The sequence below is a fragment of the Triticum urartu genome, chromosome 6A (assembly GCF_056163025.1).
Source record: "Triticum urartu cultivar PI428250 chromosome 6A, HENAU_Tu73, whole genome shotgun sequence".
NCBI classification, from domain to species: domain Eukaryota; kingdom Viridiplantae; phylum Streptophyta; class Magnoliopsida; order Poales; family Poaceae; genus Triticum; species Triticum urartu.
In genome coordinates this window covers 607,076,710-607,186,899 of record NC_141878.1, presented here as the reverse complement: position 1 = coordinate 607,186,899, position 110,190 = coordinate 607,076,710, and the positions used below count along the sequence as shown (strand labels likewise).

General features: G+C 45.8%; 8 protein-coding genes and 1 pseudogene across 8 annotated transcripts; 6 read left to right on the top strand and 3 right to left on the bottom strand.

Moving 5' to 3' along the window:
* The first annotated feature begins 17,929 nt into the window (after positions 1 to 17,929).
* On the top strand, positions 17,930 to 20,814 carry LOC125515680 (BTB/POZ and MATH domain-containing protein 3). Its single transcript, XM_048681196.2, is given in 4 exon segments — positions 17,930 to 18,187; positions 18,300 to 18,438; positions 18,441 to 19,586; positions 20,441 to 20,814. Coding segments are annotated over 2 exon segments (1,254 nt in total). The 5' UTR covers positions 17,930 to 18,187; positions 18,300 to 18,317; the 3' UTR covers positions 19,574 to 19,586; positions 20,441 to 20,814.
* A 1,062-nt stretch (positions 20,815 to 21,876) lies between these two features.
* On the top strand, positions 21,877 to 25,525 carry LOC125515681 (BTB/POZ and MATH domain-containing protein 3-like). The gene is made up of 3 exons (XM_048681198.2): positions 21,877 to 22,103; positions 22,246 to 23,521; positions 25,087 to 25,525. The coding sequence occupies exon 2, from the start codon at positions 22,267 to 22,269 to the stop codon at positions 23,506 to 23,508; it is 1,242 nt and encodes a 413-aa protein (XP_048537155.2). The 5' UTR covers positions 21,877 to 22,103; positions 22,246 to 22,266; the 3' UTR covers positions 23,509 to 23,521; positions 25,087 to 25,525.
* Positions 25,526 to 25,762: 237 nt separating this feature from the next.
* On the top strand, positions 25,763 to 29,756 carry LOC125515679 (protein FAR1-RELATED SEQUENCE 5). The gene is made up of 7 exons (XM_087529382.1): positions 25,763 to 26,053; positions 26,134 to 26,431; positions 26,881 to 27,145; positions 27,238 to 27,928; positions 28,010 to 28,467; positions 28,551 to 28,838; positions 28,926 to 29,756. The coding sequence occupies exons 3-7, from the start codon at positions 27,110 to 27,112 to the stop codon at positions 29,526 to 29,528; spliced, it is 2,076 nt and encodes a 691-aa protein (XP_087385508.1). The 5' UTR covers positions 25,763 to 26,053; positions 26,134 to 26,431; positions 26,881 to 27,109; the 3' UTR covers positions 29,529 to 29,756.
* Positions 29,757 to 36,125: 6,369 nt separating this feature from the next.
* LOC125513171 (putative serine/threonine-protein kinase PBL7 pseudogene) lies at positions 36,126 to 37,462 on the bottom strand (annotated as a pseudogene).
* Positions 37,463 to 46,456: 8,994 nt separating this feature from the next.
* Positions 46,457 to 51,852, top strand: LOC125515678 (alpha-1,3-mannosyl-glycoprotein 2-beta-N-acetylglucosaminyltransferase). The gene is made up of 18 exons (XM_048681193.2): positions 46,457 to 46,753; positions 46,909 to 46,980; positions 47,064 to 47,139; positions 47,442 to 47,504; positions 47,986 to 48,020; positions 48,088 to 48,164; positions 48,621 to 48,666; positions 48,754 to 48,816; positions 49,402 to 49,468; positions 49,552 to 49,620; positions 49,709 to 49,778; positions 49,879 to 49,940; positions 50,030 to 50,120; positions 50,217 to 50,310; positions 50,433 to 50,495; positions 50,591 to 50,629; positions 50,712 to 50,882; positions 51,032 to 51,852. Exons 1-18 carry the CDS (start codon positions 46,472 to 46,474, stop codon positions 51,140 to 51,142), a joined length of 1,551 nt encoding a protein of 516 aa, XP_048537150.2. The 5' UTR covers positions 46,457 to 46,471; the 3' UTR covers positions 51,143 to 51,852.
* Positions 51,853 to 52,507: 655 nt separating this feature from the next.
* Positions 52,508 to 56,679, top strand: LOC125515677 (U-box domain-containing protein 24). Its single transcript, XM_048681192.2, has 4 exons — positions 52,508 to 52,809; positions 53,651 to 54,197; positions 54,325 to 54,634; positions 54,792 to 56,679. The coding sequence occupies exons 2-4, from the start codon at positions 53,658 to 53,660 to the stop codon at positions 56,417 to 56,419; spliced, it is 2,478 nt and encodes an 825-aa protein (XP_048537149.1). The 5' UTR covers positions 52,508 to 52,809; positions 53,651 to 53,657; the 3' UTR covers positions 56,420 to 56,679.
* Positions 56,680 to 66,064: 9,385 nt separating this feature from the next.
* On the bottom strand, positions 66,065 to 66,883 carry LOC147967252 (protein DMP2-like). Its single transcript, XM_087531076.1, has one exon. It carries the CDS (start codon positions 66,881 to 66,883, stop codon positions 66,065 to 66,067), a length of 819 nt encoding a protein of 272 aa, XP_087387202.1.
* Positions 66,884 to 71,236: 4,353 nt separating this feature from the next.
* Positions 71,237 to 74,050, bottom strand: LOC147967251 (uncharacterized). The gene is made up of 2 exons (XM_087529380.1): positions 73,891 to 74,050; positions 71,237 to 72,438 (listed from the first exon to the last, which is right to left on the bottom strand). Exon 2 carries the CDS (start codon positions 72,433 to 72,435, stop codon positions 71,380 to 71,382), a length of 1,056 nt encoding a protein of 351 aa, XP_087385506.1. The 5' UTR covers positions 72,436 to 72,438; positions 73,891 to 74,050; the 3' UTR covers positions 71,237 to 71,379.
* A 7,323-nt stretch (positions 74,051 to 81,373) lies between these two features.
* On the top strand, positions 81,374 to 85,239 carry LOC125513170 (alpha-1,3-arabinosyltransferase XAT3-like). Its single transcript, XM_087529377.1, has 5 exons — positions 81,374 to 81,623; positions 82,398 to 82,487; positions 82,592 to 82,642; positions 83,592 to 83,657; positions 83,975 to 85,239. Exons 1-5 carry the CDS (start codon positions 81,494 to 81,496, stop codon positions 85,156 to 85,158), a joined length of 1,521 nt encoding a protein of 506 aa, XP_087385503.1. The 5' UTR covers positions 81,374 to 81,493; the 3' UTR covers positions 85,159 to 85,239.
* The last annotated feature ends 24,951 nt before the right edge of the window (positions 85,240 to 110,190 follow it).

Here is a 110,190-nt window from a genome sequence, read left to right as displayed (position 1 = left end):
CTTCGTCCTTTCTCTCTATTCTTCTGCCGTGGTCGAGCTTTAAGTCTTAACTTCATACCTTACAACTCAGGCAAGAACTCCTTCTTTGACCGATCCATCTTGAATACCTTCAAGATCATGTCAAGGTATGTGCTCATTTGAAAGTACTATTAAGCGTTTTGATCTATCCTTATAGATCTTGATGCTCAATGCTCAAGTAGCTTAATCCAGGCTTTCCATTTAAAAACACTTTCCAAATAACCCTATATGCTTTCCAGAAATTCTACGTCATTTCCGATCAACAATATGTTAAAACATATACTCATCAGAAATTCTATAGTGCTCCCACTCACTTCTTTGGAAATACAAGTTTCTCATAAACTTTGTATAAACCCAAAATCTTTGATCATCTCATCAAAGTGTACATTCCAACTCCGAGATGCTTACTCCAGTCCTCAGAAGGACAGCTGGAGCTTTGCATACTTATTAGCATCTTTCAGGATTGACAAAACCTTTCGGTTGTATCACATACAACCTTTCCTCAAGAAAATCGTCGAGGAAACAATGTTTTGACATCCTATTTGCAAGATTTCATAAATAATGCAGTAATCGCTAACATAATTCCAACAGACTCTTAGCATCGCTACGAGTGAGAAAATCTCACCATAGTCAACTCCTTGAACTTGTCAGAAAACATCTTAACGACAAGTCGAGCTTTCTTAATGGTGACATTTACCATCATTGTCTGTCTTCCTTTTAAAATCCATCTGTACTCAACAGCCTTACGACCATCGAGCCGTTCTGCCAAAGTCTACACTTTGTTTTCATACATGGATCCTCTCTCGGATTTTATGGCCTCGAGCCATTTGTCGGAATCCGGGCCCACCATCGCTTCTCCATAGCTCGTAGGTTCATTGTTGTCTAGCAACATGACTTCCAAGACAGGATTACGTACCACTCTGAAGTAGTACGCATCCTTGTCATCCTACGATGTTTGGTAGTGACTTGATCTGAAGTCTCATGATCAATATCATAAGCTTCCACTTCAATTGGTGTAGGTGCCACAGGAACAACTCTTTGTGCCCTGCTATACACTAGTTGAAGTGACGGTTCAATAACCTCATCAAGTCTCCACCATCCTCCCACTCAATTCTTTCGAGAGAAACTTTTCCTCGAGAAAGGACCCGATTCTAGAACAATCCTTATTGCTTTCGGATCTGAGACAGGAGGTATACCCAACTATTTTGGGTGTCCTATGAAGATGCATTTATCCGCTTTGGGTTCGAGCTTATCAGCCTGAATTTTTTTTTTCACATAAGCGTCGCATCCCCAAACTTTTAAGAAATGACAGCTTAGGTTTCTCTAAACCATAGTTCATACGGTGTCATCTCATCGGAATTACGTGGTGCCCTATTTAAAGTGAATGTGGTTGTCTCTAATGCTTAACCCATAAACTATTGTGGTAATTCGATAAGAGACATCATGGTATGCATCATATCCGATAGGGTGCAGTTATGATGTTCGGACACACCATCACACTATGGTGTTCCAGGCTGTATTAGTTGTGAAACGATTTCCACAATGTCTTAATTTTGTGCCAAACTCATAATTCAGATATTCATCTCTATGATCATATCATAGATCTTTTATCCTCTTGTCACGACGATCTTTCAACTTCACACTGAAATTACTTGAACCTTTCAATAATTCAGACTCGTGATTCATCAAGTAAATGTACTCAACATCTACTCAAATCATCTGTGAAGAAAGAACATAACGATATCCACTACATGCCTCAGCACTCATTGGACTGCACACATCAAAATGTATTACTTCCAACAAGTTGCTTTCTTGTTCCATTTTACTGAAAACGAGGCTTTCAGTCATCTTGCCCATGTGGTATGATTTGCATGTCTCAAGTGATTCAAAATCAAGCGAGTACAAAACGGTCCATTTGCATGGAGTTTCTTCACGCATATATACCAATAGACATGGTTCGCATGTCCCAAACTTTTCAAAAACGAGTGAGCCCAAAGATCCATCAACATGGAGCTTCTTCATGCGTTTTATACCGATATGACTTATGTGGCAGTGCCACAAGTAGGTGGTACTATCATTACTATCTTTTGGCATGAACATGTGTATCACTATGATCGAGATTCAATAAACCATTCATTTTAGGTGTAAGACCATTGAAGGTATTATTCAAATAAACAGAGTAACCATTATTCTCCTTAAATGAATAACCGTATTGCGATAGACATAATCCAATCATGTCTATGCTCAACGCAAACACCAAATAACAATTATTTAGGTTTAACACCAATCTCGATGGTAGAGGGAGCGTGCGATGCTTGATCATATCAACATTGGAAACACTTCCAACACATATCGTCAGCTCACCTTTAGCTAGTCCCCGTTTATTCCGTAGCTTTTATTTCGGGTTACTAATACTTAGCAACCGAACCGGTATCTAATACCCTGGTGCTACTAGGAGTACTAGTAAAGTACACATCAACACAATGTATATCCAATATACTTCTATCAACCTTGCCAGCCTTCTAATCTACCAAGTATCTAGGGTAATTCTGCTCCAGTGGCTGTTCCCTTTATTACAGAAGCACTTAGTCTCGGGTTTGGGTTCAACCTTGGGTTTCTTCACTAGAGCAGCAGCTGAATTGCCGTTTCATGAAGTATCCCTTTGTTCCCTTGCCCTTCTTGAAACTAGTGGTTTCACCAACCATCAACAATTGATGCTCCTTCTTTATTTCTACTTTCGCGGTGTCAAACATCGCGAATATCTCAAGGATCATCATATATATGTCCCTGATATATCATAGTTCATCACGAAGCTCTAGCAGCTTGGTGGTAATGACTTCGGAGAACCATCACTATTTCATCTGGAAGATCAACTCCCACTCGATTCAAGCGATTGTTGTACTCAGACAATCTGAGCACAAGTTCAACAATTGAGCTTTTCTCCTTAGTTTGTAGGCTAAGAAAATCGTCGGAGGTCTTATACCTCTTGACGTGGGCACAAGCCTGAAATCCTAATTTCAGCCCTCGAAACATCTCATATGTTTCGCGACGTTTCAAAAACGTATTTGGTGCCTCAACTCTAAACCGTTTAACTGAACTATCATGTAGTTATCAAAACGTGTATGTCATATGTTCGCAACATCCACAGACGACGTTCGAGGTTCAGCACACTGAGCGGTGCATTAAGGACATAAGCCTTCTATGAAGCAATGAGGACAATCCTCAGTTTATGGACCTAGTCCGCATAATTGCTACTATCAACTTTCAACTAATTTTTTTTTCTCTAGGAACATAACTAAACAGTAGAACTAAAGCGCGAGCTACGACATAATTTGCAAAATCCTTTTGACTATGTTCAAGATAATTAAGTTCATCTTATGAACTCCCACTGAGATAGACATCCCTCTAGTCATCTAAGTGATTACATGATCCGAGTCAACTAGGCCGTGTCCGATCTGTGCGTGAGACGGACTAGTCAACGTCGGTGAACATCTTCATGTTGATCGTATCTTCTATACGACCCATGCTCGACCTTTCGGTCTTCTGTGTTCCGAGGCCATGTCTGTACATGCTAGGCTCGTCAAGTTAACCCTAAGTGTTTTTGCATGTGTAAAACTGTCTTACACCCATTGTATGTGAACGTAAGGATCCATCACACCCGATTAACACGTGGTGCTTAGAAACGACGAACTGTAGCAACGGTGCACAGTTAGGGGAGAACACTTCTTGAAATTGTTGTAAGGGATCATCTTATTTACTACCGTCGTTCTAAGCAAATAAGATGTATAAACATGATAAACATCATATGCAATCAGATAATAGTGACATGATATGGCCAATATCATATAGCTCCTTTGATCTCCATCTTGGGGCTCCATGATCATCTATTACAAGAACATGATCAATCTCATACATCACATATATCATTCATCACATCCTTTTGGCCATATCACATCACATAGCATATCCTGCAAAAACAAGTTTGACATTCTCTAATTGTTGTTTGCATGTTTTACGTGGCTGCTATGGGTTTCTAACAAGAACGTTTCTTACCTACGCAAAACCACAACGTGATATGCCAATTTCTATTTACCCTTCATAAGGACCCTTTTCATCGAATCCGATCCGACTAAAGTAGGAGAGACAGACACCCGCTAGCCACCTTATGCAACTAGTGCATGTCAGTCGGTGGAACCTGTCTCACGTAAGAGTACGTGTAAGGTCGGTCCGGGCCGCTTCATCCCACGATGCCGCCGAATCAAGATAAGACTAGTAACGGCAAGCATATTGAACAAAATCAACGCCCACAACTACTTTGTGTTCTACTCGTGCATAGAAACTACGCATAGACCTAGCTCATGATGCCACTGTTGGGTAACGTAGCAGAAATTCAAAATTTTCTTACGTATCACCAAGATCTATCTATGGAGAGACTAGCAACGAGGGGAAGGAGAGTGCATCTACATACCCTTGTAGATCGCTAAGGGGAAGCGTTCAAGTGAACGGGGTTGATGGAGTCGTACTCGTCGTGATTCAAATCACCGATGATCCTAGTGCCGAACGGACGGCACCTCCGCGTTCAACACACGTACAGCCCGGTGACGTCTCCCACGCCTTGATCCAGCAAGGAGAGAGGGAGAGGTTGAGGAAGACTCCATCCAACAGCAGCACAACGGCATGGTGGTGGTGGAGGAGCGTGGCAATCCTGCAGGGCTTCGCCAAGCACCACGGGAGAGGAGAAGAACTTGGGAGAGAGGGAGGGGCTGCACCAAAGGCATAAGGTGTGTTTGAGAAGCCCTCCTACCCCACTATATATAGAGATCCCAAGGGGGGGTGCGCCAGCCCCTAGGAGATCCAATCTCCAAGGGGGCGGCGGCCAGGGGAGGAGTCCTCCCCCCCCCCCAAGGCACCTAGGAGGTGCCTTCCCCTGCTGGGACTCTTCCTTTAGGGTTTCCCCAGGCGCATGGGCCTCTTGGGGCTGGTGCCCTTGGCCCATGTAGGCCAAGGCGCACCCCCTACAGCCCATGTGGCCCCCGGGGTAGGTGGCCCCACCCGGTGGGCCCCCGGGACCCTTCCGGTGGTCCCGGTACAATACCGATGACCCCGAAACTTGTCCCGATGGCCGAAACAGGACTTCCTATATATAAATCTTTACCTCCGGACCATTCCGGAACTCCTCGTGACGTCCGGGATCTCATCCGGGACTCCGAACAACATTCGGTAACCACATACAAGCTTCCTCTATAACCCTAGCGTCATCGAACCTTAAGTGTGTAGACCCTACGGGTTCGGGAGACATGCAGACATGACCGAGACGTTCCCCGGTCAATAACCAACAGCGGGATCTGGATACCCATGTTGGCTCCCACATGTTCCACGATGATCTCATCGGATGAACCACGATGTCAAGGACTCAATCAATCCCGTATTCAATTCCCTTTGTCTAGCGGTATTGTACTTGCCCGAGATTCGATCGTCGGTATCCTTATACCTTGTTCAATCTCGTTACGGGCAAGTCTCTTTACTCGTTCCGTAACACATCATCCCATGATCAACTCCTTGGTCACATTGCGCATATGATGATGTCCTACCGAGTGGGCCCAGAGATACCTCTCCGCTTACACGGAGTGACAAATCCCAGTCTCGATTCGTGCCAACCCAACAGACACTTTCGGAGATACCTGTAATGCACCTTTATAGTCACCCAGTTACGTTGTGACGTTTGATACACCCAAAGCATTCCTACGGTATCCGGGAGTTGCACAATCTCATGGTCTAAGGAAATGATACTTGACATTAGAAAAGCTTTAGCATACGAACTACACGATCTTTGTGCTAGGCTTACGATTGGGTCTTGTCCATCACATCATTCTCCTAATGATGTGATCCCGTTATCAATGACATTCAATGTCCATGGTCAGGAAACCGTAACCATCTATTGATCAACGAGCTAGTCAACTAGAGGCTTACTAGGGACATGGTGTTGTCTATGTATCCACACATGTATCTGAGTTTCCTATCAATACAATTATAGCATGGATAATAAACGATTATCATGAACAAAGAAATATAATAATAATCAATTTATTATTGCCTCTAGGGCATATTTCCAACACCACAGCCTTTGGATTAGTTGTTTGAATTGTTCCTTTGGCAATAGGGACATTTAAAGGTCTAGTTATGCTATATAGTATCACATCTCTTCCACCCTACGGGGAAAATTTGCAATTCAGAATATGATTAAAGAAGAAAGTTCATAAACCAGCATATTGACAATTAAAGGCCAAAAGGAAAGGAAAGATTTACCCCTAGTTGCCTGTTATGTTTCTCAACATTAATAATTCTTCTTCCAGTAAAAGTGTCATCATTTTGCATAGAAGCATTTGACTCAGCCACATCCTCTAGAATAGCATTACCTTTTTCAGTATTACTAGCTTCTCTTGTCCTTATGTTCTATATCAAAATCAAGCATTGTAGATGTTAAATATAATAAACTACAATGAAATCATAGCAGTACATGTTCCACTATTGCAGAGGTACAATACAATAGAAGTAGTGCTACCTGGTGTGGAGTATTTGATTCATGTGCAGGTGTGCTATTGGTTTCATCTCGTTGCCCCTGTGAAGATAGAATAAGTTGCCTCATCTCAGCCATTTGGTTCTTCATGTCATCCATTTGGTCTTGAAGATGTTCCACTTTTTGGTTAGACACTCGACACTTTTCCACTGCTATTTGAAGCTTTGTAGATTTATACTGCTGGGTTCCTGGCAACTCTAGGTCAGATGGAGTTGGCCCCAAACCGACAGCACGAACATATCCATTTTTTTCCTTTCCACAAACAAATGCAAACAAATCACCCTCCTTAATACCATTCTCCAACAATTCTGGGTGCTTTAATGCTTCATCTTGAAGTTCTTTCTGTAAATTCAGGAATTGTTATGTGTTCCTAGTATTTACTACATGAACAAAAATATAAAAGGCATCAACAAATTTATGTGCATCTGAACTTACAATTCTTACTGCAAACCCTTCTTGAGGAAGTCCACTAATTCGATGTGTATGTGTTTCGATAAACAATTCATGTCTATGTGGGCGACGCTTGAGCTCCTCGGTCTATGTCAAGTAATAAAAAGATTAAAACAATGAGAAAAATGTACAAACATCCAAGTTTACAATAAAAATTGCATGGTTGCATACCATTTCAGTGTCAACCCGAGCAAAACTCTTACTTCCGGATGTGTGATTTTGCGTGTGATGTGCTCGATTATTTTTACCTCTTATTGAGCGAGCCTACCAAATGGTTTGATAAAGAGATCATGTCACACAAGTAGAATCAGAGGATAATATACCAACCAAACAAAGAGCATACCTGGGCTTTTGGAGTTAACCAAAATGCAACAAGCAACTTCCATTGGTCAGGATGAACTCTAGCATCACATGATGCTATAAGTTCATCATATGTGTGTGATTCATCATAATAATCCCTCTTTAGGTCTGCTTTGAAGTCTTTCCATTTAATTTGTGCTGTTTTCATATACCATTGGAAAACCCCTTCATCTAATTCCCAAAACAACTGACAATAGGCATTTGCAAATAGGCATTAGAGAACAATACAACATAAACTAACTCCGTAATCACTAGTAAGCATGGCAACATCCAGGAACTCACTAAGACATAGCAACATTAACACTAAGATAGCATCCAGGAACTCACTAAGACATAGCAACATTAACCAATAAAAATATAGAAACATGGCAGCAACCAATAACAATATAGCAGCAGCAACCAAGTATTGCAAAATCTCATTACCTTTGCCTCGGTCCACAAAGCAAGTTTTCTGGATAGATCAACCTTCCTCCAATCATCAAATTCAACCGGAAAACCCTTGGTTCTTATTTGTGTTCCCACAAAGTTAGCAAACCGTGTAGCAGATTTACCACAAGGCTGACCATACTCATTGATTTCCAACTTGAGTTTAGGCTTGTTTTGCCTTCCCCATATGCTTTTCATAGCAGTAACTTTCCTAACCTCCCTTTCTTGGCCTGATATACAATAAGAGCAGAAAATAGGTTTAGTACTACACATGCAGAAAATAGGTTTAGTACTTTCAATGATAATGATACAATGCTACCCAAACCTTGCCCCTTGTGGCAGAAGTATGGAGTAGTACTGGACATTTCATTATTCAGCACCTCAATGTTATTATCTTGCCGAGTGAACCTAGTCTCACACCCTTTCAGATAGCGAGAACAAAGTGTAAGGCTCTCATCAAACAAATAACCCTCAGCGATTGATCCTTCCGGATGGCTTCTAGTGCGAACATGTCCTTTGCAGTGCCCCAAATACCTACATATTATAGGCCGTAAGACTATATAAAAAATTCATTTGCAAAAAAGGTTGCTATTAGATTTTTTTAGAAGATCACCTTTCTACTGACCACATGCTCCGGAAGTGTACTGGACCACCAATTCTAACTTGGGCGGGCAAATGAACCATCAAGTGGACCATGACATCAAAAAAACTTGGCAGGAATATAGTTTCAAGTATGCTTAAGGTCTCAGCTATTTCAGCCTCTAGAATTTGCATATCACTGACACGGATAACTGGTGAGCATATCTTCTTGAAGAAGTTACTAACACGAGTCAATGCAGCACATACTCTTGTTGGCAATATTTTTCGAATCGCAAGCGGAAGTAGGTGCTGCAACAGAATGTGATTATCATGGCTCTTTTGTCCAAAAATCTTCTTCTCGGCAACATGGATATAACGCCGTGTATCAGCTGCAAAGCCTTGTGGAAACTTGACTCCTATCAAGACTTGGAGAAAATGTTTCATCTGATCGGGTGTCAAAGTATATTGTGCTGGAGGTATATATAATTTACCCTCTTCTACTTCAACAGGATGAAGGTCCCCCATAATACCCAAAGCTTGGATGTCTAAGCGAGAATTTGCGTTATCCTTTGATTTCCCCTCAAGGCCCAGAAGTGTGTTAACTATGTTATCACATACGTTTTTTTCTATATGCATAACATCAAAAGTATGACGCAACATCAGATCTTTCCAATAGGGCAACTTAAACCACACAGATCTTCTTTTATATAGGGGAGGCAATTCACCTTCTTTGCGTTTTCTCTTTGTTGTCTTCTTGGCAGCTGGATCTTTTCCAAAGGATGTTTCAAGATTTGCTGTCAAATCATCAATTTCTTCACCAGTAAGAGGTATAGGTGCTGTCCTATGCTCTGACTTGCCATCAAATAACTTTTCATCTGACCTATACTTATGGTCGGATGATAAGAACCTACGATGTCCCATATAGCAATATTTACTGCCCTTTTTAATTGTAGAGAACAAGTGAATGAATGGCACTCAGGACAAGCTACCTCACCCTGGGTAGCACACCCATGAGTGTAGCCTAAACCTGGAAAGTCATGTATGGTGCAAAGGATGGCAGCACGAAGATCAAATATTTCAGACTTAGAAGCATCAAATGTCTTTACACCATGATAGTACATATCTACTAGATCATCTACCAAAGGCTCAAGATAGACATCCATATCGCCACCAGGTGCCTTAGGGCCAGGAATGAGCAAACAAAGGATGAAATTAGTCCGCTTCATGCACATCCAAGGAGGAAAGTTGTATGGAATCAAAAAGACTGGCCAAATACTATAGGTAGTCCTTGTTGACCTAAATGGATTAAAGCCATCAGTTGTTGCAGCAAATCGAAAATTGCGATTGTCATTACCAATTAATGGATGTTTGGAATCAAAATCCTTCCAGAAAATAGCATCTGCAGGGCACCTAATCAAACCATCTTTGGTCCGTTGTTCGTCATGCCACCTCATGTCAGTTGCAGTTTTAGAGGACATAAAATACCTTTGAAGCCTTCTTTTAATAGGAAAATAGCGAAGAACCTTTCTAGGAACTCTATGTACCCTTTTCCCATCAGGACTCTTCTTTTGTGATTTCCACCTTGAAGTTTTACACTTTGGACACTGACTCTCCCTATCCAATTCATTTCTGAACAGTACACAATCATTTTCACAGGCATGAATATTAACATACCCAAGCCCAATAGATTTAACTATTTTCTTAGCTTCATTGAAATTTTTGGGAAGTACTGAACCTTTGGGGAATGCATCACTAAGTAACTCAAGCACCATGTCAAAACTTCTGTCACTCCATCGCCCAAGAAGTTTAATGTGGAGCAATTTTACAATAAAACGCAATTTCGAAAAGGTTTTACACCCAGGGTATAGTTCTTTGTTGTCATCATCAACCATCTTCAAATAAGCCTTGGTATCAGCATCAACATGTGTCCCGGGGTTGTTATTGTCCTCATTGTTCTCTTCCAACACCCCCCCATCATCTAATCCACAAGCTATGTCTCGCAAGAAATCATCTAATTCATTATCTTCCAGTGAACTGTCTACTTCTACCTCCTCAATATTAGGGCAAGAGTGGCTAGATTCTCCATGAAACAACCATGTATGATACCCCTCCATGAAACCATCACATATCAAATGTTCATGTACTTTAGTTGCTGTTTTCCATTTAGAGTTCAAACATATCTTGCAAGGACATAAGATTTTGTTTCCATTTGTTGAATTAATAAAAGCAAACTCTATAAACTTGTCTACCCCCTGTACATACTCATTTGTGTGCCTACATGGAATTTTTTTTACATATTAGAACAGTTCATGACATAATTATACTGCTTATTAGTTCGCAAAAAAATAAACTTGATGTACCTAGGCTTAGACAACCACGTTTTGTCCATGATGCACCCTCGATATCAAATTTGCCAAGTATCTGAATTTGGCCAGTGTGGTAATGTTAGCTTTGCATCGGTGAAGCGACAATCATTAATCAACCAATGGAAATACAAAATAATAACTATTCAAGCAACAAATACACATTCTTGTCCGGTTGTCTATTGTAACAAGCAACTCCATACAATTCAAGTACAGAGAAGATAATCTCAGTAGGAGTTGATTCTTACTCAGGGCACGGAAGCGGAGCTACGGCAGCGGAGTCCGGAGATGGAGCCCGATAGTAGCAGGTACGGCAGGAGCAGGTCCGGGCAGTAGTGGAATGAGCCCGGAGATGGAGCCCGGCAGCACGGGGCAGAAGTCGAACAGCAGCAGGGCCAGCAGTAGCGGGAGCCCGGAGATGGAGCTCCGGCGGCAGCAGGAGCCCGGATATGGAGCCCCGCAGCAGCAAGTACGGCAGCAGCAGGAGCCCGGAGATGGATCCCCGGCAGCCACAGGACGGGGACTGGCGGGGACGGCGGCTAGACGTCGGGGGGGAAGGGGGTTGTGCGCGGACCGAGGCTGGATGTGCAGCGCGAGGGCGGCGGCTCGATCTAGGGCTAGATCTCGGGGGATTGAGTACGGCAGATTGAGGACGGGTGGAGCCCGAGGTCGGCGGCGGGGGAGTGCGAGCTGCTGATGGCGGATTGAGGACTGGGTGGAGCGCGAGGCCGGCGGCGATGGCGGCAGAGGATTGGATCGAGCGCGACGGCGGCGGCAGGAGGCACGGGTTAGGGTTGGCTTCGATTTGGGGTATTTTGCACAGGGGAGGGGTATTTTGCACTGGGGGATATTTTGCAATAACAGGCGAAATTTTGCTCGCGCGCCGAAATCTCGCGCCAAGTTTCTAACCTTCCCACGATTGACATGTGTACACCTACGCCGACACTTAATCCGAGCGCATATACCCCACATACACCGACACATTTTAGGTCGGTAAATAGGTAGCTACCTCGACTAAAAATCCGTTATGGCCAACACATACGCCGACACATAGCACGTCATTAAGCAATTACTGACTGACAAGTTGTCGCTTTGTGGTTGCCGACCTTTAATGTGTCAAAAGTGATATACCTTTGCCAACACTTGATATGAAGAGAAAAGTTAAAAGCTATGGTGACAGATGCTTTGTGAAGATTAGTTGATCTTTGCCCACAGAAGTGTGTCACCTAAACTCTAGCGTGGTGTAGTGACCCTACGGGTTCGAGAACAATGTAGACATGACCGAGACACGTCTCCGGTCAATAACCAATAGCGGAACCTGGATGCTCATATTGGCTCCTACATATTCTACGAAGATCTTTATCGGTCAGACCGCATAACAACATACGTTGTTCCCTTTGTCATCGGTATGTTACTTGCCCGAGATTCGATCGTCGGTATCCCATACCTAGTTCAATCTCGTTACCGGCAAGTCTCTTTACTCGTTCCGTAATACATCATCCCGCAACTAACTCATTAGTTGCAATGCTTGCAAGGCTTCAGTGATGTGCATTACCGAGAGGGCCCAGAGGTACCTCTCCGACAATCGGAGTGACAAATCCTAATCTCGAAATACGCCAACCCAGCATGTACCTTTGGAGACACCTGTAGAGCACCTTTATAATCACCCAGTTACGTTGTGACGTTTGGTAGAACACAAAGTGTTCCTCCGGCAAACGGGAGTTGCATAATCTCATAGTCATAGGAACATGTATAAGTCATGAAGAAAGCAATAGCAACATACTAAACGATCGGGTGCTAAGCTAATGGAATGGGTCATGTCAATCAGATCATTCAACTAATGATGTGATCCCGTTAATCAAATGACAACTCTTTGTCCATGGTTAGGAAACATAACCATCTTTGATTAACGAGCTAGTCAAGTAGAGGCATACTAGTGACACTCTGTTTGTCTATGTATTCACACATGTATTATGTTTCCGGTTAATACAATTCTAGCATGAATAATAAACTTTTATCATGATATAAGGAAATAAATAATAACTTTATTATTGCCTCTAGGGCATATTTCCTTCAGTGTTCTTCGGCGCTATCCGGGGTAGTATTATCTCCCGTGCCGGAATCACTGTTTTTGCTTTGGCGGGATTTAGAGCGGCGCCGCTGACGCCGGCGCTTGGACTGTTTCTTGGAGGTGTCATCCCCCACTGTTCCATCACCATCTCCATCTTTTGGAGTATCCACCATGTATATGTCATACGACGAGGTGGCTTTCCAGTGCCCTATAGGCGCTGGTTCTTGATCGTCTCCTGCATCGGCGTCCATACCGTCGATGTCTTCGGAGTCGAAATCAAGCACGTTGGTTAAATCATCGACAGTGGCTACAAAGTGGGTGGTGGGTGGGCTTTGAATTTCTTCATCGTCCGTATCCCATCCTTATTGACCGTAATCCGGCCAGGGCTCTCCTGACAAAGAGAGAGACTTTAGTGACTGCAGGATATCGCCAAAGGGCGAGTGCTGAAAGATGTCCTCGGCGGTGAACTCCATGATCGGCGCCCAATCAGATTCGATCGGCAGGGGCGCGGAGGGCTCGGAATCCGGGGAGGAGTCCGGCCCCTCGGAGTCACGGGTCTTGCAGAGTGCGGGGCTGGTATTCGGCTCGATCGCCTTTGGGATCACAGCCCCCGAGGCGGCGTCCAACCGCTCGTCCTCGATCGGAGCAATCGGCCCCGAATTAAGAGTCGGGACCGATGCGTGTACGGCCACCTGTGCGTTGTTCGGCGGCAGAGCTAGATCATGCCCATCGAGACAGCGTGCCGCGTTCGGTTGTGGCTCGAATCCGTCGAAGATCAAGTCCCCGCGGATGTCCGCCGTGTAGTTTAAGCTTCCAAACCTGACCTGATGGCCAGGGGCGTAGCTTTCGATCTGCTCAAGGTGGCCAAGCGAATTGGCCCGCAGTGCGAAGCCGCCGAAGACGAAGATCTGTCCGGGGAGAAAAGTCTCACCCTGGACTGCATCGTTGTTGATGATCGAAGGAGCCATCGGGCCTAAAAGCGACGACACAGAGGAACTCTCAATGAAAGCACCAATGTCGGTGTCAAAACCGGCGGATCTCGGGTAGGGGGTCCCGAACTGTACGTCTAGGCGGATGGTAACAGGAAACAAGGGACACAATGTTTTTACCCAGGTTCAGGCCCTCTTGATGGAGGTAAAAACCCTACGTCCTGCTTGATTAATATTGATGATATGGGTAGTACAAGAGTAGATCTACCATGAGATCAAGGAGGCTAAACCCTAGAAGCTAGCCTATGGTATGATTGTTGTATGTTGAAGTTGTCCTACGGACTAGAACCCTCCGGTTTATATAGACACCGGAGAGGGTTAGGGTTACACAAAGTCGGTTACAATGGTAGGAGATCTGAATATCCGCATCGCCGAGCTTGCCTTCCACGCCAAGGAAAGTCCCATCCGCACACGGGACGAAGTCTTCAATCTTGTATCTTCATAGTCCAGGAGTCCGGCCAAAGGTCATAGTCCGGCTACCCGGACACCCCCCAATCCAGGACTCCCTCAATCCTCCACGCTTGCTTTACAAGCAGCGCTTGATTGAAGGCCTCGGGGTCTCTAAAACCCATTCCACCCTCCCGTTTCGATGTACACATCTTCCGCCAAGAAATCCAGTGCACCTTACGCTCACCATTCGTTGCCGCCCACCAGAATTTTGAAGAGATCGAGGATAGGTTCTGGCACATCTTCTTCGTAAGCTGAAAACAACTCATGGTGTGGTTAGGTACTGCTTGTAGACCAGACTTGATCAACACTTCCCTAGCTGCTTTTGACAATCCTTGGCCCTTCCATCCACCTACTTTGAAAGTCCCGTCCTTAGACTGCCCAACCAGTGTTGGCAATCCTAAGTACCGCTTGCTCAAGGCCTCAGAATGAACACCCAATGCTTCTTTGAGTTCATCTTTGTTCTCCTCCTGAAAACCTCTCCCAAAGAAAATCGAGGACTTTTGTAGGTTAACTCGTTGGCCCGAGGCCTCCTCATATCGCAACAGAATATTTTTCAGACAAACCATGTTATCATGCGAGCCCTCTAGGAAAACAACACTATCATCTGCAAATAGGAGGTGTGTAACTTGGGGGGCCAGTGCTCCCAAACGACACCCCTTTGATGTTGCCCTCCTCTTGTGCTTTTTTGAGTAATGCCGAGAAGCCTTCAACGCAAAAGAGGAAAAGGTAAGGGGATAAAGGGTCACCTTGCCTTAGTCCACGAGATGGCGAAAAACCTCTTGACAAGCCCCCATTAAGCTTGACACAGAATGTTGCCGACCTCACACATCACATGATCATATCAATCCAGCCCTGTGCAAAACCAAAGTGTTCCATCATCCGCTGAAGAAACGCCCATTCAACTCTACCGTAAGCTTTCATCATGTCTAACTTCATCGCACAAAAAGGCTTCTTTCTCTTCCGCTTCCTAATTGCATGGACGCACTCGTAGGCCACTAGGACGTTGTCCGTAATCAGACGTCCCGGTACGAACGCACTCTGCTCCTCAAAGATAAGTATAGGCAGAATCACTTTCAGCCTATTAGCTAGAACTTTCGTTGCAATCTTGAAGAGTACATTGCAGAGGCTAATCAGCCTGAACTGTGAGAGCAGATCAGGCGAGTTGCATTTAGGTATCATCACAATGACCGTTGCGTTGAAGGCATCAGGCGCCCCAACACCATGCAGAAAATCTTTAACTGCCCGACATACATCATCTCTAACCAAAGACCAGTGTCGTTGATAGAAAAGGGCTGGTAGTCCGTCCGGCCCCGGCGCCTTCGTAAGACCCATCTGGAATAGTGCTTTCTCGATTTCCTCATCCAATATAGGCGCCAACAGTGACCCATTCATCTCAGGTGTGACCAGTTGATCAATGTTCCGTAACACAGCAGCCGCGCCCTGAGAGCCATCCGACGTGAAAAGGCTTTCATAGAAATCGGCAGCCATGTTGCGCATTTCCTCATCAACCCGACACAGTGAGCCGTCCTCATGTCTTAGAGCCTTCACCGTATTTTTTCTCTTTCTATGGGACGCTCTGTTCTGAAAATATCTCGTGTTCTGGTCGCCCGCCCGAAGCCAGTCTACCCTCGTGTACCAAACTGGATTAGAATATACTTTCCTCTCTTTTTTATTTATAAGCCTGTGCTTGCTAGGCGCCGGCCGACCGGCCCAAAATTTGGTCTGCCTCGTCACAAGCCGTCCACATCGACGCCGTTCCCTTTTCTTTCCCGACGCGCATCAAACCATCCCCGCACGCTGCAAGAGAGATAGCGACCCAACCTGCCGGATCCCCTGCCATCCATCTCCATCGACGCCCACTTCTGATCCTGCAACACCCGCCGCCGACGGGCGTGCTCGGCCATGGCTGCTTGCAGCTACTGCTGTGAATGGCCGCAGACGTGACAACACTGACATGGAGTCTCGACCAACGGCGGTTTCAACTTTGCCACGTGGTCGCAACATCGGTTGCGCCGCCGTCGTTAACGCTCACGCGCACGGGTGCATGTTGCAGCACCGCCATCATCTCTGTTCCATCAATTCTGCTTGCTTGTTGCAGCTTTTTCCCCTGCCGGTGGTCTGCTCGATTCTAGCAAAATGTAGCCAGTTCCAGCAAAAATATACCGATTTGTAGCAAAAACGACCTCGCCGGTTGTCCGGTTCCAACAATGGACTCGTGTGGTCACAACTTTCTCACTACCCGATTCCAGCAAAATGACACGCCAGCTGCACACCGTACTTGTTGGTTGCAGCGTCGCCGTCAGCACATGCAACACGGGTACAACTGGAACCCAGACACCATGACCACCGGTCGCAACACCAATAGGTGGCCCCACCGGGTCGAAGTGTGATTGGTCACCATCGTTGGCGCTTGTGACCTCTGTCGAGGCTGCATGGAGAGAAAAAAAGGGGGCCCACAGCCATGGAGAAGTGCCTGTACGGGCAAGCGCATTGAGGGGTGGCTACCCCGGCGTGGCTGGGCTAGATAGACAAGGAGTGGGGAACGACTACGGGAGTGAAAGAAATTGAGAAGATGAATACATAGGAGGAAGAGATAAGTTAGGGCGTTTGAGAGACACATGTCAGGTCGCGACCGCATGGCTCGCGGCAATCACGATGGATGTGACGCAGACTGGAGGAAGACACAACGCCGTAGGGGGAGCCGAAGGGAATAACATGGGATGAGCGAAAAGAAGAGGTCAGACAACACAACAACACATGGAAGAAAAGGGAAGGAAGGAGAAGGCACCGAAAGGACTTACTACATGCAGTATTGCATTGGAAGTGCACCAATCGTGCACCGTGTTGCCCCACGCTATTGCAAACTTGTCCGGCCCAGTAATGATAACAAGGCTATGGTACATAAGTATTCTCTGTTTTTAATCGGCTTATTCTAGTTATTAGTTTTTTTAGCCGATTTCCTATTAATATTTTTCTAAAAAACTTAAGGAATTTCAAAATGTCCGTGAATCAAAAACCAGTTTTCTTTTAAAAATTCAAAAAATGTTCCCCTTTTTAAAAAAATATTTGCAATTTTAACAAATTTTCACGAATTCAATTTTTTTATGTTTTTTAAAATCCCGTATCTCAAAGAGTTTCATTAATTAGAATGATTACACAAACTTCAAAAATGAAAAAAAAACAAAAAACAGAAAAATGAAGAAATATAAAAAAAGACCCATCAAAATAACAAAAATCAAAAATCAAAAAAAGAAAGAACTGATCCAAAACTGATAGAGCCCAAAACACAGTAAAGTGCCGCAAATGGGTTGGCCTATATAGGCAGGATGATGATAGGAGGATGAGGGTGGACGATGGTGTGGGGAGGAGATCAGCCGTGAGTTCATGAAAATACAATGGTGATTTTTTTTAAAACTCAAATTAGATTATTTTTGTGATTAAAAAATCATTCAATTTGTGTTTTGGCACCCCACAAAATTCAGCTCGATTTTTAGTAAAAAAAAATCCGGCTCGACTTATACCGATTTTTGGTTTTGAGACAAACTTATACCGAATAAATATTATGCGTTGTATGATGGGCTTTGCAGCTGGTGGACTCAAGTCCAATAACGAACGTGGTGATAGTTAACCCTAGCCCTAGCTCCAGGCCCAGGTGAGGTCGCACACACGGGACCAGCCGGCGGCGCAGCCAAGCCAGTCAGTGGAGCGGCGGCGGCGGCGGTGCGAGCTCTGTCTCCGGGGAGAAACCGAGGGGCGACGTCAGCGAGTGAGCAGCGGCCACTCCGTGCGTTGCGCGGTGGGGAGGCAACTCCGTGAGCTCGTCTTCGTGCGGCCGCCGGCGGTTTGCCCCTCAGCTCGCCGCAAACTCTATTTCCGGGGAGAGGCGACGCCGGCGACACCGGAGGTTCGCCCCTCACCCCATCCATCCCAACTCCAAACTCCGAAACTTCGTTTTTTCTTTTCTGAAATGAACTCTGAAACTTAGCAATGGTGAATGGTGACTGAGTACTGAGTAGGTCGATTTTCGACAGGCCATGTCGGCCTTCACCGGCGTGTCCATCGCCGACGGCTACAAGCGGTGCGGCTGCGAGACGCTGGCCGTGGACGCGCGCGGGGACAGCGGCTACCACCTGCTCATGGTCAACGGCTACTCGCGCACAAGGAGCTCATTCCCACCGGCCAGAGCATCACCGCCAACTCTTTCAATGTGGGAGGCCATGACTGGTTGATCGAGTACTACCCCAACGGTGAGAACCCGGGCTGCGCCGACTACATTTCGCTCTTTCTCAACCTTCTCTACGACACCGATGACGACAACCATGAAGTGCCCGTGGAGGTCAGGTTCAGTTTCAGCCTGGTTGACCAGGTGGAGAAGCAGATGCCGACGTACATTCGTGCGACCGGTGAAACCTGCAGCTTCTCCAGCACCACTTCAATCTGGGGCAGCGACAGGTTTATCAGAAGAGACGCCCTTGAACACTCAGCAGATCTCAAGTGCGATTGTCTCACCATCCGCTGCGACGTCGTGGTCGTCAGCAACAGCAGGCTTGATGATGATGATGGTGCTGGTGGCCGTGGCCATGGTGGCACCAAAGCAGCGCTCCTGCTGCCGGACATACACCAGCATTTCAACAGCCTCCTTCAAAACAAGGTGGGCGCCGATGTGGCATTCCAGGTCGGCGGCGAGACCTTCCCCGCACACCGGTGTGTGCTTGCTGCCCGGTCCACGGTGTTCATGGCACAACTCTTTGGCCCCATGAAGGAGGCCTCCAACAGTAACAGTGTCATACAGATCAAAGACATGGAACCAAAGGTGTTCACCGCTCTGCTTAGCTTCGTCTACACTGACTCCTTCCCTGACATGTACGAGGACAAGATTAAGTTGAGTGAACTGTGCAAAGATACGAGACAAGGACAAGAAGATGAGATGTCGGAAGCTGTGGGCCAAGGTCAAGATGGGGAAGCAGCAGAGGATGAAGTGGAGTTGCTGCAATGGCTGCAAGGCTTGTTTGTGGCGGCAGACCGGTATGATCTCCAGCGGCTCAAGTTCATCTGTGTAAAGCAGCTGTCTCAGCGCATAGGTGTGAGCTCTGTGGCATCCACTCTTGCTCTAGCCGAGCAGCACCACTGTCGCGGGTTGAAAGAGGCGTGCTTGAAGTTTATCCAAGTCCAATCTCCCTCGCGTCTGCAGAGACTAATGGCAAGTAATGGCTGGGGGCATATTGTCACGACCTATCCCTCTGTTTTGAACGAGCTCATCGCCATGCTTGCTTCGAACCAGAGGAAGTAACACTCTGGATACGGTACACATCTTCCTTAATTAGACCTCAAGTGACATTCTTTTGCATATACAAGTATCTCTACAGAGATTGTAGTATATGTGTCTTGTTTTAAATTGTCTCGTCTTGTAGTTTTGATGTATGATGAATCAGAAAAATCCATGTTCATGTTTAGTTTTCAACTGGCATTTGCTGCCCATGTTCATGTTTGTTCTGCCTCTACCATCTGAAGTAATAATCAAACAATAGTCAAGCAAATCTGCAACTTAAGAGTTTCTCTGTAGGAAGGCAGGCAAGCAATAGTCGACATAGAAATGCCATAAGTATTGCTTCGAACCAGCAGAAGTAACACGCACTCCGTATATATATGGTACGCATGTTCCTTAGGCCTCAAGTGGCACTCTTTTGCATATATGTGATCCTCTAGTCTAGAGAGATTGTAGTATGTGTGTCTCACCTTTTCCTCGGCATGTACATATAACTTGCCTATATTCTGAGTCAACGTACTTGCAAATTGTGTCTTGATGGAATGGGCTGTCTGAAAATTCAGGCGCAAGTGTCAAACTGAACTGCAGTTGCAGTGGTTGTCAAGAAAAAAGAGAACAGATGTAGATGTTTTTCTTTACTTTCCCCAATAAATATCTCTTGGTCAAGTGTCAGTGGAAACTTTGGGAGATGGTCATTATATTGTTCAGTCATAAAATTCATATCTTCCTCTGGATGTTGTTTCATAGTAATAACTTGCACTAGATGACTTGGTTCTTTGAATGTGATTGTGTGATTCTTGAAATATGCACTATGCTGATGCTTGTTCTATTAGTGATTCATTGGTGGCTTAATCCTGACACTAACATGCACTGGTGGCCTCTATTTTCCAGGGAAGAAGAGCAGTGTTGCATTCACTATGTTTCTTTCAACGGAAGCACTATGTTTATGTCGCAGAAGACTAACCAAGGTATGTATGCTCCGGCTCCTGCAGAAGAGAAGAAAAGAGAAGAATACTTGGGATTGCTTGGCCGGAATGTTATACCATGGACGATCTTTATCTAGTTACGGTGCTGTGATGTATAGTAAAAACTGGCTCCCTGTGCTGCTTTGATGCTGTAATGTCGTAAAATGCTTCTTCTTCCTATGGTGTGCAATTAAAAGGCTAGCTAGCGGTTTCTGTCAGAAACTCCTGGGCAATGCGTATGTATTTTCCTTCCAATGTTTGCTGGGTATCAGAATGTCAGTTTGCAGTGGAGGTGCTTAATTTTATCTTTGAACTGACATTTGTTACCAATGTTGACACCCTGCTGCTGCAGATTGCACTTGGCCATCACATCACATCACAGGATCTCATCTGACCATCCATCCAAACTGATGGCCAACAGATTCATTCCTGGAGCTGCCTGTTTATGTGCTACTTACAATCATGTAAATTCTATCGTTTCAGGGAATGATAAATTCAATTATTTTCATTTACCTATTTTTTTTATTGGATACCTGGAAACCATTATTTTCTCTGAATTCGATAAATATACATACTGTAATGTTTCTTTTCAATGGAGCGTTGTTTACTGGACCTAGACTAAGCCTGGGTGGGTCATCACGAGCTGTAACATCCAAACTTTTGGGGTTTCCATAATATAGTGAAAAATGTTTGCGATTTAAAAAATATTAATGAATTAAAAAAAAGTTTTCTGATTTTTTTTTTAAAAAATCCTGGATTGCAAAAAATAATCATGAATTAAAAAAATACAGAAACTTTAAAATGGAAAAACAGAAGAAAAATAATGAAAGGACTATAAAAGATACCCATAAAAACAACAAAAAGGAAACAGCAAAAAAAAATTTGATCCAAAGCTAATGGGAACGAAAACACGGTAAAGAGTCTCAAAATGAGTTGGCCCATATAGTTTGCGTGAGCTCGGGGTTTGCGATTGGCCGCCCCTGGATGCGCTACTTGTTGAATAGGAGAGGCCAGAGGCTCCTGGGCGGGATGAAAACAGGAGACGATGGTGTGGGGACTGGGGAGGAGAGGCATCAAGTATCTTCACCTCTCGAAAAAAACAGAGGGCAAAGATCATCCGTGAGTTTATGTAAATATAATTGTGATCTAAAAAAATCAAATAAGAAAATTTATTTTTTTCTGATTAAAAAATCAGTCAAGTTGTGTTTGGCACCCCACAAAATTCATCTCGATTGTCAGTCAAAATAATTTCAGCTCGCTTTTTACCGAATAAATAATATGCCTTGACTGATGGGCTTTGCAGGTGGTGGGCTCAAGCCCAATAAAGAACGTGCTGAGTTGTTTGTTAACCCTAACGCTAGCTCTAGGCAGGCCCAGGTCGCACACATGGGACGACCCGGCGGCGCAGCCACTCAGCGGCGGCGGCGGCGGCGCGAGCTCTGTCTGTCTCCGGGGAGAAGCTGCAGCGGCGACTCCGTGCGTTGAAAGTGGGGTGTGCCCAACTCTGCTTTCGGGGAGTGGAGCTCGTCTTGGTGCGGCCGCCGGCGCCGGGGGTGACCACTCCAGCTTTGCTCCGGCGACCTCCCCAGGTTCGCCATCCATCCCAACTCCAAACTCTCAAGCTTAGTTTTTTTTCCAAGTTTTGCACATCAACTGGATGGTGACTGAATATATATATATATATATATATATATATATATATATATATATATATATATCGACTTCCTACAGGTACATCAGGTGAGGTCCGCCATGTCGGCCTTCACCGGCGTCTCTATCTCCGGCAGCAACAGGCAGTGCTTCTGCGAGACGTCCGCCGTGGACGCCCGCGGGGACAGCGGCTACCACCTGCTCATGGTCACCAGCTACACGCGCACCAAACAGCTCATTCCCACCGGCGAGGGCATCACCGCCGGTCCTTTCAATGTAGGAGGCCACGATTGGATGATTGAGTACTACCCCAACGGCGAGAACCCCAGCTGCGCCGACTTCATCTCGCTCTTTCTCACCTTTCACTACGACGCCGACACCGATGAGGGAGACCCCGTGGAGGTCAGGTTCAGTTTCAGCCTTGTCGATCAGGTTGAGAAGCAGATGGCGACGCACATTCGTGGAACCGGTGAGACTCGCGACTTCTCCACCGCTACTCCAATCTGGGGCAACGACAGGTTCATGAGAAGAGACGCCGTTGAACACTCGGCAGATCTCAAGTGTGATTGTCTCACCATCCGTTGCGACGTTGTGGTCGTCCGCAACAGCAAGCTTGATGATGATGATGCCAGTGGCCCTGGTCACAGCACCAAGGCGCTCTTGTTGCCGGACATACACCAGCATTTCAACAGTTTACTTCAAAACAAGGTCGGTGCCGATGTGGCATTCCAGGTCGGGGGCGAGACCTTCGCCGCACACCGGTGTGTGCTCGCTGCCCGATCCACGGTGTTCATGGCACAACTCTTTGGCTCCATGAAGGAGGCGTCGTCCAACCGTGTCATACAGATCAAAGACATGGAACCAAAGGTGTTCACGGCTTTACTTAGCTTCGTCTACACAGACTCGTTCCCTGACATGTACGTGGACAACATTAAGTTGAGTGAAATATGCAAAGATACGGGACAAGGACAAGAAGATGAAATGTCGGAAGCTGTGGACCAAGGACAAGATGCGGAAGCGGCAGAGCTTGAAATGGGGCTGCTGCAATGGCTGCAGGGCTTGTTTGTAGCGGCAGACCGGTACGATCTCCAGCGGCTCAAGTTCATCTGTGTAAAGCAGTTGTCTCAGCGCATGTGTGTCAGCTCTGTGGCGTCCACTCTTGCTCTAGCCGAGCAGCACCACTGCCGCGGATTGAAGGAGGCATGCTTGAAGTTTATCCAAGTCCAATCTCCCCCGTGTTTGCAGACACTAATGGCGAGTAATGGCTGGGGGCATATTTTCACGACTTATCCCTCTGTTTTGAATGAGCTCATTGCCATGCTTGCTTCGAACCAGAGGAAGTAACACTCTGGATACGGTACGCGTCTTCCTTAATTAGACCTGGTGTGACATTATTTTGCATATATATAAGTACCTCTACAGAGATTGTAGTATGTGTATCTTGTTTCTAATTGTCTCGTCATGTAGTTTGCATGTATGATGAATCAGAAAAAAAAAATCCAACATATGGGTAAATTGTCTCTTCATGCAATGGATGGTCTTGTAAATTCAGGTCTGAGAGTCAACACTGATGTGCATTGCAGCAATGAGCAATTTTCTCAGCTAGTTGTTTTATCATCATATATTTCTCTGTGCAGTGTCGTGTACAGTAATGTCGTGCCTTCCCTACCATCTAAAAGCCTTTTCTAATGATTATCAAGAAGACCAAATGTAGATTTTTTTTGGGGAAGGCATTTTATGAACCAGGATTTAGGGGAAAGAAATTGGATGACAGGACATAGGTACCAAGATTTCTGGTAACAGCGGTAGTGATCCAGTACTCAGGAATTAGTCTTATTCTGGGTGCTTGCTGATGAAGTCCTGTGAGAGGAAGGTTGTAGCTCGGGGATCCTGTGAAGTCCAAAGTTTTAGCTTTGCTCTGTACACCAAAAAAAAGGACTTCCATTCTCTTGTATTCTGAAGTACATATGATGAATGATATCAATTCTGATGATGATAAGCTGGGGAGACCTGTGGGGTGCATGGACAATGGCTATACTTTTTCTTCACACTATAAATATCTTTTTCATGATAAGCTTGTCACTGGAGACAGACAAGTTAGTTATTAGGCAACAAGTTGATGGCAAAACCTGCTTGCTTTTCAATGTTTTATCTGAATGTTTTATTTGAATGTGTGATTTGTAGGCATCCCTGATCTGAGTTAGCCATTACTCTGAATTGTGTATGATTTACACACACGATGCTGACGCGTGTTTTCTGTCAGTCATTCATATGGTCCTGGCATCCACTGTTGCATTTACATCTTTACCTGAGCATCTTACTGTCCGTGACCATAGTATGTGTCTTGCTTTTAATTTTCTCATCATGTAAATTGCCTATACGCTGAATCAGAAAAAAAAAATCCAACATATGGCTAGATTGTCTCGTCATAGAATGGATGGTCTGTAAATTCTGGTGCGAGAGTCAAGAGTGGTCTGCATTGCAGTAATGTGCAAGTTTATAAACTAGTCATTTTATATTTCTGTGTGCATTGTGTCGTATATTGTAGCTATTGCCTTGCCTGTCATTTAAAAACCCTTTCTAGTGGTTATTATCAAGAAGAACAAATGTAGATGTTTTTGGAGAAGCATTTTATGAAGCTGGATCTAGGGAAAATAATTTGGAGGACAAGACAGAGGACACCAAGATTTCCTGTTACCCCCATAGTAGTATTTAATCTTCAGATAATTTTTTTAGTTTTTTGTGGGGGACAAGCCTGAATTAACATTTTGTTGAAGTTGTGATATCTGGACATCCCTAGTGTGAGTAGCCCTGGCTCTGAATTATGTATGATTTACACGATGCTGATGCGTGTTTTCTGTCATATCAGCCATTCATATGGTCCTGGCATGTACTGTTGTATTAACATCTTTACTCGAGCAGGGGAGGCGAAGCAATGGAATGGAGAGACTTTCACTATGTTTGGAATGCTGTGATGAGGCATGCTCACTCCTGGAGGCAAAAGCTGTGCAAATGCAAGCAGAAATCACTCACTGCTGTACCGAGGATTTTGTACCTTGGATGGAGAAGAAAAGAGAAGAGGAGAATTGCGTCTGACGGATTGCTTGGCCGGAATGTTATGTGGCGGATGCCGAGCGCTCCCTGTATGAACCTACCTCAAGGCCAACACGTCCCCTCCCAACTGGAAAATGTAACAGGGACCCTGCCCTGCCTGATTCACTAGTGGAGTAATGGTCACTTTTGCTTTGATGCAATTCTCCTCTGATGGTGATGTAAAAACTTAGCTATTAGACAACTTGTTCTTCGAAGGTGTGATTGTTGAAATATGATCATCTGCGCGATGATGCTGATGCTTGTTCTATATATGTTGGTGATTCAGCATTGCCACCAGCCTCTGTTTTCTTTCAGGGGAAGCAGAGCAGTGTTGTATGTGAGCGCATTTTCAGCGGACGAGCGCCTCGTAGGACGTTATCTCACCCGCTCATATAAGGATTGTGATTCCCGTGCCACTGTCCATGCTGGCTTTACGAACAGTCCAGGCTTCGTTATACACACGGACAGTGGTATATAGTATTGTATTGAGTCAGAACATAACGCGTCAGATTCAATGCTCACTTCAATGCTAGGTTCAGAAGTAGTTGCGGCTTGGGCTGTTGGGCAAGCGAAGGAACATGAACAGTGCTCAACAGGTTTAATGACATGCCAGGCCCGAGCTTTACTCCCCAACCATCCCCATATCCAAATCCATCCAGTTCTTCTTCCGGATTTCCGATTTCTGCCGGGCGCCCAAAATTTCTTCGCATGGTGCTGTCCCCGGAGATTTCCACCATAGCTAGTCTGGAGGAGACGAGCGGCCCATGGAATTCCTTGGCGACGCTGAACTATCAGGGTGAGTTCGCGAGATCTGCTATTGTATTCAATTCGATGGAGTGTCGTTTTTGAATCACATCGGCAAGATTTGTTCTTTAGGTGCGCACAAAGCCTTGTTCCGCCACCCTCTGCTGAATCAAGGAGGACCGTCGGCGAGATAGACCAAAATGGCTCGGTGTCATCTGGATTTATGTCCAGGCTAGGGGTGCTAGAGAGAATCGGGTGCTCCATCGGAGAAGCATGTTCAGGTCCCGATACGTGCTGCAAGAGCGGTGGTGCTCGAGAGCTCTGGCGCCCAAGGATCCGCCTCATCTCAGGCTAGTGCAGATGACGCTGTTGTGGGGGATTCGGGAGGCAAAGATGAGGTCGCTGAGGCAACATCTGGATGGACTAAAAGGTATGTACTTGCAAAAAACTATTCCTTGAACTGGCATATTAGAAATTATTTGGTGCTTAAAGCAGTTACGAAATACTGTATGTGGGTTCAATGTTGATAAGAATATACTGTACATGTAGCTTCCGTTGGTTAGTATTCTGTATGTTCCTGATTTGATATTCACAGCAAATAGCAACTAATTTTCCCAAACAGGAATCTAGTGAATAGTAGTAGTACGTCTTATGTTTGTTAATTGCTGAAAACCTTGGTGGCTCATTCAACAAAGGTTTCTGCTGATTAATTTATATTTTTGATAAGACTGTTAACGATGGAATAATACTACTCCATTGCATGAGATTGTTGGTCTGTGTGATGGACGAATCACATTAATTATGCTACTGGCCGCCAAGCCAAAATTTTGACAACGCATAAGCGATGAAGCTGGTAAAATTTGCTTTGTCATTATGCAGGGTGAGAATAGGGAGGGCTGCCACTGAAAGGGAGTTCAATCCAAATAGGAAAAGTGCTCTGGAAATATCCGTTAGAGAATTTGTTGAGCGCAAGGAGGGAGTTGTAATTAACCCAACTGTTGGCAAATCGTTTGATTCACTGGACGAGGCTTACGAATTCTACAACCTATATTCGTGGGAAAGCGGATTCGGTGTTAGGTTCGCAAAGAGTCGTTTGAACGTTCACTGAATGAAGTGCATGCAGGAAATCGTTTGTGCCTGCGCGGTATGTTTCACCCCATGACAATTCAACAATATAATTCATTTATTGTTGGTTGCCAACAAAATTGGGTCTCATTTCATGATTATGTCTCGCAGGGGAAGCCCGTTAAAGAAAACAGCAGGTCCACCAGGTGCGAGTGTACAGCGATGATCAGATTGTTGAGGTCGTCCGACAATGGATGGTACATATGCGAGCACCGTACAGTTCACAACCACCGGGTGTCCCTGACTTGCGGAGAGAAGTTGCATTGGAAATCTCATAGGCACATCGACAGGTACACTCGAAATCTGGTGCAACAGCTCAGGGAGAATAATGTTAGCCTTAGCAAAGTGTACAGTATTGTTGGAAGTTTTTTTGGCACATTGGAGAATGTACCATTCACCAAGAGGGCTTTGCGCACTTTGTGTGGCAAGTTGAGCAGGGAGCAATCGGACAACGATGCAACCAAGACAGTAAGTCTACTCCAGGATCTGAAAGCAGCAGATAGTGATTTTACTTACAACGTCCAAGTTGATGAAGAGAGCCGTGTAAAAACACTTATGTGGGCGACAGGCAGGGGGATCGAGCAGTACAAGTATTTCGGTGATGCTATAACTTTCGACACAACATACCGTACAAACTTGTATGATATGCCTTTTGGGTTTTTTGTAGGAGTAAATAATCACTTCCAGAGTATTATATTTGGTGGTGTCATGATGAGGGACGAGAAGGTCGAAAGTTTCAAATGGGTGTTCAAGGAATTTATCAGAATGGTTGGTGGGAAGCCTCCACTAACTATACTAACAGGTGAGACAAGCATAATTCCGAGTTCCAATTTTATGTACCTGAACTTGGTGTCTTGGTTTATTCATGATTGACATTTTTCAGACCAAGCTCGCGCTATTGAGTTGGCGATTATTGATGAACTGCCTCACACAACTCACCGGTGGTGCAAGTGGCACGTTCTTCGGAAGGCTAAGGAGAGCCTTGGAGTACTGTATGGCAAGAAATCAGAGTTCAAGACGGACTTCCACATGCTTGTTCACCATGTTTTGACGGTAGAAGAATTTGAAACTGGGTGGGGTGATATGCTAACAAAGTATGGTTTGCAGAAGCATCCATTCCTGACCCAGGTCTATGAAGTGCGGAAGAAGTGGGCCAAGCCTTACTTCATGGGAGTGTTCTGTGCGAAGATGACCAGTACACGGAGGAGTGAAAGTGCCAATCACCTACTGAAGGGATACATCCCACCTGGTTGCCCAATGCATCTATTTGTTAAGCAGTTCGAGAAGATACAGTTTGATCGCGAGTCTGAGGAGAGTTATCAGGAAAAGAGGACATCAATAGTAAGTTTTTTATTGTGTATTTTTCTTGGCAGAATTAGTTAGATGCTGATGGTCGTGTCTATATTAATTTTATGTTATCATAGGCAGGAATTGTTCTGAAGGGGAACTTTCCCCTTGAATGGCATGCAAGCAGAATTTACACCAGAACTATGTTTGAGCAGTTTGGAGACGAGTTGTACAAATCCGGCTCTTATGACATCGAGGAAGTTGTTCCACACAAAATTTATTTTGCACACCATGTTGACTCGGCATCAAGAGAGAAATGGTGCAGAGTTACCTTCAAGGTAGAAACAAACGAGACGAAGGATGAATTCCTATGTGAGTGTGGGTTCTTTGCCCACTCTGGGATGCTTTGCTGCCATGCGATCAAGGTAATTCTGTCGAACTCCATTAAATTTGTTGTGCTGACTTTTGTGATACGAGATCATTGTCAATCAATAATGGCATTGGATTGTCAGGTTATACTACATCTCCGCCTTGGTGAGATCCCAGCGAAACATGTTGTCAAGCGTTGGACTAGGGATGCGCGGGACATACTCCCTGAGGATCTAGTAATGTATCAAAACGATCAAGGGCGGCCCAAATCAGATACGACAAGACACACCAAGCTTTATTTATCTGCACTAGAGCTTGTTCAAATGGGTGATGCAAATGTACAGTCTTATGAAGCAGCCATGTTACTGCTGCAACAAGCTAAAGCAAAGCTGGCACCGATCTCTGCTGAACAAGATGGTATGGGTGTTGCAGATAGGGAAGCTGCAGCACTAGCTGATAGAGTGGAAGGCGGTGAGTTAGATGGAGACGACGACGTCATCTCTTCAATCAGCGCCCCAAAACGGAAGAGAACAATGGGAAGGCCAACCACAAGCCGGGACAAGCCGCCTTATGAGAAGCCCGTGAAACGGTCTAGATTCTGTAAAATTTGTCGAAAGGAAGGTCATAAGAGCACCACTTGTCCTGACCGCGGCGACCTCCCAAAACCTCCCAGGAAAGCTCCCAAGTGTTCAAATTGTGGTGTGCTTGGTCACAGGAGAAGTAGCTGTGGCAAGGAAATACTGTAGACACGATTGAATTGTTTCACTTGAGCCAGGATATTTCCTCCCTTGTTGAATACTAGTACAACTAAATATTGTGTACGGTACTATTAAGTCAATTATTAGTTGACAGTGTGTTGGTGCGCCTAGTATCAACTTATGATATGATGATTAGAATTATAGATCGTCAATTAAGAATCTATAAACATATGTCTGGTTCGTTGTCATGATGATAGTTATTGAGATTGAGGTCGATGATCTTATGTAGGAACTGGTTTTAAAATGATGAATTCTTACTCCCAGCGGGCCGAACCTAAGCCTCATATTCGTGTTGTGGTTTAGCAGGTTGTTTCGCCAGGGAGCTGACCTATGGGGAAGAAGAACAGTAGAAGAGAGAGTCTCCTTTTGGTGGCTGATCTCAGCGAGTGCAGTTGGGGAGGTGGGCAGTGGCCTGCACGCAATAACTATCTCAATAACTATTGCATTGAATGATCAGCTAACCCACCGCGTCGTGCCGGTGAAAGGTTCAAAAACTAGTCGCGGGATTTCTTAGTGATGGTGATGCAGGAACCAGATGGAGAATATGTTCCAGGTATTCGTACAGGTGATGCTGATAATTAAGTGATCCTTTTTTAGCCCTAAACAAACAGAGTTAATTAGAACTAATTAGTATGGTCTAGCTAGGTACTGAATCTGTACTGGCGCCGGGTTAAAATTTGAATCTGGCTACTTATGTTGATTTTCCATTGTGATCTTGAGATTTAACCAACAATCAGTGGCTAAACGAAAAATAATAAATTAGCATGATTTGAACTAATTATATTCTTTTTCTTGCGAGGGAACTAATTATATTCTAGCTGTGTACAACTGAAGCAAGAATATACAGTTAGTCAGGTGCTTAATACAGGTCTAAGACGTCGATTCTGCTGGCTGCTTACGATGATTTTCCATGGTATCCTGAGTATAATTAATTATCGTAACTTAAACAGTACTTCCTCCGTCCGGATTTATTAGGCCTCTCAACATCACAAGCATGTCCCCTTTTATAACACTAGTAGAAAAGGGGGCAACGGTCCAGGCCGGGTCAGCCCATTAGTCCCGGTTCAATCTAGAACCGAGACCAATGGGGGCATTGGACCCGGTTCGTGAGCCCAGGGGGGCGGCTGGGCCACGTGGGCCATTGGTCCCGGTTCGTCTGGACCTTTTGGTCCCGGTTGGTGGAACGAACCGGGACCAATGGGCCTGGCTCCTGGCCCACCACCATTGGTCCCGGTTCATGCCACGAACCGGGACCAAAGGGTTGGCCCAGAGTTTAGTTCCACCTCGCCAACCGAAGGGCGCCCACACCTGTTTATAAGCCCATCCCTCTCTGCGTTGTTGAGCTCCTCTCAAAGTGAAAATAGATGCACCTATAGAGGAAATTGGACCTAAATTCATAAATAGAAATTAATTATGAATTTATGTTTAATTTTCTCTATAAGTGCATCTATGTTCACTAACAGAGAAGTTTTTATTTTTTGTGACCTAAAAGAAAAAAGAAATCACTAAAAAACTATAAGTATTTAGTTCTAAGTAGAAATGAAAAAATAAATAGCAAAAAAGAAAAAAATGCTATAATATTTGTTATGACTAACTAAAATTACCAAATTGAGTAAAGTTATTCATAAACTAGTGATTCACACAAATTTTAAAAAATTCAAATTTAAACTATTCAAATTTTAAAACTAATGGCACTAATAGAAAGTTTATAATTTTTGTGACCTAAAATAAAAAAGAAATCACTACAAAACAAAAAAACAAAAAAAGTGCCACCTACTATTAAATAGCAGGAAAAAGATTGACTCAAAAATCAATTTTAACTATTCTACAAAGTGTTTTCACACAAATTTAGTAAACTAGTGATTCATAAACTAGTGATTCACACAAATTTTAAAAAATTCAAATTTAAACTATTCAAATTTTAAAGCTAATGGCACTAACAGAAAGTTTATAATTTTTGTGACCTAAAAGAAAAAAGAAATCACTAAAAAACTATAAGTATTTAGTTCTAAGTAGAAACAAAAAATAAATAGAAAAAAAGAAAAAAAAATGCCACCTACTGGGCCAGCACGGCCTGAATACGACTAGAAACCCAACCATGGGCCAGGATTCAGGCCCGCAGAAGGCCCAGTAGGCCCACAAACATTGCAGTGTCCAATTAGGCCCATAAGCCTGCATTTCAGAGGAGTTCGAGAGGGAAGAGGCAGCGGAGCTTATAAACAGGTGCTGGTCACTCTCAACTAGCGAGGTGGGACTAAACTCCCACCACCGCGCCAGCGCAAGGCCATTGGTCCCGGTTGGTGGCACCAACCGGGACTAAAGGGGGGAATTGGTCCCGGTTCGTAACAGAAACCGGGACGAATGCCCCCTTTAGTCCCGGTTGGTGCCACCAACCGGGACTAAAGGCCGCCGCTTCCCGCCCTTTGGGCTGCCGAAAAGTGGCCTTTGGTCCCGGTTGGTGCCACCAACCGGGACTACAGGGGGCATTCGTCCCGGTTTCTGTCACGAACCGGGACCAATGCTTCGTCTATATAAGTAGCACTTGTGAAATTTTTTATTCAGTTCGTTCTTCCCCGCCCAACGACGCCGCCAGGCTGCGCCTCGCCGTCGCCCTGCCTCCAACGCCGTCCCGCGCGGCCGCAGACGCCGTCGCCGCCCCGTGCCCCCTGCCTCCTCGCCGCCGACGCCGTGCCCCTCACCGTCGCTGTCGCCGCCCCTGCCTCCTCATCGCCCGTCGCGCCGCGCCCCCTCACCGTCGCCGTCTCCGCGCCTCTCACCGTCGCCGTCGCCGCGCCCCTCACCGTCGCCCCCGTGTCCTGCCGGCCTCCTCGTCGATCGCCGCCCCGGCCCGTTGCGTAATTTCCTAATTTAGATGTGTAGTTAATTTAGATGCGTAATTTAGGATGTAGAGTTAATTGAGTTGTTGTAGTTAATTTAGATGCGTAGTTTAGATGTATAGTTAATTGAATTGTTGTAGTTAATTTAGATGTATAGTTTAGATGCAAAAGTTAGAATTTTTTACTGTTCATACATTTTTTTGGTGATATTATTGTTGCATATGCAAAAGTTTGTGTGTTCATATATATGCAAAGAATATGTCAATTTTTTCATAGAATTTTTATGAATTTTTTTGTTGTAATTTTGTTCATAGAATTTTTATTTTGTTCATAGATTTTTTATGATTTTTTTCTGTTGTAATGTTGTTCATAGATTTTTTATGATTTTTTCTGTTGTAATTTTGTTCATAGAATTTTTATGATTTTTTTTTGTTCATAGAATTATCTTTGTCAATTTACGTATATGTTCATATTTAGAAGAAAAAGAAGGAGAGAAAAAAGGAAAATAAGAAGAGGAAGAAAGAGAAGAAGAAGAATAAGAAGAAGAAGAAGAAGAGGAGAGGAATAACAGGAGAAATAAATAAGAAGATGAAAAAGAAGAAGAAAAAAGAGGAGAAGAAGAAGGAATAGAGGAGAAGAAGAAGAATTCCTTCTTCTTCTCCTCTATTATTCCTTCTTCTTCTCCTTTTTTTTCTTCTTCTTCCTCTTCTATTCCTTTCTTCTTCTCCTCTTTTTTTCGTCTTCTTCCTCTTCTTATTTTTGTTATCGGGTATGTCGTTGTCGATATACCCCCCCTCCCCGATAACTTTTAGTAATTAGTACTACTTAGAAAGTGTTTAATGGAATTAGTTAGAACTAGGTAAACTTGTTTATTTTTAGTAAGTACTACATTATTCTATTTATAGTAAGTAGTTGATTTAATAAAAACTGGTTTATTTTACTATAGAAGTAGTTTATTTTTAGCAAGAAAATTAATAGAACTAGTTTATTTTTTTAGTTAAAGCAATTATTCCCGCATCGACGTGGACGATGCCTATTCCGCATCCTCGTCGTCGAGTCGGCGGAGGACGACACCTGCTTGACCAGATGGGCCATGTCCGGGACTGGGCTCCGCCGGGGTGGTACTGGGAGGCGCTACCTTCCGGGGGGCGTAGCTTGGTGAGGAGCCAGCCCGTCGTTGACCCGATCCTTATTTGGTGGCGGTCGCGTGGGCCAGTGACGGTGCCGAGGCTTCCGGACACCGCGGAGGTGGTACGTCACTGTGTCAGCGAGGAGGACCAGCACGTCCGTCGCTACATGGTTGCGTTGGAGGGCAGGTTCGAGAATACCTGGCAGGTTCTTCAGGGATCTCACTGGAGCTATGATCTTGTGATGGTTCCTTCCCTTTGGGTGTCCACCGCCCGCGCCGATACCCATCGGGCGCTACGGTTCTAGCTGTACTGGCGATATGTATGATAGTATTCGACGTGTATTAGTGATAATATTCGATGTACGGACACATGGAGATGATGTAGTTTTTCTTATAATTGAATGCATCCTAATTTGAATACTACTTTATTTTGCGATTTGATTTTTCTTATTGAATGCTCAAATTGGAGAGCACTATGCAAGGCATATGCATATGATTAGTTGAATAATAATGATCTAATTTAGTCTTTGAATTATGAACGTATAGGAAATGTCATCATCGGACGACGGAAGTCTCCCGGGGGAGTGCGACTGGTGCCACAACGATCGAGGTCAGTGCGACAGGCCTCACCTGGACGATGGTCGGCGCTTCAGCATTAAGCTCGAGGAGACCTTCGAAGTTGAAACGGTACGCAACGACGACAAGTGTTTTTTTTCATAATTAAGCATGACTTCAACTATTTCAACGTGTAATTTTCATCTTTTACAATTCGAGTATAGTTTATCCCATGCCATGCAAGATGCTATGTCTTGGAGAGGATGGATTTTGAAGACCATGAAAATTTTGAAACGAAGAAAATTCACCTAAGGACCCATCATGATGTGGATTTTGAAGTAAAGTTGTATAATGCTGAGAGCGTAACCCATTTTGGTTGCAAAAATTGGGATGCATTTTGCAAATTGTATGGTTTTGATGAGGGTATGCTTGTCACCATGGATCTTGGTGATCCTGAAATCGAGCAAGACAATATGGACATTTGGGTCCTTGTTGATACGCCTCCAGTTCTACCGCTATGTGAGTTTCTCAAACATAGTTAATTATTAACTAATTTATATTTTTCATTTCAAAATAGTTGACAGCTTATTTCCATTGACAGCTTATTTTGAAGTATCAAAGAATGTGCAGAAGATGGTAGATAGAACTTACTACACCGATGGCTCTGAGTTAACTTACAAGGAGAAAACTCATCTGGTTGGATTTTGTAATGATCTTGAGAATTACAATATCTACAATCGAACTCCTCAACATTATGGTCAATACGTGCCACTAGTGCACGTGTTGAACTACGGTAACTACCATGAAAATACCCGGTAAGATTTTTTACTATTACGACATCCGTGCATCTTTTTGCATACTTCTAAAACTAGTACATCATTGCTAACTACGAAGTTATTATTATGTTTTTCAACGGAGAATCCCAGAGGATTGTGTGCCTCATTTGATGTATCAGAATGGCGGCAGCCTTCGTGTTTTGAACATATATCCAGGTCATCCTACGAATCTCAACTGTCCATACCGGATTTCTAAAAGAAGTGGAGACATGACAATCAAAGAATGGAAAAAATGTATGGACAGTCGTAAGGAGCTTCTTGGAAGCAAAAGGAAGCGAGGCGCAAGAATTGGAGACAGGATGATCTCCATTCTTCATAATGGAGAGTCAGGGTCTATATTATTTTATGCTATTTTATCTTAAGTGTGTTTAGGTCCTACCTGATACTGATGATCATGTGCTAAGAACAATTATGTAGGGTTGGGTTCGATGACTATGAGGATGATGATCGTATGACTTATTATTAATAACGAGTAGAAGTTGTATGATGATGCTTGATTAGTAGGACTTGTTATTATATATGATGATGTATGATGCGAGCATGCACGAGTTATTATATATCTGCGGGTGAAATGAACATAGCAGTAGTGTTGGTAAACCAAGAATAAAGATATAAGAGAGGACACTTCTCTCTATTAGCTAGCTAATAACAACCTAAAAATAACCCCCTGAACCCCTAAAACAGCCACTTTTTTTTAAAACAAAAAAAAGAAAAACCCCCTAAATCATGTGTGAAGAGTATTTCTCATGGTGTACCAGCTCAACTCGTCGTGGTGCATGTCATCAGGAACCAGCAAAATCGAAACATATTATGAGCCCCAAACAGGAAAACGGTCCCACTAGTGGCCAGCTGCCAAAACAGATGTTGGCCTTACCAGGATATACATCATGCATATACGCCGAGGGCTATTGGCTTCTACTCCTATTAGAAAATACAACCTGTAATAAATGCAGTTTGTGGATCCAAAGGGAGAAGAACGGTGGGGATACAGAGACCGCCAAAACGACTATTTGAGTGTTGTATTCACTATCTATGTTTCTTTCAGTGGGAGCACTATGCATGTTTACCAAGGTCTGCTCAACAGGATCCACAAACTGATGATGGCCAACAGATTCATGTAGGCACTATTTGAGTGTTCTTCTCAACCAACAAGTGTTCTTCTCCCTTTGGATCCACAAACCAACAAGGTCTGCTCAACCATCCATCCAAACTGATGATGGCCAACAGATTCATTCATTCATTCCTGGTAGAGTAGAATTTGAATTTCATATGATTTGGCATAAGCATACCTTCATATTATCATAGTATATACTTCTACAACAAGAAGATTGCATTTCATATTTGGCACGATTTGGCACGATGATGGGCTTGCCAGGGCTGCGAGGCCACGTGGTCGATGGCCCGGGTGACGTCCGACATGGTCGGCCGGAGGTTGGGCCTGTCGTGGAGGCAGAGCGAGGCGACGACGGCGAGCTGGTAGAGCGCCCGGCGAGGGAAGCGGCCGCGCAGCGCCGGGTCGGCCAGCCGGCCGTACATCTTGCGCACGTCGGCGAGGTAGGGCCTGGCCCAGTCCAGGAGGCGCCTCTCGTCGCCGGCGTCGGGGTCGAAGGCCCTGCGGCCGGTGATGAGCTCCAGGAGCACCACGCCGAAGCTGTAGACGTCGGACTTGACGGTGAGGCGGCCGGTGAGCGCGTAGTCGGGCGCGCAGTAGCCCAAGGTGCCCATCACGCGCGTGGACACGTGGGTGTCGTCGCCGGAGGGCCCGATCCGGGCCAGCCCCAGGTCGGACAGCTTGGCGGTGAAGTCGTCGGCCAGGAGGATGTTGGACGGCTTCAGGTCGCGGTAGATCACCGGCGGCGACACCGCCTCGTGTAGGTACCGCAGCGCCCTCGCCGCGCCGTGCGCGATCTTCACCCGCGTGTTCCACTCCAGCGCAGGCCGGTCACCATTGCCTTGGGCGGGGAGAGGGCGGAAGAGGTGGGCGTCGAGGCTGCCGCGGGGGAGGAGCTCGTAGACGAGCAGCCGCTCCTGGGCCTGCGCGCAGTAGCCGACGAGGGATACCAGGTTGGGGTGCCGCAGCGTCATCAGCATCGCGCACTCCACCACGAACTCGCGGCTCCCCTGCGCGCCGCCGCGGCACAGCTGCTTCACCGCCACCGGCGTCGGCGCGGCGGCCTCGTCGTCGTCGTTGTCCAGGCGGAGGTGGCACCTGTACACCCTGCCGAAGCCGCCCTGGCCGAGCAGGTTGGACGCGGAGAAGCCGTCCGTGGCCGCGGACAGCTGCTCCAGCGTGAACTTGCGCGCGGCGCGGCCAGCCACGCTGCCGCTGCCGTCGCCGCGGTGGCGGAGGCTCATGGAGGTCTCCGCGGCGTGGCTGGAGGGGCTGGACGGGCTGCACGGGCGGCCGGCGGCATCGCCGGTGCAGGGGACGCAGGTGAGGCTCGGTAGGCGGTGGCCGGCCCAGGAGAAGCAGCGCGGCATGGCGGAGGCCGGCGAGGCGCCGAGAGAGCTAGCCGTGCGTCTCCAATGGAGGAGAGCGACGCTGGCCGCCTAAAAAACGGGAGGCCGACACAAGGCCGCCATTATTTGAGCTCGAATTAACCACGTTTTGGTTGTCACTCTCTGCCAACTTTTTTATCCTCGATTATGTTAAAATTCAGTCAAATTTAACAAATCTTGTCGAACTCGTTGAAATGTTTCATATTATGTCAAGATATGTGCGGCTTGTTCTATCATACCGCTCTCAATTCTGTCAGGTTGGATTTAACGAATAAATACTGACAGGTGAAGTTAGTCGCCACATCATTGTGACATGTGGATCTCCACTAAGGTATGAAATGTAATATCTTTATTTAAGTGCAGTGAAAACTATCACATGATCACAACCTAATATAATTTAATGAATAAACCAACATCCATGACTTAGTACAAAATGAGTGCAACTTTATACTAAACCAACATCAATTAATTTGGATTCGAGGGAGTAATATAATTTTAAAATATGTTAAAAACCACCCAATTAACACAACTAAAGGGTAAAAAACCTAATGCCTTTTGGTGCATGGTCTCCAGGTAGCCCCCTCTTTTTTTCTCACAAAATTCATTTTCATGTGGCAAAATATTTCAAATAAGTGTGCATATACAAATACATGTGTATTATGCATAATAATATATTTCATATTGTCAAAATGATTTTCTGTTTATTTTTTGGACATAAAATTGATTGCAGTCTATCATACTATTTAATGAATATTTATGGATATGTGGTGAACTCGTGTAAGTTTTCACGGAATAAATTTGATTTTATTTTAAGCTTAAAATGTGTTTTTCGATAAAAAATTTCAAAACACTGGGCTTCTTGGAGTCCATGAGCCAAACTCAAAATTGATGTATGCTCAATTACCTCAACTGAAAGAAGAGAGAATTAGCTATTACTCCCTCTGTTGCAGAATATAAGGTGTATTGATTTCCATGCAAGTCAATCATTTGAACGTTTGACCATGATTACATAATAAAATAATAACATCTGCAAGATGTAGTAGATAAAATATGAAAAATACTATTCACGATGGATCAAATGATATAAAATGTGTATTGATATTGATATATTTTTCTAAAAACTCAGTCAAATATGCTATTGTTTGACTTTTGAAAAAACAAACAAACCTTATATAAAGGAACAGAGGGAGTACGAGGGTAGCAAAACATCTCATGCATGGGTGAAAAAAAACATTTTTGCTAATTCAGTCGACTGATTCTCTACTAGCGTCCTGTCGATTTTTCATTCGTTGGAACGGGGGTTGGCATGATTCTTGGCACGTTCTCGACTTGGCATTCTGGTTATGCTGTCGGCTCATTGGACATGAGGTTTTTATTCCAAAAGCCGACCCGATTTGAGGGGTACGGGGAGGATATCCTTCATTTTGTCTTTGTCTCCGGAGGGGAGAAACTGCTCGTCTCGGTCCAGGACGGGACGAGCTATGCACAGGGAAGAGAGAGGGGTAAGATATGGACAGGGAGGTCGTCATGGGGCGACAAGTAGCTGATGTTACCCCTTTTCCATGCTCAGTTATTCTTCTTCGTTCCATATGGATTTTTTATGCGCGGGGAGGCAAATCGTCTGCAGTTACCACTCTGCTCTCCCTTTGTCCTCCTGCACAGCCGCAAGAAAACATCCTCTTATGACTATTCATTTGATTTCCCCTATAGATATGCACTGTGTCCATGTAGGCCTTGTTCGGTTGCGTGTAAATCCGAGTGGATTGAAGGGGTTTGAGGAGGATTTAAACCTCTTCTAAGTCAAAATATGAACCAATCGTTGCCAATTCCCTCCAATCCTCTTGGGGAGAGGATTAACCGAACAAAGCCGTAATGATTTAGTTCCCGCCTCCCACCATGCAGAGGATTTTGGTAGGTGGTCCTTTTTGTTTGTGTGTTTTAGTATCATAAATACTTCTATCTCTACAAGGCTCCAAGTATTGTATAATCTCCTAGTTCTATAAGGCTATGGTATTTTTGTTTGCCGGTCTTTATGCTTGCATAATTCATATTTGTATGAGTCTTGATATAGTTTAGCTATCTATCAATATTGAGACTCCTGTTTTTTTTCTTCGTATTCTCTAATTCTATGAGAGAGAATGCAATATGCATAGAAGGCAAATAGGTTATCATATCACTATTGAGATTCTCATTTTTATTTATTAATATTCTCTTTCTTTGGAGCTAGAAGACTACAATCATTTGACTCTGCACTTATTTTGAGCAACATCATTGATGGTATTTCTTGGATTGGTGAAGGTAATGTTGCTGTGTATTGATTTCAGTGCCGTGGCATCATTCATTTGCTAACAGGGGTCTCTCCGGTCATTAGTCAATTTATACTCCCTCGGTGTTTTACCTTTTCATTGATCTTCACTTTCTTCTTTCTGTTGTGCTAGTATACTTTAGTTTTCATAGTTCCTCTTTATTTACTCTTCAACCAAAATTCTTTTTACAAGTTTTTGATGTATTTGTTTCTTCATTATTCCCATTTCCAACCTTCCTTTTTTCTCACTATTCATTCCTTGGTTTTCATCTGTAATTCAGTTGTGTTGCTATTAATTATTTTTTCTACTTCCATATCTTCATAATCAATCTTTTTTATTCTTAGTGTTGTCAATCAACAAAGAGTGAAATAGCCTTCATCTAATTTGCCTTGTCATTCGACATTTATCTATTAATGTCTTTGACGATGTCATACACCGGGGGTGGCTCACCACAGGGAGCCCGGCGGGGGGCCTGTCTGTAGGACCGTGAGGCCCATCACATATCCAACAATAGGAGGGAGCCCACAGTAAGGGAGTGACGTCCCTTGGCCATCTTGATCCCTAAGTTGGTGGTGGCGGCGACCTAGATCGAATCTTCCCTTGTAAAACCTCAACCTTCACTGTGTATATAAGGGGAGGTTAGGGGGCTCTCTATCCCATCTACTACCATAGAAACAACTCTTGGTATACTCATACATCACTCTGTAATCCCTTGCTCGAGATATATGCACCATCAACGACAAACACAAGCAAGATGTAGGGTATTACTCGACCATGGAGGCCCGAACCTGGGTAAATTCCCCGTGCGACCTCTGATTTGTGACTTCCAGCTACGCTAGGTACCCTACCATGGGATCTGACTATTTTCTGCACCGCCAGTCTTCTTTTTCATCCGAAGGTTGTTTTTATGTGCCTTTTTATTGCCAGCCTTGACATTTCTTAATACCTGGTTTTGGTTAATTATTAGTCCATGTTTTGTATTAGCCCACTGAGGGAGTCTTGGATTATGGCGTCCTCGGGCGTCCGGGCTATGTGACATGGGCCGGACTGATGGGCCATGAAGATACAGAATAGAAGACTTCCCCCTGGGTCCGGATGGGACTCTCCTTGACGTAGAAGGCAAGCTTGGCATTCGGATATGAAGATTCCTTTCTCTGTAAACCGACTTTGTACAACCCTAGCCCCGTTCGGTGTCTATGAGCGTGTTTGGTTGGAGTCCATGCTGTTCCAAGCCTGGCCTGGGATGTGCCTGGTTCCTGCCTGGTTGTTGTTTGGTTGGCACCCTGATAGAAAAGAGTAGTGCCTGGCCTGGCGTCCCTTCCACCATAGTTAGCCTGGCCTGATTAAAGAAGTCCAATAAAATAATATTTCCCAACCCAGGCAGTGTGATCAGCCTGGCCCAGGCTTCCCGTTTTCTATGCCTGGCCGTGTGCCTGAAGCTAATCAAGGGACGTTGGCAGCATTAGAAATATTTTAACCACTAAAGAACAAAGCAACAGGCGAGGAGGGGAACCAAACAAGTACGCACCAGGCTAGCCTGGCCAGGCGAAAAACATCTACCATCTCAGGCTTTGTCCAAGCAATGATTTTTTCCAGGCACATTGTTCAGGCCTCCAACCAAACTGGCCCTATATAAACAAGAGGGTTTAGTCCGTAGAGGCAATCATAATCATACAGGCTAGACATTGATAACCCACAAGTATAGGGGATCAATCGTAGCCTCTTTCGATAAGTAAGAGTGTCGAACCCAACGAGGAGCTAAAGGTAGAACAAATATTCCCTCAAGTTCTATCGACCACCGATACAACTCTACGCACGCTTAACGTCCGCTTTACCTAGAACAAGTATGAAACTAGAAGTACTTTGTAGGTGCTGTTGGATAGGTTTGCAAGAATACGCTAACATACTTTCTCTACTTGGATCATATGCACTTATGATTGGAACTCTAGCAAGCATCCGCAACTACTAAAGATCATTAAGGTAAAACCCAACCATATCATTAAAGCATCAAGTCCTCTTTATCCCATACGCAACAACCCCCTTACTCGGGTTTGTGTTTCAGTCACTCACGCAACCCACTATAAGCGAATCATGAACGTATTGCAACACCCTACAACGGGAATCCCTCACGCTTGCGCGACATGGAGAGCACCATAGGACAACACCAATAATAAAACATGCAACTCAAACCAATCACGATCATCAATTAACCCATAGGACAAAACGGATCTACTCAAACATCATAGGATAGCCATACATCATTGGGAAATAATATATAGCGTTGAGCACCATGTTTAAGTAGAGATTACAACCGGTAAAAGAGGGGTTACACCGCTGCATAGAGGGGGGAAGAGTTGGTGATGATGGCGGTGAAGTTGTTGGTGAAGATTGCGGTGATGATGATGGCCCCCGGTGGCACTCCGGCGTCACTGGAAGAGAGGGAGAGAGAGACCCCCTCCTTCTTCTTCCTTGACCTCCTCCCTAGATGGGAGAAGGGTTTCCCCTCTGGTCCTTGGTCTCCATGGCATGGGAGGGGCGAGAGCCCCTCCAAGATTGGATCTGTCTCTCTGTCTCTCTCAGTTTCTGCGTTCTGGTCTGTTGCCCTTTCACCATTTCGTATATATATGGAGATCCGTAACTCCGATTGGACTGAAATATTTGCCGTGATTTTTTCCTAAAAATTAGCTTTCTTGCAGCCGAAGAAGGGCATCAACCGCCTTACGGGGGGCCCACGAGGGTCAGGGGCGCGCCCAGGGGGGTGGGGCGCGCCCCTTGCCTCGTGCCTCCCTCGGGCACCGTCTCGCGTGGATTTTCCTTCCCATATTCTTCGAATATTCAAAAAATAATCTCCATCCGTTTTTATCCCGTTTGGACTCCGTTTGATATGGATATGCTGCGAAACAAAAACATGCAACAAACAGGAACTGACACTAGGCACTGGATCAATATGTTAGTCCCCAAAAATAGTATAAAAAGTTGCCAAAAATATATGAAAGTTGTAGAATATTGGCGTGGAACAATCAAAAATTATAGATACGATAGAGACGTATCGGCATCCCCAAGCTTAATTCCTACTCGTCCTCGAGTAGGTAAATGATAAAAAAAATAATTTTTGATGTGGAATGCTACCTAGCATAATCTTGATCATGTATCTAATCATGGCATGAATATTAAGATACGAGTGATTCAAAGCAATAGTCTCTCATTTGACATAAAAACATGACGATGAACGCCTTGCACATGATGATGAACGCTGAGATGTTGAGGAATGAATTTGGGGCTAGATCATGGAAATCTAGCACGTAATAAAACATGAGTCCGCGGACGAAAGGGTGGAGAGGAAACCCTAGCCCGCGAAGGAAGTGGGGGATGAATACTACCCTCTCACTGGGCTCCGGTGTGGGGATGATATGCTTTTTGGCAGGGAGCCGATGGGCGATTTCTTTGGCTAAATACCCCGCTTCCCGGAGCTCCTTTATGTTCTCCTCCATGACGGAGGAGGCCATCCACTTGCCCTGCGCTCCAGATCCGGACATGGTTGGAGTGTTAGTTGGGGACGGGAGGGGTTGAAGCTGGGGCGCTTGAGCTCAAGGACAGATGGGCTGAGGAAGAAGAAGAAGGCGTGGGGTGAAAAGCAGGATCCTTATCTTCTTGTAAAGGCAGTGAATATTGAGCATCCCCCCATGAGCCTTAAAACTCGCTTGTTCCCCAGGAGTCGTGCGAACGGTACGGGTGGATTACCCAAATCCATATCCCGCAATAAGGGGACATGATCTCTGCTTTGATGAGACGTGTCAATGGATGCCGCGTCTCGAAACGTGAAGCGGGAGGCTGAAAAACGGTTCGAAATAATAATAAGGCCGAAGCACAACGCCTCGCCGAAAAACCTGTCAGAAGATATAACCTATTTTTGTTTAAATAACCGGAGGGGGCTAGGGTTGTAACTATTGTACAGAGCCGGATATAGTTCTTTTGATCAACTACTTTGAAGTATTCGGAGGAGGAACCCGCCTTGCAATGCCGAAGACAATCTGCGCGCCGGACACATCGTCATTGAAGCTTGGTTCAAGGGCTACCGAGGGAGTCCTGGATTATGGGGTCCTCGGGCGTCTGGGCTATGTGACACGGGCCGGACTGATGGGCCGTGAAGATACAGAATAGAAGGCTCCCCCCCCCCGGTCTGGATGGGACTCTCCTTACGTAGAAGGCAAGCTTGGCGTTCAGATATGAAGATTCCTTTCTCTGTAAACCGACTCTGTACAACCCTAGCCCCCTCCAGTGTCTATATAAACCGGAGAGTTTAGTCCGTAGAGGCAATCATAATCATACAGGCTAGACATCTAGGGTTTAGCCATTACGATCTCGAGGTAGATCAACTCTTGTAACCCCTATACTCATCAAAGTCAATCAACCAGGAAATAGGGTATTACCTTCATTAAGAGGGCCCGAACCTGGGTAAACATCGTGTCCCCTGCCTCCTATTACATTCGATCCTTAGACGCACTGTTCTGAACCCCCTACCCGAGATCCGCAGGTTTTGACACCGACACCCACTGCGAATGAAGGCATGGGCACAACATTTTTGCGTTGTTTAATCGGAGCAATAATAGGCTGGTTCTCTATGGTAAGAAAATTGTCATGATGCCATTGTACTTCCTTATTTCTCAGTTTCTGTCCATGAAGCTTTACTGATGTAGGAGTAGGACCAAGTCCTAGATGTTGCCCAATCTTCACAATTTTGAGGAGGAGTTGAGGAGGTCTCAAATAACAAAAGGAACACAAAGAGGAAACACACAAGAACAAGGTTCACCACATAAGTTTACTCAAATCACACACAAGGAGAGATACACCTCAAGATCCAATCCGGTTACTTATTGTTTTTGTTCTGTTCATTTTGATCAGAATGGTACAAAACTACACTTTTGGGTTTTGCAAGTTACTGTCCCCGCTTGCAAGTAGTTTTCAGATTGGGTAGCACTTTGGGTTGACCGACGCGAGGCATGGATTGGTCACTTTCTGCACCATATGATTAGATGTCAAATCTTTGGATCGTGCCCCCTACGTCATCCCTTCGTTCTCATCCTCCCCGCACACACAGGTCCTCCACGCACAAGGCAGAAGTCGGTTGGTGAATTCTTATGTGACATGAGAAAATAGAGGAGCTTGCCCTATATAAGAAAATGTAATCAAATCCCTTCAAAAATTATTCAAACGAGTGGTGAAACGCAATACACCTTATATTTTGGAGTTTTTCTCAAAAATCTATACACCTTATATTAAGGAACGGAGGGAGTATGAAAAAGCAAAGAATGGCCAAGATAGTATGAAAAAAATGCAAAGAACGGCCAACATAGTATGAAAAAAAATAAAGAGCTTCCAAGATAGTATGAAAATAGCAAAGAAGTGCCAAGATAGTATGAAAAAAAAGCAAAGGAAGGCCAAGATAGTATGAAAAAAAGGCAAAGAACGGCCAACATAGTATGAAAAAAATAAAGAGCTTCCAAGATAGTATGAAAATAGCAAAGAAGTGCCAAGATACTATGAAAAAAAAGCAAAGAACGGCCAAGATAGTATGAAAAAAGCAAAGAACTGCAAGATAGTATGCAAAAAAGCAAAGAATTGCGAAGATACTATGAAAAAGCAAGACTAATAAAATTTTCTATAAGACAACACAAAATTCATGAAAAAATATAGAAAACAAAAAAATTATGTATTCCATGTCGTCAGCGTACAAAAAGAATCATTCATAAATTTTAAAAATGTTGAACACATAAGCACAAGATAATAAAATACGAAGACATTAAAATAAAAAATGTCATGACCTTAAAAGTAAAAATGCAGTGATCTATATTTTCTTTTTGTCGATCACACATAGGAAAGTTGCCATGATCCAAAAAGTGAAATTGCCAAGTAATGAAAAATAAAATCACCATGATAGAAATAAAAAAAATCCCATGCTCTATATAAAAGAAGGTACCAATTAAGAAGTTTCCTAATAAATGTAAAAAAACATATGAAAGGTTCTTAATTGTCGTGTGATCATCTAAAAGATTGGGTATATCCATTCTTTAGTGTAAGTAGATCTAATAATGAATAAAAATTGGGTAATCCCTAATGAATTGAATTATTCATGTGCTCTGTACATGGCATGGCGTGTTCTTTGTGCACATGTAAAAACAAATTAGGTGCTTCAAATATTAATAGTAGTAACGGTATGCTAAATAATTGGCTTCCTTCTCCTTCTTTTATGATGGCATTGCCTAAATGCCGATCAAGATGTTTGGTTCCGTGTCATCTTGGTTCGGGCTCCATACTGGTGGACCTGGTTATGCAGCACGATAGTGCATTTCTTTGTCTTGCTTTGGACTCACGCCTTTACGATTTCTGGAGTGGCAACAATGAATTGTTTCCTTAGCAAGCTCCTCCTCGCACTCACGTGGCAGGCTCATGTCGTGGTGGTTTTGAATGTCGTCTTTCAGATAGGTGGAGCGGGGATTCAAGAGTTTTGGTGTGGCCAAAATGAAGACTTGCGTCGGGTCTTGTTGATTTTTTTGCTTTTGACGTGTTTGTTGCGAGTCTTTGTGTGAAAATAAATAAATAAAATGCTTCTATCTAAGTACTGGTTGGTAGGTTATGTAATTGTGATTAGATTGGTAGTGGTGGCATGGAATGGATGGTTGGGGTTTTGTTGGTGACTGCTTAGAGTTGGAGTAGTACTATTTATTATTACTAAGTAGAGTAGAGAAGAGAAGAGAAGGTTCTTCATGTGATGAGTGTGAAACTCTCATCCATCCTCATTGTATGTAAAAATCTCATCTTTCCTTCCTTAACTGAAAGAAAGAACCCTTCAAAAAAAAAAACTGAAAGAAAGAAAAACAGAGCAGAGCAGAGCCTCCCAAGTCAGTCAGACGGACAGACAGGGCGCGACTGCTCTGCCTCAAGGAGTCGTCTTTCGTCCCCTGCTCCGCCGCCGCCACCGGCGATGGCGCGCAACCCCTGCGACATCCGGCTCCTCCTCGTCGCCGCCGCCTTCGCCTTCATCTACATCCAGGTAAGAATCCCCTCCCCCTCCCTCTGCTCCGCCGTGGAACCAGATCCATCCGGGCTCGCCGGTGGGGGATCTGAACCTGAACGGGGCACCTGCAAATCAGATTAATCCTATTTTCTTGATTGTGATTTCCCCTTGGCATGCGTCTTCTTGTTCAGGTGCGGCTCTTCTCCACCCAGTCGTCTTCTTCTAATTCCCAGGCGATGGACGCCGGACGCCTCGCGGAAGCAGTAAGGATTCTCTCTTTTCTTTTCTACCTACACTAGAGTTGAAGGCTCTCTAATTCATTCCAACAAGCTGCACTTTTTTGAAGGAGAAATGCGAGAGCCAGCTACACGCCATGATCGACCAGGTCAGCGCCCAGCAGGAGAAGATTGCCGCACTCGAAGGTACCTACCTACTTTTAGACCTTACTTAGCCATGATCCAGTCTGCTCTCACAAATCTGTTCTTATTCGTCAAGGTTCAAATGCTCCAAACACATAATTAGTTACCTACTTCTCAACATAGAGATAGGCATTACAGGTGTCTGTCTGTCTGTCTTCCTTGCTCTATCAACACACACTAGTTCTCAACATAATTTTTGGGAAGAGCTCTTCTGTTCCATGCAACCACACGCGCCGATAACCTGACTCTAGCGCTTCTGCGGACAGTTCATGACATTAACCCCTGCCTGTCTGTTGATGCAACAGAGATGAAGGTACGCCAAGACGAGGAGCGCGTGCAGCTCAAGATTTTGATCCAAGATCTTGAAAGTAAGTATGTAATGTATGCAAGGAATCATTCATTACCCTCTGTTATTTTAGCCTTACTTGTGGATTTCATCTACAACGCTTCCTCTTCTTTTATTCATCATATATATATATATATATATATATATATATATATTATAATGGTACAGGCATATTAGGTCCTAGACTACCACCTGTTTTATCCATCCAAACCATGTTGAACATTGACGATACTCTGACGTTTCATCTTCGAATTGGCTGTGTTTTTTATAGCAGATTTCAAACTATTATTTTCCAAACTTCTAAGGGGAAAGTATTTTGACCTTGGCCATGTTTGTGGAAACAACTTTAGGAATATTGTTTAAATATATGGCATCGCAATAAATGGTATCGAGTTTAACAATTAGTGCAACACATTCAGTTTGGGCTGAATGCCAAAATGTTACTGAGACATGAGGAGCTTGAAGAATCTAACTCTACTTTTTAACATTTCTTTTGGATGCAGAGAGGAGTTTACAGACCTTAATAAACAAGGACGTGGTATGTATCTCATCTTGCTAACCTTTATTGCTCTACAGGAATGACCTGATCTCTTTCTGTACAACAGGTTCCTGTCGCTGCTGTCGTCATAATGGCTTGCAATCGACCAGACTATTTGCAGAGGACAGTTGAATCTATCCTCAAGTACGCTCTTTCTTCTCCATTCCTTCATTTCCCAAAAGAAGAAAATTTCCGACGTCTTCTGTTTTGTTTAACTTCATAAGAGCCCACTCAAATTGATTACACCTGTGTCAGTTATCTTAGAAATCAAGTTGCACAGTTGATCACGTTGCCAGTCAACTCTGGTACAGCATCTCCATTCCTTCATTTCCCAAAAGAAGAAACTTTCCGATGTCTGCTGTTTTTTTTTCTAATGGCACCAATAGCCCATTTAGTTGATGACACCTCTCACTTATATGTGAAAATAATAATCAAGTTGCACCCTTTATCACCTCACCAATCACACAACATCTCTTAAGGAAACTGTGACTGAATTACTCTCTAATCTGATTATGAAGCCTATTTGCTCCTTTTACATCCATGTAGCTTTAGTTTGTACAACAGTCTTCCTGACCAAATGATGGACAACATCTTTTCCAGGTATCAGAAAGCAGTTGCTTCAAAGTTTCCACTATTTATATCACAGGTACTGGTAGTAGCAATTTCAGTTCTTGTTTTCAGTATCTTTAAGTGTGTGGGAAGGAAAATTTTACACTGCTCCTTCCAATCGCAGGATGGAACAAATGGAGAAGTAAAAAAGAAAGCTTTGAGTTACACTCAAATAACATTTATGCAGGTGAGTAAAGAAACACTTGCTTTATGCTTCTTAATTGTCTGATAGAATCGAACAACTCTGTTTCTCTTGTAATATTGTTAGCATAGCTGATACATGTTATGCATGACTGCTCATACCAAGTAGACATGTGAGTGCAAAAATTGAAATAAAACTTTGGCCTGCAAGAAGCTGTAGATGTACCGAGAGACGGTAGCAAATCTAGATGGAGGTAGGACCTGAAGCATTTGAGACACAGCAAAATGGCTTCGCCACAAGGGAGACATGTTCACTTGTGGCATCTTGATGTGCCGCTTTTTAAGAGGGCACTAGATTAGTTTGGTACTGGGAAAGTAGGTTATGTACGTGGATGCCAGTGATGTCAATGGTCCAAACGTGAATTGGTCTGCCCCTGGTACAACATCAATGAGAAATGTGCAATGAAGTCGTACGGGGTGGGGGGAGGTTTCTGAATTTGGATGATTGTATCTTTTCTGGTTTCAGTCTTCTCTACATAGCGTTTCCAGTACTTTTCTGAGAGTGCAGGCTACCAGCAAATGATTTATTTAGCTAGCACTCAGTGTTCTTTTTGCCTTTGATGTGTTGCAGCATGTGGATCTTGAGCCTGTGCGCACTGAAAGACCAGGAGAAAACGTTGCATATTACAAGATAGCTAGTAGGTGGTCCTCAATTGATGCGTGTTTTCTTAGGAGTTGATGATGTGATTGATTCTTGTCCTAATGATGTTTCTTAACCCAGACCACTATAAATGGGCCTTGGATGAGCTATTCGTTAAGCATGATTTCCGTCGAGTAATCATTCTGGAAGGTCTGATCTCTTTTTGATGGTTCTTTGACTGTCTTGTTCCTATATATTTCCGCACGCCATCTCATTTCCATGGTTTATTGATTAATAGATGACATGGAGATCGCCCCAGATTTCTTTGACTACTTTGAGGCTGCAGCGAAATTACTTGACACTGACAAGTATGTTACAACTGTACTCTGTTTTATACTTACATGGCAAGACAGTGAAATTATATCAAGTGTGTCTAACTACGTTACTGTGATTGTTGTGGTATTGAAGGTCGATAATGGCTGTTTCATCTTGGAATGACAACGGGCAAAAGCAATTTGTTTATGACCCAAGTTAGTTCTCTGTTCTGATAGGCCTCTGTTCAACTTTATTTCCGTATTAAAAGGGAGAGTTGCTCAATTTTCTAGATAACGCTTTGCAGAGGCTCTTTACCGTTCGGACTTCTTTCCTGGGCTTGGATGGATGCTAACAAAGTCAACATGGATGGAGCTGTCACCAAAGTGGCCCAAAGCATATCCTTACTGCTGCCTACTGATTCTTAGATCAGCAGATATGATGCTTTTTTTAACTACCTTGTATCTTCTGTTTCTTCCTTGACAAGAGTTTACTTATTGGGATGACTGGGTGAGGCTAAAGGAGGTACACAAAGATCGGCAGTTTATTCGACCAGAAGTATGCAGAACATACAACTTTGGCGAGCATGTATGTTGGCTACTCTACACCAATGCAAATTTATCACTGCATTTTTGCACACGTAACAATATTTGAGCCATTGGTCCTTGATTGCTGGCATTTAATCTTGCATTTTTATGCTTCCTTTCCAGGGATCAAGCATGGGGCAATTCTTCGATCAATACCTGAAACCTATCAAGTTAAATGATGCTCATGTATGCAAATCAATCTCCCCATATAATTCATTATTGTACAGATTTCATAAGCTGTTTGTTGCTGAAATTTACCTCTGCCCCTCTTGTGGCCACAGATTGACTGGAATTCTGAGGACCTGAGCTACCTGACGGAGGTAAGGATTATTAGTCTGTTCTTCAGAGAGAAAGTTGCTGTTTCCATAAGATGGTGCCTAATACTTGTGTTGGTGACATCAGGACAAGTTTTTGACCAAATTTGGAAAAGACGTGGCTAGCGCCACACCTGTGCATGGATCCGATGCTCTGTTGAAGGCCCACAATCTGGATGTGGACGTAAGGATTCAGTACGATAACCAGGGCGACTTCGAGCGTATAGCTCGTCAGTTTGGAATATTTGAAGAATGGAAGGTCCCTTGCTAACTCAATCTAAAAATTCGTAAATCTTGCAATTTAGCTGGATACATTTTTTTGGAAAACGCATACAACCTGACTAGTAGTTTTGCTGTAAAAAAAAACACGATGGCTTATGTTCTGATTTTTCTGCCCTTATTTTCCAGGACGGTGTTCCACGGGCGGCTTACAAAGGCGTGGTGGTGTTCCGGTACAAGAGCAGCCCAAGACGGATATACCTGGTGGGCCCCGACTCTCTTCGCCAACTCGGTGTTTAGCTTAGCTTTGCCAAGGTGGGGGAAATCTGTCGACGTGGGGAAGTTGACACCCTGATGTAGCAAAACATTGAATGGATGGGTGCAAATTCAATGCACAGTTGGCAAGGATATATTTTTCCTTTTATGATGGATGGATGGATGACGGGTGTTTGTTTCGCCCTCGAGTCGAGGTCTCGAGGGGTTTCGCCGTCCGTCGACAGTCGAGGGAGGGGATAGAGTAGAGTAAGAGAGTAAGGGAAGAAGAGCGCACGGTGTAGAGATGTATTCACAGAGATACATTATTTGGCTGGGATTCATTCATCCATGTGTGTGTGTGTGTAGTTAGTAAAAGGGTTTGTTTGTATTGAAGCAAGTGTGTGTGTGTGTAGTTAGTAAAAGGGTTTGTTTGTATTGAAGCAAGTTTGTGTGTGTGTAGTTAGTAAAAGGGTTTGTTTGTATTGAAGCAAGTTTGTGTGTGTGTAGTTAGTAAAAGGGTTTGTTTGTATTGAAGCAAGTTTGTGTGTGTGTAGTTAGTAAAAGGGTTTGTTTGTATTGAAGCAAGTTTGTGTGTGTGTAGTTAGTAAAAGGGTTTGTTTGTATTGAAGCAAGTTTGTGTGTGTGTAGTTAGTAAAAGGGTTTGTTTGTATTGAAGCAAGTTTGTGTGTGTGTGTGTGTGTGTCTGTGTTTACTACATGATGATCTAACAAGAATATATAGAATTGTTCCCTTTAGCTGACCTGGCATGACATGGCATTATGCTTGAGAAGAGAAGAAAATTGTTGCTTGTGTTTGAATATTGGTGATGCTGGTTTTGAAGTTTGAAGCTGTCTGTCCATGTGAAAAGAGTCCAGTCCTGTCTAGTCTAGTCAGCAATATCTCTCTCTCTCTCTCTCTCTCTCTCTCTCTCTCTGTGTGTGTGTGTGTGTGTGTGTGTAGTAGGGTAGTAGTTGGGTTGGAATGGATTGAATGGATCAAGAGAGAGGTAGGTGGGAATGGATCAAGTCAGTCAGTCCCATGCATCCATCCATCCATTTGATGATGTTTAATCCAGAAGAAAGAAGATAATGACACTGATTTGATTTATTGCCTGAGGAAGAGAGAGAGGAAAGAAAAAACAGAAAGTTGAACCTCCCTCCATTCCATTCCAGTCCATAGTATAAACGAACTCGCTCTTATATTAATTATATTATGGGATTGATTGATTGATTGATTGATTGGTTGATTGAGCCTTGAGTCGTCGTTGTTGTTGACCTCGGCACAGCTTTGCTTTGGGCTTCCATTTTCGTTTGCATCTGGTGTGGATTCAGTCAATCGGATACTACTAGTACACTACTAGTAACTTTGGCAGTCTGAATATGAAATAAAAAGAGCAACTTTCTTTCTTTTCATTTCATTTTCGAGCTGGCTTGTCGTCGGCAGGCAGCTCAGCACAGCACAGCACAGCTGCTTCTTCTTTCTTCTTCCCCTGCCTGCCTGCCTGCGACTTTGATTGATTCAGCTGCCCTCCCCTCCCCTCCCCTCCTCGTCGCCGCCGCCCTCCATTCCCCATTCCTCCTGCGTTCCTCCGCTGGCTGATTCCTCCTGCGCCGCCGACTCTCCTCTCCTCTCCTCTCCTCTTGCTGCCCGCCAGGGCCAGGGCCGCCGCCGCCGCCGCCGCGCAGATCCACCTCATCTCTATCTATCAGGAGGTTTGCTCTTTACTTTATTATTACTTGATCCCCTCCCCTCCCCTCCATCTTCTCCCACCCCACGCTGCAATCGCAACCACCAAACCAATTAGTAAGAAAGATTACTGCTTCATCCCTGCCTTGGGGCCTTTGCTTGCTTGGGTTGCCCTCCCCATTGATTTTGATTTCGATTTCTAATAGAGTATTGGGTTGGGGACAAGTTTTGTAGGTTTGGACCTTCAATTCAATTCCATTCCTAGGCAGGGTAGGGGGGCAGCAAGAATTGCTTCATCATTCATCTTTAACAGAGTATATAATATTGGGTTAAAAAAAAACAAAAACAAAAAAACAGATAACTCAACTTTACCAAAACGAATTCAGTTTCAGTGACCATTGCTATTGCTGCTGCTGCTGCTGCTGTATCTATGCCGATATTAAATCTTAGCCCCAATCTTAATTTATATGCTGCTGTATCTAAGTGCACTATTGATATTAAATCATGTTTATTTATGTTCCATCCATCAACAGCCCCAATCTTAATTTCAAATTCAACAAACTGCACTCCTATTGCTGCTGCTGTATCCATGCCTGTATTAATGAATCCTTACAGTCTATATACCCAGGATCTCGGCTTCAGAAAAATCTTAGTGAGTGCACTATTGCTATTGCTATTGCTGCTGTATACATGTCAGTATTAATTATTTCTTACAATATATATACCCAAGATATTGCCAAAACTATTAGTTCACTGCACCACTGCTATTTCTGCTGCTGTTGCTGTATCCACACCAGTATTAATTCATTCTTACCATATGTATCCCACAATTCGTTATCTGACTTGTGTGGCATCCGCACTGCACAGCTGCAAGATGATGGCCCGGAACTCGGACGGCGAGCTGGAGGAGCAGTCCACCGAGGGGTACCAGGAGGCGGCGTTCGAGGCCTTCATGTGCCCGCTCACCAAGCAGGTGATGCAGGATCCTGTCACCATTGAGACCGGACAGACCTTCGAGCGTGAGGCCATCCTCAAGTGGTTTCGCGAGTGCCGCGACAATGGCCGCAGGCCCACCTGCCCGCTGACGCAGCGCGAGCTTCGCACCACCGACATCAATCCCAGCATCGCCCTCCGCAATGTCATCGACGAGTGGAGGGCCAGGAACGACGAGAAGGACCTCGAGAAGGCGTGCAACGCGCTCCACATGCACCCCGAGGACGACGAGGATGACACCCTGCGTGCCATGGCGTACATCTCGCAGATATGCCAGCGGAGCGGCGCCAAGAAGAACCTCGTGCGTGCCCAGGGCATCATATCCACGCTCGCCGACTTGCTCAAGAGCAGCAGCAGGAGGGTCCGGCTCAAGTCCCTGCAGGTCCTCCGCACCGTCGTCGAGGACAATGATCAGAACAAGGTTCTTCTTTTCTTTCCTGAAGTCCTGATGGATTTTCCACAGTTGGCCCAGTGTATATGCTAGCTATTCAAGTAAGTAAGTAACTATATGTATGTATGTATGTATGTATGTTTGGTTTCTTTTGCAGGAAGAGCTGGGGAAAGGCGACACGGTGCGCACCATCATAAAGTTCCTGTCGAACGAGCATATCCAGGAGAGGGAGCTTGCAGTTTCCCTGCTGTATGAGCTGTCAGAGTATGAGCCCGTGTGCGTAAGGATCGGTGCCATCTATGGGGCCATACTCCTGCTGGTTGGCATGGGGAGCAGCAAGTCGGAGAACATGATGGCCGTGGAGAAAGCAGAGAAGACACTCAAAAATCTGGAGAAGTATGACACCAACATCAAGCAAATGGCTGAAAATGGCAGGCTGCAGCCTCTCCTCACCAAACTGCTTCAAGGTTTGCATCATTATCTTCACTTTGCTTCACCATGTTCGTACTATTATAGTTTTGCTAATTCTGGTCTGGTCCTCTGTTTTGAACTGCAAAAGGTTTAGAATGTTTCCCAGAGGTTAATTTGTGGTCTTAATTTTCCAACTTCTGGTTTGAATTGCAGGCGGGCCTGAGGTGCAGGTTACCATGGTTGAGTACCTCGGCGAGCTCGCGTTGGCCAACGACGTCAAGGTGGTGGTGGCGGAGCAGGTTGGAACTCTTCTGGTGAGCATCATCAAGACCGGCGGCCTGCCGGCGAGGGAGGCTACGCTCAAGGCCATGAGGGAGATGTCATCCAACGAGCTGAGCGCCAAGATACTGCTGCAGGCCGGCATCCTGCCGCCGCTGGTCAAGGACCTCTTCTCCGTCGGCGCCAGCAGCCACTTCCCCATGAGGCTCAAGGAGGTCTCCGCCACCATCCTCGCCAACCTGGTCGCCTCCGGGGCCAGCTTCCGCTCCATCCCGCTGGACGACGCCGGCACGCAGACGCTCCTGTCCGAGGACGTGGTGCACAGCCTGCTCCATCTCATCAGCAACACCGGCCCTGCCGTGGAGTGCAAGCTGCTCAACGTCCTGGTCGGCCTCACCAGCTCACCGGACACAGCCCAAGACGTGGTGTCGGCCATCAAGAGCTCCGGCGCCACCATCAGCCTGATCCAGTTCCTGGAGGCAGCTCACCGGGAGATCCGCGTCGAGTCCCTCAAGCTCCTGCGCAACGTGTCGCCGTACATGGGCGCCGAGCTCGCGGATGCACTCGGCGGCCACCTCAGCAGCTTGCTCCGGGTGATATCCGACGCCGGTGGTGGCGGCGTGACAGAGGAGCAGGCGGCAGCCGTGGGCCTGCTGGGCGACCTCCCGGAGAGGGACTCGAAGCTGACGCGGCAGCTGTTCGAGCTGGGAGCGTTCGGCACGCTGAGCACGAAGCTGGCAGAGCTGCGGCGGGGCGCCATCCGCGGGAACCGGTACACGACGCCGCTGACGGAGGGCATGGTGAAGGTGATGTACAGGCTGACGTGCATGCTGCAGGAGGCGCCGGAGTACGTGGAGTTCGCGCGGGAGGCCGCCCTGGCGCCCTTGTTTGTGGAGCTGGTGCAGGTGAACGGGCAGGACGCGGTGCAGCTCTACTCGGCGATGGCGCTGGAGAAGCTGTCCTTGGAGACGAGGAACCTGACGGTCATCCCTGACCCCCCGCCGCCAGCGCCTTCCGGCAGCAGCTTCCTGTGCGCGTGCTTCGGGGCGCCATCGTCGACGGGTGCGGCTGCAGGTCGTCCGGTGGGGGTGTGCCGCGTGCACGGTGGGTTCTGCTCGCTGCGGGAGAGCTTCTGCCTGGCTGAAGGCGGGGCCGGCGGCAAGGCGGTGGAGCGGCTGGTGGCGTGCCTGGACCACCTGAACCCGGAGGTGGTGGAGGCGGCGCTGGCGGCACTGGCGACGCTGGTGGGGGACGGGGTGGAGGCTGCGGAGGGCGTGGGGGTGCTTGGGGATGCCGACGGGCTGCGGCCGGTGGTGGACATCCTGGTGGAGAACCGGACGGAGGCGCTGCGACGGCGGGCGGTGTGGGTGGTGGAGCGCATCCTGCGGGTGGAGGACATCGCGCAGGAGGTGGCGGCGGACCAGACAGTGGCGTCGGCGCTGGTGGAGGCGTACCGCAACGGCGACCCTCGCACCCGGCACACCGCCGAGCGCGCCCTCCGGCACCTGGACAGGATCCCCAACTTCTCCAGCGCGTTCCATGCCCAAGCACGCCGGCCATGAACATGACATCCATCATCTTGTTGGCGCCATCCTCTCTGTTTGAAATTCGAACCTTGCTTTTTTGTATGTAAAAAGTATATATGATGGATGTAAATGTGTATGTAGCTTGATTTTATTGGTTTGTTCATGTTTATTAATTAATATAATAGGGTAGGAGTATCAAGTATGGCAATCACAAGCACAATTGAAGACATGTGATGGTGATGATTTGTTAAGTTGCACCCTGATATATAATAAAGATGTATGTGCAGATGAGAAAATGTGTACATAGCATCTTGCTGTGGATTATTGCTTGCCTGCCTGCCTATAAACAAACTCTCTAGTTGCAGATTATTAGTTGATTATTGCATAGTTGCAGATTTCTGAGGCCAAGGTCAATTTGTGTGTGCATTTTCGTTGTAGCCGATGATTGCTACTATGCCATGGTAAAGGCAACGGGAGTGTCTACAATGAGATTGTTTGTATTGCTACCTGATCTTGTAGTCACTCCGTTTGCCTTGTTAAGCAAAGCAAATGCTAGATGATTCTTGCATTAAACGGGTTTCATTGTTGTTATTTTTGCTCTCACATATTTCAAGAGGTGTCTTTTAGTATCTGATGTTATGCAGACATGGAATTTATGTGCATTGCTCATGGTACTAAGAGACCACCTTTTGAGTGTACGGCTGGGATTTGAGATTGCCATTAAGCCGATGATATAATGGAGCCACACAGACTACCATCTCTCTCTCAAGAGGATTTTTCTGATTCGGCGCACAGGCAAACTACTCTCGATGACTGATAAGACAATTAAAAGCAAGACACACGGATTACCATCTCTCTCTTAAAAAGGATTTTTCTGATTCAGCGCACAGGCAAACTACTCTACATGACTGATGAGACAATTAAAAGCAAGACACACACACTACCATCTCTTTCTCTTTCGCAAAAGGATTTTTCTGATTCGGCGCACAGGCAAACTACTCTACATGACTGATGACATAATTAAAAGCAAAACACATAGACTACCATCTCTCTCAAGAGGATTTTTCTGATTCAGCGCACAGGCAAACTACTCTACATGACTGATGAGACAATTAAAAGCAAGACACACAGACTACCATCTCTCTCTCTCAAGAGGATTTTTCTGATTCGGCGAACAGGCAAACTACTCTACATGACTGATGACATAATTAAAAGCAAGACACATAGACTACCATCTCTCTCAAGAGGATTTTTCTGATTCGGCGCACATGCAAACTACTCTACATGACTGATGAGACAATTAAAAGCAAGACACACAGACTACCATCTCTCTCTCAAGAGGATTTTTCTGATTCGGCGCACAGGCAAACTACTCTACATGACTGATGAGACAATTAAAAGCAAGACACACAGACTACCATCTCTCTCTATTAAAAGGATTTTTCTAATTCGGCGCACAGGCAAACTACTCTACATGACTGATGAGACAATTAAAAGCAAGACACACAGACTACCATCTCTCTCTCAAGAGGATTTTTCTGATTCGGCGCACAGGCAAACTATTCTACATGACTGATGAGACAATTAAAAGCAAGACACACGGACTATCATCTCTCTCTCTCTCAAGAGGATTTTTCTGTTTCGGCGCACAGGCAAACTACTCTCAATGACTGATGAGATAATTAAAAGCAAGACACACAGACTACCATCTCTCTCTTAAGATGATTTTTCTGATTCGGCGCACAGGCAAACTACTCTACATGACTGATGAAACAATTAAAAGCAAGACACACAGACTACCATCTCTTTCTCTCTCTCAAGAGGATTTTTCTGATTCGGCGCACAGGCAAACTACTCTACATGACTGATGAGATAATTAAAAGCAAAACACATAGACTACCATCTCTCTCTTTCTCAAAAGGATTTTTCTGATTCGGCGCACAGGCAAACTATTCTACATGACTGATGAGACAATTAAAAGCAAGACACACAGACTACCATCTCTCTCTCTCAAGAGGATTTTTCTGATTCGGCGCACAGGAAAACTACTCTACATGACTGATGAAACAATTAAAAGCAAGACACACAGACTACCATCTCTTTCTCTCTCTCAAGAGAATTTTTCTGATTCGGCGCACAGGCAAACTACTCTACATGACTGATGAGATAATTAAAAGCAAAACACATAAACTACCATCTCTCTCTTTCTCAAAAGGATTTTTCTGATTCGGCGCACAGGCAAACTATTCTACATGACTGATGAGACAATTAAAAGCAAGACACACAGACTACCATCTCTCTCTCTTAAAAGGATTTTTCTGATTCGGCGCACAGGCAAACTACTCTACATGACTGATGAAACAATTAAAAGCAAGACACACAGACTACCATCTCACTCTCTCTCAAGAGAATTTTTCTGATTCGGCGCACAGGAAAACTACTCTACATGACTGATGAGACAATTAAAAGCAAGACACACAGACTACCATCTCTCTCTCTCAAGAGGATTTTTCTGATTCGGCGCACAGGCAAATTACTCTACATGACTGATGAGACAATTAAAAGCAAGACACACAGACTACCATCTCTCTCTCTCAAGAGGATTTTTCTGATTCGGCGCACAGGCAAACTACTCTACATGACTGATGAGACAATTAAAAGCAAGACACACAGACTACCATCTCTCTCTCTCAAGATGATTTTTCTGATTCAGCGCACAGGCAAACTACTCTACATAACTGATGAGACAATTAAAAGCAAGACACAGAGACTACCATCTCTCTCTCTCTCTCAAGAGGATTTTTCTGATTCGGCGCACAGGCAAACTACTCTACATGACTGATGAAACAATTAAAAGCAAGACACACAGACTACCATCTCTCTCTCTCAAAATGATTTTTCTGATTCGGCGCACAGGCAAACTACTCTACATGACTGATGAGACAATTAAAAGCAAGACACACAGACCACCATCTCTCTTTCTCAAGAGGATTTTTCTGATTCGGCGCACAGGCAAACTACTCTACATGACTGATGAGACAATTAAAAGCAAGACACAGAGACTACCATCTCTCTCTCTCTCAAGAGGATTTTTCTGATTCGGCGCATAGGCAAACTACTCTACATGACTGATGAGACAATTAAAAGCAAGACACACAGACTACCATCTCTCTCTCTCTCAAGAGGATTTTTCTGATTCGGCGCATAGGCAAACTACTCTACATGACTGATGAGACAATTAAAAGCAAGACACACAGACTACCATCTCTCTCTCTCTCAAGAGGATTTTTCTGATTCGGCGCACAGGCAAATTACTCTACATGACTGATGAGACAATTAAAAGCAAGACACACAGACTACCATCTCTCTCTCTCAAGAGGATTTTTCTGATTCGGCGCACAGGCAAACTACTCTACATGACTGATGAGACAATTAAAAGCAAGACACACAGACCACCATCTCTCTCTCTCAAGAGGATTTTTCTGATTCGGCGCACAGGCAAACTACTCTACATGACTGATGAGACAATTAAAAGCAAGACACACAGACTACCATCTCTCTCCCTCAAGAGGATTTTTCTGATTCGGCGCACAGGCAAACTACTCTACATGACTGATGAGACAATTAAAAGCAAGACACACAGACTACCATCTCACTCTCTCTCAAGAGGATTTTTCTGATTCGGCGCACAGACAAACTACTCTACATGACTGATGAGACAATTAAAAGCAAGACACACAGACTACCATCTCTCTCTCTTAAGAGGATTTTTCTGATTCGCCGCACAGGCAAACTAGTCTACATGACTGATGAGACAATTAAAAGCAAGACACACAGACTATCATCTCTCTCTCTCAAGAGGATTTTTCTGATTCGGCGCACAGGCAAACTACTCTACATGACTGATGAGACAATTAAAAGCAAGACACATAGACTAACATCTCTCTCTCTCTCTCAAGAGGATTTTTTCTGATTCGGCGCACAGGCAAACTACTCTACATGACTGATGAGACAATTAAAAGCAAGACACACGGACTACCATCTCTTTCTCTCTCTCAAGAGGATTTTTCTGATTCGGCGCACAGGCAAAGTACTCTACATGACTGATGAGATAATTAAAAGCAAAACACATAGACTACCATCTCTCTCTCTCTCAAGAGGATTTTTCTGATTCGGCGCACAGGCAAACTACTCTACATGACTGATGAGACAATTAAAAGCAAGACACACAGACTACCATCTCTCTCTCTCTTTAGAGGATTTTTCTGATTCGGCGCACAGGCAAACTAGTCTACATGACTGATGAGACAATTAAAAGCAAGACACACAGACTATCATCTCTCTCTCTCTCTCAAGAGGATTTTTCTGATTCGGCGCACAGGCAAACTACTCTACATGACTGATGAGACAATTAAAAGCAAGACACACAGACTACCATCTCTCTCTCTCAAGAGGATTTTTCTGATTCGGCGCACAGGCAAACTACTCTACATGACTGATGAGACAATTAAAAACAAGACACACAGACTACCATCTCTCTCTCTCAAGAGGATTTTTCTGATTCGGCGCACAGGCAAACTATTCTACATGACTGATGAGACAATTAAAAGCAAGACACATAGATTACCATCTCTCTCTCTCTCTCTCAAGAGGATTTTTCTGATTCGGCGCACAGGCAAACTACTCTACATGACTGACAAGACAATTAAAAGCAAGACACACAGACTATCATCTTTCTCTCTCTCTCAAGAGGATTTTTCTGATTCGGCGCACAGGCAAACTACTCTACATGACTGACAAGACAATTAAAAGCAAGACACACAGACTACCATCTCTCTCTCTCTCAAGAGGATTTTTCTGATTCGGCGCACAGGCAAACTACTCTACATGACTGATGAGACAATTAAAAGCAAGACACACAGACTACCATCTCTCTCTCTCTCAAGGGGATTTTTCTGATTCGGCGCACAGGCAAACTACTCTACATGACTGATGAGACAATTAAAAGCAAGACACACAGACTACCATCTCTCTCTCTCTCAAGAGGATTTTTCTGATTCGGCGCACAGGCAAACTACTCTACATGATTGATGAGACAATTAAAAGCAAGACACACAGACACACAGACTTGATTAAGGAACACGCGTACCATATACAGCGTGTTATCTCCGCTGGTTTGCAGCAAGCATGGCAATGAGCTCGTACAAAACAGAGGGGTAGGTCGTGGCTACATGCCCCCACCCTGTAGTCGCCATCGGTGTCTGCAAACGCAAGGGCATCTCTTGTGAGGAAGTCGTGGCAGCCCCAGCAAGGATGAGGCCTGGAGAGCTCTAGCGGTTGACTAATTCGACCAACATACATCAGAGACTGAAGCTGAACTTGGCCTCGACACCCTCCTCGACCTCTCATCTCCGTAGAGGCGGGAGAGGCTGAGGGAAATGAAGTCGGTTCTCTTCTCGCCGGCAGTTGGGGTAGTAGTCGATGTACCAATTATGGCCTCCTACCATGCATTGCATGAAAGGGTCAGTGCTCGTGCTCTCGCGCGCCGGTGGCCACCTCCTTTTTGCTACCCGAGTAGCCCTTGATCACGAGGAGCCAGACGTCTCGCAAGAGCACCCCTTGTCGCCGTCAAGGACCGATACACCGGCGAAGGACGACATGGCGGCGGACCTGCTGCGAGCTCACCGGAAAGGAAATCGACGACCTACTCGATCGGTCACCATTCATCACATTCCTAACTAGTTTCAGGGCTGAGGGGCCAAACCTTCCCGCTCAATCCCCCTTCCCGGTCACCCCGAAACACACGGAGTCGCTGCTCGCAACGGCGCCCGCACGATGCCGCCAACGCCGACGGAAGCAGAGGACCTACCTAGCTAGGGTTTGTTAGTACTTATTGGCCTTTCAGGCCCTCACAGCCCACGAGCTGCAAAGCCCGTCCCACACGGCCCTGTTTGGGCAAATCCTGATAAAAACATGCCAAAAAAGATTTGTGCTATATTATGTTTGAATTTTTTTATTCATGGGACAGGTTGCTAAATAGCATTTGAGTGGATTTTTTGCCGCAATAAATAAGATTATTTTTACTCCAGTCAAAAAGTTTCCACGCATGTATTTACAGGAACCCACAACTTATATTCACATTCCATTTTTTGGAAAATAAGCATACTTTCGGCGAGGCCTACGTGGGCACTCTGGGGGAAAATAATTATACTTTCTACCTCAACTCGTGGGGCGTCGTTTTGTCTCCCGAGCTTCCCCATCCCGCTTTGACGCCTTACCCTCTTTTGGAGTGCCTCAACCTCCTCCTCCTCCTCGACGCTAGAGAGAGAGAGAGAGAGAGAGAGAGAGAGAGAGAGAGACCACGCCACCACCATTTCGTCCGGATCAGGGGTGGCGTGGGGGTAAATAGAGGGTGTGCACATCTATGACTGACGTGCTACCATGGACCTTTTTTTTTTTCATAAATTCATCACTAGATATGCATCTATGACAAATATCACAAGATTTGTCACAGAAGTCCACTTTCCTTGTTGTGGAGGCGATCAAGACTCTAGAGAGTGCAAGATCTATGTATCCTAGGATCCGGGAAGAACCTTCCACCTTTGTTCTTGCTTCCACTTGCGTTTATGATAAACCGCAATCGTTGTGTGTGGTGTGGACAGGCCCGCACCGGACACCTGTGCAACATGTTCAACTGCACAGGGCCCCCGGCTGAGCAGGGCCCCCAATTTTACTGCTTCTTTGAACACTTTTATGTAATTCTCTACTGCTTAATGATTAATCAAGGCACGGGGTACTAGAACTTATTCACTGGGAACATGCACCGCGACTCAGACAGCTACCTGATCTCCGGCATGCCTCTCCTCCTTCCGATACTCTTTCTCCTTCCATTTCTCTGTATTCTCTAACTTCCAGTGAGCAGTGCAAATCCCATCCTCCATCAAAGGGCGGGTAGATTAATTCCTTCACGGTTTTTTCGAAATAAATCAATTGTTGGAATGTATAGGGACGCTTCATCCTCAATCCAACAACTATTTATTCGATGTGTTCTTCTCGATTTCTCATGTCTACTCTGTTTTCTTCAGATTCCGTTGCTGCTTGCTACCTATGCTGCTCGACTAGAAATTTAACCAGACTACTAGACGCATTGCCGTCGGCCACCACACATGGTCTTCTTCCCAAGTTCTTTTCATTCCTTTTTTGTTTCTATGTTCTATTTCTTTTTTATTTTGCGGGAATTTAATCAAATGACATTTTTGGAGAAGATTGCTAATGAAAAACAAGTTGAAGATTTTGTGACAGGAAATGCTAGAAGGATGTCATGCTTCTGCTAAATAACGTACTAATTTTGAGTTTTGAGAGTCGCCTTTTGAGTATAAAATTTTATTTTCGTAATTGCCATTGGTTACATCAAGGGCCTAATTTTGGATTTGGCACGGGGCCCCGGTTTTCTTGGGTACAACCCTGGGTGTGGAAGAACGAAATCATGAGTGCGCATTTTGTGTGTTGTTGGCTACGTGTTATGTCAGGGGTGCTATGCTAGTTATCCCATTGTCCTCATGTTTACCTCCATGTTTTTTTGTATTTTTGCCTCTTCCCTTCTCCAACTCGTGAAGATTGAGCCACCTAGCCAAAACTCGACTTACCACTAGTATTTTGGGGGTCTCCAGACACAAGAGCATTTTCATGTTTCACGATCCCAGGTGCATTGTTACAACACATGGTCAAAATCCTTGTTTTCACCGCTCCATGCTTGTTTATGAGTTATAGCTCAACGTTTTGGGATCCTGTTAAGATTTTCATGTTCTGTGAACCCCAAGCATGATTATAGAGATGTTGTGAAAAATCCATGTTTTCGGTGTTTCTGGTTTGTTTCATGTGCTATGGCACACCATTGGTTACCTGAAAGATTTTCATGTTTCGTAAAAAGTCACTATAATGCCATGACCTGTTCTATTGTGACCTTACCACAAAGTTTTGATCCATTGCAGAATATATGATCTTGACAACCTTGCTTGCCACCAAAACAACATATAGAATATGAAAGAAATTAATTTGAAATGTGAAAATCACACACACAGATATATTTAGATTTTTTTTATGAATTTGACTATATTATGGGAAGTTCGGATTCACTAGTAGAAAAGGGCCTTTAGTCCCGGTTCATAAGGGCCTTTAGTCCCGGTTCTGGAACCGGGACTAAAGGGTCGGTACTAAAGCCTCCCCCTTTAGTCCCGGTTCTAACTGGAACCGGGACTAAAGGCCCTTCACGTGGCCGTTGCCTGGAGGTCCACCTTTAGTCCCGGTTGGTAACACCAACCGGTACTAAAGGATATTTTATGATTTTGTTAATTTTTTTTGAATTTTAAATTTCTGAATTATTTTAACCTCTAATCTCTAATCACCCCTCATCACTGCTCAATTTAACCTTTAATCTCTAATCACCCCTCATCATTCCAAATCATCTACAGCCTGAGCACGTTTAACTTTCGGGTTCTATTCTCCCTCGTTTCCAAGTCTGCACTTGTTGTTTTCCTGACAATAGTAAGATGGCAATCCTATTAACCCTCAGGAATTTAGCTTGAGCATGAAGTCACACATTTCACTGTTTGAGTTTGAAACTATTGTTCTAAAAATCAATAATTATTAGTAACACTAATATTTCTTGAATAAGTAGTTTGACCACAGTTTGACCATAGTTGACCAAAATTTAAAAAAACTGAAATAATTATTTAGTAACACTAATATTCTTGAATAATTATTTAGTAACACTAATACTTCTTGAATAAGTAGTTTGACCAGATTTAACAAAAATTCAAAAAAAACTGAAATTTGAGCATAACTTTTTTTCCTTTTAGAATTTGAGGATTCTAAAAATTTGCAAACAGGCCGTAGGCGGTCTCCATTGGATGCGGATTTTCTTTCCGAACATTTTGATATATTATACGTTTTTTTCGACATCGTATGCAAAAGTTATAGCCGTTTTACATTTTCCCTACATTTTTTGCAAAACATGTCCAAATTTATGTTTTTAAATTTTCCTAACTAGTAGATGTAGTAACATAACTACCTCTCGAAGGATTTTAAATTTTGAAGTTTCTATCATTTTCTTTTGCTTTTTACAAAACTGAAAAGGCGATGCACTGGGGGGGGGGGGGGGGGAGGGGGTTGGATTTGAAAATTGCACCATTAGTACCGGTTTGTGGCACGAATCGATACTAAAAGTCTCAACCCCATTAGTACCGGTTCGTGGCACGAACCGGTACTAAAGGTCCCATTTGAACCGGGAGTAATGCCTGTATGGTGCCCTCGCCGCTTGAAACGGGACTAATGCTCACATTAGTCTCGGTTCGTAATGCAACCGGGATTAATGCTCTTTTCTGGCTGGACCAAAGCCCCTTTTTCTACTAATGATTTTAAAATTGGATCAACAGTTCCACACACACACACACACTGAGAGAGGGGATGGTTTTTGTAAAATTGGTAGCCATGCATATACTAGCAAAAGAAAAACGTACACTCAACACCCACATCACACATAATAATTAAAGGAAGGACCAAAAAGAAGATGAAAAGCAAATCTCATGTGACACACGTTTGATGCATGCATGGGGTCCTGTGGGGCACACGATTAATTTGATTACGTTATTTAAAGAAGACGAACACTCACTCACGTTGCTCTTACCATGCATGCATGCACGGCGATCCATAGCTAGAGCTTGAGGAGCTAGACCTAGACGACATGGTCGAGCTGATAGCTGGTGGACGGGGCCACTCGGGTGTCTGCGGCGGCGGGAGCACTCTTGCTCTTCTTGACGGAGGCATTGTCATTGTCATTGGCATTGGTGCGGTGAGGTCGTCGAGGGCGGCGGGGGCCCCGGGGCCGGCGCCGATGCCGTGCCTGGTGGAGGGGAAGATCATGAAGACGAAGCTGGCGAGGAAGCCCGAGGCGAGCGGCATGTTGACGAGGAACTCGCGCCATTGGCGGCTCTCGCGCGGGACGAGGCACTTCTGCACGCCGGAGTCGCAGAAGGCGAGCGAGATGAAGACGACGAAGCGGAACACAGAGTGCAGCCAGTCCCGCCACCGCATGCGCCGCCTCCTGCTCTCCCGGTCGTCGATGGGGACGGTCCCGTCGCCGTCGGGGTCGGAGTTGAAGGGCGTGAAGCCCCAGGGATGGACGAAGCCGTAGTGGGTGTGGCCGTGCCGGTCGGTGACGCTGTCCGTGAAGGAGATGAGCGCGCAGAGCACGCCGAGGAAGAAGATGAGCGCCCAGGTGAAGTAGCGGTTGACGGGCAGGCACTCCCCGTGGTTGGTGAAGGACGGCGCCAACGTCTGGAACGCCGTGGTGGTGCCCGTCGGCAGCAGCCTCGCCAGGTTGGACGCCGTCGACAGCGTCTTGTCGTACAAGCTGCTGGAGCCGCCCCGACGTGTAGGCTTGGGCGGCTCCCCTCCCTCTCCGACCGGAAGCAGGTCGGTCTCTGCTGGCGCGCCCCGCATGCTTGAAACCAAATCGAGGCAGAGAGAGAGAGGATGATGGAATGACCTAGGAGCGTCTGGCTAGCTGCATGGGCTTTTATACACTAGCTAGAGAGAGATGTACAACTGTACCGCATCAGCCTGTTCATCCAAAAGCTCAAACTAATAGTAGAAAAAAAATGGGCAATGCATGTATATGTCAACAAGAGAGACAGAAAAGAGACTAGCAATAATTGTAAAGAAACAGTGCGATGAACAGTAATGACCGCTATAGATTGTTGTCGATGATTTACATATTTATATCCCTGGAAGGGATGTGTCGCACAGACGCGACGTTTACAAGAGGCACGATCCGAACGATGCGTCCGTTACATTTAGGATGCGATTGTTCGGGAGAGAAAACGGCTGTCGGTTCCACATGCAGAGATTCCAACTAATTAAACTAATTAATTAATCCTAACACTCCCCCTAATCTCTGCCTCAATTATTCTTGTAAACATCATCATCAACATCTTGATCATCATCATGATTAGTCTCCTCCAAAAACCCTGTAGAAAAAATATGAGGTGATATGTACAATATGCCATCAAAAACTCCTTCCAAAACCCAATGGGAAAATAAGAAGAAACCGACATATCATAATGCATGCATTACTATTGCCTCATTAAAAACCTTCCATAAGAAACCATTTAGGAAAAACTTATAAAGGAAAAGAGTGCAATATTAAAGATCCGAGGATCACAAACAGATTATCATTCAGGGAGACACTCCCCCTGAACTTTGCAAGTCCCGAAGTCGTTTCATACCAATTCCATTGATGTACTTCTCAAATAAAGAACTTGGTAATGACTTTGTAAACAAATCGGCAAGATTGTCACATGACTTCGTTTGCAAAATATTTATCTCCCCGGTTTCCTGTAACTCATGGGGATAAAATAACTTAGGAGAAATATGCTTTGTAATATTACTCTTTATATAACCTGTTTGCATCTGTGTAATACATGCAGCGTTATCTTCATAGATAATAGTGGGTGATTCCCATGATCCAATCCCACTTGAACTTTTAATAAAGTTAATCATTCTGCGAAGCCATGCACATTCACATGATGCTTCAAACAAAGCAATAATTTCAGAATGATTCGTGGATGTAGCCACCAGAGTTTGTTTTGTCGACTTCCAAGAAAAAGCCGTACCTCCACTCAAGAAGACAAAACCAGTCTGTGATCTGGCATTATGGGGATCCGATAGGTATCCAGCATCACAATATCCCACCATGGTCTTATCTTGATTTTTTCGATAGAACAAACCAAGATCTTTGGTGCCTTGAAGATATCTGAAAATGTTCTTCACACCAACCCAATGCCTCTTTGTTGGTGATGCACTGAATCTAGCCAATAAATTTACTGCAAATGATATATCAGGCCTGGTGCAGTTTGCTAGATACATTAGTGCTCCAATAGCACTGAGGTAAGAAAACTCAGGTCCTAATACCTCTTCATCATCACCCTTAGGTCTAAATGGGTCTTTATCTCTATCAAGAGATCTAACAACCATTGGTGTTTTCGATGGATATGCTTTATCCATATTAAATTTCTCAAGAATCTTTTGGATATAAGCAGACTGATGAACAAGTATTCCTGAAGGAAGATGTTCAAGTTGTAAGCCCAAACAAAATTTAGTCTTGCCCAGATCTTTCATCTCAAACTCCGTCTTAAGATGATTACTTGCCTCATGTATTTCTTGTGTAGTCCCAATGATATTTAGATCATCCACATACACAGAAATAATGCAAAATCTATTCTTAGATTTCTTAATAAACACACATGGGCAATCACTGTTGTTTGAGTAACCCTTCTGAAGAAGGAATATACTCAGTCGGTTATACCACATTCTTCCCGACTGCTTTAAGCCATATAATGACTTTTGAAGCTTTACGCAATACATGTTGCGATTAGCCTTTGGATTCGGAAGATTCATTCCCTCAGGAACTTTCATATAAATATCCGAATCCAGTGACCCATATAAATATGCAGTCACAACATCCATCAGTTGGATAGACAAATTCATTTTCACTGCCAGTGATATTAAATATCGGAACGTTGTTCCACTCATAACAGGAGAATATGTTTCATCATAATCGATGCCGGGTCTCTGCGTGAACCCTTGTGCTACAAGCCTCGCCTTATATCTCACCACCTCATTGTTCTCGTTCCTTTTACGAACAAAAACCCACTTTGCTCCCAAAAGGAACACATGCTGAGGAGTGGATATTACTGCAGTGAATACCCCTCTTTTTATGAGCGAGCGCAATTCGTCCTCAATTGCTGCCTTCCATTTGGACCAGTCTGAGTGCTTCATGCACTCCGCCATGGACTTAGGCTCTCGATCCAAATCAAGGCCTTCTGCAATTCTAGAGGCGAAATAAATGTCGACAACTGTAGTCTTTCTATTGTATGATTCTCCTGAATCAATATAATTAATGGATATCTCATCAATACCTTTTGATCCTTCGTGATTTCCCTCAACAATTGGATCAAGGTCTTCCGATGTCCCAACACCAAAATTTGTGTGCACACTCGTGTTGGGTTCTGGATGTCCAACATCCTTCAGGTGTCCTTCAACCCTAGGTTGAATATCAACATCTTGTTGACTTGCATTTACTTTTTGAGGATTCCTCATTCCCCTTGGACGCTTCTGCAAAGCCTTGTCCTTTGTGTCCAGATTCCTCCCTCTCTTGGGTGGCTGAGTAGATCTATGGGTCACATCCACTCTCTCTGGCACATTCATAGCGGGAACATTTGATTTTGTGATACCTTTATAATCAGTAAATGCATCTGGCAGATTATTTGCAATATTTTGCAAATTTATAATCTTCTGAACCTCGAGTTCAGATTCATTCGTACGTGGATCTAAGGACTGGATGCCTTTCACATCCCAATCTATTTCACGGCATTCTTTGTGGTTATTCTCTCCCCCTAATGCCGGAAAATTGTCCTCATCAAAAATGCAATCAGCATACCGGGCTGTAAACAAATCCCCTGTCAGGGGTTCCAGGTACTTAATGATTGACGGAGAATTGTACCCCACATAGATCCCCATTCGTCTATGAGGGCCCATTGATGTACGCTGCGGTGGTGAGATCGGTACATATACCGCGCAACCGAATTGCCGCAGATGGGAAATACTTGGCTGGTTTCCACGTACTAACTGCAATGGGGAGACCGTATGATATGCAGTTGGTCGAATTTGTATCAGTTCTGCAGCATGTAAAACTGCATGACCCCAACATGAAGTTGGAAGATTACTATTCTGCAGGAGCGGTCTTGCTATCAACTTGATCCTCTTGATAAGTGATTCCGCAAGACCATTCTGGGTATGTACATAAGGTACTGAGTGCTCCACAGAAATGCCCAAAGCTAGGCAGTAATCATTAAATGCTCGAGAACTGAATTCCGCGGCATTATCCATTCTGATGGTTTTTATCCTATGCTCAGGATGATTTGCTCTCAATTTAATGATCTGAGCAATTAGCTTTGCAAAGGCATGGTTCCTTGTTGATAGTAGACACACATTTGACCATCTCGTTGATGCATCAATTAGGACCATGAAATATCTGAATGGTCCAGATAACGGTTGTATTGGACCACAAATGTCTCCTTGAATGCGTTCAAGGAAATTGAGTGGCTCATCCTTTAATTTCACATAAGATGGCCTTGTGATCAATTTTCCAGTTGCACATGCTGTGCATACAAAATCCGATGATTTTGGGAACTTTCTATCCGTTATATTGTGTCCAACAGAACCATCAATAATTTTTCGCATCATCCCAATAGCAGGATGACCCAGGCGACCATGCCAAATCTTGAACTTATCAAGATTCTGAAAAACTATCTTGTACGCCAAATGCGTCTCTGGTTTAATGTATGTATAATACAATCCAGAAGATAGAGAAGGCAAATTCTCAAGGACTTCCTTTCGAAATCCCTTTTGCTGAGTTATGAGTAGGCATTCCGCCCCACTCTCATCATAAGTTTCCACATGGAAACCATTTTTGCGGATATCCTTAAAACTCAGCAAGGTACGAGTAGAATCTGGATACAGTAGAGCATCCGGGATTACCAATTTAGTACCCATAGGGAGTGTAATTGTAGCTTGACCAGAACCAACAATTACCGTGTCTCGACCAGCAATTGTCATGACACTTCCATTACTCTTCTTGAGTGTTTGGAAATACTTCATCTCCCTAAGTATTGTGTTAGTAGATGCACTATCCACTAAACACATTTCCTCCTCCATTGTATTATTCCTTGAAGTTCTATAGAGTAAAAGAACAAAGTTCAGTATATAATCAAACTCTTATAGAATCAGTACATACATTACAAACTATATATGTCTTGTACTTATTACAAGCCCTATGTCACACGACATAGCAAACACATTATGTCTAAGGACATAAGTTATTTTACAACACATGTAATATGTCTAATAACATCATTATAATACTTAGACAAATGAGACTAAATCTGGTCTCCATATATGTCAGTAGAACCAAATTCCACTAGCATGTCATCGACATCTAGTATTGGGTCTTCCACTTGCTGATTCTGCTCCTGGTTGTCCATGTTCAGAGAATCATCTCGAGAACCATCAACCGTAGGGGTGCCATCTTCATTTCCAGTGAAGTGTGCTTCATACTGGTTCCCCTGAGCCTTCTTGCCCTTTCCAAGTGACTGTTGGTACAATTCCACCAAATGCTTTGAAGTGTCACACTTCTTTGCAATATGTTCCTTACAACCACACCTGAAGCAACCAGCGTTGCTAGCCCTTTCATTCTTCTTGAAAGAACCTTTTCCCTTTTGGACGCCATACTTATTCTGCTTCTCATTACGCTTCCACTTTCCATTGAATGTCCTACGGTTCTTTTTGGAACCATTGAACTTTTGAGTATTCTTAGAGTTGAAGTATGATTCAGGCAGAGGCATCGTTCCTGTTGGACGAGCCAAATTGTTCTTCTCAAGAAGCTCATTGTGCTTCTCTGCCTGAAGCAGTGAGTAAATCAACTCGGAATACTTCTTATACTTTTGCTGACGATACTGTTCAGCAAGTATCCTCATAGAAGGATGGAAAGTAGAAAGCGTCTTTTCAATAAGATCAGCATCAGAAACTGCACTATTATAGAATCTCAACTTGGAGTTGATCTTATGAACAGCAGAATTGTATGCAGCTACAGACTTAAAGTCTTGGAATCGGACTAGTGCCCATTCCCGTTGCGCTTCAGGCAACATCACCGCCCTTTGTTGATCATACCTCTCCTTTAAGGAGTTCCAGAGTGTCAGAGGGCTCTCCTCCATCAGATACTCTGTCTTTAGGTCAGGGTGAAGATGATGTCGAATGAAGTGCAACGCTGAATACCTTATTATGTCTGTTACGGATGCAGTCCCTTGGGCAGGTGTGGTTATAGCGGAATTGAGTCCCTTGGCCGTCAAATTGATTTTGACATCCATTGCCCATGTCAAATAGTTAGAACCATCAACGGCAAGTTCAGCAAACTCTTTTTTAGATATGTCAGCCATATCCTGCATGCAATCATCATGCTTATTAATTTACTCTCATAGCAAATTAATTGTGTTGTAAATAAAACAATGTATGTATATTGATCAACATATAGCAATTGCCAAATTGCCGGAACATATACGTTGACATACATTGTTTTTTTTTACCCAACGTTGACATACATTGTACTTGTACAAAACAGTAATATTCACTAATTACTGAACAATACAATATAGTAATTTACACAAATTACTAAATAGCTAGTCACAACTTCAAACTGCTAGTTGAAGAACTAAACAGAAAAAGAAAAGCGAAAAAAAATGGTCTTGGGTCGGAACAGATCGACCCAAACCAGTAGCACAACCCACTGCTACAGTACTGCTACAGTGGGTCACAGCCCATCCGGTCTTTCGGCCCAACAGGCCCGGCGCCGCTTTGACCATCGCATAAAAGAGGGTGACGGTTAGGGTTTCCCCTACCGCCCCCAATCCTCTTTCCAGGCGGCGCGACCCTCCTCTGTTCCGTCCGCCGCGCCGGACGCGTGCTCACCGGCGAGCCGCCGGCGGTGAAGGGATGAAGCCCTCCTCCTCGTCCGACGAGGGGATGTAGTCAGGGATGTCCACCCCATTCGGGTGTCCGTTGGCGAGGCCGAGCGACGCCGGGTTCCAGGCGCCTTGACGGCGTACAGGGAGACGGTCGACGGTGGCGATGGAGCGCCCGGAGAGAAGACGGCGACTCGCGCCGGTGTCGGGCGGACCCGCGCCGCCGCTCGTGCCAGCGACGTCCGTGGCGGGCGTCCCTCCTGCTCCGAAGAGGAAGATGCCCTGTTCGCCGGGAGGGGCAGGGGAGCGGCCAAACGCCCATGGTGCGCTGCTCGGCCCCGGAGTGTCACTTGCTCCGGCAGTGGTGACCACGCCCGCGGTGGCCACGACGCGTCCTGGAGTCGGGATGAAGACGAGGCCATCGCCCCTGGCGCTGGCGACGCGCGTCGGAGCCTGGCTGTAGCCGCGTGCAGGTACGTCGTGGACGATCTCCCGCTCCTCCTCCTCTGCCGGCGTTGGTGACGGCAGACGTGTGCCACTTGAGCGAGCGGGGCACGGGCCATATCCGTGCACACGGCACCTCCGTGGTGCAGATGAAGCGGCAGCAACAGGCTCTGGCATGCCCATCTCGGCATTCAGCGGCGGTGGGGCGCTTGGTCCGGGGACCAGCCCTGGGTCCAGACTCTGGCGGTTGCCCACCGGTGTGGCCAGGCGTCGGTTCACCGGCGTGACGCGACGGCGTCGACTAGCGGCCGCGGCATGGCGGCGTCCTCCAGCGAAGTTCTGGCGGCGGTTAATGCCGAGGCCAGAAACTGCTGGCGGTGCCCCCCATCGATGGCGGACGAACCGGCGGCGCTGCTCGGCAAGGAAATGGCGGCGACCTTCTTCCCAGAGAAGGCCAAGGAGAAGGGAGGCAAGGGACGACATCCTTACCGCCCCGAGTTCTTCTCCGACGAGATTCCTGTGGCCTGTCGCTCTCGCTGAGAGACGTGCGTGATAACGTGTAAAGAAACAGTGCGATGAACAGTAATGATCGCTATAGATTGTTGTCGATGATTTACATATTTATATCCCTGGAAGGGATGTGTCGCACAGACGCGACGTTTACAAGAGGCACGATCCGAACGATGCGTCCGTTATATTTAGGATGCGATTGTTCGGGAGAGAAAACGGCTGTCGGTTCCACATGCAGAGATTCCAACTAATTAAACTAATTAATTAATCCTAACAATAATAAGCGCCAGATGCTAATTAATTAGAAGAGAGAAAAACAAAGACCAAAGCATGCATGAATAGTTAGTACGCAGCCATGCATGTTGCTTGGATGCCAGGCAAAGAACCTAACCAGCACACACTCGATGCTTCCATTCCATTCCATGATCCACCACTCTCTCAAGTAAGGTACGTACGTGACTCAAAGCCTGCTGCATGCACAGTGAAAAGCCTGCGTGCAGGGAATATAATTAACAGGCACACCAGCACGTGTGACGACTGTTAATTCTTTTTTTTTCTTTAGCTTTACATAAGACATAATTGAAATTACAAGAAACTACCACCCGCGCATTGCGAACAACGAGCGTAGCGCACATCACACCACTCACGAACAAGTCCACACATGGACAACACCGCAAAGCAAACTACAACACATAAGAGCCTATCCTAGGCTGTCACACACACCGCGTCTCGACCGACGCCGAACGCCTTCGAAGACCACCCTTCCGTAGAATATTGCTTGTCGACGCACCATCCACCCTGAGCGCCTGAGAGAAAGTGGCAAGTGGAAGGAAAGACTTGCTCCGATACGAGGGAAGCACCGTCTTGGAGACACCAATGACGAGTGTACATAGCGCCGCAGAGGACCAACAGAGGACAATTGCAGACACCAGAGGAGAGCAATAAGGACTCAGCCATGTCTCCATGCACAAAGCTCCCAACAGAGATACGACGTCGAGGATGCCGCCAATGTGCCGATCCAACATCGAATCGAGGCTTTCGCCCGAAGACAGCCACCAACTCCAAGAGAGCGAGGGGCATGGCGCACACGCCTCCAAGAAGGGGATGACACCCACGGGTGCCATCGCCGCCGGCCCGACGGAAGCCAAGAAATTTTTTCATCCGTGCATCGCACATCACCACGCCTCCTGGAATTGGGCAACGCCGTCCAATTCGCCTTGCACCGCCGTCACCACAACTCTTAAGCCAAAGTAGTCGCAAAGCCGAGGACCGACGACCAGCTACACGACAAAGAGGACCCCGACCACCGCACCAAACTCCTCGCCTGGACTAAGAGCCACAACCATCCGCACCACCGGCCAGGTCCAGGGCCGCCCACAAGTCATCGCCAGAAAGGACGACCTTGTGACCATTGGAACCGCCCTCCACAAAGCACCAAGCCGCGCCACCGGGAGAGCACCACCAATCACCACACCGCACAGAGGTGACCAGCCACTCCCCTGCTCGCCAAGACTCCATCTTGGCCGAGCCACCACAGCGCCGCCGCCACCAACTCTCAGTGGGCTCGCGCCGTCGCCACCGAAGCACACCAATTCACTGCTGCCAGCTCTGTCCAGGACCACCGCCACACCAATCCTTCAGTCACACAACGACAGCCAGGCCCCGCACCCGACCGACGTGGAACATGCCAGATCGACCCCCGCCACGAAGAGCGCCGTGCCGCCACCGGCTCGCGCACTCCACCGCGACGCGACGCCACCGGCCAGCAGCCCTTGCCGCCCCGCACCGCCACCGCCTGCGCGCCATCTGCCGCGCCAGGGCACCGAGATCCGCCGACGCGCCCGAAGAGGAACCCCCCGCGGCCCCTGATCCAGACGAGGATGAAGAGATCCCGCCGCCGCCGGCACCACTCGGGCTTTGCCCGGCGGCACCGGGGGAGGGGAAGAGGGTGGGGGCTTGGTCCCGCGGCGGCTATAACATCAACACGTTTGCTCACCATGTAGTCCAACCATCTCAAACGACTTTAATATAAGACAAAAATATACTCGATGGAATAGTAATCATACATGAGACTGTCCATGAGATGCACCGGAAAAACATGAGAGTGTACTTTTAAAAGATTGATTTTGAAAATGCCTAAGATAAGGTCAGGTGGTGGTTCCTCATAATGAAAGGATTCTCCGATAAATGACGTCGGTGGATCCAAAATTTTGTTACTGAAGGTAGCGTGGCAGTCAAAGCCAATGATGACGTAGGCCACTAATTTCAAACAAAAAAACCTATGTCAGCGTGACCCATGCCGACATGTTGGTTATTCTGATCTATCGCGCCAAGAAAGATGGTCAGATTACATGAATAGTTTCACACCTTATGGATGGTGGTCTCTCTCTTATGCAATATGCCCATGACACGATTTTTTTTATGGAACATGACCTGGATAAGGCTCGAAACTTGAAACCCTTAGTTTCAAAGTTTGAGCGAACATTGGACCTTAAAATTAATTTCTATAAAAGTGAATTATTCTACTTAGGAGAAGCCAGTGAGGCGACGACTAATTACACGGACCTACTGGTTGTGAGCTAGGCCATTTTCCAATTAAATATTTGGGAATTCCGATTCATTATCAGCGTCTCACTAATGTGGAGTGGAAACATGCAGAGGATCCTTAGAGAAAATGTTGAGTAGTTGGAAAGGAATATTACTCTCTGTTGGAGGACGGCTGGTCTTGATCAATTCCGTCCTCACAAATATGGTTCTCTATATACTTTCTAAAAGTCATAATTATCGACCAGAGAGGGAGTGAATGGGAGTTTTTTTATCAAACTCTTCGAAAGAAACTAAGTCTTCAAAGATGCAGAAGCAATAGTAGTAAGAAGCAATACTAGACAAAGCAAATCTAAGCTAAGCATGCAATCAATGATAAGACAAAGTCATCATGACTAAAGATAGCATGCAAACAAGACAACAATACAAGAAAAACATGTGAGGATACAATCAGACAAACTTAAGAACTGCTAGGCTGAAGACAAAGCAGAACATGGAACATAAAGTCTTCGGGAAAATTCTTCAAACAAAGGAGCAAGAAAAAATATCACAATATAATACAATACAGAAGTAAAGCAGTGAAGAGATAGAACTAGTTGAAACTGTACGTCTAGTTGGAGAGCTGAGATTAAACTCAGAAGACAAATTCTTCACCTTATTCTTCTTGAGCTAAGGTCACTTAGACCTCACCCAATCACCTTGGTAAGTCTTCAAGGTAGACTTCCAAAACATTTACAGATTGTTCGCCTGCACTCCATAATGGACTCTTAGATGCTAAGAAGATGACGCCTAACCGTCTGGAAGATTAGAGTCTTCAAGTGTAATAAGTCTTTGGTTCACTCAAAATAGAAAGTCTTCAGTGATGCTTAATCACTTCGGGTTCTGGGCGTTTGTGTTTCATCACCCAGGATTCTCTCAAATGCCTCGGAGGCTGGGTTACTCTAAAATGACACTTGTTCGTGCAATAACTCGGAGTAGCCGACCCAACTTATGGTGGAGGGGGTGGATATTTATAACCGAGGTAGAAACCCGAGGTGACATGATTAAAATGACCCTAGGCCATCAGCCAATCAACACGTGTCCCAACGGCCGGGTTTCAAACACAACATGTCAACTTTGCTTCAGCTCCAAGCAAAGCTGACTCAACCACTTGGAAGAGATTTCCAATGTCTTTGCTCGAAGAAATAGGTTTGGGTTGAGCATCACGTCAGGTACACGTGTGGGTTGGCTTGAAATGACCCTAATGTCACGTAACTGGGTGGCTATAAAGGTACACTACAGGTATCTCCGAAAGTGTCTGTTGGGTTGGCACGAATCGAGACTGGGATTTTTCACTCCGTGTAAACGGAGAGGTATCGCTGGGCCCACTCGGTAGGACATCATCATAATGTGCACAATGTGACCAAGGAGTTGATCACGGGATGAACCTTCACGGAAACGATGTCCTCCCTGGTTACGATAGTTGGGTCCGGACACTCCTTCAACAAAATTCCCCGGCGGACCTTGGAAGCCACGACCGGGACCACTGCCATTGTACCATCCAGAACCCCGACCACCTCCAGAAGATGAACCACGATGTTGGCCTTTGCCGTACACATCGTACCCGTCGTCTCCCCACTGACCATATCGATTCTGCTGGTGTCCGTCTCCACCATAGTCCCGACCATCACCGTAGTCGCGCCCACCCCCTCCATAACCCCCACCGCCGTAGCCCTCATCACGGCCCCGACCGGCGTCTTGGCCCGGAGCAGCATACGAACGGGGCGGTGGTGGCTCCTGCCGCGTCCCCGCCCGAGCTGCATCATGGCTAGCAGCAGCCCTCGCCGGCGGTCGCGCCGGAGGCGGCGGTCCTGACTTGGGCGGAGGACCTCCACGCCCTGCCATGCCCTGAAGACAGCAGACTCCGCCCCGTATTCTTGCCGCCCGGCGGTGCCCGAGCTTAGGAAACCCAGACGCCCAGAAAACCCTAGCGATAGAAATAGGCGACGACACGGAGATCAAGCTCTCATGCAATCGCAACGAGTCGGACGTGGGAACTTGCGAGACCTGGCACTGCATCTGGGCCTCAGACCCAATATTTCCAAAGCCCACACACTTGTCGGCCTCAGAAACTTCTTCGTGGCCTAACAGCGAATTCAAGTGCGCCTGTCTGGCTGCTTGAATTGTGTTGGCCGCCCTGGCCACCGGCGGTGACTGCAGTGGCAGCGGCCTCACTACACGCTCCTGTTTCCCCTTCTTCTTCTTATTCTTAACAAGAGTCCATGAATCCGGGATGAAATTAGAGAGCGTAATACGTGCACGATTTACCTTCAGGATCGGTCCTATCCAAGGTTTCATATGCAACGGAGTTTTTCCAATAATCTCCCTCTTCCAGTGAAGAACGGCGACAGGTGATTCTTCCGGCGGTGTCGGCATCCTCGCGCCCACCATATTCCCCGGAATCACCTCACCAGTGCCGGTTCTCTTCTCCTCCTCCACTCCCTTCAGAACATTTTCTTGTTCCTCGTCATCGTCCGTATCCGCAAGGACCCAAAAACGTCCTCCCCATCGAGGTTTTGATTCCCCATCATCGGTCATTGTCGTCAAGTCGATCAAATCGGCATCGTCCTCATGATCCACATGCATTCTATAATCAACGCACACGTTATAAATATCAATGCATAAATGAAAACCTACCGTGATCCGAGCGTCGGCCGCCAGGTAATCTCCGACGAGGACGTCGTTGTCCAGATAGAGTAGGCTCGTCCATCTAGAGACCGGGTTGTGCCGAAGCCGACCCTCGATCCAGCCTCCGGAGCGACTCGCATGGGTGAAATGCACCTTCCAGTGCTCCGCGTGCGCCTTCTTGATCTCATCATTAGATGGGCTTGTCTCCCTGAGATCCGCCTCAGAAGATCCGATCAAACCCCCTCCGGTCCCCGGCACGTGCGGCGTTGGAGAAGCGGAGCGGCGGCAAGAGCGATGGCGGCCAGCCCTCAGGCGGTCCGAGGCCCCGATCGCCCGTCATGTGTTCATTCAAGATTTCCTCTTGGTTTGGGGAATCACATGGCTTGGCGGCCTGGTCGATTTTTAGGCTGGCCATAGTGGGAGTAACATCATTAGTAACATGTTATGGGACCAACTGTGATGCCAACTCCGTGGGGCCGTCCCTCCCGCCATACGACCAGGGCGGGAGATGCAGCGTGACGTCGAAAGCCGCCACCCCTTTCCTCATGTCCTCGGTGAGGCTGCGTAACAGATTACATACCTATGGGAACTCCGGTGGTGAGCATGGCCATGACGCGCTGCTCCACCGCTTGCTGGCAGCAAGCTGGACGCCGCCGTAGGACACCTCTACGTACGTGCCAGGGTTCATGCATGTCTCTGACCCATAGCTGATCAGGAGGCGACGGCGAGGGTAAGGCCCGTCATGTTGGGATTGAGGCCGGGGAGACGGAGTATTGGGTGTCCATCCCGTAGTCGTACTCGATCGGGATGACTATCATGCGGTGATCACGACGGAAAAGAGCACCGAGATGCACCAGAACCGGCGGTCTTGCCCACGATCTCCATGGGATATCATTCTCAGCGTCCTCCATCTCCGGCAGCCTTCCCATGTCCCTCCACTTTTAGTCAATGGATTGGTTTAGTTTTTTTCTAGCCGTCACATGCTAGCTTTTTTGCTCTGGAAGAAAAATGCGAGCTTGCCAGTGCCCGTCGCTAGGGGCTTCCTCCGTCACCGTCCTCCGGTGGCTCCTTTCCGATCATCGTTGAGAAAGCTTAGACGACGCCAAACCGCAACCTGAGGACCGACACCGACGCTACAACAAGAAGACGACTCCCCATACACCACATCTATATGGGGAGTCGTTGTCCCATCCACCACATCCACGGACCGACGCCAAGCCGCAAGCACCCACCTTGGCTTGACCGGCAGCGACCCGAAGCCGAGAAGCCCAACTCCAAGGCGACAACGTGTCGGACCTCGCCTTGCACCTAACCCCGGGTAGGAGGAATATGTCAACTCCGTACGCGGCACTCAGTCTGTGTTGCTGGCCCGCTGCCGAGACACGAAATCGGGCACCCAACAGGCTTTTCTTTTCTGCTGCACTGAGACACTAGGCATTACGTACATTTTGGTGGGGGGCGCCCTCATTCCAGGGCCCCACTAATCACAGTCATGGGCGCCACTGAGCAGTACAGGAGCACGCGAGTTGCACACGCACGCACCAGCATCACGGCGCGAGCTCTAGTGGCGGCACTAGGGCATGCACGGTGGCAAAAGCTAGCGAGTCACTCGGTCTAGCCTGCTCTGAACCGCCGCCGATCGGGTCCCGAAAATCCAGACCGTTCGGCTGGCCGGTCTGTTAGGTAGGCTTGGTCAGGGACCCTTGGATCAGACTCGGAAACTTGAATGACAAAATGTCCAATAAAGTTGAAATCACGAGCCAACCAACCATTCCTTCGTCTATGTTATTCGAATGATATCACATGCATCAGACCCGAGAAAATAAAATTTTACTCGAATTTCGTACCGGAATCTTCCATTGTGGATCACTATACTGTTTAAAAGATACTACGATATTTATATGGAGCAAGCGTTGGTTATAACAAGTGAATGCGCGACGCCAGCCTGATCCAGATCCGGATCCGGAGATTATACTGCCACCATTGATATCAAAGCTGAGAGAGCCGATGCACGCGCCGGTAGTCCATGGCGCTCTGCCTACAATGAAGCACTAGTACTTATGATAGAATAGAATAGACTGGACGGGCTCTGTGTTCGATGTTCAAAATTAAGAGCGCATCGGATGCACATGCTGTGTGCATGGGAGTTAGTGACTGACAGTACTGGAGGTCAACCTCAAGACTTTTGATTAAACTAACCTCGCGCATTAATGCGCGTTTGACAGTACTACCACTAGTATGCTTCACTTGCAAGAGATACCCATAAGTAGGAGTGAAGTGAAGATCAGTATAGTGTCCACCATTATTCACTGGAGCTACTAAGTGACCAAGCCGGCCAGTACGTACGTAGGCACAAGAGCGAGCGAGCGAGATGAAAAAGGCCGGGAGCGGTAAGAAGCTTGTGAGCGGAGGAGGAGCGGCCGCCGTCGCGTGTCTTGTGCTTCCTCTCGTCGTCCTCGCCGTGCTCAAGTCCGACTTCATGCCGCAGCAGGTTGTTCACAGTAAGTGCTCTCTCTAAATATAATTACCACCAACAACTCGATCGCTCACCTTAATTTAGATTGATATAAGATCGACCCGCCCGGATCAACATTTAGTGTTACCTTGAGCGTACCTTTTAGACAAATCAATCGGTTTTGATGTACCAGTATTCTTGAGGGCATATTTGTAGACTGGTTCATCTGTTGCGACCGCTGACTTTGTATATATTTGTGGTTTTGCTAAACGTCGGGCGCCTGAAAATTTTGTTGGCGTCAGTCAACCGAATTCAAACAAGACCCAAGGTGTGTGAAACGTGAGAAGTGCGGTGACAAGCGTCGTCCCCGGCGAGGCCGAGCTCCGGCCCCGCTGGAGACGGGGACGACGGTGCAAGCTACGGCGTTCCAGGCTAAGCCAAGGAAGCAGGTTGACGGGTGCAGGGGTCGTCGGTGTGTGCTGCATATTGCCAGGGCTTAGAGGGATGATCGTGGCGACAACATGTAGTACGTCGATGCATGGAGGGGGCGGTGGAGGGGAGGATGGGGCTCCGGGGCGTGGAGGCAGGCGGATGGGACGGAGCAGGCAGGCAGTTACTCCGGAGGGAGAAGAAACAGAGGTTCAAGATGAACAGTATGGCACGATACTGGCCGTTCGATGGTGATCCAACCGCCTAATAATTCGACTGACACAATTGTTTTTTCAATTAACTGACAAATAGGCACTCCCATACCATATTTTGCGATCACAACGCGTGTAAAACTAGAGGTGGACATGACTTGCGTTCCATTGTTTTGCAGTTGCAGAGAGCAGCATTGGCGAAGCTGGTGTAGAGGGTGCAATATGGCAGCCGCGGCAACAACTAGTAGCCAGGTCAAAAGCTTCACATGGTATGCCACAAAACTCACTTGTTAAACCTGGTAGTATATGCTACAGACTAGACAAGCTTTGGCACTAACAACAATAGTATTTGCCCTGTGGTCGATGAATTCAGATCCGGCGTCGGGCGACGAGACGCCCGACAAGGTCGTCGATGCAAACAGAGGTAACTAATTAATTACCTTTCTCTTCTCTGCACAACAAGATCTGAGCTGACTAATGTGCAGTGCACGCATGTGTTTCTGTCCAAATGATTCCAACTTCTGGATTTACTATGTGCTACTCCCTCTAATCCATAGTAATCGTCCCTGATTTAGTACAACCTTAATATATATAGTCAGCTGCCGAGCTTCCCTAGTAAGACTAGGCATATATAGCGCGGGTAACTTAGACTAGTAACATGCATATGTTATTAGTATCTCTATAGTGGGGAGTAATATATATGTGTAGTACACTTCATTTATTAGGTTGTAAATTTATCTTGTTTTTGTTACTCATAGCATCTCTCTTCTCATTAAATTATTGTCACATAAGTAATTTTACTGAGTTGGACCCTATGTTACTACTGAAGTTACTCCAACTATGGCCAGTCTAGCAAACTGAGCCATGCCGCCCTACCCTATTAAATTCCTCTAGAATAGGTTGAATTTGTTACTTAGGCTTAAATTTTAAAGATTACTGCTCAAGTTTAAGCACAATTAATTTGTCTTTTTGGCCCCCTCAATGATGCTTTGCTCCTCAACAATCTCAGTCAAGCTCCACCACTGTATAGGATAAGAAAATATATACTACTAGTATACAACATTTACAATGCCAAAATTAGTTTTCATCATAAAATATGTTTGTGTACTATATATATATATATATATATATATATATATGTATATATATATATGTATATGTATTTGATGGTGTAGATATTAGCACATTTATCTGCAGACTTGGCCAAACAATAGGGAATTTTAGTTAGCACAAAGCTTGAACTTGAATTAATTTGGAGTGGAGGAAGTGCTACCATTCAGTGGTAACCCTTACAGTATGATTTATGTTTTGTGGTGTGGTATTTTCCAGGCTTTGGGAAAGCTGGTATTGATGATCATTGTTATCTATTGCAGATCTAAAAAATGGGAAGGGGTTCCTGGCCACTAAGGTGGGAATGGATGGTTCTTTGATAAAATCAGGTATATACAAAGTAGGATACTGAATATATATTGAACCATTATTTGAATTCATAATTTGTTTGGTCCACTCAGCTAACAGGCAAAGAGTATATTTAATTTGCTGGCGATTCCAGAATTTGGTAGCAAACCAAACTAATTATATCAGACTTTGCGTTGGCTGTACAGTACCAACATGGTTTTTTCTTCCAAAAGGAGGATATCCCATAATGGTAGAATTCAATGGCAAATTTAATTCCTCCAATTAAGAGTTACAGAAAAATGTAAAGAGAAGTTTTTAACCAATTACGTACGTTATAATAACTACTGCGTGCATGCAGATGGTGATGTAGCCGCACCAAGGAGCAAGTTAAGTTGCAACTTCAGCAGTTATCGCACCAACATGTGTGCCATGCAAGGCGACGTCCGTCTGCACGGCAAAACCGCCACCGTCTACGTGGTGTCAGCGTCCGACGACAACCGGCCAGAGAATGGGACGATCACGATCCGGCCGTACCCGCGCAAATGGGAGACACCGACGATGCAGCTGGTCCGTGAGGTGACCATCCGTTGGAGAGCCCCACCGGGACCGGGCGCGCCACGGTGCACGGTGACCTACGACGTCCCAGCGGTGGTCTTCTCCACCGGCGGCTACGGCGTCAACATCTTCCACGCCATTACCGACATCATCATGCCTCTCTACAACACGGCGCGGGAGTACGATGGCCGCGTCCGGCTCGTGGCCACAAACTACGACCGCAAATGGATCGCCAAGTACCGCCACGCCCTCTCCATGCTCTCCATCTACCCGGTCATGGACTTGGACGCCGACAACGAGGTGCGCTGCTTCCCGTCGGTGCATGTCGGAACGGAGAGCCATAAGGAGCTAGGGATTGACTCGGCTCTCTCCGGCAAGGGGTACACGATGCTGGGCTTCCGGGGCCTGCTCCGGTCGGCTTACTCTCTCAAGCGTGAGTGGGTGACCCCCCAAAACGAAAACGGTGTGAGGCCTCGTCTCGTGATGGTGCTGCGAAGGAACTCGAGGGCGCTGACGAACGAGGCGCAAGTCCTGGCAGCTGCCACCCAGGTTGGCTTCGAGGTGGTAGCCGCGGGGCCGGAGGTGGTGCGCGACCTGGACAAGTTCGCGCAGACGGTGAACTCGTGCGACGTGTTGGTGGGCGTGCACGGCGCGGGGCTCAGCAACATGGTGTTCCTCCCGCGCAACGCCACGGTGGTGCAGATCATCCCTTGGGGCGAGATGAAGTGGCCGGCCTGGACCTCCTACGGCGAGCCGGTGGCTCCCATGGGGCTTCGCTACGTCGAGTACGAGACCACCGCCGAGGAGACCACGCTCAAGGACGTGTACCCGAGGAACCACACCATCTTCACCGATCCCGTCTCCATACACAAACAGGGATTCAACATGTTGTGGGAGACCTTTCTCAACGGCCAGAACGTCACCCTCGACGTCCACCGCTTCAGAGGGGTCCTGCAACACATCTACCGCTCCGTTACCATCACATAATAACTAGATTACGTCCCAGGTTTTTGAATTTTCTTTTTAAAAAAAATGTAATAACACGTGACGTCGATCGATTCCATATCTCACACTGGCTCGGCAATGGCTCTGGCCCCCTCAGAAAGCTTACATCGTCAGGTAAGGCTATGCATGGTACATAGCTGTCTAACAGATTAGATTCAGGACGTATACGTGAGCGACCCCCTCTCCATCCACACGCAGGGGTTCGACATGTTATGCGCAACCTTCCTCAACGGTATATCTACCAGTCCGTTACGTCCCAGATTAAGCGCATGCGATTTTTGTCTTGGCTGCTTTGTATATCTACTACCTCCATCTTGAATTACTACTTATCGTAGAAATAAAAACAAATGGATGTATCTAGTAATAAAAATAGGTTTAGATACATCATTTCCCCGACGACTAAATCTGGACAGAGGGAGTACTTAGATTATGAATACAAGATCATACGGACATTTACTAGCTGTGAGAGGGTGCAGCACTTTTTTGGCTGACCCACCCGCTATAATGCTGTGAGAGGGTGCAGCATGTGCCGCATACTCCTTCCATCCCCGAATAAGTATACATCTAACTTTCGTTCTAAATCAAAATTTTAAAATCTTGACAAACTTTACACTACTAGGAAAAGGGCTATAGATGATATGGACATTAATGACGCACCATGTATGTGGTGCGCCAGTGGCGCACCAGATACAGGTGCGCCATTAGTAATATATTACTAATGGCGCACCTGGTGTGTGGTGCGTCATTAGTAGTTTTAAAAAAATAAAAAAAATTGTTAGTAATGACGCACCATGGGATAGTGCGCCATTACTAGTTGACACAGTAATGACACACCACACCCACCGTGCATCATTAGTAGTTTTGAAAAAAAATAAAAAAAATTGTTAGTAATGGCACCTCACACCAGGTGCGCCATTCGTAATATATTTAGCACCAGGATTACTAATGGCGCACCTGATGTGTGGTGCGCCATTACTAACCCTGGTGCTAAATGCACCCCCTGGACCGCCTTTTCAGTTTTAAAAAAAATAAAAGAAAATGATGGAAATGTCAAAAATAAAATGAAATAAGTTTCCCATGTGATATGTGGTCTAGTTGTTGGGAAAATTTACAAATATGAATTTCGACTTTATTTGCAAAATTTCTTTGGAATTTAGTAAAATGGGCATAACTTTTGCATACGAACTCGGATTAAAAAGTTTTTTATATGAAAAATCATATACTCGAAATGTTACATCCGAATTGAACCTGGGGAACTTTGTTCAACATCTTCAAAATCCCCCAAAACCTAACAGAACGAAAGATACGGGGCTTTTAAGATCTAGAGGGGGGAAAATGAAAAAAAAATTCAAACTTACTAGTAGCGCACCATTTGCTAGGTGCGCCACTAGTAACAGAAAAAAATTGGTTTCAAAAAAATTGGAATACGTAATATGACTGGGAAGTTTGAAATATTTTTTCAAAATTTCATCATACTCATGAACATGAACAAAGTCCTAGACATCAACAAGGTTTAACAGGATATATATATACTCATGAACATGAACAAATTTCATCATACTCATGAACATGAACAAGTTCCTGTGAAGTGAGCTGGTGCTGGGGTTGGATAGAACTGCGAAGTTAAGTATGCTCGGGCTGGAGTAGTGTGAGGATGGCTGACCTTCTGAGAAGTTTGACCACAGAGTGGGATTTTATTTCAGATTAAGCCATAGTGACCCGTGGGCCCCCTGTTGCTCCGACTCCAACTCCAACTCCATATATTGAGTTCCGGGGAGAAAAAAATTAAAGAGAAGAAATCATCGCGTTTTACGATACGGAGCCGCCGCCAAGCCCTAAAACCTCTCAGGAAGGCTGATCTGGAGTCCGTGCGGGGCTCCAGAGAGGGGAATCCGTCGCCATCGTCATCATCAACCATCCTCCATCACCAATTTCATGATGCTCACCGCCGTGTGTGAGTAATTTCATCGTAGGCTTGCTGGACGGTGATGGGTTGGATGAGATCTATCATGTAATCGAGTTAGTTTTGTTAGGGTTTGATCCCTAGTATCCACTATGTTCTGAGATTGATGTTGCTATGACTTTGCTATGCTTAATGCTTATCACTAGGGCCCGAGTGCCATGATTTCAGATCTGAACCTATTATGTTTTCATCAATATATGAGTGTTCTTGATCCTATCTTGCAAGTCTATAGTCACATATTATGTGTTATGATCCGTTAACCCCGAAGTGACAATAATCGGGATACTTACCGGTGATGACCGTAGTTTGAGGAGTTCATGTATTCACTATGTGTTAATGCTTTGTTCCGGTTCTCTATTAAAAGGAGGCCTTAATATCCCTTAGTTTCCGTAAGGACCCCGCTGCCACGGAAGGGAAGGGCAAATGATGTCATGCAAGTTCTTTTCCATAAGCACGTATGACTATGTTTGGAATACATGCCTACATTATATCAATGAACTGGAGCTAGTTCTGTGTCACCCTAGGTTATGACTGTTACATGATGAATCGCATCCGGCATAATTCTCTATCACCGATCCATTGCCTACGAGCTTTTCATATATTGTTCTTCGCTTATTTACTTTCCCGTTGCTATTGCTCTCATCATTACAGAAAACCAAAAATATTGCTTTTACTACCGTTACCTTTTGCTATCGTTACAACTACTATCATATTACTTTGCTACTAAACACTTTGCTGCAAATATTAAGTTTCCAGGTGTGGTTGAATTGACAACTCAGCTGCTAATACTTGAGAGTATTCTTTGGCTCCCCTTGTGTCGAATCAATAAATTTGGGTTGAATACTTTACCCTCGAAAACTGTTGCGATCCCCTATACTTGTGGGTTATCAAGACTATTTTCTGGTGCCGTTGCCGGGGACCATAGCTCTATTCTTTCAGTCACTTGGGATATATATCTGCTTATCATTATGAAGAACTTGAGAGATCCAAAAACCAAGATCTATCCCTCAACTACGAGGGGAGGTAAGGAACCGCCATCTAGCTCTGCACTTGATTCACCTTCTGTTATAAGTAAGTTTGCGACACCTACACCTGCTTCTTCTATTCGTGCTGCTATGTCGCATGTTATTGATGATGCCACTTCTGCTATGCATGATACTTATGATGAAACTACTTCTATGCCTGATACTACTGTGCCACTTAGTGATTTTCTTGATGAACAAATTGCTAGGGCTAGAGAAATTGAAAATATTGAATCTGATGATACTAATGAAAGTGATGATGAAGAATCACTTGTTATTCCTAAGGGTTATGTTTTTGATCAAGAAGCTTTTTTCGCTATTTTAGCTTGCGAAAATAGAAATGAACTCAAAAGGTTATTAGCTAAATGGAGTAAGAAATCTCTAAGTGCTAGAATGAAACCTGACACTGCTTTTGCTACTTCACCTATCTTTGTTACTGATAAGGATTATGAATTCTCTGTTGATCCTGATATAATTACCTTGGTTGAATCTGATCCTTTTCACGGTTATGAATCTGAAACTGTTGTGGCACATCTTACTAAATTGAATGATATAGCCACCCCGTTCACTAAAGATGAGAGAACTCGTTACTTTCACATCCTTAAAATATTTCCGTTCTCATTAAAAGGTGATGCTAAGATATGGTTTAATTCTCTTGATCCTGGTTGTATGCGTAGTCCCGAGGATATGATTTATTACTTCTCTGCTAAATATTTCCCTACTCATAAGAAACAAGCAGCTTTAAGGGATATATATAATTTTGCGCAAATTGAAGAAGAGAGTCTCCCACAAGCTTGGGGGAGGCTTCTCCAATTACTTAATGCTTTGCCTGATCATCCTCTTAAGAAAAATGAAATGCTTGATATCTTTTATAATGGACTAACCGATGCTTCCAGAGATTACCTGGATAGTTGTGATGGTTCTGTTTTCAGGGAAAGGACACCGGAGGAAGCTGAAATTGTATTGAATAATATGTTAACAAATGAAAATAATTAGACACCTCCGGAGCCAATTCCCGAGCCTATTCCTAAACCAACTCCGAAGAAGAGGGGTATTCTATTTCTCAGTCCTGAAGATATGCAAGAGGCAAAGAAATCTATGAAAGAAAAAGGTATTAAAGCTGAAGATGTTAAGAATTTACCTCCTATTGAAGAAATACATGGTCTTAATTTACCGCCTGTTGAAGAAACATATGATCTTAATCCGTTACCTATTGAAGAAACTCATGGTCTTGATAACCCGACATGGGTAGTAAAGGTAAATTCTATCTATAGATATGATAAAACAGAAATCCCATTTACTAAATTTGCTAGCCCATGCTTAGATGAGTTTGATAAATTTATGGCTAAGCAAGAAGACTTTAATGCTTATTTTGGTAGACAATTGAAATACAATTCAAATATGCTTGAACACTTGGGTGATTATAAGGCTAATGTTAAAGGTGAACTTAAACTTATTAGTAAACATGCTTCTATGATTACCACTCAAGTAGAACAAGTACTTAAAGCTCAAAATGATTTGCTCAATGAATTGAATAGTGACGATAATGATAATGCTATTAGAGTGGCTACTAGAACTGGTAGAATGACTCAGGAACCTTTGTATCCTGAAGGCCACCCTAAGAAAATTGAGCAAGATTCTCAGAGAAATAATATAGATGCACCTAGTCCTTCTAAAAGGAAGAAAAAGAGAAATGATAGGACTTTGCATGCTTCTAGTGAACCTGTTATTGAACCACCTGAGAATCCAAATGACATTTCTATTTCTGATGCTGAAACACAATCTGGTAATGAACCTGAAACTAGTAATAATGTTAATGATAATATTCATGATGATGCTCAACCTAGTAATGATAATGATGTAGAAATTGAACCTATTGTTGATCTTGATAACCCACAATCAGAGCATTAACGTTATGATAAGAAAGACTTTGTTGCTAGGAAACATGGTAAAGAAAGAGAACCATGGGTTCAGAAACCCATGCCTTTTCCTCCCAAACCATCCAAGAAAAAGGATGATCAGGATTTTGAGGGCGTTGCTGAAATTATTAGACCTATCTTTTTACGTATGCGATTAACTGATATGCTCAAAATAAATCCTTATGCTAAGTACATGAAAGATATTATTACAAATAAAAGAAAGATATCGGAAGCCAAAATTTCCACCATGCTTGCTAATTATACTTTTAAAGGTGGAATACCAAAGAAACTTAGAGATCTACGAGTACCCACTATACCATGCTCCATTAAAAGAAACTATATTAAAACTGCTTTATGTGATCTTGGAGCCGGTGTTAGTGTTATGCCTCTCTCTTTATATCGTAGACTTGATTTGAATAAGTTGACACCTACTGAAATATCTTTGCAAATGGCTGATAAATCAACTGCTATACCTGTCGGTATTTGTGAGGATGTGCCTGTTGTAGTTGCAAACGTTACTATTTTAACGGACTTTGTTATTCTTGATATTCCCGAGGACGATAGTATATCTGTTATTCTTGGAAGACCCTTTTTGAATATTGCAGGGGCTGTTATTGATTGCACTAAAGGCAATGTCACTTTTCATGTTAATGGTAATGAGCATACGGTACACTTTTCGAGGAAACAACCTCAAGTACATAGTATCAACTCTATTGGAAAAATTCCATCGATTATATTTGGAGGTTTTGAATTTCCTCTTCCTACTGTCAAGAAGAAATATGATATTCTTATTATTGGGGATGTGCATATCCCCGTTGAGGTAACATAGTGGTATTCGAAATTTCTCTGGTTCCATGTTATTCGGAATGAGTTCGTTAACAAGACTTGATCAACCTTGTTAGTGGATTCCTTTTGATGATCATGAGATGGATGAAACTAGAAGGCACAACCTTCTGTACCCCACTTTTACTTTCTGTTATATATATTAAATAAAATAAAAATAAATATTTTTCTGTCTGTTATCTGATTATCTGTGCAATATAAAAATACCTCGAAAATAAAAGTTCTCCAAATGCCCTAAATTTTAAATATGATTTTTTCTAGAATATTTGAGAATATTTGGCACTGAGAACACAGCAGGGGGGCCAACCACCATCCCATGAGGGTGGAGGGCGCGCCCTACCCCCTGGGCGCGCCCCCTGCCTCGTGGGCCCACGGTGGCCCTCCTCCACTTATTCTTTTACCCACACACTCCTTCTTCCTCCCCCAAACACGAATAACCAGCTCAAACCCGAGTCCAAGCTCGTTTTGCTGCCATTTTCGATCTCCTTACTCAAAGCACCTCTCACAAAACTGCTTGGGGAGATTGTTCCTTGGTATGTGACTCCTCCATTGTTCCAATTAGTTTTTGTTCTAGTGCTTTATTAATTGCAAATTTTTGCTGCTTAGGTGATCCTGTTCTTGAGCTTGCATGTCAAATTTATATGGTCAAAAGTAGTTTTGATGCATGATATAGGCCCTAGGCACTTGTAGGAGTAGTTGCTATCAATATTATTAAGTTTGGTTTACTTTTATTTTGAAGTCACTAAAAATTTTCACAATTTTTCAGAGGAAGAAATATGCTTAGGAAAATGTTCCAAGGTGGTTCTTCAAGGAAGCAAGGATCCAGGCTTGCAATGCGTGATTCTGATGACGAGCCACCAAGAAACGCTCCAGTGCGTCCTTGTGAGTGGCCCTCTGAGAACTTTATGGATCGAGCGGGAATTAAGGAAGAATTCAACGTATATTTGCGTAATGCTGATCTCGTGAGCTTCGAGGAAGAGAAGTGCAGCCAGTATCACAACCTCACCAGTACCTTTGTGAGGAGGTTTGAATTTTCAACTTCACGTAATTCTCCAACCGTCCTGTTTGATCTTTATGATAAATCTTACACTATGGACTTAGAGGATTTTACCACTGCATGCAAACTTCCACAATGGGGTAGTATAAGGGATCCTCGCAAATCTGAATTTAGAGATTTTCTTGCTAGCATAACTGTGGGAGAATCTAGAGATATTACACAAACCACCATAGGGAGCATTCACTTTCCTGCTATATATTATTTTTCTCTCTTCATAGGTAGATGCATCAATGGTAAATATGAGGCATGTCACATGTATGTCCCCGATATCAGTATTCTTAGGAGTGCTGTGTTAGGAGACCAATCTTATAATTTGGGAGCCATTGTTGCACGTAGGTTGCACCTTAATAGATATAATGAAGATTTCTTCGGAGGAGTTTATGCGACCCGCATAGCTAATTTTCTTGGTATAGCCATACGCGAAAATGATATTGAATTACCACCTACTTACCTAGACTTCAATGCTATGGTTCACCACCAGTTCGTTGAGAGGAATGAATCACCTCTCCGGTATCGACTAATCTTTGACAGACGCCGTGCTGTCCGTATTACTCTCCCTGCTCCTGCCTTCTTTGATTATCAGGCAAGAGGAAGATATACTATTACGAGAGAGAAGACAGATGAGTACGAGAGGAGAGAGGAGGCCGCTCGTCGCCACGCTGCAGCTCAGCAGGCGATAGCCGCTGCATCGCAGTAGGACCCCAGCTACTATTATGGATATCCGCCAGGCCAGCCGTGGCCATAGACCAACTTAGGTCAAAAGCCTAAGCTTGGGGGAGTACGTATTTCTCACCGACATTACATTTATGTTCACACACTCACTGCTAGATGTCGGTGCTCATTGTCGTGGTTCTAACTCTGACAGTGATGTAGGGGGGTGTGTATGGAGAGGCTAGATCTCAGCTATTGGGAAGTTGTAAACACACGAGGATTACGAGTTCAGGCCCTTCTCGGAGGAAGTAACAGCCCTACGTCTCGGTGCCCGGAGGCGGTCGATTGGATTATGTGTGTATGAATAACAGGGTGCGAACCCTTCATACTGAGGAGGGGGTGGCTTATATAGAGTTCGCCGGCCCTCTCCTGCCCTCAGTGATGCAGGGTTTAAGGTACATTTAAGGTTGGGCGTTACTGGTAACGCCCCTAATAAAGTGCTATAATGACCATAAAGACTACTTAATAGCCGACCGTTTGCCTGCGGAGTGACTTTAGGTCTCCTGGCAGTCGAGTGGTTGGCTTCATGGTCGAGTGATAGCTTCTTGGTCGAGTGTCTTGAACCCGTCGAGTGGGATACCTTCAAGTCGATTGAAAGGTGACTTCTTCTAGGGATGTCCTTGGGTAGGGCTCTTTGGACAGGTCCGTGCCCCTACCCTAGGTACATAGCTTCATCATTAGCCCCCGAATGGATCGAGGTTGGAGTGGGGAAAGAGTTGGAGATCCTTCCGACTGGTTCTTTGGGCTACATGAGTGCCTCGTTTTGGGCCAATCGTCACGGATGACGTCATCAACCTCTTCCAGTCGCCTTGATCCATTCCAGGCCTTTCGTCGAGTGAATTTCTTTACTTGTGACATACCGAGTGTCGACGCGAGCGGGGTCTTCCGTTTTGACAAGTTGTTTTGCAGCCCGCGGATGTTGTGGGATTCAGATTTCGGGAAGCGCGCGGGACGGGAGCGGCCGCAGTAATCGGAAGCGATAAAGCGGAAGCTCCTCGATTTCCGCGCCACCTTTTTCGCCACGTACTGCGCGCGCGTCCGCTTCGGGATTTGACTGGATTGCCTGGGCCTACCAGTCAGCCACTCGGGAGCGGCCTCTTATAAGTAGCCGGCCCGGGGTTTCCAAACAGTGTGCTCTCTTCTTTCTCTCTCCCTTCGCAAGCTCCTCCTCCACCTCCGCTCTCACCCTAGCACCGCAGACCCGTGTGAGATTTGCCGGCGACGATGGCGAAGGACAAGACATCCGCTCTGGAGCGCGCGAAGAAGGCGGCGGCGCAGGGGAAAGGGAAGAGATCTGCTCGGGGCGGATCTTCCTCAAGGTCTGCTCTGCCCCGCGGCTGGATCCAGGGCGACTGGATGCCGTCGGTGATCCGGCAAGAAGACCTCGACGACATGGTTGAGGGGGGAGTCATTCCCCACGAAGCTGCGCATCTCCCGGGGAGAGAGATCGAACCTCAGCCTCGCGACGGTGAGTGTGTGCTCCTAGCCACCCATATCGACTGAGGGTTTTCTCCGCCGCCCCATCCTTTTTTCCGGAGCTTTCTGAACTTCTTCGGAGCGCAGCTCCACCACTTCACTCCCAACTCCATCGTATATCTTGCTGCTTTCATTTCCATGTGTGAGGGTTTCTTGGGTTGCCGCCCCCATTGGGGACTCTTCAAGCACATCTTTACCTGCCGTTCTCAATCGGTCAAGAAGGCCAAGTCGAGTGATGAAAGGACGCAGGTGATTCAGCTGTGCGGGGGCCTGGCGATCTAGACGAGGGGAAAGAGTTGTTTTCCATCTATCATTTTCCCGGAGTCGGTCCGCGGTTGGCAGGCGACCTGGTTTTACTGTCAAGACCAGGCGACCCCAGGGCAGTCGACCGGACTTCCCCCTTTCTCTCTCGACCGAGCTGAAAAACCTGCTTCTCTGAAAGTGACGCCGGAGGAAAAGGCCCAAGTCAAAGTACTGGCTGGTCGAGTGGTTGAGCTTGTCCGTGAGGGCGTGACTGGTATGGACTTGCTGGAGGTCTTCCTCCAGAGGCGCATCCAACCGCTCCAGGCTCGTGACCACCCGATGTGGCTGTACTCGGGTCTCGATGACACCACTCAGGTCCACCCGGAGGAGGTTACTGACGAGATGCTGGAGGGGTGGCTGTCGAGCATCACGGGGAACAAAGGCAACCCCCGAGGAGCCAGGAGGGTAATTCCACTCGACAACTCGTATGACGTGGACCAGGTATGTCTTTATGCTCCTGACTGAGATCTTGTTTTCTTCATTGTCTTCTTTGAGTAGGTCGATTGACTTTCGTCTTGTCTGTTGTTTTCCAGGTGACTACCAAGATGTACTCGACGCCCAACGGGGCACAGGGGCCAACTGAGGAAGGGGAGGCGAGCGGAGGTGAGAGCGGAGACGATCAAGGCGAGTGGGAGTCCGACGGTGAAGGAGAGGGAGGCGACGACGTTGACTCCAGCGAAGAGGAGGAGGAGGAGGTTGAACCCCCCCGCCCGGAGGGGCGATCCAAGCTCACACACGACCCAGCGCGGGAGCGTGGTAGGGCGACTGCTCCTGTTGGGCAGTCGTCGAAACGCCCTCGGACCTCTTTTCCTACGCCGACTGGAAAGGCTCCCAAGCACCCATGCGCGACGCCGTCCAAGCCGCCCAAGGCTCTGCCCAAGATGAAGATGGCCGTCCCCACCATTTCTGGGTAATAATAAAACTTGTTTTCCTTTGTCGACCGTGGACAGATCCTTGGTCGATTCATTGAGCCAACTGACTGACTTTCGAGACTTGCAGTGCTGCTACTTCTGAGATCTCTGCCAAGGACGATGACCAAGAGATGGAGGATGCTGTTACCTCCAACCCTGGTACGATTACTGACGTTCCGCTTTGAGTCGACTGAACATTTATTGCAACTCTGGTCGATTGAATGTTTCCCTTGTAGCCCCTCCTCATGTTATCGACCTCCCGGATGACGACGACAACGAACCGCTGAGAGTGAGGAGGAACAAGAGGGCGTCGGCTGACAAGACCCCCCAATCTGCTCCGGCGTCTGAGGCTGTAGCTCGGGATGGTGGTGACACCGCTCGGGCTTCTGTGACTTTTGCCATTCCTCTGACAAGTGTGCGGCCTTCGATGTCGACTGCGGATCCGCCTTCGCTTTTTGCCGCGTACCCTGTCCCTGTGGACCAAGCGGCTGCCGCAAAAGAGGCTATATGCCAGGCGGGGATCATGATGGAGCAAGTGAAGGTGGCTCGGGAGGCCAGCCAAGCAGCTTATGACGCGAGCTCGGCTCTTTAGAGCAACGTCCAGGTCAGTCGACTCAACACTTGGTCTGTTATGATATGCTGTTTGAAGAATCTCTTTTCCAAAGATCTTTGTATCTGTACACCCACTGGGTGTGTCTGTCAATTCTTGGACGAGTGGGGGCACGCTAAGTGCACCCACTGGGTGTAGTCCCCGAGACTACGGTGGACTGCTGGCAGTCGACTGTAGTCTTTATATTGTGTTGCTATAGCTGTATTTCTTCACTCGGTCTGGTCAGGCCATGTCGAATGGGACTGTATTCGGTCGACTGCGGGCAATCGACTTTTTTTTACAGTGGGGGCACGTTGAGTGCACCCACTGGGTGTAGTCTCCGAGACTACTGTCGAATGTTCTTGATTCGGCTGTAGTCTTAGAAACGTCATCATTGTCTCTTAGTTACTCGGAAGCAACTTATTTTGGACGTCTGTCAACTGATTTTTCTTTTTACAGAAATCCTGCAAACTTGTAGCTCGCTATACTGAGTTGGAGAATCAGCAGATCCAGCTCAACCTTAACTTGAAGCTTGCTCAGGAGAATTTGAAGAAGGCGCAAGAAGAAGCAAAAGGTATGGCTGGTGAGGTTCTCCATTCTTGACGAGTGGCTTTTCTTTCTTGTCCATTCTTGATGTTGATTTCGCTCGACGCGCCGCAGATAAACTAGAGGAAGCTCTGAAGAAGAAGGATCAAGATCTTGCGGAGGCACAGAAGGAGGTCTTGGATAAAACGAGGCTTGCTGAAGAGAAAATGGCCTCGGTCGGAGCTCTTGAGCAGGAGAACTCCAGACTGAAAGCTGCTCTCGAGGTAGCCAATCAAGAGGTCTGCCGACTGAAGAACGACAACGTGGCTCTGCACGACAAGGCAGGTGAGCTAGCGGGGAAGAGGAACGATCTGGAGGCTTATCTCGGTGGACTCGCCAAGAAGCTGTTCGTTGTGCTCGAAGGTAATTACTCTGCCCCGACTGTCTTGCAGTTACCAAGTCTGTGTAGGGTCACTGTCTTATTCTTGAATCGTGTTTGCAGAATTCTGTCAGAACTTTGAAGAGGAGACCAGTCGAGTGGAGCCAGGCTTGGACCCTGCTAACTCCCTTGTGAAGGACGAGGCTGCAATGAACGTGCTCCGTCTGGAGTCTCGTATTGCTAGCGTGGTTGACTATCTTGCTCGACTGAAGGTTGCGATGTCGCGGATCGACACATCACTCTGGCCTGGGACAACGCTTCAGAACAACCTCGAGTCCCTGATGGCTCGACTTAATGAAGTCCCAGGTCGAGTGGCGGAATGGAAGAAATCTTCTGCTAGATGTGGTGCTGATGTCGCTCTGTCTCTGGTCCGCGTCCATTGCAAGGAAGCGCGAGAAGAAAAGCTGGCCACCATCCAAGTTGCCAATACCAGGAAGCACAACTTTCAAGACTTCATGGAGACTTTCATTGCTGCCGCCACTCGTATTGCAGATGGGATCGACTTGGACGAGTTCGTCGCCCCTTCCAGTCCTCCTCCTGAGGAATGACAAACTTTTATGCTTCACTTTAAATTTGCCTCGGAATGCCGAGTGGATTTGTAACCGTTAAACTCCGCCGAGCTGAGGGCTCGAGTACTTTTATCTGAGGTCTGGGACCTTTTAGGCTTTATTTGCACTTGATTTCTCTTTGGATATCTTCATGGTTTGATCCGTCGAGTGGAATTCGATCTTCACTCGGAATAACCTTGTATTTGCGGCGCAACTCCGAAGGAGAAGGTAGCAGTCGACTTGCGCCTCGTCGTCCTTGCGGATTGGGTTGTGTCCTGTACTTAGGCGAGCACTGGGCCATAGCTAAGTCCCCGAGTGGGAGGTTTGCTCCCACTCGGTAGGATTTTTAAACACTTAGGCGAGCGCTGGGCTGCAGCTAAGCCTCCGAGTGGGAGGTTTGCTCTCACTCGGTAGGATTTCTAAACACTTAGGCGAGCGCGGGGCTGCAGCTAAGCCCCCGAGTGGGAGGTTTGCTCCCACTCGGTAGGATTTTTAAACACTTAGGCGAGCGCTGGGCTACAGCTAAGCCTCCGAGTGGGAGGTTTGCTCTCACTCGGTAGGATTTCTAAACACTTAGGCGAGCGCGGGGCTGCAGCTAAGCCCCCGAGTGGGAGGTTTGCTCTCCACTCGGTAGGATTTTTCAAACTTAGGCGAGCACTGGGCTGCAGCTAAGCCCCCGAGTGGGAGGCTTGCTCTCACTCGGTAGGATTTTTTCAAACTTAGGCGAGTGCCTGACTGCAGCTAAGTCTCTAGGTGGGAGAACTTAGGCGAGTAATGGACTGCAGCTAAGCCCCCGAGTGGGAGGATTGCTCTCCACTCGGTAGGATTTTTTCAAACTTAGGCGAGTGCCTGACTGCAGCTAAGTCTCTAAGTGGGAGAACTTAGGCGAGTACTGGACTGCAGCTAAGCCCCCGAGTGGGAGGATTGCTCTCCACTCGGTAGGATTTTTTCAAACTTAGGCGAGTGCTGGACTGCAGCTAAGCCCCCGAGTGGGAGAACTTAGGCGAGTACTGGACTGCAGCTAAGCCCCTGAGTGGGAGGATTGCTCTCCACTCGGTAGGATTTTTCAAACTTAGGCGAGTGCTGGATTGCAGCTAAGCCCCCGAGTGGGAGGATTGCTCTCCACTCGGTAGGATTTTTCAAACTTAGGCGAAACAGATTCGCAGCTAAGTCACCCACTGGGGGATTTCGTATGCAAACAAAAGTGACATCAATTATTAGAACACTCTTGTCTTTGATAAAAATGTACTGCAGGAAATTTTTCCTTATTACATCTCGTCCGAGTGAGAATTCAAGCGTAAAATGGGCGGAGTAGTTCCGCATTCCAAGCTCGTGGCTCGTCGATCCGGCGACCAACGTTGTAGAGATGATATTCTCCATTGTGGAGGACTCTGGTGATGATGAAGGGGCCTTCCCAAGTAGGAGCAAGTTTGTGTGGTTTCTGCTGATCCACTCGGAGGACCAAATCTCCTTCTTGGAAGGCTCGACTCTTCACATTTCTGGCATGGAATCGACGCAAGTCTTGCTGATAGATGGTCGATCTGATCATAGCCATTTCCCTCTCCTCCTCTAGGAGGTCGACTGCGTCTTGCCAGGCTTGCTCTGCTTCGTCTTCGTTGTAAAGCTCGACTCTGGGGGCATTGTGAAGTAGATCACTCGGCAGGACGGCTTCGGCTCCGTAAACCAGAAAGAATGGCGTTCTTCCAGTCGACCGGTTCGGGGTGGTCCTCAGTCCCCACAAAACTGACGGAAGCTCGTCGACCCAAGCGCCTGCTGCGTGCTTGAGATCACGCATCAGTCGAGGCTTCAGTCCTTTGAGAATTAGACCATTTGCTCTTTCAGCTTGTCCGTTCGACTGGGGATGCGCGACCGACGCGTAGTCGACTCGTGTGCCTTGAGAGGCGCAAAAAGCTCTAAACTTGTCTGAATCGAAGTTTGACCCATTGTCAGTGATGATGCTATGCGGGACCCCATATCTGAATATCAACTCTCTGACGAAACTGATAGCAGTGCTAGCATCAAGATTTTTGATAGGCTTGGCTTCAATCCATCTGGTAAACTTATCGACTGCCACAAGCACATGTGTGAATCCGCTCCTGCCTGTTCTCAGTGGACCAACCATGTCCAGTCCCCAAACAGCGAAGGGCCAGATGAGTGGAATGGTCCTCAGAGCTGATGCCGGCTTGTGCGACATGTTGGAGTAGAACTGGCAGCCTTCACACTTGTCGACTATCTCTTTCGCCATTTTGTTTGCCCTGGGCCAGAAAAAACCCGCTCGGTATGCTTTGGCCACAATGGTCCGAGAGGACGCATGGCGACCACAGGTCCCCGAGTGGATATCATCAAGGATCATCTGACCTTCTTCTGGCGTTATGCACTTCTGACCGATTCCAGTCGCGCTTTCTCTATACAACTGTCCTTTTATGACTGTGAAAGCTTTAGATCGACGGACGATCTGTCGAGCCTCTTCTTCGTCCTCTGGAAGTTCTTTCCTCAAGATATACGCGATGTATGGTATCGTCCAGTCGGGAGTGATAGCCAAGACCTCCATGACTAGGTCGACCACAGCAGGAATTTCGACTTCAGTCGGATCTGTGGCACTTTTCGGTTGCGGGGCTTCTTCTGTGAAAGGATCCTCCTGGACTGACGGCGAGCGGATGTGCTCCAAAAACACATTGCTAGGAATGGCTTCTCTCTTGGAGCCTATCTTTGCCAGATCATCAGCTGCTTGATTTTTCAGTCGGGGGATGTGATGAAGCTCTAACCCCTCGAATTTCTTTTCTAGCTTTCTTACTGCGTTGCAGTAGCCAGTCATAGCTGGGCTTCTGACGTCCCACTCCTTCATCACCTGATTAACCACCAAATCTGAGTCGCCGTAGACCATGAGGCGCCGGACATCGAGTGAAATGGCCATGTGCAACCCATATAAGAGTGCTTCATATTCTGCTTCATTATTGGAGGAATCGAAGTGAATCTGGAGAACATATCTGAGCTTATCTCCTCGGGGGGAGACCAATACTACCCCAGCACCGGAACCATTCAGCATCTTAGATCCATTGAAGAACATGGTCCAGTGCTCCGAGTGAACTTGGGTCGGAAGCTGCTGTTCAATCCACTCGGCGACGAAATCTGCAATTGCTTGGGACTTGATAGCCTTCTTTGCTTCAAACTTGATATCTAGGGGAAGGAGTTCAATCGCCCACTTCGCCACTCGACCAGTTGCATCTCTGTTGTGCAAAATCTCTGATAGTGGAGCGTCGCTGACGACTGTAATGGAATGGTCAGAGAAGTAGTGTGCAACCTTCTTCGTGGTTATGGAAATCCCATATACAAGCTTCTGGTAATGGGGATATCTTTGCTTCGAAGGAGTCAAGACTTCAGACACATAATATACTAGGCGCTGAACTCTGAAGGCCTTTCCTTCTTCTTCCCGCTCGACCGTAAGTACTGTACTGACAACTTGTCCCATGGCCGCAATGTAAAGCAGCAGAGGCTCTTTACTGATTGGGGCAGCAAGCACCGGCTGGGTGGAGAGCAGAGCTTTGAGCTCTGCGAACGCTGCATCAGCTTCTGGAGTCCACTCAAACTTGTCAGACTTCTTCATCAGTCGGTAAAGAGGCAACGCCTTTTCACCGAGACGAGAAATGAATCGACTTGGAGCGGCCAAGCAACATGTAAGCTTCTGGACATCGTGTACACGCACAGGGCGCTTCATCCAGAGTATGGTGCCAACTTTCTCGGGATTGGCGTCGATTCCTCGTTCGGAAACGAGGAAACCGAGTAACTTTCCACCTGGAACTCCGAATGTGCACTTTGATGGATTGAGTTTGATATCATATCTCCTGAGGTTAGCAAAGGTTTCAGCGAGGTCAGTCAGTAGGTCGGAACCTTTCCGTGACTTAACCACAATATCATCCATGTATGCTTCTACGTTCCGACTGATCTGAGTGAGCAAACACTTCTGAATCATCCTCATGAACATGGCTCCAGCATTCTTGAGGCTGAAGGGCATGGTGATGTAACAGAAGCACCCGAATGGGGTGATGAAAGCCGTTTTGATCTCGTGGGGTCCATACAGACGGATCTGATGGTACCCTGAATAAGCATCTAGAAAAGACAAACGCTCACACCCCGCGGTCGAGTCGACTACCTGGTCGATGCGGGGGAGGGGGAAATGATCTTTCGGGCAGGCCCGATTGATATGTTTAAAGTCAATGCACATGCGAAGTGACTTGTCCTTCTTGGGGACCATGACAACATTGGCGAGCCACTCGGAGTGGTAAATCTCTCGGATAAACTCCGCTGCTAAGAGCCGAGCCACCTCCTCGCCAATAGCTTTTCTCTTCTGGACGGCGGACCATCGAAGATGTTCTTTCACAGGCTTGAACTTCGGGTCGACTCGTAGACGGTGCTCAGCCAACCCCCTGGGAACTCCAGGCATGTCAGAAGGCTTCCATGCGAAGACGTCCCAGTTCTCACGGAGGAACTGGATGAGCGCTTCTTCCTATTTGGAGTCGAGCGTCGTTGAGATGTGAATCGGAGCAGCATCGGGGTCGATCGGGTGAATGTGAACTGGCTTAGTTTCATCGGACGACTGAAAAGCAGATTCTGAAGCAGGCTTCTTGGCTCGTAGCAATTCACTCGGATCAGCAGTCTTCTGGTACTCTTGCAGCTCAACAACTGCCATCTGAGCGTCAACAATCTTTGATCCTTTCTGAAAACACTCCTCTGCTTTCTTCTGATTGCCTGTAACGGTGATCACACCTTTGGGGCCGGGCATCTTCAACTTGAGATACACGTAGCACGGTCGAGCCATGAAGCGTGCATAAGCTGGCCGGCCTAGAATAGCATGATAAGCACTTTGGAAGTCCACAACCTCAAATGTCAACTTTTCCTTGCGGTAATTCTTTGAATCACCGAAAACCACATCGAGAGCAATCTGGCTGAGTGACTCGGCTTTCTTTTCAGGAATGACTCCATGGAAACTCATGTTGCTGGCGCTGAGCCTGGACATCGGAATGCCCATCCCTTTCAATGTTTCAGCATACAATATGTTCAGGCCACTGCCACCATCCATTAGGACTTTGGTCAGTTGAGTGCCTTCGACAACTGGGTCGACCACCAAAGGTTGCCTCCCAGGGGTGGCAATGTGTGTAGGGTGATCAGACTGGTCGAATGTGATGGCAGTCTGAGACCACTTCAGATAACTGGGTGTTGCCGGAGCAACCATATTCACCTCACGGTTAATGACTTTCAGTCGACTTTTGCTTTCGACATCAGCAAAAATCATCAGGGTGGAATTGATTTGGGGGTATCCATCGTCACTATCTTCTTTGTCCTCAACTCTGTCTGGCACTTTTTCCTTGTCTTTGGACTGCTTGCCCTGAAACTGCTGGATCAGGAGCCGGCACTGTCGAGTGGTATGTTTGGGTAAATAAGGTTACCCTCTTCATCTTTCTTGGTGTGGATGTGACATGGCAGATCCAAAACATCATTTCCATCTTGATCCTTGACTTTCTTGGGCTTCTAGGGGCCTTTGGGTTTTCCCTTGAAATTTCCCTGGGTTACGGCCAGGGCCTCCCCAAGGGCGGCTGGATCGGCCTTCCGCTTCTGTTTTCGACTGGAATTGCCTCCGGTTTCCTGGGCAACTGCTTTTTGCTTGCCACTCCGGAGTCGATCTTCATCTTCTCCGTTAGCGTATTTGGTGGCAATTTCCATCATCCGATTCAGGGACATTTCTCTGGTCCGACCGAACTTCAGGTTCAACTCTCTGTTCTTGACGCCTTCTTTAAAGGCACAAACTGCTTGGTGATCCGGTGCGTTCTCAACTGTGTGATGCAAAGTGATCCACCTCTGGATGTAATCCCTCAGAGTTTCACTCGGTTTCTGCACGCAAGACCGCAATTCTGTAAGGCCTGCTGGTCGCTTGCATGTTCCTTCAAAGGTCGTGACAAACACTCGAGAGAGATCCTCCCAAGTGTAGATGCTGCTGGGTGCTAACTGATTCAGCCACGCTCTGGCCGAGCCCTCTAACAGGAGAGGCAAATGCTTCATAGCCACCTCATCATTGCCGCCACCAATCTGGACAGCCACTCGGTAGTCTTCGAGCCAAGTGTCAGGCTTAGACTCGCCGGTGAACTTGCTGACTCCAGTCGCCAACCGAAAGTTGGGAGGAATCACTGCGGCCCTGATGGCTCGACTAAAACACTCTGGCCCCGAAACACGTACTCTGCTGCTGGCAGGCGCATCTCTGTCGTGGCCTTCCCGATGAGCTCTGTTCCTGTCAACCAAACCTTGAACGAGGATAGATCTCGTGTCAAAGCCTGGGTCCCTGGGGTCGACTGGAATCCTCTACCCAACACTATGAGGGCGCCTGTCATCTCGATGTCGAGGCGCATATGACCCACTCCTCGGGGGAGGGGTTGGCACTCGACGTCGATCATCACGATCGGATCGGTGATCATACTGCTCATTCCTTCTGTACTGATCATGCCGGTCACCACGTCCCTCACGCCTCGGGGGCGATCTCGGGCTGTGAGCTGACTGGACTGTATCTGTTGCAACGGATCGACTGTGGATCCTATTCCGCGACTGAGAAACAGCGGAATTCTGGTTTCCCGCCGCCCGAAGCAACGCTCTGATCTGCAGCAAGCCCCTGCTAGCCTCCGACTGGGAGGGCTGAATCGATTCTGCTATACGGGCCGCGGCGGCCAAATTCTGAACTGGGGTTCGGTATACCTGCGTCGGCGGGAAGAGCTAACGTCGACTAGACTCGGGAGCCCACTGACGCGCTTGCTCGTCGAGTGCTCGCTGGAGATTCTCCAGTCGAGTGCGCTCGGCCAAGTTAGCCAAGCGCGCGTCCTCCAAGGCCCGGGCCTCGAGGGTCTCTCCGACGATAGGAGTGTGGAGTGCGTCCATGTTCCGGCGGCGAAGCTCCTCTCGCTGTAATGACGTGAGAGGTTCGGGGAGATACTCATCGTGGGGATGCGACGGGTCGCCCCACCCGCGCCTCCATCAGCGCGAGGGAAACCGGGAGGACTGTGCGTTCCATCGACCGCCAGAACCTCAGTCGCTGGGTCACTGCTGTCGCACTCGGATGCGGTCTCCGCGGAGCCAGTCGACAGGTCGAACAGGTCGCAGAGGGATTCGTCGTGCTCGATTGCCGCGACTTGTGGGGCGGCCGACTGGCGAGCCACAGCATGCCTCACCCACCTCTGAAGTCCCGACCGACCGGAGCGCTTGCGCCGGTGGGAGACAGAGCGGGGAGACGATACGGGGGGCCGACCGATACTGGGTCGACGGCTGCCGCAGGAGGATGCCACGAACGCATGCGCGGAAATGCGTCGCACCGTGGACGGGGAGCGCGTCGATGTCAAGTGGTGCCTCCTGAAGCCAGGCGGAGTCGTCGGCGATGAACGTGAGCGCGCCGAGGCGGATCTCGCGGCCCTCCACCAAAACTCCGCACGAAACCATGATCAAAGGGATCGGAAAAATCGCAACTTCTCCAATCAGGCGCTAAGATTCCGGCCCCACGGTGGGCGCCAACTGTCGTGGTTCTAACTCTGATAGTGATGTAGGGGGGTGTGTATGGAGAGGCTAGATCTCAGCTATTGGGAAGTTGTAAACACACGAGGATTACGAGTTCAGGCCCTTCTCGGAGGAAGTAACAGCCCTACGTCTCGGTGCCCAGAGGCGGTCGATTGGATTATGTGTGTATGAATAACAGGGGTGCGAACCCTTCATACTGAGGAGGGGGTGGCTTATATAGAGTTCGCCGGCCCTCTCCTGCCCTCAGTGATGCAGGGTTTAAGGTACATTTAAGGTTGGGCGTTACTGGTAACGCCCCTAATAAAGTGCTATAATGACCATAAAGACTACTTAATAGCCGACCGTTTGCCTGCGGAGTGACTTTAGGTCTCCTGGCAGTCGAGTGGTTGGCTTCATGGTCGAGTGATAGCTTCTTGGTCGAGTGTCTTGAACCCGTCGAGTGGGATACCTTCAAGTCGATTGAAAGGTGACTTCTTCTAGGGATGTCCTTGGGTAGGGCTCTTTGGACAGGTCCGTGCCCCTACCCTAGGTACATAGCTTCATCACTCATACTTTTTCATTATATCATCCATGCTAGTTTAATTTCCTTTTTTATGCTTTCTTCTTGTGTGTTTAATAAACCTTAAAAAAAACTAAAAAAAATAGTTGTAGCTTTTAATCAGTTTAATTTCCATGCTTGTAGTAGTAATTAAAAAGGAAACCCAAAAAGATTTCATGTTCTTCTTTTGCTTGTTGGGAGCTTTCCCGTGTAAATAGTTTTATTTCTTTTTCTTTTCTTTGGGGGTCGATAGGAGAAGACCATGGTTAAATTGTTGAAGTGGCTCTTATATGCATTATTGTTTATCTGACAAAAGAGCCCATATTGCCTTGTCTTCTCCTTTTTATCGAATGCTTGCAGATTCCAGCTTAGTCCAATGCACGTGCACTATTATTATTATTCACACTATTCAGTCGTGCAAGTGAAAGGCAATTATGATGATATATGATGGACTGGCTGAGAAGAGAAAAGCTGGTATGAACACGACCTCTTTTGTTTTTGTAAATATGATTAGTTCATCGTACCTGATTCAGCCTATTATGAATAAACATGTTTGCAATGACAACCAAAGATCATAGTTTCTTATGTCATGCTTGATCAACTATGAGTTATAATGGTTTACCTTGCGTGCCAACATGCTATTGAGATAGTTATGATGTGGTATCATAGGGTGGTATCCTCCTCTGAATGATTTAATTGACTTGACTTGGCACATGTTCACGCATGTAGTTGAAACAAAATCAACATAGCCTTCACGATATTTATGTTCATGGTGGATTATATCCTACTCATGCTTGCCTTCGGTGTTGATTAATTTTAATGCATGTTCATGACTGTTGTCGCTCTCTAGCTGGTGGCTTCCCAGTCTTTTGCTAGCCTTCACTTTTACTAAGCGGGAATACTGCTTGTGCATCCAATCCCTTAAACCCCAAAGTTATTCCATATGAGTCCACTATACCTACCTATATACAGTATCTACATGCCGTTCCAAGTAATTTGTATGTGCCAAACTCTAAACCTTCAAATAAATATCATGTTTTGTATGCTCGAATAGCTCATGTATCAACTAGGGCTGTCTGTATCTTCCATGTTAGGCGGGTTATTCTCAAGAGGAGTGGACTCCGCTCCTCACTCACGAGATAAATGGCTGGTCACCGGGATGCCCAGTCCCATGCTTTATGCAAACTAAATCAAAATAATTGCCAACAAAACCCCCCGGGACTCTTGTTAGTTGGAGGCACTCGTTGTTTCGAGCAAGCCATGGATTGATGCTTGTTGGTGGAAGGGAGTATAAACTTTACCATTCTATTTGGGAACCGCCTATAATGTGTGTAGCATGGAAGATATCGCCATCTCTTGGTTGTTATGTTGACAATGAAAGTATACCGCTCAAAATATTATTCACCTCTGTTTCAAAACCGAGCTCTGGCACCTCTACAAATCCCTGCTTCCCTCTGCGAAGGGCCTATCTATTTACTTTTATGCTGAGTCATCACCCTCTTATTAAAAAGCACTAGTTGGAGAGCACCACTGTCATTTGCATTCATTACTGTTAGTTTACATTGAGTATCACTTGACTGGATCTCTTTTACGAATTACAATGTCTAGTCAGTCCTTGGTCTTTAAAGGTGCTCACATTTATGTTTTGCGGTCTCAGAAAGGGCTAGCGAGGTACCATCTTGTTATATCATATTATGATTGTTTTGAGAAAGTGTTGTCATCCGAGATTTATTATTATGGCTCGCTACTTGATTATGCTATTGATATGAGTAAACTTAAGACCTATGCGTTATTGTGAATGTGGTTAGTTATAATCTTTGCTGAAAACTTGAATGCTGGCTTTATATATTTACAACAACAAGAGCAAACAGAGTTTGTAAAAGTTTTTCTTTATCACTTTCAGTTTGTCAACTGAATTGCTTGAGGACAAGCAAATGTTTAAGCTTGGGAGAGTTGGTACGTCTCCATCGTATCTACTTTTCCAAACACTTTTGCCCTTGTTTTGGACTCTAACTTGCATGATTTGAATGGAACTAACCCGGACTGACGCTGTTTCCAGCAGAATTACCATGGTGTTATTTATGTGCAGGAGCAAACGTTCTCGGAATGACCTGAAACTTCACGGAGACACTTTTCAGAAAATAAGAGTAATACCTGCAAAAGATGAAGACCAGAGGGCCCACCACCTTGCCACGAGGGTGGGGGGCGCGCCTCCCTACCTCGTGGGCCCCCTGTTGCGTCTCTGACTCCAACTCCATATATTGAGTTTCGGGGAGAAAAAAATCAGAGAGAAGAAATCATCACGTTTTACGATACGGAGCCGCCGCCAAGCCCTAAAACCTCTCGGGAGGGTTGATCTGGAGTCCGTTCGGGGCTCCGGAGAGGGGAATCCGTCGCCATCGTCATCATCAAGCATCCTCCATCACCAATTTCATGATGCTCACCGCCGTGTGTGAGTAATTCCATCGTAGGCTTGCTGGACGGTGATGGGTTGGATGGGATCTATCATGTAATCGAGTTAGTTTTGTTAGGGTTTGATCCCTAGTATCCACTATGTTCTGAGATTGATGTTGCTATGACTTTGCTATGCTTAATGCTTGTCACTAGGGCCCGAGTGCCATGATTTCAGATCTGAACCTATTATGTTTTCATCAATATATGAGTGTTCTTGATCCTATCTTGCAACTCTATAATCACCTATTATGTGTTATGATCCGTTAACCCCGAAGTGACAATAATCGGGATACTTACCGGTGATGACCGTAGTTTGAGGAGTTCATGTATTCACTATATGTTAATGCTTTGTTCCGATTCTCTATTAAAAGGAGGCCTTAATATCTCTTAGTTTCCGTAAGGACCCCGCTGCCATAGGAGGGTAGGACAAAAGATGTCATGCAAGTTCTTTTTTCCATAAGCACGTATGACTATGTTTGGAATACATGCCTACATTATATCAATGAACTGGAGCTAGTTCTGTGTCACTCTAGGTTATGATTGTTACATGATGAACCGCATCCGGCATAATTTTCTATCACCGATCCATTGCCTACGAGCTTTCCATATATTGTTCTTCGCTTATTTACTTTTCCATTGCTATTGCTCTCATCACTACAAAAAACTAAAAACATTTCTTTTACTACTGTTACCTTTTGCTATCGTTACAACTACTATCATATTACTTTGCTACTAAACACTTTGTTGCAGATATTAAGTTTCCAGGTGTGGTTGAATTGACAACTCAGCTGCTAATACTTGAGAGTATTCTTTGGCTCCCCTTGTGTTGAATCGATAAATTTGGGTTGAATACTTTACCCTCGAAAATTGTTGCGATCCCCTATACTTGTGGGTTATGAAGTACTGGCAAGAACCGAGGAGGTTGCCGAGGACATTAGAGATTATTGCGTGACGGGACATCCAATTTTCAGTGGCAATGTAGGAAATATTTCACGTTCCTGGCCTCTCCTTGGGGGCAGTGATAAAGAATTTACGCCTTGTTCAAAGGAACCGAGGGAGTACTCCCTCAGTCCGTGAATAAGTATACTTCAACCTTTTGTCCAAAGTCAAAGTTTTTAAATTTTTGATCAACTTTATAGAAAAGAGTTGTAACATATATGACATCAAATTGGTATATTATGAAAGTACATTTCAAAGCAGATCTAGTGATACGAATTTAGTGCCATAAATGTTGCTACTTTTCTCTATAAAGTTGGTCCAAATTTTAAAACTTTGACTTAGGACAAAAGCTAGAAGAACACTTATTCGCAGACGAAGGGAGTATATGCTAATGCCAGTATGCTTGATTAGCACAGCCGTGCCATTGTGACAATTAATTAGTTGGAAAGCCTCAACCATATGTTGAAACGGCAAAATTTTAGGCTCTAAACAAAGAGAAGTTAAAACGAGCAAATCCAGCACGAGGTTAGCTGAGGATAAGGTATATTTCTACAGTTTGCTATCACCTAAGTAAGAGCGCTTGAGTGAAATGCATTCGTAAGCAAACTAGTATTTCTGCTCTAATTGCAAGAACAAGTTGGCTCATGACTTCAGAATTGTGAAGGAGACAGTACTAGATTCCATATGTGGGTTTAATGACATACTTAAATTGACATCACATGTTCCAAACTATGCCCAGACAATAGCCTTGAAATATTTTCATGTAATTATTGGTAACTCCTTTCTGGACCTTGCATCAACTAAAAATTGATAGTCCATTCATCAGTGTTTTTAGTTCTGTGGAATTCCATGTTATTTATCAGGTTACATGTATATTACCAAAAATCAAAACTGGTAGAACCCATAGGAGTTTGTTCAGAGAATTTTCTTAAGAGATATTGGCAAGATTGCATTTGTCCTTAATCCAGAAAAGGGTTTTTCAATATGGAGGTTGATCTTTGTTTCCCTTGTCCTATTTTCGTATCTATTTTTTTATTTGTCATTAAGTTACTTTCCAAAATGTACTTTTGCCTTGAAGTTCTTGTTACATGTAAAAGTTTAACCGAGGAGGAAGGAAATCAAGACATAGCTAATCTATGGGAAGAAGGAGGGAGATGCAATCTACTCCCTCCGTTCCTAAATATTTGTCTTTCTAGACATTTCAAATGACTACTACATACGGATGTATG

Coding starts and splice junctions, on each gene's coding strand:
- LOC125515679 (XM_087529382.1), top strand. CDS start 27,110: ATGAAGTGCATGCAGGAAATCGTTTGTGCCTGCGCG. Junction 27,146..27,237: donor AAATCGTTTGTGCCTGCGCG/GTATGTTTCACC, acceptor TATGTCTCGCAG/GGGAAGCCCGTTAAAGAAAA. Junction 27,929..28,009: donor TCCACTAACTATACTAACAG/GTGAGACAAGCA, acceptor GACATTTTTCAG/ACCAAGCTCGCGCTATTGAG.
- LOC125515681 (XM_048681198.2), top strand. CDS start 22,267: ATGTCGGCCTTCACCGGCGTCTCTATCTCCGGCAGCAACAGGCAGTGC.
- LOC125513170 (XM_087529377.1), top strand. CDS start 81,494: ATGAAAAAGGCCGGGAGCGGTAAGAAGCTTGTGAGCGGAGGAGGAGCG. Junction 82,488..82,591: donor CAGGTCAAAAGCTTCACATG/GTATGCCACAAA, acceptor CGATGAATTCAG/ATCCGGCGTCGGGCGACGAG. Junction 82,643..83,591: donor GGTCGTCGATGCAAACAGAG/GTAACTAATTAA, acceptor TATCTATTGCAG/ATCTAAAAAATGGGAAGGGG.
- LOC125515677 (XM_048681192.2), top strand. CDS start 53,658: ATGATGGCCCGGAACTCGGACGGCGAGCTGGAGGAGCAGTCCACCGAG. Junction 54,198..54,324: donor AGGACAATGATCAGAACAAG/GTTCTTCTTTTC, acceptor TTTCTTTTGCAG/GAAGAGCTGGGGAAAGGCGA. Junction 54,635..54,791: donor CCTCACCAAACTGCTTCAAG/GTTTGCATCATT, acceptor TTTGAATTGCAG/GCGGGCCTGAGGTGCAGGTT.
- LOC125515678 (XM_048681193.2), top strand. CDS start 46,472: ATGAGTGTGAAACTCTCATCCATCCTCATTGTATGTAAAAATCTCATC. Junction 48,165..48,620: donor ACAGTTGAATCTATCCTCAA/GTACGCTCTTTC, acceptor CATCTTTTCCAG/GTATCAGAAAGCAGTTGCTT. Junction 50,630..50,711: donor ACCTGAGCTACCTGACGGAG/GTAAGGATTATT, acceptor TGGTGACATCAG/GACAAGTTTTTGACCAAATT.
- LOC147967251 (XM_087529380.1), bottom strand. CDS start 72,435: ATGGCTGACATATCTAAAAAAGAGTTTGCTGAACTTGCCGTTGATGGT.
- LOC147967252 (XM_087531076.1), bottom strand. CDS start 66,883: ATGCGGGGCGCGCCAGCAGAGACCGACCTGCTTCCGGTCGGAGAGGGA.